Source organism: Eutrema salsugineum, unplaced genomic scaffold (genome assembly GCF_000478725.1).
Source record: "Eutrema salsugineum unplaced genomic scaffold, Eutsalg1_0 scaffold_1, whole genome shotgun sequence".
In the NCBI taxonomy this organism is placed as follows: Eukaryota; Viridiplantae; Streptophyta; class Magnoliopsida; order Brassicales; family Brassicaceae; genus Eutrema; species Eutrema salsugineum.
Window position 1 is genome coordinate 7,423,738 of NW_006256909.1, and position 139,325 is coordinate 7,563,062.

Consider the following 139,325-nt stretch of genomic DNA (forward strand, 5'->3'; position numbering starts at 1 on the left):
GAAATTGTAACACATGCTCTGCATTTGTGATGTACTGCTGTGTACAGTTCCTTTATAAACTAATTTAGAAAATATAATCCAATAAGTAGTCAAGAGAATCTAATAAGAATCTAACTTTACTGTGGGCGTTAAATGCAATGTTGCAAACAGCTAAGTATTATCAACAAATAAAACCGAAACACGTGACTTCTGAATCTAAAATTTCCACCAACCCGGTTCTTCTGAGATGGCCGTCGGTTAAAGTCGGGTTCGCATTTTAACTCCACCAACTTTCTTTTTTATCTTTGTAGATACACTATTATTGAGGCTAGGCTACTCAGGCTAGAGCACTAACAAATTCTAGTGGTAAGAAAATGATATAAGGACTCTTTTTATATTCCTTTTGAGTATTTTTGAACTTTCAGTATTTTCAAAAAACTAAACAAAAATATCCCTTTTGTATATTAGACCATTTATGTACGCATTTTATAGGATCCGTTTTGAAATAAAAATATGATTTATAAACCAAAGGACTTTAATTTCTCTTGCTTTAAATATTTTAATAACTATGCGTGTAAGAGCATCTCCAACCATAAACCTTATGGGAGGGGTTCATAGCTTTTTTTTTAATATTACTAGTGTGTGACCTGCGCTACGCGCAAGCGTTTATCATTTTCTATTATATTATACACGTGTTTTTTCCTGTTTTTATAGTTTTATATCTGGGGACTTATGTCTCTTATAGAAGGTGTTATTCAGGAGTTTTTTTTTAATAATTTTTTGGTTTATATTATGGAAGTGCTATGTTTATTCTTATTAATTTATTTTTGTTTCTAAAGTATTTGTTTCTTTGTTTTTTTAATTTGTAATTGTGAAAACACTTTCTCCGTTAGTATATTTTGTATAAGGCCTTGAGTCAGTGGAAGTACAATATGTATATATTGAAATCGAGTTTGGATGGTTAGTGTGAAAGTTTTTTTTTTAGTCTGTAATTTTTTGTATTATTTTATAGTGGCTTATTTTTCTGCTATATTTCTTTGTTCGTTCGATGTTTATGAAATTCCATTTTGATTATACAAAGCCGTGTCCGTTTTTAGCCCTTCATAATTGTAGGTATTAATCGATAGCTCTTTCAAATGTTGGCAAAACCCTTCTATTGTTGGAATTTTGGTTTAATGATAGAGGGTGCTTCCATTGAAAGAGGGTGATTGAAATTTTGGTCGGACCAACCTTTTGTTCATACCCATTCCTTTGGTGTCATTTTTTTCATCCTCCTTCTCTTTCTTCCTTGGGTGATTCAGTGACGTTTAATTTCGGTATCCTCCACTCTTGCGGTGTTTTTTTCCAGAATCGGTGCCGGTCTAACCCCTCCCCATGATTTCTTAGATATACCTCTATTTGTCATCATATTGGGGAGCTGATCGGTTTCTCAGCTTTGGAATTGGTTTTTTGGGTGTGCCATTGGTGACTCCAATTTGGCGTGGATTTCATGGATCATTTTTGGGATTGGTATAAAATCCAGCGTTTATGGTTAAGCTGAGCTGAGTTGAGTTTTTTTTTTTGGAAAATATCACTTTCGTCAAAAAATCTATTTATGCAATTTCCTTTTGATGGTGATTCCGTGATTGTTGTCATTCATATGATTTTGTTTAATTTCAGTTTATGGTAGTGTGATATTTGATTTATTTAAAGTGTCTCATTTGCCGTAATTAGAGAAACCAGACAAAACAAAAGTTTAAAAAAATGATAATTGTACAGGTGGCTGCTGAGGTGGCAGCACCAGAAGAGAGAAAAGCTATCTTTATATATATATATTTGGGTTTTTTTTCACAGTAATGACACTCATCCTAAAATGCAGTTCCAATAATGAACTTGTTGATGGAGATCTACGAATAAAACACTCATCCTAAAACAGAAAACGAACAGAATACAATACCTGGTTTGAAGAAAACAGAGAGACCGAAATTAAAGAGTACTCTTCAAGCAATGCTACATTGCAACAATGTCCAAGAATCCAAAACTAGACCCAGAAAAATGACAGTACATGAGAGCCTAAACTAAGATGACTCTAAATTCTGTAACCCCGAGCCATTTCAATTGTGGAAGAAATCAAGAGACGAACCTGAACAACTTCCATGATGGTCTTAGTGACAGAAGCAGCAGCTCTCTCGGTGTAATGACCTCTGGCAACAATCCTATCAAACAACTCACCTCCTTCACAAAGCTCCATAACGAGATACACGACATGCTCATCCTCGTAAGTCTCCTTCAAGGTGACGACATTGGGATGCACAGGCATGTGCCTCATGATCTCAACTCCTCTCCTAAGTCCTAACATCCTCTATATCCACAGCCATCCTCAGCTTCTCCTTGTTCCTACACGTTTTCATTTGCTCAAAGATTATGCTCTGAATTAAAGCATTCCAAATTCTTCTTCTTTCTACTATGTACCTGAGGTAAGCACCATAGATTCTCAGAACATGTTTGAGACTTTTGGGAATATCCTCTGCATTAGGATATACGCAGCGTTTTCTTCCTCTCCTTCTTTCTGCAATCTCAGAAGATTTTATTTAACAGAGGATTTTATTTAGAATCCGTAATCAGCACAAACCCAGCTCGAATCATCGGACCCCAATAACTAACAGATTCAGATGAATCAATCTCATGACGAATCAAACTCATGATCATAGGCTAAAACCTAGAAACGATTCGTCACAAAGAAATCCCAGATTAACGAAACCCTAATTTCATCCCATGAACTCGACAAAGCTATAATATCAACTAAAACGAAAGATATGCTTACATTTCTTAATTGGTCGGCGAAAATAATCTCCTTCACTGGCGTCGACGATTTCGTTTGAGAGGGAAATGAAATTTAGCCGACCAAATGTTTTCGATTGAAAGAGAAACCCAAAAAAAAAAATTCTTGGCCAACGACCTCTCATATGCCAACACCTGTCCAGTCATACTCCACTCATACGGGTTCAGCAGGATGACTCTAGTGATACCATATTACTGAGAATTAGGACTGGAACGGAGCCGGATATCTGGACTTTTCAAAGTATCCGGATCCGGCTCCGGATTTGACGGATAATCAATTTTATTATCCGGATCCGGATCCGAAAACTCCGGATATCCGGAGACCGAATATCCGGTTTGAACCGAATATTTACGGATATCCGACCGGATATCCGGTTTCGTTGTTTAAAAAAAAGTCTTCAATTTTTAAAATTATAATGACATAACATATATAATTAAAATGTATCATCATAGCAAAAATTACAAATACCAAAAATTTAAAAGCATTCAAGTAGCATTCAAATAACACAAAGTTTAAAAGTTTACATAACAAATGAGAAAATAGTAATAAAGAAGTTAATTTATCTGTATATCTTTGTGTTATCTATTTTTCATGTTCTTCTCTCACAATTTGAAATAGAAAATTATCATGCAATATAAATTTCAATCATGTGTAAAAGAGTTAAACCAAAAACAATTTTCGAACATAATTAAAACAAAAAATTAAATGCATATCCAAAGATTTCAAAATTTTCAAAATCTTAATAAACGGATAACGGATATCTGATTTAAAAATTTTCTATTATCCGGATCCGTATCCGAAATAACTGAATACTTAATTTCACTATCCGGATCTGGATCCGAACTACACGAATATCCGGTTTTTACGGATTGGATAGGACCGGATACAGGATCGGATAACGGATACCGGATAATAATTCCAGCCCTACTGAGAATAAACCATTTTTGCAATTTTAAATCTTAAAGAAAAAGTTTGGGCCCCCTTGTGATCCTCTTGTTATTCTGTGTTAGAGATGGCCTAAATAGAGTAAATAAGATCATGGAAGTAAATTAATTTTAAATGGATATTTTATATTTATGATTTGTAAATGGATATTTATATTATTTTATACATGACCAATGTAGTCTAGTGACTTGCATGTAGTCTAGTGAGTTGCATTCACTCTTTAATGTATTAATAATATCAGAATTCAATCCCGTATAATTATATCACATGATGTTGTTGAACTAAGAAGTGTTTTATGGATTATATTTTCTTGATAAATTATTATAATAAAATACTTTTATATTTGTAAATGTAAAACAAATATACATTTAATCCCAAGCTGGGCTGTGATGTAAGATATCTGTTGGGCTTATTCGGCCTAAATTAATTACATTAGGTTTCCATTAGTTCATGGTGTTGACGCTTTTATGTGCATCGTATACATTTTTTGTCTGCCATATAATTCAATTTTTCTTTTGACGACATATAGTTGATATTTAGCAAAAAATTTGAATCACGACAAAAAACAGCAAAAGGTTGAATCATATTGATTTTGAGAACCCAATCAATTTAGTATTATTAAACTTTATATCTCTGTATAAAGATAAATACAAAACCTATAAAAATCTAATAAAAGTTTTAAAGGGAAATTAAACTTCTGCAACTGTGGAAGTGACACAAAATCTTGTAAGTGTTTTTAACATAATTTTAATAGCACGCCGATGATTTCATTTAATTATAATTGACCACCTGTATTCACATGGTTTTACATATTGCCATTTGCCATTACGTTAGGATAACATTTTTTAAGTAACATGTAATATTAAAATATCTTAATATTTATTTTAAACATTTGTCACAGTATCTTAATTTTGATGGCTTGTACTAGTCTTGGGCATACGGTTTATTGGTTCAATCTGGTTCGGGTTGTTCGGAAGTCGGTTTATTCAGGTTGAAAAAAAATGTCGCCAAAGTTTTATTTTTGTTCGATTTGGATTTGGATGTCAGTTTGTTCTCTCCCTATTTCATCCTTTATCAAAAGATTTTATATGTTATAGAATGAAAAAGGGACCATTATGGATTTCTTAACAAATATATAACTATGGACGAAACGCACATATCGGAATATAAAAGTAAGAAAAGAAACGTATTCTAATAGCTCAAATTATAATATCAAATGTTACCACTACTAAATAGCTGGTTCCTAAACTTTATTTTCTTAATTAATTTTCTTGTTTGATTTTGGCAGATTATGTGTTAATCGTTGAGGGTCAATGCTTTGTGGTCCCGATTTATATTATATCCGCCCTTAAATAATAAAATGCAAATATATACTTATGATTCACGATTACTTTCATTTTTTAAATTATTTAAACAAAAAAGTAGACCAAACCTTGGAAAAATATTTATTCCTACATATTATACTGCTATATGTATGTTTAGATTAGCACACAAAGTGATAAGCTATTATTGTTGACCAAGAAAATGGTACAATATATATATCTTTTGCAAAAAATTGCTTATAATTCAATATATCATTAATTAGTTTGGTAGATATCACTATGAGTTAAACCTGTGAAAATATTAAAAGGAAAGACAAAGAAAATAAACTATTATTGCTGACAAAGAAAATTGTATTTATACACGTCTTTTCTCAAAAACAAATTGCTTGTAATTCAAGGTGACACTGATTACTTTGGTAGATATCATTTTGAGTTAAACCTGTGAAAAAAAAAAAAAGCGAAAGGCGATAAAAAAAGAAAGAAATATAACTAGTACTATTGATGTATAAGAAGAATAAGACCCTCCAATGCCTCCATTACCCATAAACACAAGAACACACAAAATATTAGTTGATTCGAACAACGTTTTTGTTTTTATTTTATTTATTGGCACAGTGGTCCGAGTCAAGCTCGACGGAGATGAACAAATTCGTTCGCAATTCAGGTTAAAGAACATTAGGAAAGGAATCGAATCCGAAACTTTAACGAATTTATGTCCTCAGCCCGAAATCTTCAATCCTTGCGTCCTAACACGCGGGCTAATACGAGCAACGTTAACAAACAATATTGTGTTTAGCCACTTTATATACGTATATGATATATTTATTCAAACAATTATATAATATATCCCACGGTCTTAAACAGACGGTCGAAGTTGGTTTAGCACCATGCAAAAATAATCGAAGACTAGTTTTTGAACTTTTTAATGTATTTTTTTTTATAATTAGCTGTGCCTAAAATTTGACGAGCTTATGTTCATTCTTTATTTTAGCGAATAGCATAATGGATTTGACTTACTATTCGTTTTCATATGTTTTCTGTAATTTTGAACAGTATATTATTTCAACTATAAATTTAATCCAATATAAACTATATATTCAATTCTGTTTACCTATTCCTTTTTACGTTTACGTCAATACAAATTATCATGTTGATAATATCTAGCTATGTAGGAATATAGGTTGATAGTTGATACGTATATATATTATATAAATCTCAAGAGAAAGATTTCAAATTCGTTTGGTGTGATTTTTGAGACGTCCCGTTCACTTTGATATTTCAATAATTTATAAAATTTACCTCTTATCAAGTTATCATGTAAGATTCCATACTATCAGTTGTTCCAAAAAAAAAAAAGATTCCATACTATATCCGTCAAAAGTTTTTTTGTTAATAAAAACAATAAGAGCGAGATCGTGCACTATTCAGTTTTAGTGTGTCCTTCAAATGATGATTGCCACATTTTCAGTTTAACCGGCACGGCCATGTTAATACAGCTTGTTTCTGTTTCGAGCTACAATGGCAGCATTATTAAATGCTGTTTAGTTTCAAATAACCTAAAACATATTATGAGCTATTAAGCTTCATTGGGAAGAGAGATAAAAAAAAAGATATATGATTCTTGTACTAACAGCAACATGAATCTCTTTCCTTTTCCCTTTTTTTGTATGAATTTATTCGATAAAATCCCAAATTCAATACGAGATTATGTAATCTAGAACTAGAAGTCACTCCATGGCATAGTTTCACTTCGTCAAATAATAATCATCAATCTAACAACAAAGACACTCTAAGAAATTTCAAAACCGTTTTAACTTAATTTATAATTGACAAAAATACACTTCATAAACTAAACAACTCTAATATATAAATCTTTAGCATATATTACACTGCAAAATAAAAGAATATGGACGAACCGCTTGGAGCGTCCGAACAAGAAAAATGAAATAACGATAACTACTCATTACTCAATGTTGAATCTGTTTAAGAGTCGTGAGAGTTACTAAATCAAAGTACCATGTGTGATTGGAACTTTTTAGCTTGAGGACGTTTAGAAATAATTTGTTAGTTAGCATAGAAAAAAAAAAGTAAATCACTTTAAAAACTTAAAAGACAATATTTACATGATTTGTGTCCTCCAATATTGACGTTATTTTGTTGTTGCTAAATTCAATTTCTATACTTCAAAACAACAGTGATAAAAACACGGCAAGAGAAAGAAAAAGAAAAAACAACTCTTATCTGCAGGCCACCTTTGTCTTTTAAAAATTAATTTAAAACATCAGAAATTAGTATCACCCACTTTCAGTTTTTCTACTTACTATTTATTATATATAAATCTCTCTTTTTAATTTATTAATTTTATCCCATCGGATTCCAGCTAAAAAACACGAATTTCTATATACTAAATAAATATTATTTTCTCGAAATTAAAATATAAATTTATTGTGAGTTGTATCATAACGCTCTATTTCCTTTTCACGAATTTTTTTTTCCTTTTCGTATTACTTAATTTATTCAGTATTCAATTAAAAACAAACAGACAAGGAAAAAGTTAGGAAGGAAATGAACTGAAAGCCTGAAACAAAATATTAAATTATAAAGGAAACGCCTTTTTTTAATCTTGAATTCTTGATATTTCCATATTCAAAATCAAAATATATTCATTTTCTTTATTTCATCTAAACCCACAACAGCATAAATATATCTAATTTTCCTCACTTTCCTCTCAAACATTTCCTAATTTCATCCTAAAATAATTTCAAGTCTGTAATTCATAGAAATAATATTTTCTACATAAGAAATTTTTTTCTCATGTATTTCTTGAATGATTTCCTTCTTCTGTGATATTAATCTGATTTTCGACTTACTTTCCATTTTTCTTTTAACAAATAATATTCTTGTTCTTATTTTGGTCTTTTGCTCCTTTAATTTCTTGAAAGGTTTAAGCTTTGGATTCGGGAAATTAAATCTTCCTCTATCCCAAAAATCTTTATAAAGTTTTTCAAAAACAAGAAAAAAAAATCGACTAACATATGGAGTCTACCGGAGAAGTTGTCAGAACAACCGGCGAGAGCGACGGTGGCGTTACGCCGGTGAGATCTAACGCGCCGTTAGATTTCCACATGGCTCCAAGGTCAGAAACTTCAAATCCACCTCCGACCTCCGTCGCTCCACCGCCGCAAAGGTCCTTTTTACACACGGTGAATCCTCCGCCGCCAGCGATTGAAGGTTTTTCCACCGTGCCGATGAAGAAGAAGCGTGGACGCCCTAGGAAGTACGGACACGACGGAGCAGCGGCGGCGCTATCGCCGAATCCGATATCATCAGCCGCACCAACGACTTCTCACGTCATCGATTTCTCGGCATCTGGGAAACGTGGCAAGGTGAAACCAGCAGCAACTGCAACAACAAGCTCCTTCATCAAGACCAAGTACCAAGTCGAGACTTTAGGTAAAATCATTTTCTTGGAAAAAAATAAGTTAATATCTTTTTGTCTGATAAAATCTTGTTTCAAAGACTGAATCTGAATATCTCGTGACTTCAAAGTTTACAAAAAGAGATTTTTTGGGATCTTTCTGGGTCTTAAGCTGAAACATGCAAAGAAAAGAAAAAGCTTCTATTTTTCAAGTGGGACCTTTTCCAGCTTAATACATCTTTTTGTCCGTATATACGGGGATGTAATGTTTTATACCGTATCTTATACGTATATTACATGTATTTTTTTGCTGTTGTGCTTATTGAAGGTGAATGGGGTCATTCCTCTGCCGGCGCTAATTTCACGCCGCATATAATTACGGTGAACGCAGGCGAGGTCAGGAAAATATTTGATTATATATATATATATATATTTTGTTTTTAAAAAGTTGAATGTTTATAAAATGGAGTAATTGTAATTGATGATATGATTTTGGTGGGGGAAATTTGGGTTAATATTAGGACGTAACGAAGAAGATAATATCGTTTTCGCAACAAGGGTCCCTTGCTATTTGCGTTCTCTGCGCAAACGGTGTCGTTTCTAGTGTTACACTTCGACAGCCTGAATCATGTGGCGGTACATTGACTTATGAGGTATACTTTCACTCTCAATCTCTGTTGAGGATAACTGAAATAGACTGTTAAGAAACAACCAAACCAAAGTTTACTAACTAACCGGTTGGTACCAAACCGAAATCAGATTGCATATCATTTTAGTTGATTCTTGACAAGTTGCTTTTGTGCTTTGAAGGGTCGGTTTGAGATATTGTCACTATCCGGATCATTCATGCCAAGTGACTCGGATGGGACACGGAGCAGAACAGGTGGAATGACTGTGTCGTTGGCTAGTCCTGATGGACGTGTAGTAGGCGGTGGAGTCGCTGGCTTGCTGGTTGCAGCCACTCCTATTCAGGTGGTCGTTGGAAGTTTCTTAGCTGGGACGAATCAGCAAGATCAGAAGCAGAACCACAACAACTTTATGTCTTCTCCAATGCCAACCTCTTCAAATGCATCTGATCATGGAACCATCCGTCCCATGTCGTCTTCTCTCCACATCGGAACATGGACACCGCCTTTAGCTTCTGATCCACGACACAAGCTCTCTCATGACATCAACATCCCCTTAACTTGATTTCTTCCTTAAAAGAACTCGTAGGTCTTTTGTGTTTCGGTTTCTAGTTCTACATGCCAAGACTCTCAAGGTTTAGGTTTTATGTTGTTGGCTTGTAACTTAAAAGATTGTTTTTCTTAACTTTTTTCATCCGGGTTCTTCCACTCTTGGATGTAGAAATTGAATCTTGTTCCCTTATCTCTTGACCAGCACGTTCTGGTTTACCCAAACCAGGGACAATCTCTTTCACACCCATGTTAATTGATGATTCTAAACCCAAATACACAAAAATGATTTGAAAAGTTTGTCTATCTCTTTCACACCGGAAATCTATATCCATAGGCATGGCCCTGCTTAGATCCAGCTACACCCAAGTGTCTTACGCAGTTTCTTCTCTTCCATCGTCGCTCTTACCTTCCTTGCATCGTCCCATCTACCAACAGAAGTATAGATATTAGCAAGATACGAAAGATAACCAGAAGGATCAGTCTCCAGTTCAACGCAGTGGCTGCACGCAATCTCCCCAAACTCAACGTTGTTGTGTAACCCACTGGCTAAAAGCAAGGCTCCCCAAACTCCAGCGTTTGGCTGCATCGGCATACTCTTGATCAGCTCATATGCTTCCTTTAGCCTCCCGGCTCGTCCCAACATATCCACCATTATCCCATAATGATCAGCTGAAGGTTCCAGGTTGTAGTCTTTCATGGAGTTGAAACATTTGTAGCCTTCTTGAACCGAACCCGAATGGCTATACGCTGATAATAGCCCTGTGAATGTTACTTGATTTGGAGGAATCTTCTTTTCGATCATCTCTCTAAACAAGCTGTTTGCTTCTGTAGCCATGCCGTTTATCCCGCATCCCATGATCATAGCTGAGTAAGAAACTGTATCCTTTTTGTTTAGATCGTTGAACAATTTGAATGCCTTGTCAAAGTCTCCGGCTTTCATGTAAAGATCAATCAGAGAGGTACTTAAGAGATCATCGATTTGGATTCCATGTTCGGTTATATAAGACTCCACCCATGTACCAAAACTTGTATCACCAAGTTGTGAATTAGCTGCTACAACACTTGAGAGTGTGATCTCATCCGGTTGAATACATGTGTTGCTTTCAAGCATCTGAGAGAATAGCTTCAGAGCATCCTTTTGCTGGCCGTTTTGAGCATAACAAGCTATCATGGCATCATAAACGAGTTTGTCTTTCTTGGACATCTGTCTAAAAAGTTCCTCGGCAGACTGAACATCTCCCGATTTTGTGTACCCTGAAATCATTGTAATCCAGGAGACGTTATTCTTCTGGGGCATTGCATCGAAGTAGGTTCTTGCTAGTTTCATCTCCCTGCAATTCACATACCCGCCGATCAAAATATTCCAAGAAGCCGGGCTTTTCAAAGGCATCGCTAGAAACAAAGAGCATGCATTGCTCATGTCACCTTTTTTTGCATAGCTCGAGATGATTAGATTCCATGACACCACATCTTTCGCTGGAATCTTGTCAAAGACCCTGCGAGCTTCGTCTAGATTCCCACTTTCAAGATACCCGTGTAACAGCGAGTTCCACGAAACTGTGTTCTTCTCAGCAATATCATCAAAAGCCTTCTTTGCCATCTCAATGTAACCGAGTCTAGAATACAAACCCACCAGACCAGTCTGAACATAGACACAACCACATAATCCACTTTTAAGAGCCTGAGCATGAAACGAGGTACCATCAATCATATTCTCCATCTTACCACAAGCTCTCAACACTGAGGTCATGGCATGTGAACTCGGAGGGATTCCAGAGTTGTGCATTTCGATGTACAAACCAACCGTCTCTTGAAACTTCCTGTGCTGGCTCAAGAACCTGACAAGACATCCCCACGAGAAAGTATCCAGACTTTTGGAAGTTGTGGACACCTTGAGGATTCTTTTGACATAGTTCACCACATTTCTAGAGAAGTCCTTTGTGAAGTGAAGAGTTTGGTGGACTAAGATGGACTCAAGGTAGTCACGGCGGTTCACAACTAACTGTGCGTGGAGTTGCTTGGCCTGTCCAAGCGCTACACACTTGTGAAGGAAGAATCTTAGCCTAGAATCCAACATTACTCTAGAGAATCCTAACTCATTTCCGCCGAAGTCACATGTCACGAATCAACAGAACACCACAGGAGACAAAGAAACAATCACACTACACTTTTACAGCACCAAAAAAAACCATTCCTTTTTCAACATTTGAATGCTCCACTGGTGATTAAGGACTAAGCAGGGCCAGTTTCTAAAGGTTACCTAAGGTTCCGCTACCTAAACGCATCAGATGAAACTTTCGATTCCCAATCTAAAACTTATATCCCGAATAATCAAGGGACAGTCTTTACTTAATTCCGATCTAATGTGACATCGACACAAACCCTCAAAAAGGAATAAATAGTTGAAAACTTATGCTTTGAAACGAAATCAGGAGAGAAATTCGAGGAAAGACGGGATTAGGATAAGAGCGAGACAGAGTGAGCAAAAATGGCGATATCGACGACCACTTCTCTGCTATAAGAAAGAAAAGAACCAGTTTTTGATTTAAAATACGGAGAAGAAGATGATACTCTCAGAGACTCCGACTCGACTAGAAGGTTCGACTCTCATTTCCTTTTTTTTTTTTTTGTGTGTCACCAAATATTTTACTCGAGCTAGGTGGTAGTGGCAAGTGTACGTACGTTTTCGCTTTCTCTCGATCTTTGATACTAATAACCCTTTTATCTTTTTACCACTGTCACGATTTTATATATATACATACACTCGTATTTAATCATAGTCCATTTAAAGTTTGACCAATATTGCTATCCTAATCTCACAAGTATATAGGATAATAGGACGTAGAATCTAAAGATCTATAAACTATATATATATATATATATTGTACAATTTTATGTATAACAAACCCCCCTTACTGTATGAGAAAAGCACAAAATAAATATGACGTGCCACGCTCAAAAGTGTAATTTGGTTAATCTCAATGCGTACATACCAATATGTTCCATAACTTTCTCGTTCTCCTTAAGATTTTCCCAATAATCTGAGCAATGCACGATTCGATCAAATTTGACGATGGAATAAGGTTCGTTCTTACCGGAGTAATCCCGGAGAACGTAACTCCTGCTTCATTAACTGTCTTTCTCATGTAGAAGCTTCTACTTCCTATTTCTCCAATTATTTCTCGTTTTTCCAAACCTGAAAATTTCATCAAATTAAGTATATTTTATTTGTTAGCACTTCTTCAATTACGTGGAAAAAGAAGAAGGTAAATATCATTGGTTCAAGTAACCCTTTTCTTGACTATCAGTTATGGCTCATATGAATTACGTGATGTTTCTTTCTTTCACATGATCCAGGAGTATTTTTGAGTACCATTTCCATGACTGTTGGAGATTAAAGCAAAACTAGATACCTAGTATAGATATTTTATCTAACCTAATCAAACTACTACACATCAAACTGAAAACAATTGATTTGTTTTCTTTTCCACCAAAAAATTATTCCGTGAACACTTATTTTTTTTCTTTTTTCCCTATATCCAAAATGTTAAAAACTAAATTTTGGATAGAGTTATCTTTTTTTTTTTCTTTAGAATAAAATTAACTAATTAGCATTGGATAGAAGAGTGGTGTAACACAAATTGTGTATATATATCGCTTACATTGGATGCTGAAATGAGATTGATGCAATTCAAAGGCAGCACCTTGATCTAGTTTAGGTGTTCGTCCTTCTTCACAATATTTCTCAACGACGAGTTTGATCGTTTCTTCGACGTTACAACTCAATTTAACCATTGTTCTTACAGGTCCAGGGCTTCCTTCAACTGCTACATTAATCACTACTTTTGCTGCTTGCAGTTTATTACCCTGATTTTGTTTCCAATTAAGAATGAAAAAAAGAAAGAAAGAGAGATTCAATGATTTTGGAAACTTCTTGAACTGAAGAATTTACATCTTACTATAAATAGCAGAGGTAAGGGTTAAATTGTAACATTGTCAAAAGATTAGGCTTAAATTAGAAAATCTCAAACCTTAGTAAACTAAAATGTTTACAGAACTGAAATCATGAATTTGATAATTCAAAATAGTAAAAAATAGTAAAATAGAAATGAAAATTGGTGAGAGAAACAGAGTCTGATACCTCATGAGAGGACGGCGAAGATAAGCTCAACAACGATGGAGAAGAAGCGAAAACCTCAGAGCGAATCCTTGGCAAGCAGACGATATTCGGATCAGATTCTTCCGTCGGTAAACCGCTCATCGGCGATGGTCGCCGCAAGAAATTACTGTCTCCGTCGCGACGGCGATTGAGACTCGGCTCTGAGAAGCTTCTTTCGAAAACCCGATTGGTATATTTTGTTCGGTTCTTCTTGTCGGAAACTTGCTGTTTCGCCGCCGTCCATCTCGTCCTGGAGCTCCGACCACCACCGTTCCCGACCGGATTCGGAACTCTTCTCCGGTGAATGGAATCTGACATTTGGTGAAAGTGATGACTTTGCTTGAGGAGAAGGAAGAAGAAAGAAATTGAGAGGTTTTGCTGGTTTGCTTGGCAAAGAAGCGAATAAAGGGATTCTCTGCTTTACTCTTTTTTTGTGTCACATGTTTTTTTTTCCTCTCAAATATATATTTTTCTTACATATAAGTGACTTTTAGCATTTAAATCCAAGCCGACCAAAATAAAATACTCCCTCTGTTCATAATTATTTGATGTTTAAAATTTTTGCATACAGTTTAAGGATTCATTTAATTTTTATTTTTCCTATACTAAAAATATTATTTATAATCCATTTAAATATCATTCAGCCAATAAGAAGACAATCTGCAGAATATAAAATATCAAAAACTATAAAAATTCATTAAATTTTGCATTGAAAAGTGAGAACATCAAATAATTCTGAACAAAAAAAACCTTCTAAAACATCAAATAATTCTGAACAGAGGAAGTACATTTTATCATCCGAATAAAGGCATTGGTAATATAGACGTGGTTCTTATACTATGATATTTATTATTTTCCATGTCGACATTATAATATTATAGTATGATATCTTATCATGATTCTTACGTATTGTGTTATCTTAAGCAATATGGAAATACATAGATTGGTAGCATTGTATTTAAGAAAATTGTAGAAAAACTATTATTCAAAGATGGTACAATTATTTAGGATATTTAGCCCGCAACAATTAAAATGTAAAAATATGGAGGAAATTTTTAAGTCTTAGATAAAAGGCCATATACTATAAAAGAAAAAAAAATAATACCAGTTTCCTACTGCATCTTTTAGAAGATTGATTACTTGAGAGACTCATCTTTTTTCTACAATCCCTAAGTGTATAGAAAACAAAACTCTTGGTTTTGTAGAATTTTGACACGTTAATCAAGAAAACGAGAAACCCAAACAAATTTTCGTAAATCCAAACCCTAAAATCGAAGGTGATATATAACCAAATAGATAGAAAGGAGTAAACAGAAAAACATAAACAAATACAGAGAGACGAAGGTACTGATTAGTGGGAATTAAATAAATTCCTCAACGAAAATAAGATTCATTAATGTCAAGACATAAAATAGTAGAGAAACAGAAGTTCAGTAGTCGTGTCTTGTGTGGCTGAGATTGGTCCGACGTTTGTTTTCAACTTCTCACTGTCTAAAGAAATAACTTTGGGACGTGTTGTAAAGCTATTGTTAATAGTGTCGTCGACTCATAAGACCATCATTATTGGTGGTTTCTTCTGGGTTTCTTCTGATTTAATGAGCATCTTTTAATTGAATTAATGGGTTTAAACACAGGGATCGATCCTTATTTAGGGATTTCAAGAATCGATCCTAATAAATGACATGGCAGAATTTGATTGGTTCTTGTGTTTTGGAAAATTTTGGCTTGAAATTTTTTTTTTTTTTGTTCCAGACCATTTCTTCTTTATCGAAAATTTTTGCTGAAAATTTTTTCCCCCGAAAAAAACTTCTTTCTCGGCTCCCACAAGTCTTTGGTGGATGAAGAGTCTTTGGTGGAAGAAGAGATGAAGAAAAGGGCGGTGGTGTTGGAAGGTCTCCGACGACATCCTTCGTCTGGGGGTTTCAATGTGGCGGAGATTGGAATAGATATGGTGGTTTGGAAGGAACCAATAGAGCAGAGAGGAGGATTTGTCCTAGGATTGGATTGGCAAAGCTGCATCTCGAGTGTTATGTGGCGAATATGGTGAATCAGTTTGAATGGAAGGAGGTGGAAGGAGATGAAGTTGACTTGACAGAGAAGATGAACTTCGATCTCCACGATTTACTTTTTAGAATCCATTTAGAATCCATTTAGAGTTTACCGATAAACTATACAAATTATTGGATTTTTAATAAGTTTCTTAACCCAAAATTATTAATTAAAAATTGCTAAGAAACTCAATAACAGTTTCACCGATAATGATGCTCTAAGTCCCATACAGAGGCGCGTGTGCAGTTCCGTGCTTATAGTGTTAAGGGGCTAAGGCAAATGACAAGAATTTTTTTCTATTTTAATATAATTATTTCTAAGAAGAAATAAGTTGTAAATTAGATTTAAAAATTGTTTTAATAAAATATTAGAGATTACTAATACTATTTTCTTAATTTATGAAATAAATTTTCAACCACAAAAATAACACCAAAATATATATTGACCAATATACTAAATAAAATTACACAAAATTGGGGGCTCTAAAACTTGCTAATATTAAAGGTGTCTAAGATAAATGCGTTATTATTTGTTAATTAAGCACGGCCCTGCGCGTGTGGGTCACTTCTCTTACTCCATACGTACTCACGTTCACGCGTAACGCACAGAGACAGAGTAATATACAAAGTCTACGACAATCATTTTTATTACTTTTGAATTTATATATGTTATTTTATTTTCATGACGAAAATTGTAGACTTTAGAATTTCAAATGTAACGTCACGTTTAGTGATGTAATACCATTTGTATATTACTTTAATATTATGATTGGCTTATAGCCTCAATTTATTTCAACGTTTTGCTATGTATATATAATGTTCTACTATTGTCATGAAAATCATGGACACATGCCACGGAAGTCAAAATAGCCATGGGTGTAGCTAGGTTGAAGGTTCAAATCTATGAGATTTAGGTTCCAACAATGAAGTGTTCCCAATCCATCCTTTCTCACCTCAAGGAATTGGGCAGACTTAGATCTTCTTCAACCCTTTATCTGTTAATCATATTTTCTTTACTGTTTGGTTTCTTGTTAGACAAGGTAGCGAGTGTTTGAAACAAAGCAGTTTTTCCACTTATCATTATTATTATCTTATCTTTTTCTTTCATGGTTTTTGTTCTTTCCAGAAGACTTAAATCATTTGTAACATGCTTTGAAAGGATTTATTTATCATCTTCTTCTTGGTTTTCTATCCACCGCTATAGATGGAACCACCGCACCACACTCGCCAACCTTCTCTTGAAACTTCCTATGCTGGCTCAAAAACCTGATAATACATATTATAAGCAATTTATAAGCGTTGTCAAAAAAAAAAAGCAATTTATAAGCAAACTATCAGCAAAATATATAAGATAAAATTTAAAAATTATTATGTTCAGATACTTTTAAATAGTTGAATTATACCTAATACATATATTTTGACTTTTATAAATTTATTTTCTAGATCTAATATATATATTTTGACTCCGGTAAATTTAATTTTTAGGTCTGCCATTGAATGTGGACATGTGTAGACTAATAACACTGTTTTTAAGAAAACTGTAGAAGACCTATTGTATTCAAAGATGTACAATTATTTAGCTCGAAACAAATAAATTGTCAGAAATAGAAGAACATTTTAAATTATTGATATATGACTGAAAAAGTAAGTAATTTTTTAGTATTTTTCTTAACGATTTTCTTTTAGAGGTGTCTGCTTTTCTTTATGCATAGCGCTCAGAGTATTACAAGTTTATAACAACAATCCTTTGTGTTACATTTAAAAATATATTTTATTTTCATGACGAAAATCATAGACTTTAGAATTTCAAATGTCACGTTTCGTGATGTAATACCATTTGTAATTTTGTATTACTTTAATATGTATTTCAACGTTTTGCTATATATGTATAATGTTTCACTGTTGTCATAAAAATCAAAAACATATGCCACGAAAGTCAAATTAATAGCCAATGTCATATAGCCGTGAATTGCTGCCCCAAACATATTTGATTCCAAGGGGTTCTAGAATAAATAGAAGAAATTGTATGAACCCTTGAAAGAAATTAAAGAAAGAAATTCCAATAAAAACAAGACGAGGCTATGTGGTGTCCAGTTTTAGGCATGTTAATTTAACAAACTAATGAAATTATATATGTTTTTTTTTTTTGGTAAACATGTTAAAATTATATTACCAATTTTTACAGAAGTTACAGAGATTACAAAGAAATCAGAAAAACCGAAAATAAAAAACTACTAACAAATCCGACAAATGTAGCAAACAACAACGAAAGCATAAGAAAATGGATTATGGAATTAAAAATAAAACCGAAGCAAAACCAGACGGGAAAGCAGCAGTCGCACGCCAAAACGCAGACCACCCCGTAATTGCCACAGCTCCGAAGAACTAGAGTTCTCATCTTTGTTGCCACGAGCATCTTCCCGAGGCCAGCCCTCAAACCTCAAAAGAGAAACGCTTACAGCTTCTCCGAGAACTAACGGAATTTCCGGATTCCGTAACGGACTAACCTGCAACCGTTGACAAGGGAGCCCGCAAGGGCCATCGGAGAGTCACCTCGGACTACCATTCCCGAAAAAAACGAATTTCCTCGAGAATCAGCTCCCACATCTACAAACTAGCCGCAACAACAAACCGACACCTCAACAATCACGTCCAGTAATACTCCACCATCTACATCGGATCACATCCAGAGCCATCACAAACCAAGAACTATACACAAACGCAGAGCTATCGCATATAATCGGACACACACTTTCGAAAAATCTCAGGCCACACCAATGCCGTAGACGGCGGAGGAGCCAAAAGCTGAGACAAACCAGCGGGGCAACCACTGAGCCACCCGTGTTGAGCCACCGCTGAGAGACACCGAAATTATATATGTTGTTGAGTAGTAAGCTTAAACTATGTTTATATTGTACTTGTTGACAAAATTAAAGCGACATGTTTGAGAGACTAACAAATCGCTAATTTAAAATTAAAATGGCTAAAAAATTTCAACAGTTCACTACTCGCAAAAATCTCTCTTTAAAACCAACAGTTGGCGTAATGAACAAAATTTGGCTATCGATAATTATTAAGCAAACAATAAAACATATTGTTGATCGTTGGAACAAAACATCACATTTGGTGCCTGATCAATCACTTTTTTTGGGGCTAAAATAAATGGCTCATTATCAATGTGTGCTTGAATAAGCTGGTTTTAGATGGGCTTTAGTAAGGCCATTTTGTCTCTCCTATTTTTGAAGCCGAGAACAACTACCTTTTTCCAAGAGGAAAACTAATCTGACATATCCCAATTAATATTGCCTAGAAAAAATATTGAACGTACAAGCTAGAACTTCTAAAAATGTTCGAAACAATCTCCAGAACTATGTTGTATCCTGATTTCAATCTTGTACAAGTTGTTAACTAATGTAATAAGTTGACGACAAAAAAAAGTCTAGTATAAAAACTTACCGGTGATGTCCAAAAAGGAAAAAAAAAACGTTACTGGTAAACAGATGTTGGTAAAATGATTGAAAACGTCTGAATCAAAAAGCTTGGAGTGATATATTGGATTCAGACTGACATCCAATTTTAATAAGTTACGACCTAAATCGTTGCTCATGTTCTAGTGTAACTCATTTATGTATATAATTATACAATAACATGCATGTCATATATATGATAAATCAAGATTCCTCAATTACGAAATGGTAATATTAGTAGACGATGATCCAATAATAAATAAAAAATACGAAAATTCGTCTTAACGATACAAGAAGGGACGATGCACAAAAAGTAAAAATATTATTGGTTGTAAATTATTTGCCCTCTGAAAAAATTCCAGGGGCCACCATGAGAACAAATATATTGGATAGTGTCCATGTCAGTGCTGCAATGCATGCTTGTATGTCTTTTAACAATACTACTGTTTTTGTATTTTATGAAAATTGATGGAAGTAACTTTTTGATAGCACAGGAAATGTTGGGAGGCACAATCGGCTTTTGTGTAAGGAAGATTGATATCTAATAACACTTTGGTAGCACAATTTTTTCTTAGAGATGATTTAAGATATAAAACTCCATGCAAAATAGACTTGCATGGATCACCAAAGAAAGTAATTTTGGTTCTATCCGGTTCCACTGTATATAGTGTTACCTGTCAAGTGACATCACATTTGTTGGTGGACCGATGAAGCCACGTCATCAAAACAAATATTCGCCAAATCAGTATATATATATAAATATAACAGACCAAATAATCCAGCTAAACAACGACGACACTCTCCACTCTCTCTCTCTCTCTCAATCTCAATCTCACGTCAACGACCGTCGCCGTCACCGGAAAAACGAGTCTCGTCGTCTTGAACAATGATCCCTTACGCGACGGTTGAAGAGGCGTCAATGGCGTTAGGTCGAAACCTCACGAGGCTCGAGGTTGTGTGGTTCGATTACTCCGCCACAAAGTCCGATTACTACCTCTACTGCCACAACATTCTCTTCCTCTTCCTCATCTTCTCCCTCGTTCCTCTCCCTCTCGTCATCGTCGAATCCTTGCGATCTGCATCTGGCTGGTTCGATCGGTATAAGATTCAGCCCAAGGTGAAGAACTCGTTCTCCGATATGTTCCGGTGTTACAGAGACGTCATGAAGATGTTCCTTCTCGTCGTTGGCCCCTTGCAACTCGTTTCTTATCCTTCGATCCAGGTAATTTCCAGAGATTTGTATCTCAATCGATATAATCTAGAGAGTGTGTGTTCTTATGTTGGGTTTTGTAGCTACTGGGTTTCAAAATCGAAAAAGCAATTCGAATTGATCCGGCTCGAATGTCCTTCAATTCGAGTTTAATTTGGCAATGGCATTGCGAATTTGACGGAATATTGATGTATGTTTATAAGATTTGATAGTATATTTTGACTGAATCTGAGCCAATGAAGGCGATTCTGTGTGTGTGTTTAACAGATGATTGAGATTCGAAGTGGATTGCCATTACCATCTTGTTTGGAGATTGTAGCACAGTTAGTGGTTTACTTCTTGGTAGAGGATTACACAAACTACTGGATCCATAGGTTCTTCCATTGCAAATGGGGTTATGAGAAGATTCACCATATCCATCATGAGTACACTGCTCCTATAGGATATGCTGCTCCTTATGCACATTGGGCTGAGGTTTTGGTTCTTGGGATCCCGACGTTTCTTGGACCGGCGATTGCTCCTGGCCACATGATTACCTTTTGGTTGTGGATAGCTTTACGCCAAATTGAAGCCATTGAAACTCACAGCGGGTTAGTGAAGAATGAATAGAGAAAATCAAATAAAAAAAAACTCTCTTTTTATTTTCTTGCTTGCTTTTGGTTTTTCTATTCGTTTATGTATGCATCATATCAACTTTTGCATTGTTTTTAGCATAACTTTTTCATCTTTCCTTTGTTAGTACATATATGTAATTTATTATGATTGAGGGGGTAATAGTGTGGTTCACCTTTTTTGTTGTTGGTGGGGCTAAGGTAAGCACTAGCCTTTTCTGATACTTTTAGATCCTTTTAGCTTTTGAGGATCGTTTAGAGTCTGCTTAGGTAACCTTTTGGTGAGCATTCCCATTGGCTGAATATGAAAACGTCCTTCAAAATGATAAGCATCTCATCTTAGACCATCTAAAGCAAATTAAGTATTTCAAGAGTATGATGTTTTATTATGTTTTGCAGATATGATTTTCCATGGACTCTGACAAAATACATTCCGTTCTATGGTGGAGCTGAGTATCATGATTATCATCACTACGTTGGAGGACAAAGCCAGAGCAACTTCGCTTCAGTTTTCACTTACTGCGATTACATCTACGGAACTGACAAAGTGAGTATTGAATCTTCAGTTTCCTTTCTAGTTAGCGTCTAGTAATTCTTGATGAAATCATTGACAATGTGGTAATGTAAAATTTTCTTACTTTCCATCAGGGTTACCGATTTCAAAAGAAGCTTCTTCAGCAGGTAAAATAATATTCCCAAAACAGAGACTTGCATAAGTAGCTTATCTCTCTGCGTTGCCATCAAACGCAGCTATCAATTGCGAGTTCACATAACCATGTGGTCACATAAATATGAGTTTAATATCATATTTGATGATATGTTTCTTGATATTTTACTTGCACATACTCCACTAATTAATGCTGTATCTTATGAGTTGCAGATCAAGGAGGAGTCGAAGAAGAGCAACAAGCAGAATGGAGGAGAGAAATTCGATTAGTGCAACTACTCCTCACGAGGATTGAAGTTTCTATCAGGTGATAAAGCAGACGCAGCTTTACTTATCATAAGTCATAAGCAATCTACTAATCTCAAAAGTCAAGACTCACAAAAGAAAGTGTAGTTAGTCCTCCTCTTTTCTGATCTGTCTTGTTTCACATGGAAATGCTCCTTAACGACATTTTCGATCTGTGTGCGTCTTTCTCGATCTAAAAGGTTTTTTTTTCTGGTTTCGAACTCTTAGGGAAGGCATTATAATTCTGTATGGTAGATAAAAAAGATCAGAAAGAATCATGTTAAATCGTTGGTGAGTTTTTTTTTTTGTTCGTCTATCTTTTTAGTTTTGTTTAATTGTTTTTTTTTCATTAATGGAATTGTATTGTCAAGAGAATCCTTCATTTGGGTAAGCAACTTTGATCAGTAAAGATTGGTCAAGAAATGATACTATATTAACTTACACGGATTAGTAAACAACAAGCCCGTCTAGCTCAGTTGGTAGAGCGCAAGGCTCTTAACCTTGTGGTCGTGGGTTCGAGCCCCACGGTGGGCGTCTGTTTTATATTCTAAATTGTTTTCGTGGATAAATTAAAGAAATTTTTGTCAAGAATCATAGCCTATTTAATATGCATGCAGCATATTTCTATAGTAAATGACTTAAATCTTTGCATGAGTAATGACGACCAATTTAGCCTATTCTAAATTGTTTTCGGGGATAAATTAAAGAAATTTTTGTCAAGAATCATAGCCTATTTAATATGCATGCAGCATATTTCTATAGTAAATGACTTAAATCTTTGCGCCCGCATAGTTGCGTGGGTGTTATACCACTTCACCCAGATTCGATCCTCTCTGAAAACAAAATAACAGCATGCTTTAACTTAAAAAAGCAGATAAAAACACCGAAAAATCATTATTTCCTTACACCAAAGAAAAAAAAAATCATTTTTCTTCACGTCACGTGAACACACAATGAATCGTGAGAGTTGTAGAGATAGCCTAAAATTTTATTTCAGTTTAAGAAATTAACAAAATACTCCAAATCTAAACTCTTTAACTCTAAACCTAAAATCGCATCCTAAACTCTAAACACTAAAAACATTTACATGGTGCTGCTTATATCTCATATCTCGTTTTTTTGTTCTTTCAAAATTCCAATTTTGGCCATAATTGCACTGCAAGTCTGTAATGGTCTTTTTTCGGGAGTAATTGTGTGATAGAACGGGTCAAAAACAGTAACTGGAAGCATTGTCCATAGATAAAAAATATATATATGTTTAATTCAAATATCTACTGTCATTCAAGTTTTAATGAGAAAATCATCATAATATTAAGTGTGTCCACTCATTTTGTGTGTAAAAACGAGGTTGTCTATCCTAGACGTATCCGCTAATTTACAAAAAAAAAAAGGCGTTATTATTAAAAGAAATTGAAATCGTTTTAAACATGTGTATGAGAGTAAATAGTACATGTAGAGATAAGATACTACAAAAAAAAAAGGACGACATGACATGCTTTTTTGTGTGTTCTTCTAAAAACGTAAAGAAGAGGACTCAATTTGGCGGACTTGTCAAAGGGAAAAGGTAAGAAACAAAATGGGGAAATGGTAACAGAAAATCGCAGAAGTTAGGTGTCCAAATCCAAAACACTCGTTAAAGTTCCCTAATTAATATTACTTCGAAATCTGTACATTTTTATATAATATTTCCACCATCCTTATATATATACATCCTGAAATGCAATCAAGTCAAGTAATCAGTCAATTAACTTCAAAAGCATTGCTAGCCACAAAAACAACACACACAAATCCCACTATATGATCCCTTTCCCAACCATTGAAGATGCGTCCGTAGCGTTAGGAAGAAACCTGACTTGGTTCGAGACGGTTTGGTTCGAGTACTCAGCCACCAAATCGAATTTCTATGTATATTGCCATACCATTTTGTTACTGTTCCTCGTCTTTTCCCTCGCTCCTCTCCCTTTTGTGTTTGTGGAATTGACCGGTTGGTTCGACCGGTTCAAGATTCAGCCGAATGTGAAGTATTCGTTATCTGAAATGTTCCGATGTTATAAAGATGTCATGAAGCTGTTCTTTCTCGTGGTCGGCACTTTGCAACTCGTTACTTATCCTTCGATCCAGGTTTAGTTATTACATTTTTTTGTTTTTGTTTTTGGCTTTGGATTTATTACTATTTACCTATTTTAACTGTGAGTTTTGCAACATATATATCTTCTGAGAGCTAGTTTTAGAAAAGAAAAAAAAAGTTGCTGATTTTTTTGGGTCATTTAAATCAATTCCCCTTTTAATTAAATATTATTTGCATACTGTAAATTCAAACGCAAAAACTTGTAAATGTATCTCATGATATATTCGATGACCCAATTTGCAATACAACAGTCTATGGATACAGTAGTTGGTGAAATCTTCTATCAAGAAGTTAGTTGTGCTACTGTACATCACAAATTATTTATTTTTGTCATATTCTTGAAATGTACTTAAAGGAATAGTAGTATGTGATTATATGTGTTTTAATTGCAGATGGTTGGAATTCGAAGTGGATTGCCATTACCATCGTTAATGGAGATTGTAGCACAACTAGTGGTTTACTTCTTGATAGAAGATTACACAAACTACTGGATCCATAGATTGTTGCATTGCAAATGGGGTTATGAGAAGATACATCGGATCCATCACGAGTACACATCTCCGATCGGATATGCATCGCCGTATGCACATTGGGCCGAGATCTTGATTCTTGGGATTCCGACGTTTCTTGGACCGGCGGTTGCACCTGGCCACATTATGACCTTTTGGCTTTGGATAAGTTTACGTCAAATCGAGGCTATCGAGACTCACAGCGGGTAAAACAGCAAAAAAATCCAAATCATAATCCTGTTTAATTACCTTTTACATTACCTACTTATAAAGAAAGCATAATTAATTTTTTATCGTTACCATTTTGAAAAATAAATGCCTAACAGGAGAACGAGAAATTTTCGTTTTCGACTACGATTAAGTGGGCGTTTGATGTTAACAAAATATATTCTAGAACTAAATAAATGTAAAAGTGAACATAGGTTTTTACATTTGAAGTTAGGGTTGTTCAAAATAAAAATGTTATTATTTATTGTTTTTTTTTTTTGCAGATATGATTTTCCTTGGAGTCTGACAAAATGCATTCCATTTTATGGTGGAGCTGAGTATCATGACTATCACCACTACGTTGGAGGAAAAAGTCAGAGCAATTTCGCTTCAGTTTTCACGTACTGTGATTACATTTATGGAACTGACAAAGTGAGTGTTGATCAAATATCAATCAAATCAATTCTTGTTCTTTAATTTCAATTTAAACAGTGACCAATATTTTTATTTTTCTATCATTAGGGCTATCGGATCCATAAGAAGCTTCTTCATCAGAAGGTTAATATTCTCAAGTTCAGATTCATAATTTTAGCTTCTTATACAGCTTCACATCTTATCCATTGTTTACTTTTTTTATGAAATATATCTTATATGTGTAGATAAAAATGGAGGCTGAGGAGAAGGGAGGAACAAAATACGATTAGTAATAGATTCGGAGAGGGTTAAAAGTTTCAATCCAGTGATAAGATCGATTAAATAATTGTATATATATATATATAATATGATCCATATATATATGTTAAGTGGTTTGTATTGTGGTGTCAATAATTAATCTCCATGTTAAAAAGTATATGCGTGGTGATATTTTGTTTGATTGTTTATTATAAAAAAGTATATGCGACGCAAATCAGTACAAGAAAAACAATTTGTTATTCTTCTTAAATGCCCGGTTATATAAACTGACATTCACTTTACTAACTCCCGCAATGACAAGTCGGGAATGAATGGATGATAAAGGTTTGTAAACATAATTCATACATTTTATGAAAAACTATAAACAAAATGTATTAGCCTCAATAAGATTTCTCTCTAGTTTCTATCGTTCTACGAATTCATAGTTGTTCTTTCTTTTTTTTTTCGTAAAAAGAATTCATAGTTGTTCACCTGTGCTTATATACAACATTTATAATAAGCCAAACTTTCAGTGAGCCAAGTTTGTCCACTCGTTTTGTGTGTGTGTGTGTGATTGACAGACTGTGTCAACGAGCTTGTCTATTCTTTAGATCAAAGAACCAAAAGAGAGATCGTTGCGTAGATTTTCAAAAACAATTAAAAAACAGGTTTAGCTATTCAAAATCTTTTTTTTTAAAATGAGTTTTCTTTCGACCATAGTTTTATAAATAAAATTTGCAATAACGATTAACGATTAGATATCATGCAACCTATATAACTGAGAAGAAAAAGAAATAACCTTACTTAAAAAAGAAAAAGAATTAAAATTTCTTAAAACGAATGTGTGATCCGAGGATGAGAATGGAGAAGTAAACAGTACACAAAAGATAAGATTATTTGGTGTTCTACGAAAAATCAGAAAGAGGAGGACATTTGGCGGACTTGTCAAAGGGAAAGAAGGTAAGAAACAAATCGAAACGGAAATCGCAGAAATTAGGTTACTATCGTGCTTCTGATTGGTTAAACTGTTAAAGAGTCCAAAACCCTCGTTTTATTTCCTTAATTAACTATACTTCGAACTCTGTGCATTTTATATAACACCCTTAAATACATTCTGAGTCACTAACCTCAAAACAATTGTACAGTACAATTATTGTACTATATTTCGTTGATGATCGAGAGAGAAAAGGAAGAAAAGATATGTTAATGAACCGAATCAGATACAATCCGGTTCTAAACTTCTAATACAACTATGTTATATGTTACGTAGATAAAAAAAAATACTTAGATCATATATATATTATATAAATGATTTCAATTCAGAGAATATTTTTTGAAAGTAATGTGAGTAAACTACATTGAAAATGTAGAACAATACTAGTAAAACAAAAAAAATAAATAATTTGAATGAAAAACTGAATAATTTGGATATCTTTTGTAAAAATGAAAAATATAGAATTATTATAAAAAACATGTGAGATATATAGTTTGAATATTTAGATAGAGTACGAATGATTTGGATACTCAAAATTTTAACTAAATCGGATAATTTTTGGATGATTTATGTAATGTCAGAACATTGTAATAAATTGAATTACCATAGTATTTTATCTACTAAAATGTATTATACATTTATACTTATCTAAACGAGTATTTTTTTCTTTTTCTTTTTACTCCAAAAAATAGTAATCTGGTTCTTATATATTAATATGTTACATGTTAATTATTTTTTTCTGTTTTTTTTTTCTCTTGAAATTTTTCATTCAATCATGCGTGCATTAATTTAGTTACCTTCTAATACAAGATTAGGACTTAATTATAATTTATAAGAAAGAAGCGAGAAATGGAGAAAAGAAATTGTTCTTTGAAAGGAAAATTATCCAAGAAAATTATGGAGCTTTCAGCTCGAATTTTCCCAAAGTTATAAACTTTCTTCCTCAATTCAATAAGGGTTTGATTCATTTTCCTTCATCGACCAAGAAATCTCGGGTTTTCGAAGAGCCCCCGAACAATGGCGTGGAACGTGTTCAAGTTCTGCACAGCACTTCGCGCCTTGGGTTCGATTATGATCCTGGTCGTAATCGGAATCATCGGATTCACATACTACGCCGTTGTAGTCGCGAATTACGGACCGGCTCTATTGCTCGGTGGTTTCGATTCATTAGTAGCTCTTCTCGTTTTAGGGCTGTTTCACTTTCTGGTAAAATTCATATTGATTCTAATCCCTTTTGAGGATCTTGCATTTAGTACTGGTTTCGCTTGTTAGTCTTCGTTCTGTATTGGCTTATCTTTTGAGATCTCTGCTAATACAATGATAAGCTGGTCCGGATTTTGTTTTTTTACTTCTTTGCTCAGATCAGAATTTAATTTGGTATGAGACTCAATCTGGCTTGATGTAGATTAGGTTGATTAGATTTCTGATTGTAGGATTTCAAGTATCACGATGATGAAATCTATCACATCTTGTAATACAGATTGTAATTAGATTAGGACACTAGCGAGATATTCGAAAGTTTTGTCATGGATACTATAAGCCAAACAAGCAATCAAGTAGTCATCTTTTTTTCTTTTGTTTGGTTTAGTGTAGAGAGTGTCTGTGTTTCCTCTAGTTTTGAAGCTGTTGGTTTACTCTACCTTGTTATAGATTATCTAACATTTGAACTCCCACGCACTTTAGAACTCTCAGAAGTCATAGATAAACAGAGGAAGTGAAGGGAGTCCCTTGTGATGATTGTTGTTTTGTGTTGCAGCTTATAATGTTACTGTGGAGTTATTTCTCTGTTGTTGTTACGGACCCTGGTGGTGTTCCACCGGGTTGGAGGCCGGAACTAGACATAGAGAAAAACGAAGGAAACCAACCAGCGATTGCAGACCAATCACTTTCGGTTGGAGGTTCCTCGTCTCATGGTGTAAGATACTGCCGAAAGTGCAATCAGTATAAACCGCCACGTTCTCACCATTGTTCTGTCTGTAAGTCTCTTCAATGTCTGAGTCCGGTGGTGTATTTTTGTTTTTTTGTTTTTGTTCTTGAAAAAGGTTTCATCTTGGGCGTTTTCAGGTGGAAGATGCATACTAAAGATGGACCATCATTGTGTTTGGGTTGTGAATTGTGTTGGGGCAATGAATTACAAGTCTTTTCTCCTATTCTTGGTATGTCTAGGAACTTATCATAGCATTTTATGCAAATGAAGTTGTGTGTGGGCCTACGGGCATTGTTCATGAATAGGATTAGAACTTTTCTCGATTAATGAAGCGAGGCTAAGAGTTTCTTCTGTCTTGATCTATGTTAACTAATTCGCTTTGGACCCATGTTTCTAACAGTTTCCATGACACAATCCATCCTTCCACATGTACCAACAGATTTTCTTGAACTATTCTCTTATAAAGTATGTCATTATTGTTGCCATGATCTTAATGCATTCTCAATATGTCAAAATGCAGTTTTACACATTTCTTGAGACAACGGTGGTTGCAACATCATTATTTCCAGTTTTCCTTGTGTTCTTTACCGATGAAGAAGCTGATATAACCGTATCACCAGGAAGCCTGGCAGCCACCTTTGTTGCATTTGGTGAGTCCAAAGATACATATACATCTCAATTTCTATTTTTTGTGTAGTTGTTTGTTTCAGAACACCTTAACCATTAGCAATTCACAATCTTCCCTTTCTTGCTATCCAGTATTGAACATAGCATTTGCGCTAAGTGTCCTTGGCTTCCTAATCATGCACATACTGCTGGTCGCGCGTAACAGCACAACTATTGAGGTAAAAAAACTCTCACTTGGGTTTGCTTTTTAACTTAGATATCTCGAGAATATCCATTGCCCATGGCAATAAACTTACTGACTAATGTAATACTTCTTGACGTCAGGCATATGAGAAGTATACAGCTCCTAACTCGCCTTATAACCTTGGTCGTAAGACAAACTTTGAACAGGTTCTCTCTCCATCTCAAAACTCAATTCTTTTTATGGTCGATTCTTGGGGTTAACTGAAGAAGTTTCTGGCTACTTAAGATGGAAAAATCTTGGACATAAACACAATCAAAGGTTTTAAAGTTTAGTTTGTTTCTTTTGTTGAATCAGGTTTTTGGAAGGGATAAAATGTATTGGTTCGTGCCATTGTACACGGAAGACGATATGAAGAGGTTGCCGGCACTTCGAGGGTTAGACTTTACGAGCAGGTCGGAGGAGTCGGAGCCGCTTCAGTCTCTATGACCTTAAGCTTGTCACTCTTGGAAATGGGTCTGTTTTGTGTATGTATCATCAATATGTCTTGTGTATTAAAGATTAGTGGTTTAGTGGTTTTGAGGATGTTTTTTTTTTTTTCGTGAAAAGAAATTTCTCAACCTTTTTCTGCAACACAACTTGTATTTTCCTTTGACCGAATGACCAACACAATATATATATTTTTTGGTTGTTTCTTTTTGGGGATCATATGATTGAAATTTTCCTGATTGAAATTGCTTTAAAGTGTTTTTTTTTTCCTTCTTATTATGCAAACGATCAGTACTTTCTTAAATATTGCGGTAAGTTGATCACTCTAATGAAAACTAAATGCAATTATAGCAAAGTGACATTTTCTATAAATAAACAGATCATATAACTAATTTTAATTATAAGAAGAAATCTAATAATTACGCCATGTTAAGAAGAAAATCTATGAATTCCATTGACAATGGTCATGAGACAATTACAGAAATGGTGTCCGAGAGGAAACGTGTAAACGATCGGCCAATCATATCGCGACTTCTGTATAAAGTAAAAACACTTCTTAAAAATTCATTCTCTCATTTGCCGTCCTGCCGGAGAAAATTGCATAAAGGTTTTAAAAGATATTTCTCAATTGCAAATCATCATCAGCTCGAGAGATTTCTTCACTTTCAGATTTTAATTTCGCGAAATTCTTTGATTTTCTTGTGCCAATCGTTGTTCAAGGTATGAACTTTATGATCTTTCTCCTTGAATTTTTCTGTTTTGAGTTTCGTTTGTCTTTAGGGTTTGTCGTTATGGCTAGATTACGTTCCTGAGTTGTTTTCTGAACTTGATTGTCATCGATTAACGTAGCTTCTCTTAGTTTCCTCTTTCCTTTTCGAATTTTGATTCTATGTGATTCGTTTGGTATCAATCTGGTTTTGCTCGAACTATTGAATCGATGTACTAAGAATATTAGGAGAGCCTTGGGTAGGATCGATCCTGTTTGGGTGATTTAATTGGATTTGGTTTACTCTTGAAGTTGCTAAGATCTCTACTTTTGTGTTCCCTTTGTTTCCTCATGATGTTAACTTGCTGGAAATGTGATGAAAATGCAGTTTCAGCTTGCTGGAAACAATATGTGATCTTGTGTTTGTGTTTGAAGACAGCACTTTACATATACATATTATTTAAAAATTCTACTTTTTTTATCCCCTGTTTTAGTCAGTTGTTTTGCATTTAAGCTTTTTTCTCATATGAATCTTGTATTGTAGTAACCAGAGAAGATGCAAGGAGGTGGTAGAGATCCTTTCAACTTTGGTGGCCCTTTTGGAGGCTCTTTTCGTGGTGGTTTTGGTGGTTCTTTTGGTGGCCCTTTAGGTGGCCCTAGTAATGGTCCTCAGAATCTGATGGCCAATTTTTTCGGAGGAAGAGATCCGTTCGATGACCCTTTTTTCACGCAGCCTTTTGGTGGTGGAATGTTTCAGTCTAGCTTATTCGGTCCCAACATGGATCCTTTTGCAGGAATGCGTCCTCCATCGGGTTTTATCGAGAATCATCAGCCACCACAACCGAGAATATCACGTGGACCTATCATTGAAGAGATTGATTCAGATGATGAGAAAGAAGGAGATGGTGATAAAGAGAAGAAAGGAAGTCTAGGGAAACATGGCAGGTCAAGCAGTGAGGCGGAAGCTGAAGATGCTAGAGAAGAAGGTGAAACCTTTTTTTTTGTATTTTTCTTTCTCTGCCTTGGTTTTGAAACGGAAGGGTATTGTTTTGTTTCTTTGGAGCTGAGTGTGTGTTTTATGTTGATGCAGAGAGAAGGAACAGACAAATGCAAAACATGAATGTGAATGCTATGGTAAACAATGGACAATGGCAACCACAAACTCGTAGTTTTAGTTTCCAGAGCTCGAGTGTTACATACGGTGGTCATAACGGAAACTACTATACTTCATCGAAGACAAGAAGGACAGGAAGTGATGGGGTGAGTTGTAGCTGTAACGCCATTTGTTTGTGTAAAATCTTTTTAGTTTATGCTTGCTACTAAAAACCGGTGTTATTGTGAAACAGGTAACTCTTGAAGAAAGCAAAGAAGCCAATACTGCAACACGAGAAGCAGCGCACAGGATTTCAAGAGGCCTTCGTAACAAGGTAGCTTGATCGAACATACCTTGAGGAGGATAGTTAAAGTCTTTTTTTTTTTCGTTTTGTTGTTGGATCAATATAATTAGTGATGTTTTCAATGCTTGCAGGGCCACACGGTTGCACGTAAACTTAACTCAGATGGTCGGGTTGACACAACGCAGACCTTGCACAATTTAAACGAAAGTAAGTAACAGTTTTCTCGTTAAGCTTGAGAAAGATTAAAGTTGGAATGAGAAAATCAAAAAAGTCAGATAACCATTTACCTTTTTTCTTTTCTTGCTTTCAATTGCAAAAATCTGCAGATGATTTGGCTGATTTTGAACAGTCTTGGAGTGGAAATGCTAGAATGCAATTACCCGGTCGGTCTGGTTCCTTTGGCAGTAAGTAGTCACAAATTACGGTGTAGAATTTTTCTTTTTCAAATTTTTGGCGTTCTTTTCTAAACAACAAGAAAACTTCTCTCTTTTGACATTGTTACAGGTGGTCTTGTTAACAGAGAGCAGCCAATGTTGCTTCCCTCGAGTGATCCAAGTCCTTCTCGTGCACGAGAAGAGTCATCCAGAAGAACAAAGGCTGCAATGAATGTAAGAGGAAATGGCAGAAACTAATCTCGGACTACATGTACAAGTTCTTGAAGGCTTTAGTTGTAACCAAAGAGTATTATTATTTACTTAGTTGCATCGTTACTGTAACTGTATGATGACAGGATTTGAGGGTTTTATGATAATGTTATATGCATGTTTGTGCTACATTAAACTGTTCTTAGTGCTTATAACGCTGATTTTTTTTTTAAAGAAGTATCTGCAGACGTAGTAACACAGAAAACAGAGTTCAGAGACAAAGAAACAGAATTATGAATAAGTTTAAGAAGGAGACTCGATCTTTAAAACCTTTGTGTGGTTGCTCTGTTTTCCTTTTTTAACTCTGTTCGCGTTGCATGACCATTCCAACTTTCACATATTCGATATTGATGTAGACGACACCGTGAGAGTCTTCTCCGACAATCACCTCTACACACATTGTCGTTAACACCATCGTTGAATTGATCTCTGTTGCAACCACCGTAAGCTTTTCTACTTTGTTTGAGATTGTTTTTTCTAAAAGATTCAAATTATAGTTCTTATTATAAGAACCAGGATTTTAACTATAACAATCTATATAGACTTAGTAAACAAAAATGAAAGGCGAAATCAAAAGTAGAGAGAGTGGCCTCATTTGCTCTGACTATAGGAAGATATGATGAGATGATGAATGAATCTGTGGGTATATGTAAATCAGTAAATATATACTGAAACAAATTGGTACGGACAATTCTTGATTTTCCTCTTTCTAAAACAAAATTCTATTACTATTGTCTCTACGATTAAGTTTGACAAAGAAAAAGAAAACTCTACGGTAATGTGATTTACTTCCTAAGTGCATACATTTGTGTACCACTATTTCTCAGTTAAGTGGACTGGGAACTGCGTCAAGAAATATATATTTGTTTACTTGCTCCAAAACTCTCTCTTCATTTAACTTTTTGAGATTCTAACATAATAAAACCAAAAAAAAAAAAAAAATAGAATAGTGAGAACAGTATAGTCAAGACTCATGACTCACTTGCATTCCTGTGTTTACCCACACATTCAAGACGTCATGACTCATGATAGCATCATTTGTACTAAACAGTTTTTCTACTTACTATTTATAAAAAATCTCTCTTTATTTTTTAAGAGAAACTCCCATTTAAAAAATCAGTAATATGTATAAAAAAGGATTAAAATAAAGGCACCACGAAATGAAAAAAAAAATAGCATAACTTTAAAAAATTTTCACCATGTCAATGTAAGAATTATCACTTCATAATCCATCTACAAACGTTCAACATACTTTATAAGTGGGATCTATTCATTCTTCGTAGTGACTCATGACTTTTTGGATTCTGACTTTTCCCATAGTCTCAAAAGCTATTTGGTTTAATGAAAAGTAATATGGTTTTATACTCAATTCAGCTAAAAAACTAATTATTATCTGTTCTCATTTTAACAAATGGGTTTGCAAAGGCGCTTAAGTTTCGCATGATCTCACCTTCTAAGATGTAATACTATGGAACTTTACTTACTATCTCTACACTTTTTTGGAGTTATCTAATTCATGTAAAATTTTGCACTAGATATGCCAATGTTATGTTTGTATATAATATGAAGAAATGTTTATTTATAGTAATATTTAATTATTTAGCTGAAACAAAATAAATATCAATATGTAATATTTATTTTACTACTGTGAATCTGTGATCCAAATTTTCTTCCACCTTTCTATTGTTTTAATATTCGGTAGTGATGTGATATACACATTTCTTTGGTTTATCATTGTTTTTAGAAAACAAAATTGAAATTCGTTTGAAATACAGCGTATATCACTAGAACCCAACTAGTTTTTACGCTGTATTTATGAGCTTTGCAGAACTGCCATAGAACCCAACTATCTTTTTACCTCTCTCCCCAAAAACAATCTTTCGTCGGCTATGCATGTAACTATTGACTCCATAAGCCTTAGATGTTCGCTTGTTTGTCTTGAATTTAAGCATCAACACTTCGCCAACGGAAGTTCCAATATAAAACACGCATGCCTCCACTTCTTTGATGTATTCATTCGGCTCCAGCTCAAACTGCCAACAAGAAAAAGGATTTGTGAAGAAAACTGAAATCGAAAAAGCAATGAATTCAAGAAGTAAAAAATGTCATTAATTAGTTTGGTAATTAAGAGACCTCCTCGGTTTTAGGGTTATCGTGTGAAAACGTGCCGTGACTGTATTCGTGTCCATCTAAAGTCTCTGTACCGTCGAGGTACTCAAACATGATGAAGTTGATACCAGAAGAATCGTAGCTTATTGTTATCTTCTTAACATTGTCATGGGCTCAATCATTCCACGCGACTCCTACGACGTTACCACCCGTTGATGCCATTTTCTTTGACATTATTGTTTCCTGAAAAATTCAATGATCCACTCAAGAACGGCGAAATAGTTATAAGTATAACAATCAAATACAAGATTACTTTTAAAATATGGATGAAAAATGTTCACGAGTACCTAAAGAATGTCAATTTGTATAAAGCTTTTATATAGAGAGACGAGTAATCATTGATACTATACATCTCCGAAAAGCAGGGCCGGATCTGAGGACAGCCTCATGAAACATTCGCCTACAGCTCCAAAATTTTTCTTAGGTCATATGTAAATTTTTTGGCCTCAAAATTGCAAAAAGAAAATTTTGTTCTTAAATTGTCTATAGCCCCCAAATTATCAGATGCACATGTCAAATGAAATGAAGGGCGAAAATAAAAGTAGAGAGAGAGTGATTTGCCACCTTTTGGCTTTTCGTATCTCTGATTCAAGGAATATGTGATGAGACTTAAGAGAGTAGTGTGTAGGGACATGTCTATATATATTGACACGCTTTTGTACGGATCATACTTAATTTTTCTCTTACTAATTAATTAATATTAATTTAATTAACATTAACAAAAAAGAATTACTATTAACATTAAAAGAGCAATACTAATGTCTAATGGTGTAACTTTCTCATATTGGTTATATTAAGAGTTCTAAGTTTAGAGACCATTACATTTATAGGAAGTAGTTGTGTCGAGATGATGCAAGAAAGTGGTGATATTTCATAGACATACGTGAGAGAAATGCTTTTGCCATCTTCCTGAGTTCTGTTGATCCATTTAATTTTTTTTATAAAGTTTATTTGTATTTCAGAAAACTAAAATGATTAATTAATATATATACTTAAACTGCAGTATCAAATGGATTCAGTAATAATTTCCTACGAAAGAAGACAAAAAAAAATATTAAGTGGTGATCATATTTGGAACAGTAGTAAGAACAATAAAACATCACTGTAAGATTTTTATAAACATATGTTCGCTAATAAACATATTCAATTGTAGGATTTTCCAAGTGACGGGAACAAATAAGACACGATAACATATTATCGGCCTGATCATCAAAGAATTTAAAAATGTTATTTTTCTTTAAATATTTTCGTACATATAGAAGAATTTGATTATCATATTATCGGCATTTGTGTTCTGATTTTAACGCAATTAAGATGTTTGTTAAGTATTATTGGTGCTCCTAAAGATGCAGATGGTGTTGCAGATGTTGATGTTTCATCAACTCCATGATTATCACCCATTTGTTGGTTTTGTGTCATGAAAATATCTTCAAACATAGGAATATTAGAATATTGGGGTACTTTATCGGATTCCATGGTGGTCACGATCTCATGATTTGCTCTTTTAAATTGTTGAAATTTTTTTCATAAGCCAAAGACATACCACAATACCCGATTACAGAGTCTTGGATGCTTCAGCTTTATAGCTGAGAGCATTAACAACATGTTCACGTTGTAAAGGCGAGAACGTCTTATTGTTTAGTATTTTCTAAACGTTTTCGGCTTCAAAAATTCTATGCACACGGTCAAACTTTTCAGACTCCGTCGATGGAAAATATGGTATAAAAGCGCATTCACCTATACACACGGATTTCAAGACTTTGTATGCAGAACAAGGGTTAGAAGCCATTCTTCTTTTTTGTATTATCTCTTTTAACCCTAAAAGACACAAGTGGATGAAATAAGAAAAAATAAACTTGAATCTTCATCTAAAATAAAACTATAAAATTAATTATGAACTATATATAGGCATGGACATAAAAGATTCCGCTCGATAATGGATATAAGGTACTACAATCTTTTTCAAGCTTGTTCATGATGAGTAAAATATTTCTATAAAAACTATATGTTCTGACAATTATATCATATAGTTTATCATAATATATAAGAAAAAATGTATTTAATTAAGGTAAGTTATATAAAATTTACTTTTCTTCGAAACTCATAACTGAAGATCATGAACGTGAAAATGATAAGCAAACTATGAGTGAGTAAAATAAATCATATAATAAAAAATATATATACAGATATATATATATATCGTACAAAAATGATTATCAAAACTTATTATTTTAGTTTTTTATATTGCATGGATTTAAACACAAGTTACACAACCGTGCACATATGTTTGTGGTTAAACTGTGAGACAATGAAATTTTTTTACTAAAACTCCTACGGCTTTTAGGAAAAAAAAAAATTCCTACATGTAATATACAAAAAAAGATCGAGCTAGGTATTGATACTAGATTCAAAGATCACAAAACCAGAATCAAATGAAATTGCTAAATGAATTGAAAGAAAGACCTGAGATTTTTAATACCTTGAATATCTTTAAAATGTGATTGATGCCTGTAATGAAGAAATTAGTCTTGGTTTTAAGGCACTTATATATACTTTGATTTGTATGTTTAGAGGCAAGTCCAATTATAAATTAACATTTTACCAAAAAAGGTCCAATTATAAATGTTTAAAGTTTGACTAATATACCATATTTTGAAATTATCTTAAAGTGATAGGATAGACTACATATTCTCTTTTTTGGAAAAATAATGTCACATTAACCTTTTCTCAAATAATAAAAGATAATATCACATTTATCATTCATTAGTGTGTACATTAATTTTTTAATTCATTACTAATATACATAACTTTTCATTATTTCAATACATCAAAATTTAGATATTATTTAGGGTTTATCTGCTATGTAATATTTGAATAGCAAAATAGCTGAATAAAAAATAGTATAATTATAGGACGAGAAAATTCAAGATTTAATAAACTTAAATTGCTAAAAATACTATTGTTTGTTTGATAAATAAAGTTTTATCTAAATTTATTTTAAAATTTAAAATTTGCGAGATGAATTGAAAAATAATTTGTTAATTTTTATTATTATCATTTTGTTCTTATTACTATAAACAGTATATATTAATGAGAATCATATTTTCAAAACAGAAAAACGTGAAAAACTTTATATTATTCAAGCTTGTAGTTTAATTAAGTTTTTATTTGTTTTAGGTTTTTAACTAGTTTTGGTTTTTTAGTGTCGGATATTAGTTCATTTTTATATGATATTTCATAAAAGAAACTTAGTTTTTTAAACCAGAACAAATTATATGTGTGGTTATTCATCAAGAAGCTACGTGTTTTAGTTGTTGGTCTTCTCAAGCTACGTGCATGTTTCACTTGCTTCCCATTCCGAGAGATATTTTTTCAAACGAGGTATGAGTCGTTTGACACATATAGTTAACCAATGGTTAATAAATTTACATATAAGATGTATCTGTTCTTCAAATGTGGAATCCTCTCTTCATTCCTCCAAGCTGAAACAGAACCAAGGACAATATCGTTATTTCCACATATCACATTCAAAGAACAGAGGACATCCACATAAATCATGAACAAAACTTACTGAACAAAAAATTGAAACTATTCATATAAACATTCTTTAGCCCTTAACTTTGTTGGCGTAATGACTTCCATTTTCTCCATCAAAAGCAACAAAATTCTTACTACCAAACCAAATATATAATTTAAAAGACCAAGAGCCACCTATTCTGGAGCACAATTTTATATTTATGTAAATCTAAATAGTTTTTTTATTCAATTTGGAACACCCACAACGACATAAAAGACTGAAGTCTTTGGAAGACAAACTAATTAGGACAAACTAGTATACATTGACATCTCTCCTCCATGACCTTTATATAGACCACCCACATTTTCAATCGCATATCATTACGTGTAGAATAAGTATTTATACAAATCCTACCATTATATCCATATTTCGTTTACTCATATATTTAATATATATTACGCATGTAAATTCTTGTTCATGTATTTTTAGGTTATTATTTTATATGATCATCCAAAAGATCTAGGTTAGAATCAATTTTTAAATGTATTTAGGTTATTCTTTAATAAAAAAAATAATACAAATTTGAAAATCGATTTAGATCAAACAACATGAATTATTTATTATATAAAGAAACTACAGGAATTTATGATGAAATTGAAATAAAGAAAAGAAATGACAACAAATTATTACGGGAATTAAGGTGCATGCAAATATCAAATAAACACAACAAGCATTTTATTATGTTTTGTTCTGGTTTTAACGCAATTAAGGTGTCTGTTGAGTATCATTGGTTCCTCCTAAAGATGCAGGTGGCGTTGCAGATGTTGATACCTCATCAGCTCCATGATTATCACCCATCTGTTGGTTTTGTGTCATGAGGAAATCTTCATGGTTTTGTGTCATGAGGAAATCTTCAGGCATAGGAGTATCAGAATATTGCGGTACTTTATCGGATCTTTTGGTGACCACGATCTCATTCTTTGCTGAGACAATTTGCTCTTTCAAATTGTTGAGAATTTTTTCATAAGCCAAATACATACCATAACACCCGGTTACAGGATCATGAATGCGTGCTTCAGCTTCATAGTTGAGAGCCTTAACAGCATGTTCACGTTGTAAAGGTGAAAAAGTCTCATTATTTAGTATTTTGTAAACGTTTTCGGCTCCAAAAATTCTATGCACACGGTCAAATTTTTCAGGTTCCGTTGATGGAAAATATGGCGCAAAAATGCATTCACCAGTACACACAGATTTCAAGACTTTACATGCAGAACAAGGGTTGGAAGCCATTCTTTTCTTTGTATTATCTCTTTTAACCCTAAAAGACACAAGGGGATGAAATCAAAAGAAATAAATCTTGAATCCTCATCTGTAATAAGACTACAAAATTAATTATGGACTATATATAGGCATGGTCATAAAAGATTCCGCTCGATAATGGATATAAGTTACTACATTCTTTTTCAAGCTTGTTCATGATGAGTAAAATATTTCTATAAAAACTATATGTTCTAACAATTATATCACATAGTTTATCATAATCTATAAGAAAAAATGTATTTAATTAAGGTAAAGTTATATAAAATTTACTTTTCTTTGAGACTCATAACTGAAGATCATGAACGTGAAAATTGATGAGCAAACAATAAGTGAGTAAAATAAATCATATAATAAAAAAAAGAACAAAATATATATAGATATATCGTACAAAAATGATTCTCAAAACCTATTATATTAGATTTTTATATTGCGTGGATTTAAACACAAGTTACACAACTGTGCACATATGGTTGTGGTTAAACTGTGAAACATTGAAATTTGTTTTCTAAAACTCCTACGGCTTTAATGTAATATACAGAAAAAAAAGATCGAGCTAGGTATTAAAACTAGACTCAAAGATCACAAAACCAGAATCAAATGAAATTGCTAAATGAATTGAAAGAAAGACCTGAGACTGTTAATACCTTGAATATCTTGAAAATGTGACTGATGCCTGTAATGAGAAAATTAGTCTTGGTTTATAAGGCATTTATATATACTATGAATTTGTATGTTTAGAGGCAAGTCCAATTATAAATGTTTAAAGTTTGACTACTAGTTAGATACCTTCCATATTTTCAATTACTATAATGTGATAGAGTAGACTACATACTCTCTTTTTTGGAAAGATAATATCACATTAACATTTTCTCAAAAAATAAAAGATAATATCACGTTTATCATTCATTAATGTGTGTGTTATCTTTTTATTCATTACTAATATACATGACTTTCATTTTTCATTATTTTAAGACATCAAAATTAAATTACCATAATAAGATAGAGTAGACTACATACTCTCTCTTTTGGAAAGATAATATCATATTAACGTTTTCTCAAAAAATAAAAGATAATATCACATTTATCATTCATTAATGTGTAAGTTACCTTTTTATTTATTACTAATATACATGACTTTCATTTTTCATTATTTCAATACATCAAAATTTAGATATTTAGGGTTTATTTCAATACATCAAATTTAAATATTTGGGGTTTATCTGGTATGTCATAGCTGTATAGCAAAATAGCCGAATACAAAAATAATATAATCAATTGGAGGAGAAAATTCAAGACATAATAAAATTAAAACGCTAAAATACTATTGTTTGTTAGATAAATAAAGATTTATCTAAAATTATTTTAAAATTTAAAATTTACGAGATGAATTGAAAAATAATTTGTTAATTTTTATTATTATCATTCTATTCATATTACTATAAACATTAATTATATACTCATCAGAATCATATTTTCAAAAATGAAAAACGTGAAAAATTATATATTATTCAAGCGCGTAGTTTAATTAAGTTTTATTTGTTTTAGGCTTTTATCTATTTATCATTTTTTCCAGTGTCGGATATTAGTTCATTTTTTATATGATATTTCATAAAAAACTAATCTTTTAAAATATATTTTGTGTGTATATGTGTGGTTGTTCATAAAAAAAGTATGTGTTTTAGTTGTTGGTCTTCTCAAACTGCGTGCATGTTTCAGTAGCTTCACATTCCAAGAGATATTTTGTCTAACTACGTGTGAGTCGTTTGACACTGAAACATATAGTTAATGCAGTGGTTAATGAATTTACATATAAGATGTATTTGTTCTTCAGATGTCAAACTATTCGTATAAACATTCTTTAGCACTTAACTTGGTAGGCGTAATGACTTCCATTTTTTTGTCATCAAAAGCAACAAACCAAATGTGTAGTGTAAAAGACCATGGGCCACCTCTTCTCGAGCACAATTTTATTAGAACTTGCACCCATTTAGAGCTCCATCAGTTTTTGTCTCGCCGTTGCTCCTTCACTCCAAATCCGACGATGTGTTTTGTTGGGCCTGGTCGGAAGTGTACGTTTATTCTGACCCATTTTTAAGCACAATATTTCATATGTTTGATGCTTCAGAATTTGGTCAACATTCTATATTTGGTGAAGCGTTTGTATTGTTACTCTCTTAGGGTTGACTCTTTTGTACCCGTAGAGAGATCCCTAACATCAGCCATCTCTTTCATGGAGCACCATCCCTCTTTTTTATTGAGCAAAACTTTCTCTATCCAGTATACACCGTCGATGCTTATCTCCTTCGGTTCAGCCACCGTCACAAGCTGCTTCCTTGACCCATTTCGTCTGTACCTTCGATCATTGGATTAAGCTATCCGAAAAGGCTTCTGCCTCCACCGTCCCCTGCTCCCTCACTATATCCGTTCAGCCATCGCCAAAAGCTGCCTTCAAAGTCACATCTAAAAGTGACTAATTTCAAAATATCCGGCTTTGCCATGAAGTCTTACTCGACTCATTTGAGGCTTGCTTCATATCCGCTGTCTTTCTTCTTCCAGGAGGAATTATCTGTACTATGGTTTATTGTCTTTATCTTGTATGTTAGTAAGTTAAGAGGATGTTACATTCCCTTTCTTTGTATTTGTATTTGGAAAGAGTAATCTAATGAAAAAAAGTGTTGAACAAAAAAAAAAAAAAAGAGAAGGACGTAACAACGACATCAGACTGAGGAGAACTAATTAACACATAATATGATAATTGTTTATAACTTGGCCATTATCAGAAAGAAAAAAAAAATGATCCATAACTTATGGTTAGTAGATAGAACATTTTAAAACGTCATTCCTATTAATATTCACCGTAAAATTTACTTTCGTGAAAGACTAGCACGTTGAAATAATTCCTCTTGTGTTTTAAACAATAAATTTTGCTTGGTTTTGGTGGAGTATTGATGAAAGTTGTATCTGATCCTTACACTTATAAACCTAATAAAATGATCCTAACCATTATAAATGATCGAATAGGTTTTCAAATTGTTACAAATTACAATCAAACATCTCAAAGCGGTTGGACGCGTTCTAGAAAAGTACACAACGTTCATATTTTTTTTTTAACCAAAGTTTTACACAACGTTCATATTCGAGGAAAATGATCACAAGATCGAAGGGTTCCATGAAAGATCTTCATTAATTGTTTCTTGAACAAATTGGTGTTTCTATAAAGCCAATGGGTAACTCTTAAGTAATTAAGAGAAATTTTTATCCGTCACTATGGATTTTATGTTTAGAGTAAAGCAGTACGTACGCTCCAACATATTACATTCATCAATTTTCTTTTCTATCTAGTGGAAAATGTATTTTCCTAATTTGAAGCACGGTGGTAAGCAATTAGGGAAATCTAAAAACCATATAAACCGAACCGGTTCTTGTTGGAGACAGAGGAAAAAAAACACACAATTGTTGTGATACTGCTTAACCGGAGAATTATACTTAGCACAAAAGTTGAAAACCTTTTCTTCAAACACTAACTAGAAAGCACACTCATTCACTCTTCTTCATACAGTTTATCTCCAGAAGGAGTGTCTCTATATTGGGCCTATTGTTTGGAATCTCCTGTGTACAGCTTATTCCAATCCTAGCCATTGCAATCGCCTCTGATTTATCAAACTCTTCACGAAGATACTCATCAATGAACCCACAATGCTCTCCATTTTCAGCTGCAATCCTCAGTGAGCTTGTAAGCATGAGCTTGCCAGAGAGTATCTGGAGAATGATGACTCCAAAGGCAAAAATGTCTGTTTTCTCAGTGAACTTTCCGGTTGTGACATACTCTGGAGCTAAATATCCCATTGCTGCACTTGTTTTGAGTGCTGAGAAGACCAAATCATCTGCTAGAAGGTTGTGAAGACCAGAATCAGCGATCAACGGGTTAAATTGCTCATCAAGCAGGATTTTCTCGACAGAGATGTTTCGATGAACTGTTATAGGCTTCTTTTGTTGATCACTTCCATGTAAGTAAGCAATACCTGCAAAGAGATTTTGCGTTAAACACAATTTTGTACTTGCAACTGAAATTTTCAACTTAAAAAAGAAGTGATTTCAAAGACTTAACCTTTTGCAATCCCTTTGATGATAGATACTCTTGCAGGCCAATCAAGAACCCGGTTGGTTTCGTTTTCTTGTAAATCAAGAAAATTCGAGAGCTTTCCTTTTGAAGCAAAATCATAGATTAGGAAACACTCTCCTCTGCCTCTAGAACAACAGAATCCACGTAGCTTCACTAAGTTTTCGTGTGACAGTGAGGATAAAAGCTTTAAACCGTTCATGAACTCGACTTCCTCGTTCTTGCAACTGCTTATGTTGATGCTTCTGATAGCTACCAAAGAACCATCTCTGAGGATTCCTTTGAACACTGAGGTAAAGCTGTTTCTGCTCAGTAAGTTAGCCTCTGAGAAGCATTGTGTTGCAGATTCAACCTCTTCTAAGTTAAACCTGAAACTGCTATTGACAACAAAGAGATGAGGCTCTTGTGAGAACTCAGCTCCGTTTCTGCTGTCTCCGAGTGGATCCCATTCTTTGGTGTAAGCAAGACTCACGAGTGGCGATGCCCTGAAATCTTTTTGTTGATCTGTGCTGAGTCTTCCCTCGGAAATCTCTCCTGTGTTACTAATCTTTTGCTTCCTTCTTCTGTAGCGAAAGAAGGTCAATAAACCAGCACCAATCAGTGTTATACCGACTGTAATCACGCTTGAGATCAAAGCAACTTGTGGGAGTTTCGATGATGATTTCTGCTTCTGGTGATACACAGACTCGGAAATGTTGTGAAGAGTTGATTTATTAGTGTCTAGTTCACCTGGAGGCTGCTTGAGTTGTTGGATAGTTTCATCATCGAAAGCAGAACAAGCTCTCAAAGAAGGAAAATCGACGCCACATAACCCAATGTTGTTCTCAAACTTGAATTTCTCATTCAACTTCTTGAGACCTTTGACAAGATTTTAAAAGCCGAGTCAAGAAACAGAGAGATAAGTTCTACAAAGATATTTCAAGAATCATATTACTTACCAGGAGGAACAAAGCCAGAGAGAGTATTGTTGCGCAAGTCAAGTGTATCCAGCTCAGGAATGTTGTCTAGGGTTTTTGGGATCGATCCTAATAGATTGTTGAAGCTCAAATCAAGCCTACTTAACAAACTCAAGCCTCCCAAACTCGAAGGAACCTCTCCGGTTAGTTTGTTGTGTTGCAGAGACAACACGTTTAGCTTCTTCAAGGATCCAATGTTGTTTGGTATCTTCCCTGTTAAGCTGTTGCAGCAGAGATCCATAACTGCAACAAATTACAACACAACCATTCATATCAAGTCGGTGAAAATTATGAGATTCATCTGTTTAGTGTGGTTTAAGGTAATCCAGCTCTGTTTCTAGCTTCTGTTCCGGCTAAGTCTCATTCGGTTAAGCTAAAGTAAATCCTGGTTAATCTAAACCGGATTGGAATTTGCCGGTGAAGCAAAATATTGAAAAGATTGTCAGATGTCAACCTTGCAAGCCAGCCATGGAGCCAATCTCTGCCGGAATCTCACCGGAGAAGTTATTAACATTGAGATAAAGATCTGATAATTCAGTGAGATTCGTGATCTCTTGAGGTATCTCTCCGGAGAGACTATTGTAATGTAAGTAAAGACCTGACAAGCACTTGAGCTCTGCAACCGCCGGAGACAGTTTTCCGGCCAGACGTTTCCCTTGTAACGATATGTTTGCGACTTTCAGGTGCTGGTTACAGGCGATTCCTTCGAAAGATCCGTCGCATGGATCGCCGTCAAGAGTCCATGATCGGAGAAGCTTGTTTTCCGGGTCAAGAGAACTTTTGAGCTCCATTAAAGCTTTTAGCTCAGCATTACCTCGAACAGTCGGTGAAGTTGAAAGAAAAATTGAGAGAAGGATCAGTAACGTGGCATGTAAGGCAGCCATTACTGCTCTTTGCTCATTTATCTCTCTCTCTGTTTCGCCTTTAGGCAGAAAAAGATGATTTTTTTACGAGAGCCCAAGAATTCTCTTAAGCTCTAACTTCTTCTTCTCTCTCTGTCTGTAGAATTCTCCTCTTTCTTGACTTGAAAAAAGAAGTAAAGGGAAAAAAAATCCGACAAAAGCTATTAAATTTATGAAGCAGAGTACTCTGTTTTCTTCTGAAGCAGATCTATCTCTTCGTATTTTTCGTGGTTTTAGCTTGGCGAAGAGAATATAGAAAGTTTTAGAGAGGGACCCAACTTCAGAATCTAGGACCGAAATTTATCTGTTTGTTTCTCGATTTTGGAAACTCTAGCTCCAACCCTCGTGAATGGAAGTTTTTTGTTTATCTGCAGAATATTTCTTGTTATGGAGAGAATAGGAAGAGAGAAGAACAGAGCTTAGCTGGTGAAAAGTGGGAAGACAAACAACGCATTGAATACTCGGTCTCTGTGTCTCCAAGATAGAGAAAGAGACGTGTACTGCTTTTGAAAAGGAAGGCCAAATCTTGATGACTTTTTTGGTTTAATTTGAAGACAGTTAATGTTCACATTTGTAACTTGTAGTTGTAAGTGGGGAATGGGATGTATTTCCTTGAAATGTAATTAGCTTTTAAAAAATATGATTAATCTATTGCTCTTCATTTTCTTGCATTGGTTTATGATTTAGAAGATTTTGCAACTTTTTTAGTATATTTCTATATTGTAAATTTTGATTTAAAACAAAACGTACATAAATCATATTTTAGACCGAAATAAGTAGACGTTTAACAATGAGATAGAATAATCATTACACGAAAAACATTTAAAGACAAATAATTCCGCATTTAACTAAATGAAGTAAACTCAAATAATTCGTAATCCCGCATAACTGTGTAAATAGTAAACAAACGAGGAATCACAGAATCATTTAGCGATTTCATAATAATAGATTTTAGTAAGCTTTAACCAAAAAAATACATTAACTTAAGTAGTTACGTCTAAAATCCGCAAATTTCAAACACCTATGCGTAGTTATAAATGGGTAAAGTGTAGAGCGGCTTTAATGTGAGAAAACGATACAACGAGTGTAGTTGAAGTTCATGTTTGGCGATTGGCACTTTGGCTTATAGTAATAACTTTTGGAATCATTTCCAAACTGGGATCATCCTTTTGGTTTTTGTCAACACTCCTTCTCATTCTCTGAACATGCCACGTGCACGTGTTTACTCGTGCATACACTTACACATACACCATATACGTGTATCCATATATAGTCTCTAAAAACGAGTAGATTTTTTGGATGAGAACAGTTGATAAAAGAATCTTTTGTTTAGATCCATTTCTTATAATGAGTAAATAGGATTTATTAAAGTCAAATGATAATATCGAGATTTAGAGGACAATCATTCCACTAGCTTTTCTTTATTTATGCTAATTAATTGTAGATTACAAAGTATAAACCGATAAAACTTTTACATTATATAATGATTAATTATATAAATACTACTCCAACATTCATCTAATTCGCTTATAAGGTATTTGTTAGTTCATGTATCAAAACCTAACTTGGGATTAGTACAGTTTGACTATTATACAAGAATCCAATGTTGACTCCAACATTCATCTAATTCGCTTATAAGGTATGTATGTTCTTTGATTTATACAAACTTATATTATATACGTACTATTTTTGCCGGGGCATCTTATTATCTGGACCACTGTGTGGCAAAATAACAGTAAATGAAATTGGTGAATATAATAACAAAAACGAATATGAGAAGCAATTAAAGGCAACTTACAACTCGAAAATGAAACTACTGTAGCGATCTGGACGACGAGTGCAATGTGAACTGAAATAATAAGAACTTATCAACGGCTAGTTTCAGATTCTTGAAAACAAACCGAAGAATCTGTTGATATGAATCAGCATTGAAGTTCTTTGGTATTGGAGACTATAGTACTTCTTTTTTCTTTTCCCATATGTAAAAGGGGATATACTTGTAAATCATCTAAGTTTAGATTTTTCTTCGAATAATCTTACCACCAAAAAAATTTCATCCATTTAACATCAGAACTTTCATGAATTCAAGTTTCAGATGAATAACATAGCTAGTAGCCAAGTATAGTTTAACAAAAAGTATAACGTTTTTTCCTTATCATCTGTTTTTCACCTTTTGGAATTTGAAGATGGAGGAAGACTTTTGAGATACTTTATCTTTTCTTTAATTATTTGATCTTTAATTGATCGTTTTACTAATAACTTTTGTCATCTTTTGAATCTCTTTTTTTTTTCCGCTTGTCTTTTTTTGAAATCTTTATAATCTATCGTTTAGAACTTTTGAAATTAATTTTATTGTTATTGGAGCTTTAGCTTAGTACAAAAGACTACGCTCCGGTCTCCACGACCTACTTTCAGATCAGGAAAAGTCTACAATGTATTACTTGTCTTAGGAAATTCTATATTCCAATCACCCAAATTTTCTTTCAGTACGCAGTGATATATTCCATAAAACTTTCCTCTACTAGGACCATCACATACGTTATAAAGAAAAGAAGTTTAAAAACTTTTACTGTTGATTAAGTTGTTTTTGTATGATTAAGGAACACGAATGCAACAATCTCTCCACCATTATCGGTAGAAATGCACTTTAATATATAATATATTATCAAAGCAAGAAAACAAAAAGCATACAAATATCAAGAAATGCAACACAAATAATTTGAACTGCTACAAAGAAACTTGCCAACTTACCTTGAAAAATTGAAAGTAATATACCAATCTAGAAATCATTCAAAATCAAAAGAAACGATCATAACATTTCGCTAATAAAACACATTACAACTTCACTTTCAAAAAAAGAATGTATCGAGTACTAAGATTCATTCTCAAAATGGATAAAAAATTAAATAAAACAAATGGGTACACAATCAATTCGCAGCAACGTTCTTATCTCCAAGTACCGAATCTTCCTTCTCTCGCCACACAGCATGAACCTCGTCTGTGCGAAACCGCTGCGTAAAGGTAGAGTCTTGAATCGGCGTTTCAATACCGTTGACAAATGCGAGTAGACCCGTGTAAGCGATCATCGCTCCATTATCGATGCAATAACGATCATCGGTTGCAAACAGCTTACCGTCACGTTCAGAGCACATCGTCCTCATCATGTCCTGCAAACGCTCGTTACACCCAACACCACCAACTATCAAAACGTCTTTCTTGTCACAATGCGCCATCGCTCTTTCAGTGATCTCAACCAGCATCGCAAACACCGTTTCCTGCAAGATCAACAACAATCTTCTAAAAAGTCCAAAACTTTGTGGCAAGATTTATCATTTTACGAACAAGTGATAGCCTTACTTGAAGGGAATAGCACAAGTCTGCTGGTGTGCACTCGTTATTCTTGAGCTTCTCCTCTGCAGTAGTTTCGATATAACTCAAGATTCCGCTGAATGATACATCCATACCTTTAACAGCATACGGAAGATCAATAAAGTTTTCTCCTTTCTTCGCAAGCTAGTTAATAACAAAACAAAAAACAAACGAGTGAACAATGTGGTTCTTGAATCTTGATAAACTCGAGTTTACTCTACATGAAATCTACCTGTTCGATATTATAACCAGGACTTGGATCATTAGAAAGCTTCAAGACTCTAGCGAACCGGTCCAAGCAATTACCAACAGCAATATCAATAGTCTCACCGAAAATCCTGTATCTACCTTCACTGTAAGCAATCACCTGAGTGTTGCCACCACTCACATACAGAACAACGGGATCATCAGCTCCAGTAACCACTCTCCCCATCTCAATGTGAGCCACACAGTGATTCACAGCGACGATTGGCTTCTTCCAAAGCTGTGACAATACTCTAACGACAATGGCTGAGACCTGCAATGGCGCTCCCATCCCGGGACCTTTTGTGTAGCAGATGCAGTCGATTTCTTCCGGAGTTATATTGGAAGTCTCGAGAGCTGATTTGACTAAAGGAAGAACATGGTCGAGATGGTGATGTGCAGTCTCTCTAGGGAGGAAACCGTGACCAGGCGGTGTTATGTATGTGTGCCGAGGATTGGCTAAGATTGTACCGTCTAATGTCACGATTCCAACACCAATTTTGTTAGCTGAACCCTCGAAACCGATAGCTATCTTTTTCTTCATTTCTTTGGTTTTAAGAACAGAAACTCACTGCACATAGAAACAACAAAACCAGAGCAGGCAAACATCAACAACTGAGGATTATATGAAGAAAGAACAAAACTTTAGTCCCAATTGATTCGTACAATTAATTTTAGCAAAGGGGTAGTGAGCAAAATCACTCATTTTCAGTGGACTGATAAGAGATTCAACAATAGATTCGTTTAACCTAACTTTCAGGGAACAGAAGCATCTTAATGTTAGAAACTCATGATGTAAGAATTGAAATCGACTAAGTAATATGAATAAGAGATGAAAACTCATAGTGTAAGAATCGACCAAAGACAAATGAAACATACCTCAGCCTCGGAATCAACTGTTTCAAAATCTACGGTCTCTTGTTTTCAACTCAGACCAAGGTTCTTCGATTACGTACAACCAAATTCTTCTTCTCTGTTTTAGCCTGGCTTTTGGTTTCAGAAGCTCGAACGAAAATCTTTTATCTTTGCCGGTTTTGATTTCGTCACTCTTTCCCCTGATAATGCTCGATCGAATTGAAGGCCTTCGAGCTTGAAGCTCTGTTTTTTTTTTATTTTCAGAGAGAAAGTTTGTGCGAGATTTAGGGCTTTTCCGCAATTTGGGGCTCTGGTTCAAATCTAATTCGGGTTTGGTTCAATTTTAAGTTTTGGGATTTTGGTTCAATTTTAAGTTTTGGGATTTTGGTTCAATTGGAACTTAACACGTGAGAGTATCTTTAAACTCGTGGTTACGCTTTAAATGGCATGGTGTTCTATACGAAAGATTACTCGTCAGGTAATCTCAATAACAATAAGTGTTCTATACGAAAGATTGTTTGTGTGTTCTCTTGTAGTTTTGTTCAATTGAATGTAAAATTCTCTGGCTTTTTCCTTTTTCTTTTCCCATTTTATATGTTTCTTGTTAGAAATCTGAACAATAAATCGTTGGATGATTCTCTGGGTTGTGTTATCTTTGTCTGGGAGATTTTTGCTGATGCTTTTGGGTTATGTCTTCATCTGGAACTTGCATATACTTCGGAGAGCTTGGCGCTTGAGGATCCGACAAAAAAAAAGGAAAAAAAGAAAAGAAAAGAAAGATAAGCTCATGATCAATATAGATATATTATATATTCACGAATTATTAGTAAATAAATCGTACTAGTATAAGCAAAGAGTCTCAGTTTTATAGTCATGCCTAAAACTATAGTGTCACTCATTTAGGAAATAATCCAATAAATATAAATTTTGATTTCTTGTTATATACCTTCCTTATTTTCAAATTACCAATAATGTGATAGAGTAGACTACAAAATTTAAAGGATACTATCACATTTATCATTCATGAATTATGTTACTTCTTTAATTTATTACAAATATCATTTTTTATTTCTATAAATCAGAATTTAGATATTTGGGGTTTTTCTAGTATGTCAGTTGAGTAGCTGAATGACAAAATCATGATCATTGACATGTCAGTGAGTAAGTGACCTTTCATAATTTGAACATTGAAATGGACTTTGATTGATAGTATAGATTTGTTTTTGTTAAGCAAGGAATCATATACCAAAACTCGGACTAATTCTCAGAACATGTGGAAATATGGATTTTTTTTTGCTACCTATGATATCCACAAGTTGCTAACTATAATTTACACTACAGTGGAAAATTTTGATTTCTTCTCTCCAACTAACAGAGTGAATCTTCAACCACTATGCCACCATGAGTTGATTCATTTTAAAAGAGATTCATAACTTGGAAGTTGCCATCGATTTTTTTCTAATGTGTTTTAACAAGTTTCATCCTTGCAGTTAAGATTCACAACTATATACATGCGCATAGATTATAGAACGGAGTATGCGTTTTCAATCAGGAGTGCTTCTGACCTAAAAGCCTAGCGAGCTTGTGCTTTAGACCACATTTATTTTAGTTACCTTCCTATTAGAATACATGATTATGGTTTCTTGTTTTACATGATGTTTTTGGGTGTAATTTTTTATTTAGTTAGACAAACAATATTGTAATCTCTTAACATTAAAACAAAAAAAAATAGAAAACAATATTGCAATTGTTGTGTATTATTTTACATGAAGAAGTTTCTTTCACAGTTTTTTCATAATTTTAATTTCTACCACAAACCATAGTTTCAATGTTTATATATTTTTATAGGTTTTTATTATTTTTATCTTTTACATCATCTTATATTTAAAATTATTAATGACAAATATTACCACAACCAATTCGTTTGCTCAACTAGCCTCTCCTAGATTAGGACCGGCCTGGCCTTAAGAAAATAGTTTGGCTAATTTATAGTTCCAAAACGACCCAAGAGACAGCAAGATTGAGTTCAAAACAACAAAATCATCTCACAAGTTATCAAGCTATACAATGTGAAAAAATCTACCAGTAGATAAATGAAGCCAAACATTCTGAGAGAACAAGGTGTTTGCCGCTTAACAGAGAACCATTTTTATTGCGATGCAAAGTTTCCGCGCAAGCCAAACAGAGAAGATAGAGAGAACTCCGAGCTTATAGTGATACAGAGACTCACATGACTAAAACTCTAGACTAACTAATATTCGTTTTTTTTTGTCTAGCCAACATAAAAACTAAACTACCATTTCACACAATAAATTCAGACTCATCTCAAGATCAATCTTAGGTTATAGCCAAGTTCAATTTGCGCCAAAGTGATGTTGGCATGAGTTACATCATCACCATTCCTCGACAACAAATTGTTTTACCCAACTCAAGATGAAATCTTTTTTTTTTTACCGTTCATACAAGTAACAACATTACTTCCAGGAACCAACTAATTGTCCCCAAGTTTAGATCTAAATTTCGCTTGACCATTCTCCTTACCCAAAAGCAATCAAAGAGATAATGAAAACTAGAGTTTTAAGGGTGCTTTCCTGTTGAGAATATATTGTAGAAGTCAATTAGGACTTTCCATGAATATAATTTAACTGAATGATTTGTTTATTAACTTTAATTTTATGTATATCTAAGTAGTTTTTTTTCAATTCGGAACACCCACAACGACATAAGAGACTGAACTCTTTGGAAGGCAAACTAATTCGGACAAACTAGTATTCATTGACATCTCTCCTCCCTGACCTTTATATAGACCATCCACATTTTCAATTGCATATCATTATGTGTAGAATAAGTATTTATACAAATCCTACCATACCCATATTTCGTCTACTCATATATTTAACATATATTACGCATGTAATTTCTAAGTTATTTTCTTATAAGATCATCCAAACGATAAGGTTAGAATAAATCTTTAAATGTATTTTGATTATTCTCTAATAAACAAAAAATAAAACAAATTTGAAAATCGATTTATATCAAACAATATATATTATTTATTATAAAATGAAACAACATGAATTATGATGAAATTGAAATAAAGAAAGGAAAGAAAAACAAATTACTATGGGAATTGAGGTGCATGCAAATATCAAATAAACACAACAGACATTTTATTATGGTTTGTTCTGGTTTTAACGCAATTAAGGTGTCTGTTGAGTATCATTGGCGCCTCCTGAAGATGCAGGTGGCGTTGCAGATGTTGATGCTTCATCAGCTCCATGATTATCACCCATCTGTTGGTTTTGTGTCATGAAGAAATCATCAGGCATAGGAGTATCAGAATATTCCGGTACTTTATCGGGTCCCATGGTGGCCACGATCTCATTCTTTGCTGAGATGATTTGCTCTTTCAAATTGTTGAGAATTTTTTCATAAGCCAAAGACATCCCATAATACCCTGTTACAGGATCACGTATGCGGGCTTCAGCTTCATAGCTGAGAGCCTTAACAGCATGTTCACGTTGTAAAGGTGAGAAAGTCTCATTGCTCAGTATTTTGTAAACGTTTTCGGCTCCAAAAATTTTATGCACACGGTCAAATTTTTCAGGCTCCGTCGATGGAAAATATGGCGCAAAAACGCATTCACCTGTACACACGGATTTCAAGACTTTGCATGCAGAGCAAGGGTTGGAAGTCATTCTTCTTCTCTTTATTATCTCTTTTAACCCTAAAAGACACAAGTGGATGAAATCAGAAGAAATAAATCTTGAATCTTCATCTACAATAAGACTACAAATTTTAGAAAACAAGATTGAGGTATTGATACTAGACTCAAAGATCACAAAGCCAAAATCAAATGAAATTGCTAAATGACTTGAAAAAAAGACCAAAACTGTTAATACCTTGAATAACTTGAAAATGTGACTGATGTTTGTAATGAGGAAAATAGTCTTGGTTTTTACGGCATTTATATAGAAACTTTGAATTTCTATGTTTAGAGGCAAGTCCAATTATAAATGTCTAAAGTTTGACTAATACCTTCTATATTTTCAAATTACCTTAAAGTGATAGGGTAGACTACAAACTCTCTTTTCTGGAAAGATAATATCACATTAATGTTTTCTCAAAAATAAAAGATAATATCACATCTATGTGTACGTTTCTTTTTTATTTATTAATTAGTAATATTACATGACTTTTCATTTCTCATTATTTCAATACATCAAAAATTTTAGATATTTAGGGTTTATCAGGTATGTCATAGCTGAATATCAAATAGCTAAATAAAAATAGTATACTAAATTAGACGAGAAAACTCAAGACTTAATAAACTTAAAACGCTAAAATACTGTTGTTTGTTTGATAGATAGGTTTTATCTAAAACTATTTAAAATTTTAAAATTTGCGAGATTGAAAAATAATTTGTTAATTTATTATTATCATTTTGTTCTTATAACTATAAACAGTATATACTAATTAGAATCATATTCTAAAAACAGAAAAACGTGAAAATTCATATTATTCAAGCTCATAATTTTAATTAAGTTTTTATTTGTTTTAGGCTTTTAACTAGTTATGGTTATTTTTTCAGTGTCGGATATCAGTTCAGCTTTTATATGATATTTCATAAGAGAAACTAAGTTTTGTTTTAAATATATTTTGTGTATCCAAAATAGTATGTGTGGTTGTTCATCAAGAAGCTACATGTTTTCGTTGTTGGTCTTTTCAAGCTACGTGCATGTTTCAGTTGCTTCCCATTCCGAGAGATGATTTTTCAAACGAGGTTTGAGTCGTTTGACACAGATAGCTAACCAGTGGTTAATAAATTTACATATAAGATGTATTTCTTCAGATGTCAAATTATTCGTATAAACATTCTTTAGCCCTTAACTTGGTCGGCGTAATGACTTCCATTTTTTCCATCAAAAGCAACAAAATTATTACTACCAAACCAACTGTATAATTTAAAAGACCAAGGGCCACCTATTCTGGAGCACAATTCTATTAGAACTTCGACTTGTGGGAAGTCCATTTCCGAGTAATTAGCCTCCACTAATGCCTCCTTCCCTTGAGGCCTTGACAAAAGATCATGATCATTGACATGTTAGTGACTTTTCATAATGTAAACATTGAAATTGGAATTTGATTTTAAGAGAGATTTGTTTTTGTGAAGCAAGGAATCCCAAACCAAAACTCGAACTACTTCTCATAACATGTGAAAATATGGACTTTCTTGCTATATGTGGTATCCACAAGCTGCTAATAAACTATAATTTACATTAGAGTGGAAAATTTTGATTTCTTCTCTCCAACTAACAGAGTGAATCTTCAACCACTATGCCACTTGATTTAATTCATTTTAAGAGAGATTCATAACCTTGAAGTTGCCATCGATCTTTCCTAATGTGTTTTAACAAGTTTTATCCTTACAGTTAAGATTCACAACAATATACATATGCATAGATATATGTACGGAGTATGCGTTTTCAATCAGGACTGCTTGTGATCTAAAAGCCTGGTGAGCTTGTGCTTTAGACCACATTTAATTTGGTTACCTTCCCATTGCAATACATGATTATGGTTTCTTGGTTTACATGATGTTTTTGGGTGAAATTCTCCATTTACTCAGACAAACAATATTGCAATCTCTTAACACTGAAACCAAAGAAAATAGAAAACAATATTGCACTTTAATTTTGTGTATTATGTTACTTGACGAATTTTCTTTCACAATTTTTTTTCCTAATTTTAATTTATCTTATTAGTTCTACCACAATCCATAGTTTCAATGTTTATATATTTTTATAGATTTTTATTATTTTTATTTCTCACATCATTTTATGTTTTTAAAATTATTAATGACAAATTACCACAACCAATTCGTTTGCTCAACTAGCCTCTCGTAGGTTAGGGCCGACCAGGCTTCAAGAGAGTAGTTAGACTAATTCATAGTTCCAAAACGACCCAAAAGACAGCAAGATTGAGTTCGAAACAACAAAATCAGTTCTCAAGCTATACAATGTGAAAAAATCAACAAAAAACTAAATGAAGCCAAACATTAAAAATATGAAGCTAAGAGAACAAGGTGTTTGCCGCTTATATATCTGCGCAAGCCAAACAGAGAAGATTGAGAGAACTCCAACCTTATAGTGAAACAGAGACTCACATAACTACAACCATAGAGACCTCTGCTGAATAATATTCGTTTTTTTCGAGCCAACGTAAACACTAAACTACCATTTCACAAAAAAAAAATCCGGACTCATCTCAGTATCAATCTTTGGGTTATAGGCTTATAGCCAGGTTCAACTTGCGCCAAAGTGATGTTGGCATGAGTTACAACATCACCATTCCTCGACAACAAATTTTTTTGACCCAAGCCCAACTCAAGATGAAACCTTGTTTTTTTTTACCGCTCATACAAGTTACAACATTATTTTCAGGAATCAAATAATTATCCCCAAATTTTAGATTCTAAATATCGCTTGACCATTCTCCTTACCCAAAAGCGATCAGAGATATAATGACAACTTGAGTATAAAGGGTGCTTTCTTGTTGAGAATAGAATGTAGAATTCAATTAGGACTTTGTATGAATATAATTTCACTTAATTTTTATTAACTTAATTTTTATGTATATCTAACTAGTTTTTTTTTTCCAATTCGCAACACCCACAACGACATAAGAGACTGAAGTCTTTGGAAGGCAAACTAATAAGACAAACTAGTATTCATTGACATCTCTCCTCCATGACCTTTATATAGACCACCGACATTTTCAATCGCATATCATTACGTGCAGAATAAGTATTTATAAAAATCCTACCATTATACCCATATTTCGTTTACTCATATATTTAACAAATATTACGCATGTAAATTCTTGTTCATGTAATTTTTATGTTATTAAATTATATATCATCCAAAAGATCTAGGTCAGAATCAATCTTTAGATGTATTTAGGTTTTTCTCTAATAAACAAAAAATATAACAAATTTGAAAATCGAACTAGATCAAACAACATGAATTATTTTTTATATAATGAAACTACATGAATTTGTGATGAAATTGAAACAAAAAAAAAAGAAATGACAACAAATTATTACGGGAATTAAGGTGCATGCAAATATCAAATAAACACAATAGACATTTCATTATGGGTTGTTCTTGTTTTAACGCAATTAAGATGTCTGTTGAGTATCATTGGTGCCTCCTGAAGATGCAGGTGGCATTGCAGATGTTGATGCCTCATCAGCTCCATGATTATCACCCATCTGTTGGTTTTGTGTCATGAGGAAATCATCAAGTATAGGAGTATCAGAATATTACGGTACTTTATCGGGTCCCATGGTGGCCACGATCTCATTCTTTGCAGAGACAATTTGCTCTTTCAAATTGTTGAGAATTTTTTCATAAGCCAAAGACATATCATAATACCCTGTTACAGGATCACGTATGCGGGCTTCAGCTTCATAGCTGAGAGCCTTAACAGCATGTTCACGCTGTAAAGGTGAGAAAGTCTCATTGCTCAGTATTTTGTAAACGTTTTCGGCTCCAAAAATTCTATGCACACGGTCAAAAATTTCAGGCTCCGTCGATGGAAAATATGGCGAAAAAACGCATTCACCTGTACACACGGATTTCAAGACTTTGCATGCAGAGCAAGGGTTGGAAGCCATTCTTCTTCTCTGTATTATCTCTTTTAACCCTAAAAGACACAAGTGGATGAAATCAGAAGAAATAAATCTTGAATCTTCATCTAAAATTTACTTTTCTTTGAGACTCATAACTGAAGATCATGAACGTGAAAATTGATAAACAAAACAATGAGTGAGTAATATAAATCATATAATGAAAACAGAACAAAATATATATAGATATATTGTTGTCCCAAAAAATATATATATATAGATATATATATATATATATCATACAAAAATGATTTTCAAAACCTTTTATATTAGATTTTTATATTACGTGGGTTTAAACACAAGTTATACAACCATGAACATATGTTTGTGGTTAAACTGTGAGACATTGAAATTTGTTTACTAAAACTTCTATGGCTTTTAGGAAAACAAAAAAATCCTACGGCTTTAATGTAATATACAGAAAAAAAGATCGAGATATTGATAATAGACTCAAAGATCACAAAACCAAAATCAAATGAAATTGCTAAATGAATTGAAAGAAAGACCCAAGATTGTTAATACCTTGAATATCTTGAAAATGTGACTGATGCCTGTAATGAGGAAATTAGTCTTGGTTTATAAGGCATTTATATATACCTTGAATTTGTATGTTTAGAGGCAAGTCCAACTATAAATGTTTAAAGTTTGACTACTAGTTAGATATCTTCCATATTTTCAATTACCATAATGTGATATAGTAGACTACATACTCTCCTTTTTGGAAATATAATATCACATTAATGTTTTCTCAAAAAATAAAAGATAATATCACATTTATCATTCATTAATGTGTATGTTACCTTTTTATTCATCACTAATATACATGACTTTCATTTTTCATTATTTCAATACATCAAAATTTAGATATTTAGGGTTTATTTCAATACATCAAATTTAAATATTTTGGGTTTATCTGGTATGTTAGCTGAATAAAAAAATAGTATAATCAATTAGATGAGAAAACTCAAGACTTAATAACTTAAAATGCTAAAATACTATTGTTTGTTAGATAAATAAAGTCTTATCTAAAATTATTTTAAAATTTAAAATTTTCGAGATGAATTGAAAAATATTTTGTTAATTTTTATTATTATCATTCTATTCATATTACTATAAAAAAGTATATACTCATCAAAATTATATTTTTAAAACAGAAAAAAGTGAAAATTATATATTATTCAAATTCGTAGTTTAAATAAGTTTTATTTGTTTTAGGCTTTTAGCTATTTATCATTTTTCTACCAGTGTCGGATATCAGTTTATTTTTATATGATATTTCATAAAAAACTAATTTTTTAAATATATTTTGTGTATCCTAAATTATATGTGTGGTTGTTCATCAAGAAAGTACGTATTATATTTGTTGGTCTTCTCAAGCTGCGTGCATGTTTCTGTTGCTTTACATTCCGAGAGATATTTTTTCAAACGATGTGTGAGTCATTTGACACTGACACATATTGTGAATGCAGTGGTTAATAAATTTACATATAAGATGTATTTGTTCTTAAGATGTTGAACTATTCGTATAAACATTCTTTAGCCCGTAACTTGGTTGGCGTAATACCTTCCATTTTTTTGTTATCAAAAGCAACAAACCAAAAGTGTAGTTTAAAAGACCATGAGCCACCCCTTCTTGAGCACAATTCTATTAGAACTTTTTACACATGGGAAGTACATTTCCGAGTAATTAGCCTCTATTAATGCCTCCATCCCTTGAGGCCTTGACACAAGATCATAATCATTGAACATGCTAGTGATCTTTCATTATTTGAACATTGAAATCGAGCTTTGATTTTAAGAGTGATTTGTTTTTGTTAAGCAAGGAATCCCATACCAAACCTCGTACTAGTTCTCAGAATATCTGTAAATCTGGATTTTTTTTGCTATTTATGGTATCCACAAGCTGCTAACTATAATTTATAGTGGAAGAATTTGATTTCTTCTCTCCAACTAACAGAGTGAATCTTCAACCACTAGCTATGCCACCATGAGTTGATTCATAACCTGGAAGTTACCATCGATCTTTCCTGATATGTTTCAACAAGTTTCATCCTTGCAGTTAAGATTCACAATAATATACATGCACATAAACATATATATGTACGGAGTGTGCGTTTTCAATCAGGACTGTTTCTGATCTAAAAGCCTAGAGGGCTTGTGCTTTAGAGCACATTTGGTTAATTCCCATTGGAATACATGCTTATGGTTTCTTGTTTTACATGATGTTTTTGGGTGAAATTTTCCATTTAGTCAGACAAACAATACTGCAATCTCTTAACATTGAAATCAAAGAAAATATAAAACAATATCGCATGTTTTGTGTATTATTTTACTTGACGAATTTTCTTTCACAATTTTCCATTTTTTTATTATACTAATTCTATCAAAACCAATAGTTTTCGGTGTTTCTTATCTTTTTAATTTTATTATTTTTACTTTTCACGTTATCTTATATGTAAAATTATTAATGGCATGTATTCGTTTTCTCAAGTAGCCTCTGGCAGGTTAAGGCTGGCTTGGCCTCAAGAGAGTAGTTTAGATAATTTATAGCTCTAAAATGACCTAAAAGACAGCAAAATTGGGTTCGGGACAACAAAATCATCTCACAAGTTATCAAGCTAACAATGTGAAAAATTCTACGTAAAAACTAAACTGTTAATTTATAGGTCACGATTTCATTAGTTGATGAGCCAATTTGCTCTTTTAAACTGTTAAGAATATCTTTAAAAGCTAAAGATATACCAACATAACCAGATACAGGGTCTTGTATAGGAATCTCTGCCTTGTAGCTGAGAGCGTTAGCAGCATATTTACGTTGGAAAGGTGAAAAAAATATCTTTACTTTGAATTTTGTATATATGTTCGGCTTCAAAACATCAAGTTTTTCAGGCTCGGTCGATGGAAAATATGGAAAAAACGCATTTGCTTGTACATATTGATTTCAAAACTTTGCACGCAGCACAAGGATGGGATGTCATTATCTTTTAACCTTTAAACACAAAGTAAATCAATAGTTAAAAGTGTGAAATTGTTTTTTAAAAACAAATTATATGGCTTTTATTCATTGTACGAATCGAAAAAACTGGGTATTCAAATACTCGAATCAAATATATTAAAGCAAAAATCATGTAAATTTATAGAATGAATTGATAGAAAAATTGAGATAAAGTTATACATTGAGAATCTTGAAAAAGCAGCAATTAAATGTGTTGATGCCCCATAATGAAAAATAATTGTTTCGGTTTTATACATATGCTCTGAAACATTAATCAAAATATTATTTTATACATTTTGTTAAGATAGCAATAAGTCCAATAAATATTTAAAATCTGACTTTTTCTTTTTATATATTTTTAAATTACCATAAATAATTTGACTGTATTAATGTTTATGGTAATTTGAAAAAGACAAAAAAAAATTCAAAAAATTTTAAGTATTTATTGTACTCAAACTACCTTACCTAAATGTATAAAATAATGTTTTGACTAATATTTCAAAGAATATCTATAAAACCGAGATAATTTTCTTCATTATAGGACATCAACACATTTACTTTATTTTTAAGATTCTTGAGGTATAACTTTATTTTAATTTCTCTATCAATTTATTGAACAAATTTGTGTACTTCTTCCTTTCTCTAAATCGATGTGGGACAATATATCTTCTTAAAATTAAGCGTGCATCTTTATTTTTTTAATTTGTTTCTCAAATGAAAAAAAAATATTACCTTGCAAACAAGATTTTTTTAGTTTGACAAACAAAATGAAAGAAACAAAAGTACATTTGATTTTTTTTTGAAAAAAAAAACAATATTGCCCCACATCAATTTTAAAATCTAACAAAAATGTTTAAAAAAACAAAAACTGGAATCTATTTAAAAATTAATAGAATGTCTAATCAAACTGTTTTTAAAATTATATAAAACCGACATTTAGAAGAAAAAAACAAAAAATCAAAATAATAATAATAATAAATAATTTTTGATATATGTCTAATGAAATATCGTTAATTATAATATTTAGATTATGATTTTTGATTTCTTATTTATATACTACTTCAAACCTCTTTACCCTTTTACTAAAATCACAACCTTATTTGTAAATTTAGGATTTATCTAATTTAGAATATAGTTGAAAAAATTTAATATTCTTAAAATTATTTATTTAAAAATTATATTTGATAAATATATATAGTCCACGCAAGGCGTAGACAGATTAATTAGTTTTTATTTTATTTGAGAATCAAAATAAAAAAAAAATAAAAGAAAAGTCATACCGACATGCTTAATTTAAAAATGTTGTGCTGTCCCACATCTATTTCTAAAAAGGAAGAAGTAAACAAATTTGTTCGATAAATTGATAGAGAAATTGAGATAAAGTTATACCTCGAGAATTTAAAATGCAGTAATTAAATTGAGATAAAAAAAAATTATCACATTATTTGCACCATATTAAAAAAATATATAAAAAATGACACTCAAATCCATCACATTTGGTAATTTGAAAATAGATATATAACAAGAAGTTAAAATTTAGATGTCAAGTTTTGACTTCTTGTTATATACATATTTTCAATTTACCAATAATGTATTTAATGTGATAGATTTGACTGTCATTTTTTATATTTTGGAAAGTAAATATCATTTTCATCATTGGCTTTGGTTTTAAGTTTGTCCTTTCTTTTTTCATTTTGTTTGTCAAATTTTTTAGCGGACAATAATATTAGTTTGTTTGTCAATAATATATATATATATATAACCAAAATATCTTCGGAATAAATGGGTCATTGGAGTATATATATATATATATATATATATATATATATATATATATATATTCTTACTTGTGGGATTCTCTAATACTTTAATTTTTCTACTAAATGATGTCATCCGTACGTACTTTGGATTTTTCATTAATATGGTTATGTATTTCTTAGAATCAGTGATGCGGTAGTGAAAAGAATTAGGCCATGAGGCAGTCCAAAGACCTAAGCCCAGGCCCGGCTTTGAGGGCAGGCGAGGGAGACGACCGCCGCGGGCATTCATTTTAAAAGAGTATATTTTTTGTGGTATTCACTATAAAGGGGCATATTTTTTGTTAAAACAAAATTATTAGGGATCAAACTCTAGTTTTTCTCGAATCCAGGTTTGAACCGTTCCAAAAGTATAAACAAAGTTTTTGTTTGATATAAAAAAACTAATATCATCCATCAATGATAGTTTGAAGAAATCATGTGCGACGAATTTAGAGGCTTCTTTAAAGAATGGTACACATTCAGACATAGATGATGATGATCTGTTTATGGAACTGAAAATTATTCGAGTATCAATACCAGATGATGTTCATAAGCCTATTGAAGTGCTTGATTTTTTGAAAAAAAATGGAGGTTATTGTCAAACACCAGTTTAGATTTTTTATTTAATTGTGTGAATAAATAATTACAAACCCTAAGTCTTGTTATAGCCCCAAAAATCCGATTTCCAAATCCACTAGATAAAAGAAAACCTAAATCTAGCCCAATAAAGAAACCGTACCGTGGAGGGCTTCGCCCCCCCACATCCCCTAAGTGAATTCGCGTCCACCTATGGTCTGTTACATTCCTTAGCTCGCTCTAGTAGAGCCTCTTTAGTTATCTTTGTCACCAAAAACAACAAAATGGGTTAGCTTTGTTATCAATTGAGACAGCTATGGTTGAAAAATTCGACTACGATAGTTTGATGAACGATTTTACATGGAAAAATGCAAGAAGATCTATATTTCAGCAATAAAACTATATGTTTTATTGGATCTTTTTCTTTTCTTACAAACCGTTATGGAATTTAATTGTTTTATGAAATTTTGTTTTATTTTTTTATTATTTTAATTTTGAAAAAAAAAATATAAAAGAACATATTTAAAAAAGTTAGATGCGGGCATCCAAGTTCATCGGTCGGTCGGCAAAGAAAATTTAACCAAATTGTCATCTGATGACTGATGACTAGCTTCACGCCTTCACGCTAGATAGATTCTTGACTTTCTGCAACATGAGCCACGCATCGCTTGCTATTAGGTTGTCCTAACACCATCCCAATAGAAGTATTCTTAAAGGATTTCTTAAAATTAATTTAATAATAAATTTAGAGATGAGAGAGAAAGAGTTTCTTAAAAAATTAGTCAATGGAGAGATACAATATCGTCCAAAGATACTCTAAGACCAACTCCATCAGCGTTTCTTTCTCATTTTTTGCCCTAGTATCCTAGAAAATTTGATTAAAAATAAATTGAAAACTCAAAAACTGTGATGGATTGATCCTTTAGTAAGGGGCGCAGGAGACGGTTACGTTGGTGACGTGGAGTAAGGCTATTGGTCGTTCAATTTTTATGAGATTAATTTTTGTTTTTGTTGAAAATTTATTTCTTTGCTATTGGGAAAAGAAACCCGAATCTCTCTCTTATCACACATCACCTTTTTTAAAAAAAAATAATAAAAAATTCTAAAAAGATTTAAGCTGAATTACACTAAAGCCCATTTATTTATTTTTTTAGACTTCTCCTTACCTATGAAACCGGGACAAGGATCTCCAATAAAGATTTGTAAAATTTTATGAACCCGTAAATATAATAAACTGAACTGCCAAGAATGTAACTATATTTTAGCAAAAAAAAAAACACAATGTAAAATCATTATTATTAAAAATAACTTTATGACATATAATCAGAAATATGTTTTGACACATCCTTTTTCTAAAAGCATTAAAACTCCGACCACAAAATAAAGAAAAGTAAATTACAAACAAGACAACAAAAAAAACTTCCCCTGAACCAGCCCAATCTTTCCTTCTTACTTAAGCAGTGTAGAGCTTGGGATCAGACAACCTAGGAACAGGAATAGCAACAAGTGGACTCTTGAGCTTAAGGACAAGACCAAACTTCTCTTCAATCTCAAACTTCTGTCCTTTAGGAGCCTTCCAATCAAAAGAGTGAAGAAGCGACGCAATGTTGAACAGAACAAGCCTCTCTGCCATATTAATCGCCGCACAAATCCTCCTCCCGGATCCAAAAGGCAAATACTTGAAATCACCCCCATTGAAATCAAGCGAGTTCTCCAAAAACCTCTCCGGTTTAAACTCATTTGGCTCGTCCCAATGCTTAGCATCTCTATGAATCGCCCAAACGTTGATGAAAATCTTCGAGTCTTTAGGCACGGTGTATCCAGCAACCACCGAGGTTTCGCTGTTCCGGTGAGGAACAAGAAGAGGAAGCGTTGGATGAAGTCTAAGAGTCTCTTTCATAACAGCTTGAAGATAAGGAAGCTTAGGTAAATGTGATTCCTCAACGATGTTGTCTGTACCAACAACTTGATCCATTTCTTGTCGGATTTTCTTTAACACTTCCGGTCTGCTTACGATCTCTGCCATGGCGAATTCGGACGCGTTAACCGATGTGTCGACACCACCAAGAACCATATCCATAAGCAAAGACTTGACATGAGTCAACGAGAGAGGAGCTTTCTCATCGTCGTCTTTAACTCTAATCAAGTATTGCAAGAAATCTTCTTCTTCTTCGCTTTTTTTCCCCACCATTTTAACATGACTATCCATAACTCGGTCGAACAAAAGATCTAGCTTCTTGACATGGACTTTCATCTTCTTAACCAATCCTTGGAAATCGAATCTTGCGAACAACGGGAAGAAATCTGAGTAGTTTTGAATCCCTTCGATGTCGGAGATATCAGAGATTAGGGTTTTGAGCTCGTTTCCTAAGCTTGTTCTCTCTTCTCCTTCAACTGTCGCTCCCCACATCATTCTTGTCACGACGTTAAAGATCGAAAGGAAGATTTGCTCCCCGAGGTTAACCGGAGTTCCGTCGCGAGCCATTTCCGACATATAAACGACGGTTTGTCGGGTCTCTTCACGGCGAGTAGAGTAAGAAGCTTCGAGAGTCGGCGTAGTGAACATCTTCATGACGCAGAGCTTACGGAGTCTTCTCCAGTGAGTGCCGTAAGGAGACCAGAGGATGTCTTCTCCACCGTAAGTGTTGATTTTTCCGACTTCAGGGAGATCGTGGTTAGCGAAAGTGATGTCATGCGTTTTGAGAACCTCACGAGCCATGTCTGGAGAAGAGATGACGATTGCGAGCTTGGAACCGAGGTGGATTTTCATGAGAGGGCCGTGTTTTTGAGTCAGGGCTTGGAATTGGGTGTGGAGGATCTCGGAGTTTAGAAACGGAAGGTTTCCGACGATCGGAAGTGGCCATGGTCCCGGAGGCAACGGTGGTCCGTTTCTTGATTTGGATTTTCTTTGAATCAAGAAGTAGCTGAGAACGGCGACGAGAACAGCGACGGAGAGCATGACGGAGCTGTAAGGATCCTCTTTGTCGAAGATCTTAGAGAGAGTGAAGTTAGACGAAGCAGTTTCCATTTTTGTCTCTCAGAGAAAGATCAATCTCTGTGTTTTTTTTTTGTTTTCTTTAGAGAAAGAGAGATACTTTGCTTGTTGGTTTTGTATTGTGTGGTGGTGAAGTTAGAAGAAGGGAGTGTGGAGATTTATATTGTAAGCTCAAGAGAGAATGATCGTATTATTTTATAATTATTATTATTAAACTATATGATCAACGTTGTATGAAATTTCTTACGTTCCTTCATATTCTATTCAAAACTCAAAAAGTGAAAGATTTGAGACGGCGTTGAAATGGGTAGGTACAAATTTACAAGTACTTTTTATAAACATGCAGGAAATTAACGTAGTCGAGATATTTTAGTAAAAGCAAAATTAATTGAAATTATATCTACTAATCACTAAATTCATAATTAGAAAAAGAAATAGACAAAAAAAATCTTCGGCAGTATGAGAAGTGAGTTGTTGAATAATAATCCTAATAATACTTGTAATAAATAATAATAGGTAATGATAATAAATGATATATTAATTATTAGTGAGATAAGGAAACTACAACGCCAATCTTGACTCAGTCGCCCCCAGTGTTGAAGTCCCATTCAATTATTCAAAGAGACAAAAATACAAAAGTAATTTAATGGTCTGAATCTATACGCAGCCGTGAAAATAGTGTACTAGCACATCGCTCCACTTGTGATTATTCAAAGCCTTATCGATTATCCATCCATTAATCAATACAATTTACAATTGTAATAGGTTGAACTTGACTTATTATTTTATATCGTGTGTGCGCTGATTTCATATGTTTACCTAGGATATTTTGACGACAAAAAAAATACCTAGGATATTTTAAAATACGTTAAAAGAAAAAAACGAGACTATTCAATATGTAAACTCCTTTCTCCAATTTTTGTATGTGTGTCGGTTGTTATTACTTGTTAAGAGACGGCTAGTCCACCGGATCTAGCTCAATTTAGTTCAAACATAAAAATTATATTAAATTACAAACAGTACTAATTCCAACATAAAAACTATACTAAATTTTAGTCCAACATAAATGGTATGAATTATAACTTATGTTGATTAATTGTTTGAAAGCAATAGTTCCCCTTACAATTATTCAAAAGTCAAAAGTATTCAATTTTCAAGTGCAGCACCGCAAAGCACCATTATACAGCTATGCGACCAATTTCTAGTAGGAACGTTTAGTACCATTTGCAATGTTATACCATTTGAATTCAAAGTAAGACTGTGAGTTTTATAAGTTTTTGTTGTTCTCTTTTTTTGGGGGGCTTAGTCTTATACTATCATTCATTTTCATTTTTAGCCAAGCACTAAGCATCAAAACAATCTAAGAAGATTACAAAGTTTAAGATGGAACAAAATCTCAATCGAATATCAAGAACATGCTAGTGAAGTGATATTGCACCTATGTAAGGCGAAAAAGAGCAAGAAGAAAAAGTGAACGGCGAATCTTCTCCGGTAACGAACTCGTCGTACAGTTTGTTGTTGAAGACGGATGAAGCAGCAACGATTATGGTTCAATCAAACGTGTCTGGGCTTAGTATGGTTCAAATAAAACTATCGTGGGCCAAAATATAATTTACTAAATAATTTTGGGCCTTACAAATATTTGTTCGTGGCGATGCAAGACCCAACAAGAAGATGTAACTTGTCGGAAAACATTTTCCTTTGTAGGTCCGATTAAATATGTTTAATCACTCTGATTCAATTTGTATAAGTAATGTAATATCAATAAAAAAACTTTCTCATCCATACGTTTTGATTCTTTCTTTTTCTCCTTTGTAGGTCCGATTAAATATTTCAAACCATTTTGATCCAATTTGTATAAGTAATGTAGCACTTATAATAGAAAAAAAAAAACTTTTTCAACACTGAGGTCAAATGGCTTACGGCTAAGAAGTTATAGAACTTAAAGTTGAACCAATACGAAAGCTCATTTAAAAAGAGAACCAAGAAAGTGGTACTACCGTACTATAGATGAGGCGAGTTAGGAGGCAATCCCAAGTTATTTCTCACTTAAGTCGTAGACCTTCATCAACTTGTTTTATGATTTTTTTTGTTTGGTTTAAATTCATTATATGATTCAAAAATAACATCCTAACAAATATTCTTCTGTCTTGATTTTTTTCTTTACAATAAGAGTTTTTTACACCCACACACAACAAAATAGACTATTAGTTATATGCAAATATGTCATGCAAATTTGGTTCTCAATTTACTAACATGGCGTTTTTCTTACAGAAACTGAAAAAAAAAATGATACTCTTAGTATCTTAGTAATTAGTAATTAAAAAAAATACTCTATATATATATATATATATATATATATATAGAGGGAGGGACAAAAATGACTTCGCTACGACAATGCCACCTCTTTATATCTATAGTTCCATACATATATATGCATGCATAATATAATGACGATGGCATTACTCGCAAGTTACGTAAGTGGTGACTTGAAAATGGGATTAAAGGAAGAAGTTGATTTTAAAAAGTTTGATTAAGGGAACCTGCGATGATTAAGAGTCTTGAATTAATTAATAATAATTAGTACATGAGAGTTGTAGAGAAATAGAAGAAAGTGGTGGCCTGTGGGGTTTAGAGCGGAAGTCTCGATTCCTCAAGTGTTGAAATGTCACTTTATACTTTGTGTTGATATATTATTTAAGTTTAAGAGACTTAATCGACTAATGACCGGGGGGGGTGTCGTCCATTTCAGAAAAAATAAATAAATAAATAAATAACATAAGAAACATGAGAAAATAAAGTATTACAAGTTTGTGTATATTTTAAAATTTTGTTATTACATTATATGTTGATATATAGGAACTATACTCGTTGGAAATATATCAGAAATAACCATTTCTGACCAATTTGCAATAGAATTGGCAGTTGGTAATTAGATGTCTTCTTATAGCATGTACATCAGTGAATCCCTAAGAAGTTCACCAGAAAGAGGTTCATTAGTATATAATAATATTTTTTTTTAGTTTTAGGTTTTTCTTTTTTTTTTAATTCGAAAATTATAATTTTTAACCAATCAGGATGCTTCATTTTGGGATGATACTGTCTCTTCAAGTTCGTCGGGATGATACTGTCTTTTTAATATTAAGATTTTTTGCTTCAAAAATTGTGCCATGAACTTCTCTTGATCCCTTGATGTACATGCTCAAATAATTATGTTAATTTACGTATGCACGAGCAATTGTGAAACCTTTTTCCTTTACTTAATTTATTAATTTTTCTGTCATTAGGATTTGTCTTAATCACACGCAAACAAACACTTAGGACCTGTGTGAGTTACATTTTGTCGGGGGACCATGATTAACAAAGAAGACAAGAGACACAACTTGTACGAAGTGGTGGTGACTTAAGATTCATTTTATGAAGTAAGGAATCATATTTTCACACATGATAATTTAACCGAAAACATTTTAATTTTTGTAAACTATTTTGATAAGATAGAAATTCAGTAAGTACTATATGTTTTACTTAGAAAATAATGATTCAACCAGCAAGAAGAAATAAGAGTAGTGAATCTAGTGACTCACGGTGGGAACATATATTGTATTTGGTGTTGAAAAAATCGTTATAAGAGGAAAAAAAAAGTTTTGTAATTGTATTATTTTGAGCAGTTGCAGTACGAAGCACAAGTCAAAGATATCGGAATCAAGAAAAAGAATGCTAAAGCATTAATTACTAACTCATTTCGTTGAATTGAACTTTGTCATAGAGCAGAAACATAAACAGTCTTCTGATTTGTTACCATAATATAGTACATAGAGAGACCCTTGTTGCATAGAAATTTTGAAAGAAATAATAATGTATATTGCGGATTTTTGATTATCCGAATCCATTAGAATTTAACGTGTTGGCATTGCACTTCAATGCCTCAAATTAAGTTTTAAAATGCAACATATATATAAACACCAAAAAACCGATAAATGTCGTATTCTCTTAGAATTTGGGTCAGAACTTTTATTTGACATTTCGGTATACCAATGAATATCTTGCTTTGTATCCCCATGTTTCATCATATTAGGATATATAAGAGTATTTCACAATGTCATTTTTTTGGTTAAGCTTCCACTATATTATTCGATGGCGCCGTTAATACCATATTTAGCGTACATTATTTTATAGAAGACTTTTGGAAACACTTCCGATCGGAGTAAACAAATGAAAGAACCGAGACACAAAATCACACGTCTGGTAAAAATTTATGTAATATGATACGGCAAAGAATATTTTACTTTAAAAGACTTCCCTGTAACAAAACCATGAACCCAGAATAGCAAGTTATCCACAAGTCACAAAGATTAGAACTGTCTTGAACCTAAATTGCTATAGTGATTTCTATACGTGAACACCTACGTGTCAGATACATATTCGTCGATATTTATTTTCCCGTATCGACGACCAAAGATATTGTTTTCAATATACACTGTGGAAGCTTTTTCCTTGACATTTATGATTTATATCAATATACCGTACGTAAATAGGTTTATTTGAGTTGAGAAAATGTTTTCGTTCAAAATATTTTTTTCTTTACCTTTATGTTGATTATATTAATTGTGAAATGGAGAGACTAAGTATATTCTTTTCAGCTTATGGCAATAATGGTAAAATACAAAGTATATTGAACAAGTATTTGGTTCAAAAATGTATGAGTCGCACGTGTAATTGCGTACATTGGCACGCACCCTATCCTTTCATATTAGTTCCAAAGTCATTTTCACCAACCAAATGCAACATCTCCAACACTCTTTATGAGAGCCTATTTGCGACAGATTTGACTAAGTAAAACAGACTATGCTAATTCTTAACCTTAATCATTTTTATGAGATTTTTTTTTTATAAGAAACCTTAATTCTTTAACTGATTAACTCCTAATTGATCTATTTTATATATTAAAATGGACCATTCAATATAAAAATAAATGAACGGTATGACCCATTGTATATAGATGTACGATTGATATATCATTAATGCTATAGATATTCATAGATAAAGTAAGATACAAAAGAACTTCGTCGAAACTGTTGTAATTTCCCCATCATGACATCTGTATATACATACATAGGTTGTATCATTGTATGTACCTTAAAAATATTCTGATCGATACATTTTCTGATCATATATTTTTTCTGTAATTTAATGATAAATAGGTAATATATTAGACCAAGTTACATTATAAGTATTTTAAAATATTATTTAATGATATATTCTACCCAAAATGATAAATTTGATTGGTTAATACTCAACCACTATAACCAGAGATGTATATTGTTTCAAGTGCCGACACATATTTGCTACAAAAAGAAAACAGCAAAAACTGAGAAATAGACGGTAAAATTTTATTTTTGGTAGTTCTTTACCGCGTCGAATACTAAAATAGAAAAATTTGCCACTGTAGTTTTTAACGAGGCCAGACTTGTTTTGCTTTCATTTCCTAACATGCATTATTTTATTTTTTTGTTATGTTAAAACTATATGATTTTTAAATATTTTCAGTTGACTTCTATTATTGTAAAGCCCTAATAAAACTTTATTATATATATATAAGAGTGTAATATTTGTTATAGTCATCTACTCTTCTTTTACTGTTTCTAACACCATTAAATTCGTGCTTAGAAATTACTCTATCCGTTTTATAATAAGTGTCGTTTTAGATTTCATTTTTTGTTTCAAAAAGAATATTATTTTGCATTTTCAATGTAATTTTTACTTTTATTTCCTGTTTTATCCCTCATTTAAAGATAATAGTTTTTGTAATTAAATGTTATAAAAATATATTAATTAAGAATATATTTGTATATTTTATTAATTTTTTAATATGTGTGAAATATGTCAGAATGACACTTATTATGAAACGGAGGAAGTATGAAACTTTTATTTATATAAATGTAAATTAAGTTATTGTTTTTCCTAAAAGCAATTCTGAAAAAACAAAAAAAATCAATATGTGGGGGGAAAGGTGTGAGAAGGTTATATATAGGTGGGTGAGCTTTGGTAAAGCTTTTGACATAATTTACAAGCTGTTGAGATTTTTCCATCCTCAATAACTCTTATTTTCGCATCTCTTCCCTCTTTCTTCTCTTTATTTCACATTCCCATATATATACATTCACACATATAATTATAAGCAATAATATTAAATGGGGAGGCAGCCATGCTGTGACAAGCTAGGGGTGAAGAAAGGGCCGTGGACGGCGGAGGAAGACAGGAAGCTCATAAACTTCATGCTCACCAACGGCCATTGTTGCTGGCGAGCTTTGCCAAAGTTGGCCGGTCTCCGCCGCTGTGGAAAGAGCTGCCGCCTCCGGTGGACCAACTATCTCCGTCCGGACTTGAAGAGAGGCCTTCTCTCTCATGATGAGGAACAACTTGTCATCGACCTTCATGCTCATCTAGGCAACAAGTAAGCCTACATATCATATGCTAATTAATCCCACAGATTTTTGCTAAATTTTACTTAGTGATTATATGTCCGGATTTCCGGAGCTTGATCAAAAAACTTATTTTTTGTGTTTATGTCTAATTGTAAGTAAAAAAAAAAAAAAAAATACAACTTGTAACAATAGACTTAAGATAAACAATATTGGTTTGCATTGCATGTGAATTATCCAACATGAGTAGTATATATGTGTGAGTTCTGCAACTTATATATGCCCATATTAACTATACAGTTCCAAATATGAAGGTCAAAATAGTAGAATCATATGGACGAACTAAATTTTTATTTGCATTTATTTTTCTTTGAAAATAAACTTCAAGACAAAGTAACGTCCTTCTCTTCCGAAATAATGTTCACTTATTTTATCAAATGTCTTGTGTTTATATTCCAAGATTTGAACATCTCCACCAACACTTAATAAAATATTATCTATTCTTGTGATTAACATTTTTGCTGTATTATAGGTGGTCTAAGATAGCTTCAAGATTACCCGGAAGAACAGATAACGAAATAAAAAACCATTGGAATACTCACATCAAGAAAAAGCTTGTTAAAATGGGAATCGACCCTGTGACCCATCAACCTCTAAACCAAGAACCAAATAGTACAGCTAATCCCAATAACATTTCCTCGACTTCAGATGATATCATCTCTATGGAACCAAAGACAAGCAGCACCAAAAAGGTAGAGACGAGAACTGGTGCAACTACAGAAGAGGAAAGCAGCAGCACGGTTACTGATCAGAACAGTTCCATAGATAATGAAAATCATCAACTTGGTAACATTTGTAATGATGAAGAATTGTTTAGTTACTTATGGTCCGACGAAACTACTATAGGTCAGGCCTCGTGGAGTGATATTAACTATGGAGTTGATGGAACATTATATGAAGATAATATTTCCGGCGCCGGAGCAGATTTTCCGATGTGGTCACCGGATAGAATCAACGGCAAAGATTGGACATTTTTAATGGATTATTGCCAAGACTTTGGTGTTCATGATTTTGGGTTTTGACTTTTGACTCTTCACCATGACATATTGGATACTCCACGGAGATGAGTCACAAGCATTAATAGGTGTCATGTTCTATGCATAAACATATATGTACATTATATGTATTATATACGCATATAAATTAATTATAAACATAGTATCACTGTAGCAAAGAAATCCATGTAAGCAGCAAGGTTGCACCATGGTTTGTACGTTAGGGTATGGTGTACGCAAGGATTCGTCAAAGTCAAGAAAATATAAGGTTAATTCACTTTGGTTTGTATATATTTATCGATATCTAAAACTAATCTAAATTAATTTTGAAAACGACTGTGATTCTTTAGTTATAGTTTTTTTAGTACTCGAAAAATTGTACACCAAAATTCAAATTACTTAAGGCTCCATAACCGTTAATAAAATTTGTAGTGGTCGAAAAAACATGCATCTAAAAGACCAATTTTGTTAAACCTCGACGCATAAGACGATTATCATTGAACTATATTGGGTTTATATAGTTCTCTCTTCAACACCCAAACCGAGTAATTTCTGAATTAATTTGGACGATTAAGAATTTAAGATTCGCTATCAACGTTTGAACCTTCTAACTTAGAGCTGTGGCTCCTATTTGTTTTTGGGTTTTCTAACATTGACCATGTATCATATCTTTTATAATTTTTATTGATGATTTTCAAAGACGATATGATTTTAATCAGTTAAAATTGAGTATGTGGAGGAGTTTCCCAGTGTACATCCACATCACAATCCTTCTTGAGTTGAATCAGTTTTCGCACCAATAAAATTCTTTTCTTTTTTTTTGGTAAAAAGACCCATAGAAGCAATAATCTTTAAACAGTATGGATTTTCATATCGTTTTCAAAAACATGTTCAGTAGTTCACATAAGTGTAGAATAATTATAGGAAATAGCTTTTGTTACCAACCACATAGTTCCTCAATTGCTATTAAATTACAAGTGGACAGATTCTTATAGATACAAAATATTTGATTTAACTCTATAAGAATCTGATCAAATAAGTCAAATAGCATCTTAATTGTTCTTAGACATAACTCCAAAGCTTTTATTTTTCAGGTCAAATCATTTGAAAAATTAATTGGGAATGTAATAACGTCAACACTAGACTTGTATATATTTGGTCTCCACTTATTTCGTCAACGAACTAAACAAAAGAGTTTTTTTCTTCTTCACATTAAATGCCCTTGAAAAAACAGTTTCAGCTAAAGAATTTTGATGGACAAAATTTACCCTTTTTTCTGTTTTACATCAAAGTATGGTAAGGAATCGCTAAGTTGTCTACTCATAGAGACATAGAGTGCACGGTGTACACTTGTATCAAATAATCATTAGAATGGTCATATGATTTTTCTAACTATACAAAATTACCGAGTGTACCCTTGTATTCATCTTATTCTTTACAAAATTTACTTCTTAGAAATTAATAGAACGATAACTCGGTACTAAAACGATTTGCTTTGTCATCTTTTAAACCTTTTAACGGTAACTCGGTACTAACCCATGTTCAAATTAAAAAACGGCCTAGCTGACTATATTTAGCCGACTATATATATATATATATATAATTTATACAGATCACTTGTATAACTAACTATAACTGAGATTTCTCTTCTATATCTGACTATATTCACTTGTATAGCTGACTATATTTATCTGACTATAGTGATTTGAATTTTTCTTGTATAACTGACTATATTCACTTGTTTTAGTTGTTCTTTTTTTTTATTGAGGTTTTTTTCTTGTATAACTGACTATAGATATTCTCTTATTGAGAATTTTTGTTTTTTCTTTTGTTGAAAATTGATTTTATTTTCTCTTTTTTTCAGCAGGTTTCATTACTAAGTAACAAGTTCAAACGGAAGTCTAACACACAAATAACTTGATCATAATAATTGATCATTGAAAAAGAAAAAAGAATGACTTTGAACTTTTTTTCTCTCTCAATTTCAAGACATGATAGCAAATGTAATTGTACTTCTCTTTAGTTTTTATTTTTTTAATTTAGATATGAGTTTGAACTTAATTACCTTATGCTTTCCTACTTTGAAAATCAAATACATTTCTTTCATACCTGTTGATTCTTATAGTAGTTATAAGTTATATTACTTATAATGGGGTAGACGCTAGTCCGTAGCTTAGCGCATAGCGGAATTTTGAGCACTGGTACTAACGAAAGAAAAAGGTTATGTTTCTGTTCAAGTTTCTCTGACAACAAAAAACTTTAAAAAAAAAAAAAAAATCTTCAACATATCTCTCTTCTCAACGCAATTAAATCCAGAAATGTCAAAGACAAAAGTTGTCTTGATTTACTTAGGACCTCCGAACTTGCCCATCATCTTTGCAATCACCGGAGCCACCTTCGGATTCGCCTGATGCTTCGCCAGATTCGCAGGATTCTTCATCACTGTTCAACACTCAAAACATATTATGAATAAGCCTCAAAAACAACAAAACTCCTCAAAACATTAGAGTTACAACAACATCAAATGCAACAAGTTTTAACTGAGTCATACCATCTTGAAGCGCAGCCATGACTTCCGGGTCGCTAAATGCAGTCATTAGCTCAGGATCCTGGTCACAAATTTTTAAAATCAATTTCCCAAATTTTTAAAATCAATTTCCCAAATTTTTAAAATCAATTTCCCAAATTTTAATCCTTTCTTTGCAAATACAACTTCAAAAATCTTAACTTTGCTAATTTACACTTACATTCAATATTTTGCTGAAGTCAACACCACCAGGCATACCTCCAGCACCTGGCATACCGCCTGAACCGGGCATACCGCCTGAACCGGGCATACCGCCTGCACCGGGCATACCGCCTGCACCAGGCATACCGCTAGAACCGGGCATTCCTCCCGGAAAACCGCCAGGCATACCGCCTGAACCGGGCATTCCTCCTGGGAATCCACCGGGCATTCCCGGAAATCCGCCAGGCATTCCTCCGGGGAATCCGCCGCCCATACCTCCAGGGAACCCGCCGGGCATACCACCCGGAAAACCACCTCCTGATTGTCTGCTCGATGATGACTGTTCTTGTTTCTTAGCTTTATCATAGGCAGCCTTACAAAGAAAAAAGAGACACGGATAAGCCCAGCAGACAAGTATCTAGGGAATTGATAATGTCAAATTCAATTGAGGCAAATGTTATCAAAAGATTCTACAGGTCTAACCTGTGCTTCAGCGCGGCGACGTTGTCTCTCACGTGCAGCCTTTTTGTCATCTCTTTCCTTCCTTAATCTGTCATACTTCCTACGGTGCTCCTCAAGCTTATGAGCGTTAGGCTCGACCTACAAATTTCCAAGAAAGTTTACAACTTGATCACAATATTTTCAAGAAAGTTGGCGACTTGATCACAAATTTCAAGAAAGTCTGCAACTTGATCACGCACGCGAACGCATTGTTTATGAATCAAAAGAAGATTAAACGAAGAGACAAGCCAGCGCATACCTTTTTGAGCACAGCGCTAAGTTCCTCATCATAGTCTATCGTAGATGCAAGGTGCAGGTCTTTTGCAGCCTCTGCCCATTCTCCGAGCATGGCGCGAGCCATACCACGTGACTTGTATCCCTTAGCAGAATCAGGATTAATCTGCAATCTCAAAACACACAAAAGAAGATTCAGTATCATAGCTAAGAGAACAAAATTCCCGGGGAAGTAATAGACTACTATACCTCCAATGCGGCGTTTGCATCTCGAATAGCAGCGTTTGGCTTCTTCAACTTAATGTAGACACTAGCTGAAACACAAATACAGGGCATTTAATTTAGGCACAGAATGCCATTGGTGGAAGTTATAAAAGAACATATATCAGCTTGTACTCACCTCTGTTTCCATACATAATAGCTGATGTCGGATTCAAAATTATTGCCTGAGTTAAATGCTCAATTGCTTCATCAAACTTTCCTTCAGAGAGCGCCTCCATGGCTTTGCCCTTAGCTTCTTGAGCAGCTTCACGATTCTCATCAGTCACCTCCACTGATGCATCCCCCATCTGTTAAGAGATAATAAACAGAGAGAAATTAGAAAAATCGAAAGCTGAGGTTTTGTTCATTCGGTTCGGTCAATATTTACCTTCTGAGGAGGATCATTATCAGGTTCAACAGTGTCTCCTTCAAGCTCTACATCGGATTCAACAATCTCATCCTCCTCCTCTTCTTCTTCCACTTTCGGTTCTTTGGTTTCCTCCATATCATCATCACTCTCTTCTTCCACTACGAAACTCTTCTGTTGAACAGAAACAATCAATCAAATACAAACTCTTCTGCAAACCATAAACGAATTCAAACAAGCATAATAATGGTTATACCTCTTTGGTGTCTTTGTGTGCTTCATTAGCAGCAGTAGGTAGCTTAGCACCGAGACTGAAATCATAAAAGTTCCAAAATTTCATCAGAATGAGAAAGCCACAGAACACTCCTCAGATTAACAAGCAATTTCAGACCCTCTAAAGTACGATAGAACAGCCAAAGAGATCAAAGCTACAAAAAAAAAGGTTTAAATCCGAGAAATTGAAACTAAAGACATGAACTTTCATCTACAAGAGAGAAAAGCGTATATCAATTTCCACGAGATTTCAACGGAATATCAGTATATCATACACGAACAAGCTCACTTTCCACAAGCATAGACACAAAGATCAATACTTTCTGAGTCTCAACGACCAAAGATACAAACTAAAGCATATCAGAAAACGATTAGATCGAAGCAAACGAAGAGAGAGGGAAAGAGTAAAGGAAATAAACCTCTCGAGATACTCGCGGAAGAAGGAGAGCGAAGGTGTAGAGAGAAGGGAAGGGTCTGACTTGCATTGATCGATGAAGACCTTGAGTTCACTAAGCTTCGTCGAATCCATCCTTTGCTTCCGATCTGAGAGAGACAGAGAAAGTGTGTGTTTAGGTCTGAGTGTTGTTAAAGTCTCGTCTTTTTCTTTTTAAGTCTTTGTTTCGAAATCGAAAATTGGAGAAAAAAAAGAGAGGAATAGGGTTTGTTCTGCTTCTAGTACCTTCTGATTTCTAGTCTTCTGCTTCTTTCTCTCTATGTTAAAACGGATAAGTATCGGCGGATTTGGACCGGACTCACGCTTCTTCGTAAGAGAAAAACAAAAACTCTAACCGATAAAACTGAACCAAACCGGACCAAAATGAATAAGGTGGAAAAAAAATTTCAGCAATCTGATTGTTTAAAAGGTTACTCTTATTGTTTAAAAGGTTAAAAGTGAAACTGAAACGATTTTAGTGCAACAGAATTGTAATATTAACTAATTAAATTATAAACTACTTAAAGTTACTTTTTCTTATCTTATATATAAAAATTGCTCAATTCTCTCCAGCTAAGTGACACATCAGCACTACCTAAGTGACACATCAGCACTAGAGAGAGTGATACATGTTCCAAAAAATTATTTCTATTATTAATGCATAAATAAAATTTAAGTTAAATTTCATTATGTTAAAATATTAAATCATTAGAATAATATAAACTAAATTCAAATTTAAATCAAATATCATAATGTATAAAAAAAAAAATTTGAGATTTTAGTTTTGTCTACTCTTTTTTTCTTCTATATGATTTATTCATATTTTTTAATTAATAAAGATAATTTGTTTATAAAAAAATAAAGAAAAAATGTGAGTAATAAAACTAAAAATGAGAATAATAGATTAAGAAAATTTTAAACAAATGAAGAACAAGTTTTTTAGAGTTAGAAAACCACAAAACACAAAAAACATTCATTAAACAATCGAAAATATAACAAATTATCAAAAATAAAAAGGAAAATGACAAAATAGAAAAAAAATATGATAACAAATAAATAGAATCAATGAAATATGTGAAAACAGAACATAAATATGGTAAACTCTAAAAAATAAAAATGATCGAAAAAAATAAGTTATGAAAAAAAAAGATAGATTAAGAATTTCAATCAACTGAAGACGAATTTTGAGATTGCTAGATTGAGATTTCAAAATAATTGTTAGATTGAGATTTAAAAATAATTGCTAGATTGAGATTTCAAAGAAAAAAAAATAAAAAATAAAAAAAAATAGAAAAGATTATTAGGGTTATAAAAATATTAAGGAAATTAAAAAAAAAAAATTAATAGTTGAACTAGACAATTAAAAGTATAAGTAAAATAAGATCTGTACATAACACGAGTTCTAGTTAAACTAAACTGTGCATGACTAGATACGCAAGTCATCGTTAAAGGGTTCAAAACGAAAATACAATAGAAATAATGCGCAGTAACATCAAGAATATTTTTTTAAAAAGAGTGAAAAGTGAGGAAATTAATTAAACGGTAAAAATGCCAAAGACCAATGTGGCCAGAAATAAGCAATTGAATGGTTTGTGTGTGTGCTGATAAATAATGTCAACGTATTATCATTCGAATTTAAATCCGATAGAAAACATGATATTGATAAAAATATTTGCATACCCAAGTATCAATATCATGTTTTCTATCATATAAACGTAGAATTAAATAATTTTGTCTTGGTCCAAATTGATAAATTAAAACATAGCGACGAACAGAATTGCAACGAATAGCAACCTTGTTTCATTCTTCCTGCTTTGCCACATGTTACATTACAATACCAGATCAATTAATTATCAGTCTCTGTTAAAATTGCACTATGAGCTAGCTCACAATCATTCTTATAACTTCATGAGATTCTTGGCTGTAGTCTACGATTTTCAGTATAACTCTAAATTAATCTAGATCCATATCTAAGTTATCATATTCTTTCTCATATGATCAAGAAATAATGTATATTGGTAGTTGCATTTGGGCTTATAAAATAAAATATGATTATCATGCTCAACCGACGTAATAAACTCCGTAAGTTCATAAATAAATTACACGTAATCTGCAATCGCGCGTCATGTTCAAAATTCCAATGTAAGTTACGTAACTATGTATATTAAAAATAATATATAGTAAATGATGATATCATAAACATGATAACTCATAACTGAATAAGAACATGCTTGATTAAGAACAATATCAATCATAGTATACGAACCTTGACTAATAATACCGCATGAGAATTTGTCGGCAACACCACACAAGGTTGAAAGTCCGTCTGCGGGAGATCGGGTGATGTTGGAGGATCCTGGCTTCGGTACGAATGTATCACAGATGCAAGTCACCTGTTTCATCCAAATACAAACTAAACGGTTTAGTTTAACCGGTTAGATTTATCACAGTATGTGGTTTCATCATTACTTGAATACGTGTTAAACGCAGAGCCGTAAAACCTTATGTTTTAATATGTACTAGCTAGTATTCAGAATGTAAAATACATTGTTTTACTTAGATTGTTATAACGGATAACAATTGTAGTTTTTTTTTTAATTTTAAATATAATCAAGAGCGGTCCAATTAATGCGAGTGCTTAAGAACTAATCTACACATGATAAAAAGTATTTCTTGTCTTTAGGTCTTAGGCCACCTTCCCTTACCTCAATGCTAACATATTCGAATGGTGAACAAGAATTTAAGTAAAGTCGTAAGTTTGAAATTGAAGTAAAGTCGTAAGTTTGAAATTGAATCTAAAGCTTTACATAAGTTTGAGGAAAGTTTATTTATATTTATGAATCCGCCATAAATAGTATCGAATGGTGAACAAGAATTTAAACAAATTATGGACCAAACGAAAAGAGAAAAAGAAAAAAAAAAAACAAGGTAATCTGCTTGGTCGTTGGTGTCCAAGAGATCTGAAGCAGTTTTCGAGGAGGTCTTCCATCAATGACGAACATACAGGATCATCCTTTAGCTTTGTCTGTGCCACCGTCCTTCCCGGAATAATCACAACCGTTAGAACCAGCAAAACCATCACAATTTTCTTAGTATAATCCATGATTTGTTGATTTTTCTTGTTATTATTTCACTTTCTTCCTATCTGATTTCTCAAAAGTATCGTTATATATTCGTAGATACGTCTTGGAATGTATCTTGTTGACACTTGGTAATTATTAATCAAGAATGTAGTTATATGTGTGTGTTTACGCTGTAAGTACATATTTTTGAGCCAATATACGACTTTATCCTTATTGAAGTTTCCTCGTATTTGATCTGATTTTTTTCTTAGTGTTAAAATCATCGTATTTGATTTGTTTCGAGAATAAATATCTTATATATTGTGACATGTTCAAGTATATTATAAGAAAGAAAAAAATACTGATAAAAGGCTTGAGAGAATAAATTGAATCTCCGTGCGGAGCATTAGTTTAGGAGACGTGAGAGCCACATTTGTACATCCTATGCAGATTAACCTACAAAATAAGATACATTCTTTTAGCCAACACAAAATTATTGATATATTGATCAATGATACAAAGCGCATGATAGTTGTAAGAAGAAACCTATGTTTCCTTTGACTATATTAGTTTGTATTTTTATCCTAATACCAGTAATAAAAACATTTGATGTTGCTGCAATCTTTCGTCACCTCAAGCAATGGGAAGTAAAAAGTGCGACTTAAAATTTTTTGTAACATGTTGAACATATATTACCCGAATTTAAATAATACTAGTATTACAACCCGTGCTACGCACGGACATATTTTTATTTTTTATGTATCATACTTTTTTCTATTAATGTTTTTTAATACAATTAAATTATTATTTGAGAAAAATCAATTTCATTATAAAAGACACTTATTTACTCAAGATGGATATACTCATGTTTTAACATAGTGAATTTTATTTCAAGCATTTTAAAAATAAATAATCATCACATATTATTTCATATATACCCATGATTGTCAATAATATATATTATTATTATTACTTTTGTTTTGTTCGAACATATTATTATTACTTTGGTATTGCTAAACTTAAGTGCAAAATTACATGAAATCTTTATAATAGGAATGGATTTTTCAAAATTGACGCAATAAATATAGATGTAAATACATTATAGAGAAAATAAAAATAAATATTTTTAGAGTCTAAAGTCCTGCACCTAGGCTTCATGATGGAGTGGTGGAGGTTATTTGAGCCAGCGAGTTCGGTGAGGCATTGGGTGGTTCTCGTAGACTTGGTGTTTCCTTCGGGAGATTTGTTGTGTTCGGTCTGAGTGTCTGAGTTCTCCTCTAGACTCTAAAAAAAATTTTGTAACATGTTGAACATATATTACCCGAATTTAAATAATATGTATGAATGGTTACATATATAAATATATATATTGGTTCATTAACCTTAGTAATTTTGATTAATTTATTTAATGAGAATGTTATATTGTTTTTCTTGTTTTTTGTGAATAGTTTCTCCTTTATTTTCATAATGTTAATTTATACATGATAATTTCCTCTAAATTAAATTTAACTCGGTGCCCTGTATATGCCTTATATACAAACTAATCCAAAAATATCATCATAAATGAAGGACACGACCATAAATACAGTAATTCAAAGACACACGTACGGGTACATATGAAATCAAATGAACGTACTTAACTTGAATTCTCAGATTTAGAAAGGAGGAAAAGGCAAAAGAAGAAGAAAAAGAATCACACAAAATTAGTCGGTCCAAAATTAAAATGAAGTGAAATTGAAATTAAAACATACCGAAGATTAGACTTGCAACAAAACCAAAAACAGCCATCGATGCAGCAACTGTGTTCACTCTTCCTTTATTGCCCTCACTTGGGCTATTGCCATTGCTACTACTGCTACTGTTGCTGCTACTGCTACTATTGCTGCTGCCTCCTTCTTCTATCTCTTCTTCTTCTTCTTCTCCTTTTCCACACAAAACCAAAAATCCATTAATTATTCAGAATTTCACCATTCTTGTTTGAAATTGCACTATGATCTCAAAAGTCTATGGGTTTATACAGTTTCACCCATATATTTTGGTCTAGCATATTTATTAACAAGTTCGTGACGTTGTTGGTGTAACATTTATCTATAGTCTCTATGATTTTCTAATAGAATGGGCAATAAATGGAATACCCTCTCCAAGATATTTAATGCTTTCCACCTTATATAAATTGATAACCATGGTCAAACCTACGTCTAATGTAGATGCGTAATCCGTGATCGTCAAATTGCAATTTTTCTAACGTAATTTTCGTAATCACATGTATAACAAACACAATAGTAATGATATGCATGCTTAGGTAATTATACAACTACATAACATGCATAATGAGTCACAAGATGGTTGCTTATGTATACGTACCTTTGCTAGTACCGTTGCAAGAATATTTGTCCAAAACGCCACATTGGTTTGTGATTTTGGCGGAGTAAGGTCCTGTGATGTTCACAATCGCCGGGTTTGCAATGTAAAGATCACAAAGGCAAGTGACTTGCGTTTTGTTCGCGGATTTGAGATCGTTGCAGCACTCTTCCGTTGGCGTTTCTCTAACGGTTGCGAAACACTTTTCGAGGAGGTCAGGCATCACCGTGGCACATGTAAGATTCATCGTTGGAAACATCGGCGACAATGGCTCAGCTAAACCCGGAGCAATCGCAACCGCTAGAAATAAAACCGTTGCAACCACTGAAACCTTGTTAATGTAAGCCATGTGAATGTCTAAAACACTAGCAAAAGCAAAAGTTTTTGTGTTTTTTTTTTGTTTTTGTTTATAGGGGGACTATTATTTCACTTTGTTGTTCTTATGTGACTTCTCAAAATGTGCATTACCTTATATATAGGACTGTTGGAGTGGAATGTACATTATTTATTAGTAAATAATTTATAAACTTATTTTTTGTGTGCTGTCATACAAACAATTCTCTTTCATAATCCTTGTTTAATTTAAACTTTTATATTTTTACAAAGTTGACTAGAAACATGTGAGTTTTTTTCTCTACCCATGTTCCTCGCATTTTATTTGTTTTGAGGGTAAATATTTTATGTAGTGACGTGTTCATGTATATTGGAGAGAAATTGAAATAAAACTTTAAACATATAAAATGGAATGCTTAGCCTTTGACAAGAAAAAAAGAAAAAGAATGGAATATTTAGCGAAGAAATTGCGCAAGGGACAGAATGTCGAAAATCATTATTAAGCTGGACAGTGCTGACAATTCAAAGATATGTTTTATTATTAATCAAGATCCTACAACTAATCAGCAATTTTTATAAGCATTAAAATTATATAATTTATCATAATTTGAGATGGGTCGACAATCCCTTCCAGTGATGTGTAAAGAAAGCCAACTACTAACACAATTTCAATGCCTAATACAATTCCTTCCAGGCTGAGACCTGTATGAATAATGTTAGTCGTTTCATCAAATCACTGTAACTCAAATGTAGTTAAATATTATTGGAAATTACAGACCTAAAAGTGGGTTTGAATATTACAGTAACGAAAATAAAATATATTTAAATGATCTGTACCAGAACGCTCTGCTGACAATTTGTAACGAAATGGAAATTTGGGGTGAAGCATTCGTGCCTAAGACGTGAGAACCACATTAACTGATTCAACCTGTGTTTTTTATACACATCGGTTTTTGGTTTTATTATTTCCTTTTTGGTCTCCTCGATTTGCAAGGAGGACGATTAACAGCTTACTAGTCTTTTTAATATCAAAATCACATCCGTCCAAAAAAAGCAATGGAAACGTCAAAAAAAAAAAATGACACATGCAGAAACGCTATTAGAATACTTTTTTTTTTTAGTTTTAATGTAGAAAAGTTGTTAGGACTGTTAAACTGGCAAAGCATGATTGGAATCTAAACACAAGATTATGGTGATTTTGAAGTGATTATAAATAGTTCTTAAGATATATAGGTATCTAGGAACCTTCTTCTTTTAGTTATTAGCACCACCGTGTGCCAACGTACGTGCATGTCCCTTGAGGGAGACTTTGACGTCCAAAACAAAACAAACAACAAAATTGATCATGGTTTGAAACCGTTTCTTTTATATCAACATTTTTTTTGACAGGTATCCGAGAACCGATATATACCTTGATTTATAGAAGAGCCGTATACTTTTTTTTAGTTTAAAATGTTTTTAGTGTGACTGACCAATAACCATAGTTAAAATCATATAGCATATTTTCAATAAATTTCGTAAAGATAATCCAACAATAATTTACAGACTCATAAGACTTCAGTAATCAATACAATCATTCAAATCAAATGGTTACAGAAGCAATTAACTATTTGTTCGAGTTGACAGATTTTAAAACAAACCAAAAGCCGGAAAAAAATACAAACCAAAAAAAGGAAGACCAATTACATAGAATTTGGTAGGTCCAAATAGAAAATGAATTAAAAAAACAGACTTGCAACCAAACCAAATAAACCCATTGATGCCGCAATCTTGTTCGTTGCTCCTCCGTTACCGTCTCCTCCTTCGCCACACAAAACCAAAACGATTAATCACCACAACGTTGTTTCAAATTGCACTTTAAGAATCTACAAAATCTAAAGGATTTTAAAATTACAACCTCGGCATCCCTTTATCGCCGATTCTAATTAATAAGCTTTGGAGTTTTTTTTAACATTTTTATACGAACATTTTCCAAATTTAATTTGGCGACAAAACTAATTTTTGATTTACAACTTCCGTTTAGTGTTTTATGAATTTACGGCATAATTATTTTCTTTTCAAATAATCGGAAATGAATGAACATAGTAGTTGCATTCTAAGTTATGTAACCATATAACAAAAGTAAAACTGGATTGGGGTTATGTAATTAATAACGTGCATCACTAAATCACAAGATTAAAACTTTAAAACTCTTATAATAACCACAACAACATAAAAAATGGGGGACAAATATTATAGTAGGTACCTTTGCAGGTGAATTTTTCTTGAACGCCACAGGTGGTGTGGACTACGTCGAAGAGAGCTTGCGTAAGGGTTGTGTTAGAAGGATGTGAAATGACATTGTCGCAGAGACAGGTCACTTGAAAATTGCTCGCCGATTCGAGATCCTTGCAGCATTCTTCGGATGGCTTTAAATCCCCCGATAAGTAGCAAATTTTGACTATGTCAGAGATCACCACCGCACACACTGGATCCAGTTTTGGCATCGTTTGTGCCTCTGTCCACCGGGGAGCGATCATAACCGCTAGAAACAGGACCACTGTTGCAACCGCAGATGCTGCCGGAACTTTGTTAGTGTAAGCCATGATGAATGATCGTTTGTATCTAAAGCCGGCAGAGACAAAAGGTTTAAAAATTTGTGTTTATTTTGAATGACTATTATTAGCTCGCTTTCCTGATTTAACGAATGTGACTTCTTCAAAAGTACATTACTGTCATATATAGAGTCTTAGAATGTACATTATTCATATAACTAATCGAAAATACTTCATAGTTATACTATTTTTGCTTTACATTGTTGACCAATTCTCTACGACTTTCTTAAACCTATACCCGTTGACATTGAATTTGTTCATTTATTCTGAGAATATATATATATATATAAAGAAAACATAACTTTCTATAAAAACAAAATTAACTCAGAATGGCCTGTATAAGTCATTAAAAAGTGGGCAATTTGCCAACTAACTATTAAAAAATTACTATGCTCATTTGCTCAACTTTTAATTTTATATTTTTTTATGTAAATATCCTTGTGTTGACATAAACCTTTTCACGGATAAAAAGTTGTTTATGGATACTGTTCATTACATTGAAGTTATCAAAACTTGAAAGTTTTTTGTTTTTAATTGTTTACAAGGTTTAGAAATTTTCACAAGTTTTTTAAATAAATTTTTTTTTTTTTTCTGTGATCATTGCCTCTTTTAGAAAAGAGTAGGCACGGTTTTGCTTGCACTAGCTAGATAAAACCATACAAGCGAATTGATCAAAGATAGTCTTGTTTTCTTTTCTTCTTTTTTTTTGTAAAGAGTGCTTTCTTAAGATAGTCTTGTTGTTTCAGTCTCATTCTTGCCTTTCTCGGAATCATTCAATTTCTTCAAAGTTGCTTGGTCCTTGGGTTACACATATTGGTCTGTACAAGCTCTCTGAAGGTTTCAATGGCAGGGAAAACACTTTTGTATTAAATCGACTAAAAACGATATCAGCCAACCTAAAAAAAAAGACGAAGATAGGTGCAAGAAAGAGTCAGATGAACTAATGAGCTTATGATCAAAGATATTGAGTGCCAATCCTTATTTTAGCAATCCAACAAGCAATCAATCAAGTGGTTTAGATCACAGTGCTAGGCAAAACTGGACAGCAATAATTCCATTCCTTCAAGTAAATACTCAAAATGATGATCTCTATGATATAATCTTGTCAAAGTCGTCATTCTTACATACTATAAGGGAATGTTTGTTTGGATTCAGGATCATGAGTGGTCTTTGTTGGATTCTGTTCTCTTTGGTTTATACGCGTGAAAAAAAGGTGAATTATATGAACAAAAATTTCTTCGCTAGAGGGAGAGGTCGAACCTCCGACCTTGTGGCTAACAGCTACACGCTCTAACCAACTGAGCTACCCCAGCTAAATGTCTACCAGTCGAATTATGACAAATTAAAGAATAACTAACTTGTATCTTATTTGAGGTCGATCAATTGTTATTCCGTCTAAAATCTTTGATTGAAATAAACTTAGAGAGCTACAACTTTATTAAGACTTATTGTTAAATCGTATTTTGTTTTCTTTTCAATCTACTAAATATGTAAATAATTTATATCTGAACCACAATTTTTTCCCCTAATAGTTGTACATCTGTTGAAGTGAACAATGGACTAATTACCAAATCACCATGAACCCCCTTGTTTAGCTTATAATTGATAATTACCACTTAAAAACAACGACAACAACATCCATAAGTTTTCTACCTATTGAAATTCCGGGACAACGATCTTTCATTTTTATCCTGGACTTGGTTTAGTTTGCTACATGTAATATCACAACAAACCCCATGTCCCCATGATACAAAAGAAATCTTGACCTACTCATGTTGGTAAGAGATATTTGAATTTGATACGTGATGGATACCATACAAATCCCTTTTGTGTAATAACAAATAAAACAACAAAGACATAGCTCTACACTGTATCCAGAATATAATGTATCCGTAATAAAATTTATGAACTTATTATAGTTTCATTACAAATCCGTATACATGTATTTGTAATCTGTATATAACCTATAAAGTTTAAACCGTATTTACACAAAGTGGAGGAAAGTCTACATCTTTCTTCTACTTGACATTTGACTCTCTTTTTCTCAGGTATAATGGAAAAAAAATATATAAATTTTTCTCCTTTTTATTGCAAGCAACAAAATTAGAGAATCTTGAAAGTCCGCTTCCGTCGGCAATGATCCCATGCGGCGATCCTCATCTGAACCTTCTCAAAATCCGAAACACGACAAGGTATCGTAATCCGACCCGGTTGATCAAACCCGTAAACCCGCTCCGCCTGCTCCAGCAACTCTCCGAACAGAGGATGGTTAAAGTAAATCACCGGAACCACCACGCGCCGCGTATCGTCGCCGGATTCTCCGACGTGAACCACCAAATGTCCCTTAGGAACAGCCGGCGGTTTCGGGTCGTTACCTAGCCGGGTCTGACCCGTTTTCTTTCCTCCGCACAGTCTATTGGCTCCACGACGGAGACACCGTGCTAAAGAGCAGATTTTTGGAACCGGGTTGAGAATCCCGGTCAGGCATTGTCGTTTCCCGGTTTGGATTCTTCTACTTCGGAGTATCCATTTGAAGATCTTGACGAATCTGTGACCGATCTTGAAACCTCTTAGCCTCTTCATGGTTGTTCAGATTCCGAGAAAACAGAGACCCAGAAAACAAAATGAAACCTTTTGGATAAATTACGACTAAAACTGCGTTTTCCGAAATGGGTTCAAAGTGGAGACGACGATTAGATTGAAAATATCGAAACTTTGATTTGCTATCTGTCTCTCTCTCTCTGTTTTGTGTTACAGTTCAAGATGAAAAAGAAGACTGAATTGATTATGGAAAATAGAGCAAAGCAACTTCTTTTTATAGCCTCTGAGGCGTGACTGTTGAACGGGTAATTTATGTGTGCGTGCGTGTATACATGTGCTGATGTGCATATTTGATGTATTGTTTTCCAAATTTAACATGTAACTAAAAGTCATTAATATAAAATCTGTTTTTTTTTTAAGTGAATATTTTTCATTTTTATGACTTTTAGATCATTGTCAATTATAGAAAGATTTTATTCATTGTAAGTTGTAACGAATGTCATCTAAGGAACATTGGATTTTACTTTTCGAAAAAAAAAAATTCCTCGTATCACGAGAAAATTACGATTGTCCATTTTCATTTGCTGTTTATGCACGAGGCTACTTTCAGTTAAGACCAAACTCTTATAATTCAAGAATACTTTGTCAAATGGTTGAATAAGAAAACTACATGATATTCACGATTTTATTATAATGTGAGAACAAATAAGTGACATTACGACGTTGGAAAACAAAAACACAAGGAAGAGGTTCCGAAACGATTATTTATTAGAAACCGGTGCTGGTTAGCACTCAAGTAGCATAATAATCACCGGTTAAGCTTATGGTTTTGGTGACCAGACCTTTTCGTATGGTGTCAATCATTAGTGAAAAGTCCAAGGCCAATCTCAATTAATATGCAAAGCCTATTCAAAGTCAATCTCAACTATTGTACGGTAATATGCAACTCAAGTATAGACCAAAAACTTTCGTTGTTGTTTCTTTTGTCACAAGTTTGTTGAATATAAACCTTAGAATGCATCAGCATGGTGTCAGTGATTCTATATATGCATATGTTTTGGATTACATAATTTTTTTACTCTTCTGAATTAACTTGAAAAGTCAAAAATATCGTAAGTACTTTTTGTTTGGTTAATATTGAAAGTGATGACCTGTTTTATATGTTCTTTTTTTGTTCAAAAAACTGTTATATGTTACACCATGGTACCGGAAAAATATTAAAATATAAAAACACCATGATTAAACACTAGTTAGTCAAAATTTAGGCTTACGCAAGTGAGTAAAAACATGTTTGTTGTTGCAATTGCATCTAGAGAATCCGATTTCAGCAAATTGTTATAATACTCATTTAATAATTTATGTGCTTAATATGTCATTTAGTGTACATGCACATATGGGTGTGTCTATCAGTCTATGTATATGGACTAATTAAGTCTTAGTCCAAATTTGGTGTTGGTAAGAAAACTCGATCTATACATTTAAAAAACAAAGGATAATAAAACGGCCATGTTTAAAGATATAGCCCGGATATGGAGATCAAACAAAAACCATCTACAGATATTTTTATTATTTCTAAGTAAAAAATATATATATAAATTATGAAAAGTTAATTTATAAAAAAAAACAAATGGAGGATGAATTAGAAGACAAAAGCCAAGCATGTGTGTAGGAGAGACATGGAGTGAGGATTTGGTCGGCAGTCGGCACGGCGCGTGTGATCTGCGTAACATGCTCCGGTTCACAGAAAGTGCTCTCTTTCTTTTTATCTTCAGAGTCATAATATTGCATTATGCTTTTAAAATATTATATGAAAGAGACATGTTTTGTGTAACCACTTCAACCAGACTGAGATTTCTTGTACCGAAATTCTGACTAGTTACACACTTTTTAATTGGTTACTTCTCTATATCTGATAGTAATCAATAGATAATTCGATACTGATCTATATAACCAAATAATTGAGCAAAATTATTAAACCAGTTTATGGTGGTCCATTGTAAATTTAGTTATGGTTGGTCATTGTAGAATATGGATATATGTATCAAATGAATGAATGACAAGAATATCCAACAATCTATAGTATTCGGATTATCTCGACTATGATCTATGATCTCGGTTACAAACAAGAAAAAAATATAAAACCAAAAAACAAGAAAAATAAAACTGTTTATTAAAAATCTTTTACAAAAGATTAAAAGTTGGTTGGTTGTCATAAAAAAACAAACTACGTACATTTAGAGAATTACCTTTACAAATTTGTTAGTAAACTTTACACACATCACTTTTCAGTATTGTTTTCTGGATCTATCTTTATCCAATGGGTAATGGTCAGTTTTCAACTCTTAAAGATTGTAAGATTTGTTCAGCAAGTTTTAATAAAAGTTGTAGATCATATATTAGACCTATTTCTGGATAAAAGGTGGTTAAACATATTATATTCATTACCATAATGTAAAAATCCAATGTATTACTTTGATGAAAAAAAGTTGTTTGGTAAGAAAAATATGAAACTGAAAAGAAAGAAATTGGGAGGCTTTATCCAAGGGAAGGATAGAAAGGAACAAATTTATGTACTTCTGTGTACCTAATTTTAAAACATTCGGTACAATACATCCGTGATGCATATGTTCTTCTTATCTTGTCATTTTTGTTCCCTTTAACTTCGAATCTCCAAATCCATTTTTGTAAAATATATAGAGACATGTAGCTAACGTGGATACGGTGGTTTTTATTTACTTCTTCTATTGGATAAATCATAGCTGAGTTGTTACATCACGTTTAAAGTTGAAACCACTTAAATTACGACCTATAATGCATGCGATTAATCTTGCAGTCTTATCGTAAGCTTAATGACTATTGTAAGAAGTTTACATCTGTATATGGTTTCGATATCGTTAATTCTAATGTAAGTTATGTAGCCTACCAGTCTTATTCAAATAATCTGATGCAGTATCGATATGTGAAAATAAAATACATAAATAATCATAATTAGCTTTTTATCCACCAAAAACGGAATAAAGATCTTGAGATATAAGCAAATAATCCAGGAGAAATATCTAGGTAACCAGGTCCTAAAATCCTCACATGATATGTAATAATTTTATGTCTTCAATAACTCAAGATGCAACTTTTGTTGATAGCGTCGAGTTCACAAAGACAACATGAAAAGATTATGAATTGCTCTGAATTGTATTGAGTTATTGATTTCAATGATCTCGAGTACATTATATAGCCAGTGATTTAACTTGGTCTCCAAGAATAGATAAGTGCAAATAAGGAAATCTAAGATACTTATTCCATTGTATTTCCTAATACTCCCCCTCAAGATGGTGAGTGTAGATCTCGAACTCCCATCTTGCGAAGTAAATAGCGGAACTGAACTCTGCCAAGAGCCTTGGTGAAAGAATCAGCAAGCTGTTCATTAGTCCTGACGAAGAATGGCTGCAACGAGCCGTCTTGGAAGGCGTCGCGAATGATATGACAATCATTTTTGATATGTTTTGTACGTTCGTGATATACCGGGTTCTTGAGGATCTTGAGAGCAGATTGGTTATCACAAAAGAAAGACACTGGTTCTGGATGCTTGATGTCGAACACAGGAAGGAGTTGCAGTAGCCATTGAATCTCAGAATGAGTAAAGGACATGGAGCGATATTCAGCTTCGGCAGACGACCTAGACACTGTGTTCTGTTTCTTTGTTTTCCAAGACACCGGAGAATCACCAAGCATGACGACATAACCGCTAAGAGAACGCCGAGTTAGCGGACAAGCTGACCAATCAGAGTCACAATAAGCGGAAACATGAAGGTCTGGTTTCGAGCTGAGGAGAATGCCCTGTCCAGCGGTACCTTTAAGGTAGCGAACCACTCGCAATGCTGCGTCCCAATGCTTCTGTCGTGGTTTGACCATGAACTGAGCAAGGAGATGAACAGCGTAACTCAAATCAGGGCGAGAGATACTCAAATAGACAAGGCGACCTACAAGTCTCTGATATCGCGAGGGATTGCAAAAATAAGAACCTTCATCTGTCGCAAGTTTATGGTTCTGTTCGACTGGTGTATCATAAGGTCGAGAACCGGACATACCACACTCTGTAACAATGTCGAGAGCGTACTTACGTTGAGAAACATAGATACCATCTTTGCCGCGAGAAATCTCTAGTCCAAGGAAGTATTTTAAAACTCCTAAATCTTTCATGTGAAAACATTGACTCATGTAGGCTTTAAACTTAGATATAAGAGTCGAGTCATTCCCACCAATAACCAGATCGTCTACGTATACGAGAACGTAAATGCAAGAAGATCCTCGAGTGTAATAGAAAAGTGAGTAATCTTTCTTATTCTGCTCGAAACCAAATTTTAATAGTGATGCGGATAGCTTAGCGAACCAACATCTCGGAGCCTGTTTAAGACCATAAAGCAATTTCTTGAGTTTATAGACTTTGTTCTTGTCTGCGGAAGAAAAACCAGGTGGAAGTTTCATATAAACTTCCTCGTCAAGATCCCCATGCAAGAACGCGTTGTGAACGTCCATCTGAAATACTTCCCAGTTTCTAGCGGCCGCGACTTTGAGAAAGACTCGCAGAGTCGTCATTTTAACGACGGGAGCGAACGTTTCACCGTAATCAGTCCCTGCTTCCTGTCGATTTCCCAGAACTACCAGACGGGCTTTATACCTCTCTAAAGTGCCATCCGATTTGAGTTTAATTTTAAACACCCATTTGCAACCAATGGCGTGCTTATTTGGTGGCAAATCTACAACATCCCAAGTTTCATTTAGTTCCAAAGCATGAACCTCATCTTTGGAAGCCAATCTCCAATGCTCATGTTTCATCGCTTCTTGAAAAGACTTTGGTTCGGTATAGGTGCTTACGGCTGAGAGAAACATTTGCTGCGAAGAAGAGAACTTGTCAAGAGTAACAAAATTAATAAGCGGATAGGGACACTTACTTGAGGACTTATGATCGGTGGATATTGTGGTGGAGTCGTGACAGGGTTTATCAGAGGTAGTCGCTGAATAAGTGACACAATCCTTGAGAAGAACAGATCTTGTTTTCTTGCGGTGACCACGACCCAATGGTTCGTCTGAGTGGCTTACACTAGTATCATCAGGTTGCGCGGCGTCGACAGGTTCCAAAATGGCTGGAGATTCGATGTTGTTATCACCAGTAAGTGGTGATACTGGATCAGACGGAGCAGAGGAAATAACCGGTAAGGAGGGTTCGAGGAGAGGAGGAGGTGAAATGAACTCCCCCTGTCGAGGGGCACCACTGGTCAAAGAACAATGATCTGGATATGGGAATATGTCTTCATGAAATATGATGTCGCGGGACACAAACTGTTTTTCGGTATGGAGATCAAATACCAACCAGCCCTTTTTTCCAAAAGGGTATCCGAGAAATATGCATCGTACACTACGGTCGTCAAACTTGTCATTAGATCGACGAACTGTGCGAACATAGCATATGCATCCAAAAGTTCTGATCTCATCATAAGAAGGAGGTTTGCCATAGAGGAGTTCATACGGTGTTTTACCGTGAAGAACAGCGGAGGGTGTGCAGTTGATTAGATAAGTAGCAGCTTGGACACTTTCACCCCAAAATCGTGTCGGAAGTTGTGCTTGGAATAACAAAGCACGAGCTACATTGAGAATATGACAATGTTTCCTCTCTGCGCGACCATTTTGCTGAGGAGTATCGACACATGATGTTTGGTGTGTGATACCATGTTCTGCGAAATATCCTCTCATGCAACTAAACTCTGTTCCGTTGTCTGTGCGTATAGTCTTGACCGTCTTTCCAAATTGACGAAGAATCCAGGCAAAAAAATTCTTAAGAATGATAGACACCGATGATTTTTCTGTCAACAGATGTGTCCATAGACCACAGGAATAGTCATCGACGATGGTGAGAAAATAGGTTGAGCCACAAGTCGATTTGGTTCGATAAGGGCCCCAAACATCGCAATGAATCAAAGAGAATAAATCGTCTGCTTTATTCATACTATCTGAAAATGGAACACGCGTTTGTTTTGCTCGGAAACAAATATCACAACATTCTTCTAAAACACCAATACTAGTTTTGAAAACACCAACATCTGAAAGTAGAGATAAAATCTTCTGTGAGGGATGTCCCATCCTGCGATGCCAAAGATCTCGTGTGTCAAGTTTCTGAATCTGATTTGCCTGAGGTAGAATAGAACCCGCAAGATGATAAACCCCATCACGCGCTTCACCCGCACCAATCAAAGTCCTCGAAGCTTGGTCCTGTATCACACAAAATCGCTTAGTAAAAATCACTGCACTGGCAATATCTTGTAACAGTTGAGCAACTGAAATCAGGGTAAGAGACAAATCGGGAGCATAGAAAACATGGTAAAATATAAGTTTTCCTCCTAACGACAAAGTTCCATGACGTGTAGCCCAAGTAACGTTGCCGTTAGGGAGCTGGATCGGACACGGTTCAATCCTCTGCAGGTGTGTGAGAAGATTGATGTCTCCGGTCATATGATGAGATGCTCCAGAATCTATTATCAAATCAAAACGACTTTGAACACCATATAAAATCAGTCGTTTAGTTTTACCAGTGAGCTTATCGGACGAGCTTGATTTTCGACTTTCAAGAAATTCTACCAAAGAACTCCACTGTGCTGAGGTGAGGTCTGGAATTCCACCACCAGCTTCATCACTTTTGTTTCCTCGAGGAGCGGCTGCAGTGTTTGCCTGATGCGACAAACCGCGACCTCCACGAGTTCCACGGCCTCGAGAAGATCCACGTCCACCGCGGGAGCTCGATCCTCATCCTGAAGTTGTAGAAGTCGCAGGCGTTTGTTCGTACCACTCCGGATAGCCAATGATTTTGAAGCATTGACTTTTCTCATGCCCGACACGTCCACAATGAGAGCAGACAAGAGATTGTTTAGATACAGCGGCAGCGGCGGAAGTTGCAGAGAAACCAATGGTACCGATCTTCTCTTGTACAGCAGTAGAGTTGATGTGTCGTTCTTCTTGTATGATTTGGGAATAGGCACTATCAAGAGTCAACTCGTGGATCCTTGTCAGGAGATTTGATCGAGTAGTTCCAAACTTCTGTGTGGAGAGTCCCATGAGAAATTGATGAATTTGAAGCTGGTCTTGTTTTTGTTGATACGTCTGCATCGATTTGCAGTTCGACTGACCGCAACAGCAAGAGAAACCTTTGTTAACATCAGCAAGGGTATCCCAAATTATTTTGAGACGCGCAAAGTAATCTTCTACGGTATCTCCATCTTGTTTACACGCCGAAAGATCAGAGTGCAGCTGATGTTCTTTGGTTCCGTCGCTGCTAGAGTATCGAGTCTTGATGCCTGTCCACATAACCGAGGCATCATTAACCAAGGAGATCGACGAGCGAAGCTTGGGCTCCATGCTCGCATAAAGCCAACCGATGATCATGGAGTTAACCATGTCCCATCGTTCAGCGTCGTCGCCGGAGGACGGTCGTGTTAGGGTTCCGTCGAGAAAACCCATCTTGCGTTTGGTGCGCATAGCATTGATGAAGAGCTTGGACCATCTTTCGTAATTAGCACCGTCCAAAAGGATCGGTGTTTGCACATGCCCAGTACTATCAGTGGTGTTAAGGTAGTACGGGGAGATGAGGGGAGTTTCGCCGGTAGAGGCTGAAGGCTCTGCAAGCTGCCGAGTCGTATCGTCGCCGGTCATTGGTGACAATTCGGAAAAAAATTTGTGTTTAGGGTTTTTTTTTTTTTTCGAGAGCTAGGTTACAGGCCAAAGGGAGGCTCTGATACCATGAAAAGATTATGAATTGCTCTGAATTGTATTGTGTTATTGATTTCAATGATCTCGAGTACATTATATAGCCAGTGATTTAGCTTGGTCTCCAAGAATAGATAAGTGCAAATAAGGAAATCTAAGATACTCTAGATTGTATGAGAATATCCCATTGTATTTCCTAATACAACATGACTTAATTATTTGTAAATAATTAGTTGTGTAAATAACTTAATACTACTAAATAGACCACATGAATCCTCCCGAGCCGACCGAGTAAAGATTGAAATAACGACGAATTTAAATATATGATTTTAAATGGGGGAGTTGGGGACCATTGCACGAAATAAGTTTTGATATAACAATTTGATGTATTATCCAAGATTCAATTGTTTTTCTGATGTAACTACTATGTAAGTAGATTAAATTTCAAATGGAAACCAAACTACGATCGCTTTAACATTTATTTATGTTAAATGCTTTGTAATACTCCCTCTATTCAGAATTATTTGATGTTTTAGAAGGTTTTTTTTGTTCAGAATTATTTGATGTTTTCACTTTTCAATGCAAAATTTAATGAATTTTTATAGTTTTTGACCTTTTATATTCTGCAGATTGTTTTCTTATTGGCTGAATGATATTTAAATGAATTATAAATAATATTTTTAGTATAGGAAAAATAAAAATTAAATAAATCTTTAAACTGTGTGCAAAAACCTTAAACATCAAATAATTCTGAACAGAGGGAGTATATTTTAAATTATATGTCTAAACATGAAAAGACAGTCGTTTATAGGTGTTCAAATAATTATGTATTTTTTGCTTACAGTTTATGTCGTTAGCTTGGGAGTCGGGAGAGTATACTTGATTAAAATTTGCTGGATCGCAAACAACACTTCCTATGAACAAATTATGAGAAATTGTTACATGTTACTTTTTTATGTTTGTGTTAAAATTCTAAAATATATCATTAATTAGAATTTTGATTCTACGATATAAGAAGACATTTTTCAAGAAACTGTGATGAACATATAGATATAATGTGGCAATCAGCACTGTAACTATTAAACGATATGTACAAGACAAAAAAAAAATACCAAAAGCGAAAGACTAAGGTTAGTAAAACGTCAGATATGTTTGGGGACAAGAAGACAATATGATCAAATGAAAATTGAGATGAGATGAGATTTTCCAAATTTTCTTAACTAGTTGTTAATCCACCAATCACGGATCTTATTGTTTTGCTGCTAAATCTATAACCATGTTCCTTATCCTTTTGACATATTCTGAATTGAATTTTATAATCGCTACAATCCAACACCAAACTAGTTAACTGATAATTAATAATTATACATCATTCATCAATTACTATTGGTATGATAAGATTCGTTTATGTCATATAATTTAGTTTAATGATCCTTCAAAGTAATGTAGTATCATCGAACTATCAATTAACTTGATTTCAGGAAATGAACAACTTATCATTTTTCTTTATCATTTATCAGGAAAGATTTTCTATCACAATAAAGCTCATTTGAGCTTAATCAATCTATTCTTATTTTGAATCTTCCAACATGATATGAGAGTTTCAATCCAAAGAAACTAAGAGCTAAAAATATTTCGATTATATCATAAAAAGATGAGACAGAGAGAGAGAGAGTTTGGTGGGCTTCTATCTTCTCTAGGTTACCTTCTCTATCTTGATGTTTATTACACTCATTTATATATCTATCTGGTTAGGAACCTTAATTACATTGACAAAATAAAAATGGGCTTTATAAACATGGGTTTGTTTACTTGTTTGGTGGGCTTTTCATGTGCGTGCCTTCTTATCTTCTGAACAAAAAGACGATCTGATAGGTCACAAAAAAGTATGAACAAGAAGAAAGAGGAGAAGTGAAAAAAATATTAGCTCAAAATTAGGTATTCTTGTGAATGAAAAAAAAACCATATACAGTACTCTTTTTAAAGCTTTTCCATGTTTACGGCGTCGTTTTAGTATCGCGCGTAAACGCTTCAACGCTCTCTAAAATGTTTGTGAGAATCAGTTAAGTTTCCAATTAAACGGAATCATTTACATCGCCTTTCCCTCCAAAAACAGAGCGACCTTTTATAATAAAAACCCTCAAAGAAAATCTTCAGAAACAAATCCTCCATTGTTGTCTCTCTCTCTGCTCTCCAAAGAAAGAAAAAAATGCCTTTCTCTCTCTTCTCCCGCAAGAAACCCACTCGCCGGTTCAACGAATTCTACGCCGACTGGTCCAAAACCCTAACCGAGAACTGCCTCCCTCTCCTCCGTCAATCCCTCTCCTCCGCCGCTTCCGCCTCCGTCCTCTCCTCCAACGTAGACCACGTCCTCCGCCACTTAGTTCTCTACTACGAAACCCTAGATCTCGCCGCCGATCCCAACACCGTCCCTTACCTCCTCTTCCCTTCCTGGCGCAACTCCCTCGAGACTCCTTTCCTCTTCCTCGGCGATATCCATCCTTACCTCCTCACTAACCTCCTCCGCTCTTTCATCGATCGAGAGAATCAAGATTCCGACGACGACGAAAATTCTCTCCGCCTGATTCAAGATCAACCGTTGAAGATCGCCACCGCGTGGAAAGACCCGTCGGACGAGCTGGTGACGAGGATTGATCAGATCGAGTGTACGATGAGGCTTATGGTCCCTGTTCTGATGGATCGTATGAGGAAAGCTCAGAGAAGCTTCGTGTCTCGTGTCTCGGAGAATTGGGTCTCGTCGTACCAGGCGGGAAAGAAGAAGAAGACGGTTACGGCGGTTCCGGTTTCGGCGGCGTCGGTGGATGAGGCGGCGAAGGTGGAGATGGAGGAGCTTGTGAGTATCTTTGTTGATGCGAATAGGTTGAGGAAGAGTGTGATCATGGACATTGTTGGAGCTACGAGCGAGCATCAGGGTGCTCTGTTTCTTGAAGGTTTGTGCCAGTTTCTTGTTGGGTTTAAAGATCAGCTTCTTCTTCAAGATTTCGAGGTCGTTGCACACATGCACTGCCCAATTGACTCGAGATTGATTCCTTAGGTTAGGGATTTGATTAGTGTTGTTGAAAAGTTGAAGAATTTCTCTTGATTCAGTCATGGAGAAACAGAGTGATTTTTCTGGCTAAAATGTCAATTTTCTTTTTGGATTTTGCCCGGTTATGTTACAGATTACATTTTGTTAGAGACGTTCAAAGCTGGTTATCATCCGGTTAAGGTTGTAAAGGTTGTGATTTGTATAAATAATATGGCCTGGTTTTTGTTTTTTTCACTTTTTTCAGAGAAATGTAGTGTAACTTTTTTTAGCTAGGCCTATACATTAAATTTAAAAAAAATAAACTCGTTAGGTTCAGAGTTGCTTCTTAGAATTGGAATTATATTGCTCAAAGACTCTTTTTGTTTGGTTTTCCTTCCATTTGAATGAATATGGTTAAACCAAATTTTGGAATCTAATTGTAGATGCGTCAATGGGCCCATAAATGGCAGAGCTGAGAAACATTATCAAGCCCGTAGGCCTAGAACTCTATAGACTTGTATCTAACTTTATATGTCCTCTTTTTTTTTTTGAAACTCTCTGTCCAATACTACTAATTAATAGTTTAGCCAAATAATGTAGATAGGCAAAGTAGGCAGAGTGAGAGAACTTTAAATGTATTAGAAAACAATCAAGAGTCAAAATAAAAATCATAGTTTGAAGTCGATTTGAATTATTCATCTTAAACGTGTCGTACAATAAAACTTGCTAGAGTTAGGTTTGTTTTTGTTTATTTTAAGCACTCATTCAAACAGTTTGATTATCCTGAGCTAATTTGACGTTTACATGGTTTCAAACGCTAAAAATGCGGGCAAAATCTTCAAAAATTATATTTTAATAAACATAAAGATTTTGATAATAACGTCGGCGTCGACCAACCAAATAGTCTCTCCCTAAGACTAAACGAGGGTGTTAATTAATTGGATGTTATATATAGAGTGATAGAGAGCTTTCAACCGTTTTGAAATTATCAAATGATTAAATGCCTAATACAAAGAAGAAAGAAATTATCAAATGCTCATGCATTATATAGTAATATAAACATGGCCTGGCTAAACTGGTCATATATTATAAGAAACACGACTTATTCTCGATGATTTGTTGAATCTATTAGTGCTTATCACTTCTTCCCATTTCTTAAACGAGCAACATGCTTCCTCTATTGTTAGCTGGTTAAATCCAATATAATATTCAAAATGATGTTTTTTTACATTGTTTTTAAATTTCAAAAATGTTGTTCACATGATGTAGTACGATTTAAATTCGGTGGACTGATGATGAAGGATTTTTAATTAGAGACTTAAAATAAAGAAGAAAAAAAAACTCAATAAAAAAGTCACGTAGCATGTGTAATATGTATTATGAGCTAGTTGTTTCTTTCTTTCTTTGAGCAAAGTATTATGAGTTGTTTCTATCGATAAACTAGTACAAGTGGATCCTAATTCGTGAATATAGGATCTTGTTATTAATCAAAGTTCATGGTCATATATACAATCGAATTAATTTTGCTAACTGTTTTTAATATCCTATATATGTGGTTACAAGTTCATGATAACATTTTATACACAAATTTGTAGATTATACTAACTATGCGGTTACAAATTCATAATACAATAAGCAAATTAATAATACAAATTCTTAACTGTATGTTGTTACGAAATCATAATACATATAAGTCATCTGCGAGAAATAAGATATACAAACTATGTATTTTTATAATCCTGTAATGCAAGATATATATATATATATATATCATAGTGAATGTAATTACATTGGGACATATACCATGTATACTGTATATGTAGTCGTGAGGATACGTGGAAACACATATGCAGATGACTTATATGTTAATTATCATATGTAATATTGTCTTATCATTTATCATTTTGTGGACATGTGGAGATTGACAAATTAGCTTATAGGAGTGGTCGGCACACATGATGTTTTTCATTATTGAATCAACATTTTCTTTTATATTTTGCCAAACCAAGTACGACTGTACCAGCAATACCAACAAAGAAAAAAGGTTACTACAGGCTGTTTTATCTGTATTATAATAATAATAACAATAATTTCCAGAAACTAAAAGAGAGAAGAAAAGTGACTGTGATTCGGTTTACATTGCAATGTCGGAAGAACAAAGGAGTAAGAGGATCTTATTAATATATATTTTTGAAAATAACAAAATTCCATATATTAATCAAATTCCATCACAAACTTACATGGAGGAAAATAAATTATAGTTTATACTTTTTACAAAAACAAAAAAATCGATACGAATATTTAGACGTCGATATTACAACTAGCTTAAAAAATCAAACACCGACTAAAGATTTTGGCCAGACTAATTATTCCTTGGTCATCTTCATTAAATCCAAACAATCGATTTCAAAAGTTGCTAATAAAATTTATTTTCAATAAATCAAAACACTATCCACACAAAAGCTTGTCAATTTTAACAAATTAATATGTATGTATACGGCGCTACAATATTCATATACATTGAATCTTGAAAATATAGTAAAAACACTAATTGAATGTATAGTTTAGAGAGATTGCATGACAGAACATATTACATGTTCTCGTTGTAGTGTATGTATTATGCACTCGCACGTAACTTTCGATATTTCTTAGAAAAATATATATCATTCGTACATATAAACTGAGCCTCTCTCATATATCTTCTCAGAACATTAAATTTGCTTCATTCAAATATTTATCTAACACAAAAAAATTGTCTATAAATGGAGACTCGAGAAGGTACGCGAATGCGATTCATCGATCTGTCAAAGACTGAAATGTTCTTCCTTGTAACATCGAAACAAAAAAAAACCCGATATTTGTATATTTCCTTGTCAAATTAAATTCAAGATTTTGTCATTATTTAGTTGTCATCATGGCGTCAGCGTATAGTTGTGACTCGTCAATCGTCATAGGTGCATCGCAGGATACACGTGGCGAACCTTCTAAAGCTTGTTACAAGATAAAACAAAATTTAGCAGTGTTACTTTTTTTAATCGAGAAATTGCAATTGAGCTCGGTCAAAATAGTTCTCCAACACCATTATTTTATAGATTTCCAAATTGATTATATTGAAATATTTTTTTCTGTTAGCTCCACCACCGATAAAGTGACAACAAATCCCAGCCGTTTATTCAGTTTAAGGACCCACTTTACAACTCAAACTTCTATTGGTCATTTAATTATGAGTAATTATGGGTCCCGTGATTTTAACTCTCCATCAGCTAACACCGTTAAGTAATCATCGTTAACTTTTAATAAACCCAATTTATCCTCAACAACTTTACACATATTTAACCTCAGCATCCTCGTCATTCTATCATTCATTTTTCATCATACTTGATCAGAATCTGATACATTTTCAGTAGATAATAGAAAAATGTGTTGGGTATGTGTCAATCTGAATTTGGTTGAATGTCTAAATAATTGGCCAACGTTGTAAACAAAGGCAATGATATAATCAGATAATGTCCTGGAAAAAGACAGCAGAACTAGAAAAAGCCAGTTCCTTTTGTTTGGGCCCATTAAGGCCCAACTAACACGTGGTTACGTCACCATTTCAAATTTAACACGTGGCGCCAACTCTTTTTTCAACTCTCTTGACTCGTATCCACGTGTCCGTTCACGAACCAGCTCGTTTTTAGGTAACAAACAAACTAACAAAAACTAACGTCCGCCTTACGGTTTGTGAATTTATTATGTTTTGTTTTGGGTCTCGATTTATATTTATTGCAGTAACTATTTAGTCAACACGGTTTGTTAATTTAATGTTATTCTTTTCTTTTTTTAGCTCTTTTTCGAAATGTTTTACAGGAAATGAGCAATTTAGAAAAGTTATATATGGTAGCTAAGACGGCTGCTTCATGATCTTTATTACATAAATTAACGACCTAATTCGTTTGGTCAATTAAAAAAACTATTCTATAAATAATGGAATATACCATCATATGAAACGTAAATGACTTGCAAAACAATTTTGAGCATTGAATACATCAAAGATTCCACCCCCAAAAAAATTTGTTGAATGTAGAAAACAAACGAATCTGACTAATGACGAAACTCATGAATAATATAGTCTTTAATTTTATTTAGGGAAGCTAATAAGAAAATTAACGTGGTCTTGGTCGTCCAAAAGAATAATAATTAAGGACAAAATTAAACGAGGCGATGGCAAACAGGTAAATAAGTCAAACAGAGGCGGTGTTTTCGATATTTAAGAACAGCTTAATATCCTTGTTAACCACGTCTCTCTCTCTCTCTCTCTCTGTCTCTTTGAGAGACAAAAACATTTTTTTTTTTGAGAGAAACGGACTCTATAAATACGAAAGCCCATCTCCTTCATTTTCTCCCTTCCTCTCCTTCGTTTCCTCCTAAATTTCCGCATTTTTCGTATCCTCTTTCAGTTTTTAGGGTTTTCCATAAGAAAAAAATCCCAAATCTCCTTTCTCAATCCCTAAGATTCTGTTTCCGAAAGGAGAAAATCAACATTACTCTACGAGATTTTTTTTTCCCCTGCCTGCTCAGTGTATACAGCTTTTGAGTCAGGTTTGAAATCTAAAAATCGACTCTTTTGTTTTTGTCCCCACTCTGATTCCTGAATTGTTTTGTATAGCGTTTGGTTTTTACAGTCTTTTTGCTTCGATCCAGGTTTAGGTTTGTTGTTGAGATTTTTTCTGATTTACGTCTTTCTTATCGAGATTTCTGGATCTCCTGCGTTTTTTTATCCGTTTCAGTTTTCGTTGATTGATAAATTTTGTCTTTTTCGTTGTCTCCATTGAATATTGCCCACTCTGTGTTTGAATTGAGCTCTGTTCTTTAGAGACTACCTAACAACATTAATTTCTGCAAAATTTTGTTTTAGAGTTCGATGTAAATAGCCCAAATTCTGTTGTGTTTCAGTGAATATATTTATTTATCTATCTTTTAATAGGAAAATTGAAATTAGAGACTAATCTGACATGTTTGGAACAATTTGAGTGATGAAGCTATAAGTTTTTTTGTCGGTAGCCTTATTAATATTAGTTGCTTGTCATATAGAAAGGCAGTTGAAAATTTCGGTACTTGTCAAAATCAGTGGCTCCTTTTCTCTAGTATCATTAAACAACAATTAAGACGATTAGGTAAAAACAAATAGGAAGAGATCAAAAAACATAACTTGCGTGTTGACTTTATGATGTTCTGCCTTTACTGCGTTAAAGAACATGCAAAAGCTCTTTTTTTATTGATCCTCCTCTGTAATGAATCACCCAAAAGAAGTAACGTCTACGATTTTACATTGTCTTGTTACGTTTATCGTTGATCCAAGAAATATAATTTCTCAGTATGATTTACTCGATTTTTTGTTTGTACAGGTTTGTGTTTAAAGCTCAAGATCTGTCTGAGAGTATTTGAAGATTGAGAGATGATAAGGTATTGTAAAGAGTATAGCTTTCTGGTTTTGATATTCTTACAATTAGCTTTCAGTTTTCTAAGTATTGGGCTTTGTGGTCAATTTCAGTGCTCAGCAAACCTCCTTTTAATGGACTGTTTACCAACAAGCAGTGACAAGAAAACATTGAAAAAGTGGTTTTTCATTGACAAAAGAGTTGGATAAAAGAGAAAAAAGTGTTTTAGAAGAGCCATCGAATTTCTTGTGTGAAGCATTTTATTGAAGTTTGATGGATATGAAGATAAACAAGACGCCCCCTGTTCTTACTGACTCTGCACCAGTCAATAAATCAAGACTCGGATCCTCTTTGCCTTCAGGAAGATTCATGATGAATTCGAGGAAGAAGATCCCTAAACTCGACGATGTTAGATCCAATGGTTGGTTGGACGCAATGATTTCCTCTTCACCACCACGTAAGAGGCTAGTCAAGGATTTCAACATCGAGATTGCTCCTGAAGATGATTTTTCTCAACGAGCCTGGATGGTAAAATACACAATATCTCATCTTTTCATTCAAAAATGTTTTTTCATCTCTCTATTGTTTTCTCAGCCCTCACCACTTGTATCTTTTAAAATCTGGACAGCTCAAGTATCCTTCAGCGATTACTTCCTTTGGGCATATCGCAGCTCAAGCAAAGAACAAGAAGATAGCTGTGTTTCTTGATTATGACGGAACACTTTCCCCAATAGTCGATGACCCTGATCGTGCCATCATGTCTGATGCGGTAAGAGCCAAAACCCCTTTGTTTTTTTTGGACATGTTAAATTATGCTCTCTGGTCTTAAACACAAAAGGCTAAGTGTTTGCTCTCTCTCTCTCTCTATCTCTCTCAGATGCGTGCTGCTGTTAAAGACGTGGCCAAGTACTTCCCTACAGCAATAATTAGTGGTAGAAGCCGTGACAAGGTGAAACTCTTAAACCATTTATTTAACTGTATCAGCACAGTAATACAGATTTAACCAAAGTTGAAACGGTAATAACAGTTTTGAGTTTGCTCATCATGTGCCAGGTCTATGAATTGGTAGGACTAACCGAACTTTATTACGCGGGTAGTCATGGGATGGACATAATGACTCCTTCAAATCTAAATGGGTCCCCTGAAGAAGACACCAACTGTATAAAATCAACTGACCAACAGGTGAAAAATTCATTACCTCTTTTCATATCTCACTTTCATATGTAATAGATGATCAACTCTTTTAAATCCTTTATTCCTTTTCTTTAAAATAGGGTGAAGAGGTAAACCTCTTTCAGCCTGCGAAAGAGTTCATACCCGTCATCGAAGAGGTATATAGAACCCTCGTTGAGATAACTAAATGCATCAAAGGTGCAAAGGTAGAGAACCACAAGTTTTGTGCCTCTGTACATTACCGTAATGTTGACGAGAAGGACTGGCCAATCGTTGCTCAACGAGTTCATGACCACCTGAAACAGTACCCTCGTCTGCGTCTAACTCACGGGAGAAAGGTACCTACTTTGAACGGCTCTGTTTTGATATTCAATCCACAAGCCTTTAAACACAGTTAATGACTTGGTTTTGTTGATATGATCAGGTTTTAGAGGTTCGTCCTGTGATCGAGTGGAACAAAGGAAAAGCAGTCGAGTTTCTTTTGGAATCTCTCGGATTAAGTAACAATGATGATTTCCTGCCAATCTTCATCGGAGATGACAAAACCGATGAAGATGCATTCAAGGTACTGAGGGAGAAGAAGCAAGGATTTGGAATATTGGTATCGTCTGTGCCAAAAGAAAGCAATGCATTCTACTCTCTTAGAGACCCCTCTGAGGTACAAATTATATAAGCTATGCATTACACACTTCATGTGTCTTTAGCTTTCAACAGCGTAGAACACATTATGAGAAGTATTTTTAGTCTCAAATCATCATATGTGTTATGTTATAACTTATATGTAAATTTGTAATGTGAGTTTAATTGGAAATTAATGGTGTTGCAGGTGAAGAAGTTTCTCAAGACTTTGGTGAAATGGGGGAAGATGGAAAACGCTACAAGTTTTTGATAATTGTGTAGGACAGAATCAAAAGCTTCATTCTCTTGCTGCTTTCCATTTTTTTTTGCCTTTTAGTTTTTTTTTCCTTATTAACAGTTTCTGCTTTTATATCTTAATAATTTTATCATTTTTCCATATTATCCATAAATTAAGCTGTATTAAAAATTTTAACTTTATCATTTATATATTTCACAATTTTCTCGAGGGAATTACCTTGAACTCATATTTTGTTATCTTTTACTCCTTCTGTTTCACAAAGAGTGTCGTTTTAAGGTTTTATTTTTGTTTCACTCTTCGTTTTATATTTTCAATGCAAAATTTTAAATAATATTTTAGTTTTAATCTTATTAATTTAATATATTTATTAGATGAAAACAAATTATTTAATGTATTAATAAGAGACAAATCTGTACTTTTAATAATTTTCTTAATATGTGTGAAAAATGTCTGACATTCTTTGTGAAACGGAGGGAGTATGATAATAGTTATGTTCTATCTAAAATGGTATCTAAATTGAATCCTCAGTTCATATGATCTTCTCTATTTCAGATTAGAATTTCAAACTGTGTCTTAAAAGAAAACTGAAGCTAAAAAACTTTAAAATCTTGTACAGAAAGCAAAAGTGACTCAACTAATCCTCTTTTACACTATTTTGCTAGAGAGTTTAACCTTTATATGCATCACCAATTCTGATAGGATACTGAACCGAATGATAAAAGGTGGTGAACTTTTTTCCGTAGCAAATCACCCGTAACGTTAGAGATATGTAAAACATATAACTTCAAAATATCAACACCTTCTACTTCAACAAGCGCCATGAAAAGAGACTCAAACTATTGGAGACGAACCTGAGTATTTAAACCCAGCAAGAAGTTGACATAAAGCTTCAAGAAACAGAGCCGGTTGGAGCTCCGTCGTGGATTTAACAATGTCTGTGATCACATCCATCCTTAAGCGATCCGCATCAGCGAAGATAACTCACAAGATCATAAGGTCGTCGCTCTGTTTTGGAGGGAAGGCAATATAACTGAATTCGTTTAATTAAAACCAAATCGAATCTCATAAACTTTATTCGGTTCGGTTGAATCACAAGAACCATACCAATTTAATCCCGGTTTTAATTTTACTTGTTTTCTTATTTTAGGAATCCAAATCCAATTATTGAACACACAAATAACCCATCTTCCCCGTTAGATTCGTCTTTAGATATGAAAGTTTACTTTTTAAGAAAAATGAGTCTAGGACTCAAATATTACCTCAAATTCCCTAATCAAGAACAAAATACCCAGAAAAGACCTTGGTTTGAGTCTTTAGCGGGGTTATTTTGTTATTTAGAAATAATGATGCCTTCAATTAAAGCATTTTAATATATAGTATAGGGACGTGTTTCTGTAATTACCTTAAACTATTCCTACAATTAATAAACAGAGAGAGAAAAAAAGGAAACCACCACTCTCACTCCGACAACCTCCATAACTATGGCTTCCAAATCCACCGTCACAGCATTGACCATCATCTTCTTCTTCTTCTTCTTCATCGAGCCTAATGTTTCACAGCAAATCTCAACCGTCGATTCGGAATGCGCCGGCCGTTGGATCCACATCCGTACACTCCCTTCTCGATTCAACCTCGATCTTCTCTCAACTTGCAATCGCTACCCAATCACCGACGATCTCTGCCCTTACTTATCCAACCACGGTCTCGGCCCAAAAACCCATACCCGTACCCGAAGCTGGTATCGAACAGACCCGCTTCTTCTCGAACTCATTTTCCACCGTCGGATCCTCGAATATCCATGTCTCACACCCGACCCGAATCTCGCCTCCGCCGTCTATCTCCCTTACTACGCCGGAATCGATTCTCTCCGTTACCTTTACGGACCCGACGTGAACTCCAGCGCTGATCACGGGTCGGATCTTCTCGAGTTTCTGACCCGAGACTCGCCTGAGATCTGGTCTCGCCGCTCGGGTCACGACCATTTCCTCGTCATGGCCCGACCCGCTTGGGATTTCTCTCAGCCGTTGACCGTTGACCCTCCCATTTGGGGAACTTCGTTCCTCGAACGACCCGAGTTCTTCAATCTCACCGCGTTAACGCTTGAATCGCGTTTCTGGCCGTGGCAGGAGCAAGCGGTTCCTTATCCGACGTCGTTTCACCCACACAGCTTGCCGTTTTTGGAATCGTGGATCCGGAGAGTCCGTCGCTCACGGCGAACCTCTTTAATGCTATTCGCCGGCGGAGGAGGAACCTCCTCTTCTCCGAATATCCGTCGTAGCATCCGGTTAGAGTGTACCAGCACGAACGTAACCGGAACCGAACCGGAGATCTCTTCCGATTTCGGCAAAATCTGCGATTTCGTCGATTGCTCGAACGGGATCTGCGAGCACGATCCGATCCGATTCATGAGACCGATGCTGCAATCTTCGTTTTGCTTGCAGCCGCCGGGAGATACTCCGACTAGGAAGGCGACGTTCGACGGAATCATCGCCGGATGCATCCCGGTGTTTTTCGAAGACCAGACGGCGAAAATGCAGTACCGGTGGCATTTACCGGAGGAAGAATTCTCGGAGTTCTCGGTGACGATCCCGAAGGAAGACGTGGTTTTCAGGGGAGTGAGTATCGCAGACGTGTTGATGAAGATACCGAGAGAAGAAGTCGAGAGGATGAGGGAGAGAGTGATAGAGATGATGCCTAGAGTAATGTATAGAAGACATGGTTCTTCAATGGGGTTGATGAATAAGAAAGATGCTGTTGATATCGCCATTGATGGAGTTTTGCACAAGATCAATTCTAGAGTTTGATCACACGTTAAAATACAGGTATTTATCATGTTGTTTGTTGTTCTTGTTTAATAGTTAATTCTGTTGGAATTTATTGTAACTATAGTTTAGTTGAGAAGATTTTACATTAACCTCAAATCATATATTTTGTATGTTGGATACGAAATCTCAATGAGGTTTTGTTGGTTAGTAGTATTAGTTGTTAAAATCTGTAATGAATGATAAGTTTCAGGGGATTTTTACCCTTCTTTATCCATTTGGTTCTTGGATCATTTTTTTAAAAAATTGGTTTATTCTTATAACTAGTCTATGAAGATTTCTTGTTTGTGTAACATCCCTAAGAGAACTCCATTGGACTTGGACTATAGTAACCACAGATCGAATTCCTTTGTTAGTATATATTTAACAGTTGATGGATGTTTAAAAAAATGAATTGATAAATATGGTTTAGGGGATTTCTCTAATCAGATTGTCCTTCGATCATTGGTGATCTCTGTAATAGTTTTGGTAGATCTTGGACCGAAGAGGATCGAGTTGTGTTGTGAGGAGAATCCTTCACCAGCAACACCGAGCAATTAAACCAACATTCCTTGGTTCTCTCTTTTGTTATCTCAAACGCATCAAATTTACATTAGAACATTTCCACCGAGTCCTATACTCGGCGGCTTACCGGAACAAAGACACAATATGCTAGATTACAAACATCATTTTTTTTTTTTTTGCATTTTGCATGCACTTGTGTAAAAGCCAAATACAGTAGGCCGAAGACTAGTAGTAGATAATGCCAAAGCTATAATTCCCCCCAATAATGAACCCATTTACCCATTTGGGCCTGTTATGTTTAGGTTGCCTGTCTTTTTTTTTTTTTTTTTTTTTTTTTGGTTTTGGTTTTAATATCAAAAAAACATATGCACGTAAAGAAAAGTTTACATATGGGAGCATATGTTAACTTTGGAGCTACCTCTATGGAGATTAATAAGGCGCTCAATCAACCCAAAGGAGTGGCCGGCTGTTGTAGAACTTCCGAGTTTTACAAAGAAGTTGAAGAACCAAACCTCATTGGTATATATAATCTTAATGAAGCTTCCCTCTTGCAACAAAAAAATGAGCCATTTAAATTGCGAAAAGTGTAGTTGATCATCTTTGTCTTATGTAGTTCAAGGTTGTCCACGTTGGCTTAAGGATGTAGTTGGTCCTCTGTTTTTGTCTTCCTTGCTTAGCCTCTCTGGTTTTGTTTTTGCTTTGATAGATTAGATGGGACAAAAAACACATATGCACGCAATGTATAAGAGAATCTTTTTACATATTAAGTAGATTTTGTAATCTTCATAACCAAAAACAAACAAAAAACAAAATTTGTAATCTCATATAGAAAATTGTAAAAAAAAATTATGTCTTTCTTTGTATTCAAGTACTTTAGAATGACAAAAAATATATTCTTAATCTTTAAACTAAGATTGATTACTCAAATTGATTTCAGTTATCAAAAATTAATTTAAAATACGTATGTAGTGACAAATATTTTTCATTCTCCCTCTGTCCTCTCATGAATCCGGTCAATACTCAATATTTTATAATTTTATTGTTTCATTAAACTAAATAAATCATATGGCATAAAATTGACAGAAAAAGAATAATATTGCAGGAACAAGACTTTTTCGCAAGGAAAAAGACTTTAAAGATGTGAAAAGGAGAGGAAAACAAAACAAAGTTAGTGGGAAGACTAATGGGTAATGGCGCACAACTAACACTCGTCCACAAAAATTTATGAGATTGTCCAATTGATTCGACCGATTATAGTACACTCCACAATCTATTACTATCAATTAACCACTTTCTTTTGTCCTTTTGTTTTTGATTAATTAATCGATACCTTGTTTTCATCCCATTTCCAAAATTTAATTTGAGCTTTTCGTTTAAGATCTAGTATGTTTTTGATAAGTTAGTTTTTCGCCCATAACAGCTTTAAATTTTAGGGAGAAAATAACTTTTTTCAATGTACATTGTGGGTTTATCTTTATATTTATGTACGTATATCAATATGTATTAAGTAATAACATATTCTTCTGTCGGAGTATACGAATCTGATATATGTCTACTAAATTTCATCCATAACAAAGTGTTATTTCCTAAAAATAAAAAGGTTAGTTTGCAATTGTTTTACATTTTATACAAACAAGTTTTTAACTTTGTGATCTATGATTTTTTGTCAAACCGAAATTAACACAAGAATATATTTATTTCTTTAAATTCACTTCTTTTTTTTTCTTTTTGCCAAGAAAAAAATCACTTCTTTATTATTGATCTATTTTTTAGTGCCCAAAGCCAAATTCAGAACTTGATACTTCTCTCTTTAATAAGAAAAAAACATCAAATCAACCAGAAAAGTTCAAAATTTCAGTCATTCTTTATATGTGTATATCAGTATATATATAATAAAAATAGATCAATACTAAAAATAAAAAAATATACCATTTTCGTACCAAAGTAAAAGTGGAGTCACAATATGCTTACCAAAAGTGGTCATATGAAATCTAGACATCATCCAAATTCCAAAACACGGAATAAAAGAGATTCGCCTACTTTTGCAGCTGCAACATTGTTGATGCTGCTAATAGCCTAATACTAATAGTATAATTTTTTCTGATGGAACTGTTGATAATATTTGGTGTTATATGTTTGTATATGTATAAAAAAAAATCATGGGATTCGAGGTTAACAAGAAGTCATTAAAATGTAGACGAATCACGCTATTGGACATCTTTGTCCCAACTTAGATTTCGAGCATGTTTCTCCAGATTTTAGTGCAATAATTGATGAATAGACAGAATAAGAAACGAAATTTGGAGGGGTAGATTGGTAAGATGGAAATTCGAATTTAAGAAGTGGCCTATCAAAATTCAAAAGGTGGTGAGCTTTTTATCTTATTCTAGGCCATGGACACTGGTCTAATTAAAAGTTCCAAACATATATTAAAATAGACCTAATAAAATCTAAAATAGAAAAGAAAGAAACATCGCTTTCATTTTTATCAGTTTTCAAATTTTTATTATATATATTCAGAATACTATAATATTAAGAAAATAAATGTCTCGAACACAAAATCTGTAGTTAGAGATTTGCCACTCTAATATCCCACTTGGAGCGTGTGCAGTAAAGTGTGTGTAGATACGGGAGTTAGGCAAATCTTTTAGGGTCTTGCTCGAACTAGTTGATGATATTTTTTTAGATTTTCTGTTTGACTATACATATAATTTCTGGAAAAAAAACAATCATTTAAGCAACATATATACAAGTGAATGACGAGAACCAGAATTGGGTTCGATGTTGAAGTAATATCTATCGTCGGACTAAATCTTGAGGACATTATATATAGTTGCATTTCGATATGGTTTCATTTCAGTAGTGAATAACTAGTTCATGGTGTGTTCTTTTGTGGTGAAAGCATTTTTCGCTTTATCATTAATAGAATATCTATAATACACGGGATTTTAACGAAAATATATATTTACTTAACAAAAAAAAAACAAATATGTAACACATGTGGATGCTAAAATTCACATCTAAATTTTGTGATTGAGAAAAGAATGAAGGGCTAAATCCTTTTATGAGTGATGTAATGAGATTCTAATGGATGAACTGGATATGTATTGATGAATCGAAATAAATTAGATAATCTTGACAAATAAGTGTTTTTGTGTTTATAGTAAATTAATAGAACGTACAATAGTAAAATTTAAAATTATAGTCTAAATCGTCTCTAGGTAAAGTTTCGATTTTCTTTTATAGTTTCTGATCGGGTCTAACAGTTCTCCAAACTCACTTGTTTTCTTTAACTATGTGAATTTCAGGCTTGCTTTATTAAGTTGGAGATATGGTTATTTCTTTCAGCTTTTCTCCCCATTTTATGTGTTTGAAGTTTGCTATATGTGTCGTCGAAGTAGAAACTCGGATTTCGTTTCAGAGTTACACATAGTCTGAACTCAATTTTTCAGACTGATTTAAACTTAAATTAACCTATTTTTAAATATTAAATTAGTAGAATTTTTCTTAAGCTGAATTTGGTGTCAAGTCCATCCCCAACAACACATATTCCTTTCGTGAAAAGCAAATGAAATGTAATACACTTGTTTGAAATAAACCTTTGTGTTTTAGAAATGTCACTTTTGGAAATTTCTATACAGTTGAACACGTTTTTTTTTAAAAAATATCACTCTACAAATTGGAATCAAGGTAGTATTCTTTTTTTATCAAATAATCAAGGTAGTATTATTACGTAAACATAATGATACTATTTATTTCAGTTGATATATATATATATATATTTCAAAAGCGACGTTTTAATAAAAGGTAAACAGAGAGATTTCTTAATTCTATTTGTTTCTTGAAATTAATAATACACACGAAAGATGATGAGCATATTCCATACAAAAACATGGCAAACAGGAAATAAAATCAAATATAAGCTATAATTTATTTTTATAATGAACTTAAATTTACTAGGTATATGTTAGAAAAGAGTAACTTATCACTTTCCAACTTGGGCTTGTTAACGATTTCTAAGATTAACCGGAGAACCTCTAACCACAGATTTATTTTAATCGTTTGAAGGAGAAACTGAAACAAACCATAAAGAAAAGGAGTTCAAGTTTATTCTAAATTTCTAATCAAGAAGATAAGATAACGAAATAGACCACTTGTCTCTCTATATCTATGAGATAATTTAACGACGGAGAGCGACTTTGTCTTTTAAGCTTTTTATATATTTTTAAATTAACATGAGTATTGTTGGGGCTTAATAAAAGACATTCAAGAGACTAAGACAGACGAATGTTTGAACGACACGTTTAAACGCTTGGATCATTTCTATTAATGAGACATAGATATGTCTTGTACTAGTCATCAAAATGTTTTAACAAAAATTTAATAATTTTGTATTCTATTTAGGAGGCATTGAATCTAATTCAATATTCCTAAATTCTGTTTGATAATAGTAGATTTTTAACTAATATTATCTGTCAGGATTTTTGATCTTTAAAAATTATATTATTAATGATTACAGTGAATGCAATGAATTCTATTTAATATTTGAGATTTGAAAATAAACCTAATAGGTTTTCATGTCTACATAAAGAAAATAAATTTAATTACCATCGGAATATATGAATCCCAGAGATTTGAACACATTTTAAGCACACTGCATTTTAAGCATAGAGAATCTAACTAAAAAAAAAGTTTAATAGATATAAATAGTGGTAAGACTGTCTAACGACCGCTTCACTTTCTCTTTCTCTCTCCCAAAATCCTTGAAACAAGAGAGAGAAAGAGAAGATACCATCAGAAAAACAGAGGATTTACATTCAGTGCTTTAGCTTAATTTTTTTATCTTTTCTTCTTCGTTGACAATGTCGGGAAACAAAGAAGAAGTGGATCCTCGTATCAACGGAATAAAAACTAAGATCCGTGTCGTTCCAGATTTTCCCAAGAAAGGTAACTTTTCTTCTTCTTCTGTTATTGTTATCGAAGTGCTCTGTTTTTTTTCGTTACATGCTCTGTTTCGTCTCGTAGCAAATGTTGTTTGTCTGAAGAATTAGGTTTTTATTTATAAAGTTTGTCTGGAGAATTAGTTTTCTCGGTTGTTTTTCCCGAGAAAATGCAGGTTTATTCGTCTGAATTCTATAATATATTTTCTTGCCGACAATATTATTGATTTTTAGAGAATTTTTGTATAACAGTTCTCTGTACAGTCTTCTTGGTCTCGAATCTGTTTCGGTTTCCAAATGAAGAATTGGTACATAAGGAAGAAAATATATAAATATGTGTTAAAAATGAATATAGAGGGTAATAATGTATGGAGGAAATTGCAGGAATAATGTTTCAAGACATAACAACAGTGTTGCTGGATCCGAAGGCCTTCAAAGATACAATTGATCTATTTGTTGAGAGGTACAGAGACAAGAACATCTCAGTGGTTGCAGGTATTATCTCTTTCTTTCTCTTTGCAATTCATAATTCTTATTACTTTTCTAAACATTGGATGTAGTGTAATTTCGATGGATTTACTATTTAAAAGATTCGACCTAATTGAGTGAACTCGATTTTTTTATTGTTTTCAAGATTTTCCGGGGAAAAAGGTAGGTAGGTCATGATTTAAGTGACATATAGAAAAAAAACATTTTTTTCTCACCTAGGTTAATTTAGTGTATTTTTGGTGCGTTGTAGTTAGTTAAATCTTTCTTCTTTTCAGTCAAATAATCAAATGGTAATTAGTAAAATCTTTCAGATATAATTTACGGTCTAGTTTTTGTATTCGCAAATCTTTCTTTACATTGTACTTTGATGGAGAATATTACTTGGAAGTTGGAATAGACATCTCAATTTGGTAGCTCAACTTGGTTATTCGAAAGTGGTTGCTGTTTTTAATGTCCAATTGTATATTTTAATTAAAATCTGTTGTTCTTGCTTTTGCATGTGGTTGTGTTTGTATTTATATATGATTATATAAAATCTTTTGTTGAATTTATGTTTGAATTATACTATCTGATATCACAATTTGAAAGTCGGATGCAAATGGAAAGAATATACGGTTCGTTTTGTTTGACGTTTGTGTTTTTTACTCACGCAACGCAGTTGTAAAACTAGAAGTATTTTTTTTTCAAATGTAAACGCAAATAAGTAAATATTTTATTTATCAACAAAAAAAGATTAATATTTTCGTTAATACCGTTTATTCGATCAAACTTTTGGTTGAGACAAGACTGTCTCTTATCTCTGAATTCTAATCTTTGTGTGTGATTGAGTGATTGAATGAGATTGATTGCCTGGATCATTCTTCCTCCTAAATCATATAAGAGAAAAGTTTAGTTTTCTATATTCTTCTACCTTTTAAAAGCTTATAATTGTTGATCTTGCTTCTATGAAAAAAGTGTTTGTGTTTGTGTGTGTGTGGTGGGTATTGTTTGGATAGATGGGTAGTTGAGTGATGGATGTAACCTTTTAAAAAGAGTTGGCCCCAAAAAAACTTGATTTGGGTTTTCTTTCTTTTTCTATCATCATTGTTTTAGCCAATTCTTTTCTTCTCTCTTTTTCTTTATGTCTCTCTTCTTCTATGTAATGAAGTACAAAAGCTTTTTCTATTGTTACTGTTGTTAGAATGTGAAGTATGACGAAGTACATCATTTCTTTTGTTACTTTCAACCCTGCATACTATTCTCTTTTTTTTTTTGTACAAATAATATTCTTTTCTTTTTCTTTCCTTGAAAATATATACTTTTTTTGACATGCCTATTCAAATCACTAGAATTTTGCCTACACAAATTTAATAGGAAAATCGAAAAAGTATCAAAACAATACAAACTCATTTAATTTATACCAAAATATAGCGGAAAACCATGAAAACTCGATGAAAATCTACTGCTTTAACATTTGTAATTTGAGTCTTCTCTTTCGAGTTTGTATTTAAATACTTGTCATAAAGACCGTGTTGAAGTAAGTTTTTATATGTGCATACCACATGGTACGGAACATAATTAACAAAAAAAACGTATTTTAATTATGATTCCATCTTTTTTTCTTAGTTAAATTATTTTAATAGATAGATAAGGTATCATTGGTTAAAACATCTTATTGGGTTTGTTGTTGGGATATACATATCTAAACTACTTGTAACATTCGACCGTATCTTTTGTGTTAGTGCTTTAGAATCTGTCTATTGGGTATGTTGTTGGGACAGGGTCGTTCTTTAGCTTTTCTTCTGTACCTATGTTCTTGATAATTAAGACAGTTGTAACAGCTTGATAAAAAAATACATCATTCTGTTTACATTCTAAAAAAGTATAATACTTACAATTATTGTGATTTATGCTAAATTATGCCTTATTTTCCTTATAACATAACCGTTTGCATTACATCCTTTGGTGTCATTTCAGGAATAGAGGCTCGCGGTTTCCTATTCGGGCCACCAATCGCATTAGCCATTGGAGCAAAGTTCGTTCCTCTTCGGAAACCCAAGAAATTGCCAGGTTCTTTTAACTTTTTATACTTCTCATATAACTTATGTAAGAAATAATACCAATGCTAAATGTCTAACATATTATTAGTTTATGGTTATAACTTTTTTTTTTTTTCGCCAAAATTATGGATATAACTTACATGGCGTAAAATGTAACTAGGTGAAACAATATTTGAGGAATACGAGTTGGAGTACGGAAATGACCGGCTAGAGATGCATGTAGGAGCCGTCGAGGCCGGAGATCGAGCTTTGGTCGTTGATGATCTAATTGCGACCGGTGGTACTCTCTGCGCCGCCATTAACTTGCTTGGTAAACTCCTTAAGCTATATGGAAAAGCCAATTGAGTACACTTCTTAATTCTAAGCCTAACCAAATTGAAGAAATATTCGGTACTCTTTTTTTTTTTAATTGTTTTGGCATTTTTTGAATCGTGTCAGAGAGGGTTGGAGCAGAAGTTGTGGAATGTGCATGTGTGATCGAGTTACCCGAATTAAAGGTTTGCTGTCGTGAAATTTAATACATTATATTCGAAATAATAAATTGAGATCTTCTATATTGGTGTGACATTTATTTTGTTTGAGGTGGGAAATTAAATTTTTGCAGGGAAGGCAGAAACTCAAGGGGAAGCCATTATGTATGCTTGTGGAGTACCGATGATATAGCTGAAATGTTTGGATTAATGATGGTTAATTAATTTTTGGTTAAGCGCTGAGAATTCAGATTATGCAGACTTATTATTGGATTATACAATATTTCCATTTAAATTCTGGCGGATTAGCTGGAACAATGATAATCCAAAGTTCTTTGCCCTTAAAAAAAGTATATGTTACTCTTTTTTTTTGTCAACACATTTTACGAACTTTAGGTGGTGAGTATCATCATTAACACAAAGTCACAAACCACTATATCACTACATGTTAATTTATAGCTACACATCATTATATACAAATCAGATTAAAATAGTTATCGTCTTTGGAGTAAATTTAAACATAGAAGGTAAGATCAATGTGACTCTGTAGATATATATGCACACACATCATTACACATTTAGTCATTTATGGCTTATATGGGTTCGAGATGGTGGACATAGGTGACTATTATATTATATATATATACTGATATATACTCATAGAAAAAGTGTTGTCTGATTCCACCAAAAGAGAAAACGAAGAATGTAAACCTTATTCCTCTGAATCTTGCTTTTACCTACCCTTTTCTGTAATCAAAACTTCAAAAGTTTTCCATTTCTGAAAGCAGAAAACTTTCGTTTATCTAACAGCAGATAAATTAGTTGCTTTGATATTTTCAAAACAAAATTTCTTAACACATGCACAGACTCAATATTAACTAGCAAATATGTAAACACCAACACAAAATTTTGACAAGACCACTTGAAAAGTTAAAACTACCATTCTTTTTTCTTTTGGGAGTATATAGTGTCCGCTTTATCAACTGTGACGTAGGAATTCGAACCATACGTGCAACGGTGCAAGTCGGTGGTGACTTTTACGAGAATATACCATTACGGGTAATTAATTATAGTTTTTAGTTTTTATCATTCAACCGTAAAATAGAAAAACATTACTATTTACTATTTAGCCAAGTTATGAAGTAAGACATTGAGTATTGTTAGTAATGTATGATATTACTCTCTTGTTCTTGTACCGAACTTTCTTATGACAGTAATATTCTATATATATGCTGAGTTCTATATATTTATATATGCATTATAACATTATTATAGGAGACAAATATATAATTTCCGTAGGTCAAGAAGACAAGAGCTATGATTAGGATCTCCATTTGATATTGTAATTATGGATCATCATATATAGTCTTCCACCCAATTTTGTTTGCCATGATTATGTTTCTGCGATCACATTTTCTGAAGTCAAACTAGAACACATAAATATCCATCCCCACAAAAAAACAAAAAGAGTCAACAAAATAAAAACTTAAGCAGTGACCGTGCGTGCTTTTTTTTTCTTTGTTATTGAAAGATTTAAAAATACTGATTTACATTAGTTATTTATGCAAACAAAATTATTTTATTTTAAATAGCAAGAAATGAAGGTAAACAAGAGTAAGCATTCAAACAAAAAAAACATTGGATCATAGAGAAATTTGCAAAGACTCATGGGAACAGAAACACCATGAATCATAAGAGAAACAGTAAGAATTTTACCAAAATCAAAACGCGATGGGATGAATCCCTGTTAAGACATTAATCCATATGCTATTAATAAATCAAGAACCATTAAATTGTCGTTTGCAATCAACGATCCACACAAGGATTGATTTTAAGTCTTATATATGTTCACAATACTCTTATAACATCGATATTTGTTGGCTAGGAGTTGCTTTTCTATGATTGGTTGATGCACATTCTCAAATAATTGTGGTACGCAGTTTACCATAAGTTTTAATCTATGATTAATCTATTTCTTACAATAAGAATATCCTCGGATAAATAAACCAAATGCTGTAAGAAATAAAGATAAATTAACTAAATGTATAATTCCTAAATCATCATTCCAAAATCTGTAAATCCATTAATTACCTTTGAAATCGTAAAATCCAATTCACACATAGCAATAGGTACATCAAAAGAAAAGCTAAAAAACAATGTTTAAAAAAAATAATTAAGCAAGAAAGGTCATAGATCTTATCTTAGAAGAAAAAAATGAAAGAAAAACAACTAAAAAGCCGATAAAACACACAATATACTCCAGTTATTTAAAAGTGAATATTTGACAAAAAAAATTAAAAGTGAATATGAAAAATATATTTAAGTCCGAATATAATCCGAAATTATTTTACAATCTGAAAATGATTAGAAAACAAGGCAAAACCGCACGTGTATCAAAGACATACAACTCGCCGTCACGACCCGTTACTGAGTCCGACCCGAACCCGACTCTACTAGCAACCCGACCAGCAATCACCCGACAAATCATCATCGCCCTCCTTCCTCCGCCTCCTCCGCCGCTCGCATGCGCTTCACCGCTACACGAAAACGTACACACAGCCTGCCCTTTCCCGCCGGAGAAAACCCACGCGCCGTCGTTGATCCCGTCCGGGAGTGGATAAAACCTCATCATCTCGTTACCGTCGGCCAAGCACCGTGCGTCTTCTTCGCACGTGCCGACGCGTTCCACGTTTACACCCGCACGTGACTTGACGACCTCTCTGTACTCCTCGAAACGGGTCACAGTCCTTGACCCGTTTTCAACTTTGAAAATCATCTCGATCCGACCCGGAAATCCATCGGAGCTCCAGCTAGACTGGAATATAATCTCCACTACGTTCCTTGACGGATGGCCACCGGGCAGCTCGGTCAGCGCGTCGGATTTTCGGGCAGACTTGCTCCGTCGGGTCCGGGTAGGCGGGTTAAGCTCCGATTCGGTTCGACAAGACTTCAAGCGCCTTAAATTCGGGTCGGGTTTCGGGTTTTTCTTACACATTCGTGTGTCGATCACGTCTTTGACGAAATGTGAGCTCTTTCTACAACTGTAACTCGACAATAATGGTTTGCTGACATCATCGAAAGCTTTTGATTTGCATTGTAATGATTTGATCCACCCGTGTGGCATGTTCGGGTTTCGGATCCGGATCCTTATTCGCTCCAGGAGAGTCTCGTTTTCTCTCTTTTCTCTGCAGAAGTTATGATGTATCTGTGAACAATGGGCGCGAGTGTTTTATTCTGATCGCTGCATTTACGAGTTTTACCTTTTTCCCTCTCTCTCCTGGGCCTGGCCCATGTTAACGTGGGTAAATCAATACGAAAATATGATAATATTTCGTTTAATTTGGTTACTCAAAGTCTCAAACATATAACGGATCGAAGAAATGTATTTTGAGTATTAGTATTTGGATTTTTGTGTGTATACGTGTGACTGATTTGATGATAAGCAATTTACTTTTGATTTTCTTAAAAGTTACTATTCAAAGAAGGAATTAAATTTATGATAGTAGGAGGCAGAGTGGTAAAAGAAGTTAGGTGAAAGAACCACGAATTTGTTTTCATTTAATGAGGAAAGCAAATTGACGATGTGTTTCCTGCTAACATATCAAGAACTGAATGATTTAAGTTCGTTGTCGGGTGTTATTTATTGAGATATGACCATAACTAACTAGAAAGACAATGTAGTCATAAATAGAAAATTCAATTAAACTTACTGTAGTGAAAGAATAAGGTAAAATTTACTGTAGTGAAAGAATAAAAGAATAAGAATAAGGTAAGGGAATAAGTAGGATTGATTCTAGTTTTTTTTTTTTTTAATGTACAGAAAATATCTTCATTGCTTTTTAAAAGAAGGGAGAGAAGAAAAAAACAATTACAGTTTTCTTCAAAAATATTCAATATCTAATAAACTATGATAACATTGGAAATTAAAATATCATATTTTTATTCTTTGTACAGTACGTACACTTCTTACAAGTTTGAAGAAAAATATTGAAATACAGCATAAAAAGGGATTTCTGTAATGAATTTGGCAATAGTTTATATATATTTTGGTGGTGATATGATGGACTCTATTCTCTATGAGCTTAACGAAGAAAGGCCCAAACCAAATGTCTATACGATTGGATAATTTTCTCATCTTCAAAAAAAAAAGCGAGGGAAGCGACGCCGTTTCATTACACTTGTGTTCATAATTAAAAATCTCTTTCGTCCCCTAAACGTCGCCGTTCGTATTGCCAAATCATCTCTATTATGTCTCCGTCGACGGCGCCGGTTTTCGTCGGTCCAATTCTCGCGGTGGATGCTGCCGTATCTCGCGTGATTCACACGGCGGCGAAGCCACTACTCCCGCCATTTCTCCTCCTCCTCTTAGAGATCTCCGCCGATTTCCGATTCTCCTTCCCCGTCTCCCTTTCTCTCCTCCTCTCCCCTCCTTTACGCCCTTTCCTCATCCCCTTCCTCCTCGGCCTCCTCTTCGATCTAATCTTCGTCGGAATCGTGAAGCTAATCTTCCGTCGCGCTCGTCCCGCTTACAATCATCCCTCAATGTCCGCCGCCGTATCCGCTGATCACTACTCGTTTCCCTCCGGCCACGCATCTCGCGTCTTCTTCGTTGCCGCTTCCGTTCACTTCTTTACTTCAGTCGCAGAAGCTTCCATGGTTGATCCGAGCTACTCCTTCTTAGACGGATGGGTCAGAGATCATCGTGATGGGGAAGTGAAGGGAAATGTTGTGGTGGGTGTATGGATCTGGGCAACAGTGACCGCCGTTTCAAGGATTCTCTTAGGGAGACATTACGTGCTCGACGTAGCTGCTGGTGCTTGCTTGGGGATTCTAGAGGCTCTCTTTGCTCTTAGGTTTCTGAGATTTGAACAGATCTTTGGGAGGTAAACAAAAAAGTATCAAAAATGTAATCTTTGTATCAGTTTGTTGATTCACATTCTTGCTGTAATATTTGTGACATGAGAGATTCAAGCTTTGAAATTGTTTTCTATTTCTTTGAAGAATCAAAGTTTGTTCCTTTTTTGTTTTCACTACTGGCTCTTGTATGAAATCCTGTGTTTTATGATTATGATCCTTACTCATCATGTTACAATTTCAACTTAATTGATGTAAAATTTGAAAACTGAAAGGCTAAACCTTTTTTCACATCCTGATACATTTAGTTCCATATGCAAATTCTGCTATTGTTACCTGAACATGGCCTTGTACCAGGATCATCTGTGAGCCATCTAAATTCTTTGGAACAAAGAGGTTGTGGATGAATATAATCTCTTTAGTTTACTTCGTACAGCTTTTACCATGTTCTTTCTATCTATGTAACTTCTCTCCGGTTGTTTTCGAGCTGCGACAAGATAAATAGAGGAGAAAAGCACTGGCATGTGGAATGTTGGGAGTGAGACCATGACTGATTGATTAGATGTTTTGCGTTACTGTGAACATGTTATGCTTGCTAATATCTGTGGCTCCTCTGCGTCAGGGAATATTTCCTACCTATGAGTAGGTTTCTTTTGCTTTGCTCTCTTTCTTAGTGTAGCCAACATGTTCTGTAATCTGTACTATGTTACAGTGTCTTTTTGGTTTATCGTCAGAAGAGAACTAAAATTGCCTGAGTCATATGATTCGTTCGACCGATGCCTTCTACATTCCCAATGGCATCGCTTTGTTGGATAGACTTTTGCAAGTTCGGCGGCAGGTTTTCACTATGAATCTTTGCCTTATGAGGCTATCTTTGGTTTGATATCTCATCTTCTGTTTAAGGTTGGTGAAAGTTATTCATATGCTAAGGCATATGCTTATAGGTACCAGTTTCAATTTTCAAAAGGTAATTTTAAGTACATCAAAGATTCAGTAGTAAGTTAGAATGTTTAAGGTTGCAGGAGGTGCTTGTGAAATTGGACCCACTTCTGGAATATGTAAGAGACTGTCTTCTACACTCGTGGAGCAAACTGGGCGAGAGAGATTTTTTTTTTTTTAAATAGCTATAAATCTATAATTGAAGCTTGAAGGAAAGGTGTGTATGATTAGTACTCCAAGATTGTTTCTTTCTTCAATATCTTTTTCACTTTCTAAATATTCCTCTACTCTTTATTTTTTTTTTGAAATTTAGAAGCTCACTATGAATGTGATTGATTGATAGTGACATCAAAAACTTGCTAAATTATCGCTGACAGAATTTGTTATGTGTCAGCTGTTTCTACAGCATTTCCTGCAGTGAACTCAGTTGGATTAGACTGAGAACACAGAGACAAGCTTAGATGGCAAAAGGAGGTATAAATCCCCAGTATGAAAATTCAATACATTTCTTACCGTAACAAAAATCTCTCATTCTTGGATCGGTTCTTGGTTAACCAAATAAACCCGAGTCCGGAACAGATTGCTTATGAGTTTGGAGTGAGAGTAGATCATTAATGAGAGTGTAGTCAATTATGGGATTGGTATGTGTTGTTTTCGTTGGTATTATGTGTGCTGCAAAAGTAGAGGCACACAACGTAGGATGGTACATCAAGAACAATGCCCACCGTTGGAAAACTTTTTTATTATGAGTTCACATGGTTCCTTCCTGTAGATTACACAAGGACATACCTTGTTTCAACCTTAATCATCACTTTAGATTTAGCCTCTTAAGTTTCTGTGGCTATAAAACAAATCCTCTTTTTAATATTTTAGTGTCTCCTCATCAGACCCTACCACCATCGTGAGCGACCCGTCGTAGATTTTTGACAAAATATTGGAACAAATCCAGTTTAATGATTAGCAAAAGAGAGAGAGTGATTAGGGAACAGTTAAATCACACACACGGAGAGTTAAAAAGAGAAAAAGAAAAGGGAGTGATCATTTGAGTTGAGAGGTGGTGATGGAACATAGTTGCAGTGAAATCTCCTTTACATCTGAGTGGCAGAGAGCTGAATGGGTGTGGTCATCTCTTTGTTACCATTTTTGAGGTGTATTATTGTTGTACTAGAGTTTCTTTTTTTTGCCCTTAATTTTGCAAGTCAAGCACTCCTGTGACTGTGACCTAACTCAGGTAAAAATAGGATCTGAAGCTAGAGAGAGAGAGTGAGAAAGAGAGAGGACTCTGATGCTGTTCTGAGTTCATCATTATCATGTCCTGCACTAACATCCCAAAAAAGGAAGAATTTTTTTTGAAAAGAAAATTTGATTGCAGACATGTGAGTACTTTTTTTTATAAAGAAAATCTGAAACAGAAGAGGATAGGACCAAACAACACACACCTTGTTGTTTTTCATTTGGGGCTTTTGTCTCATATTCTTTAGTGAAAGTTGATTATTTTGATCTCTCTCTTAATGTTTAAGGTTCTTATGAAGTATTTACATCTTGCAACTTAATCTAATTGTTGAAGCTTTGAATGGCCTTTCTGTACATAATAATTGCATGTCAGGAAAAGGTTTAAGAGCAGGAAATGGATTCAAAATATTGGTATTTCGTTAAATAACATAAAACTGAAAAATCGAAATGATTGTTTTCTTTTAAATTGTTTATGGGGTAATTGTGGGTTGTCCTCCACTTTCTAGTTTCTATAGAACTCGTTTTCTCATAAACAGTGTTTATATATATAGAGAGAGAACGAGGTGAAAAAACTGTATATGTATATATTGTTAGCAATTAGAAAATATGGAGATAATTCTTTAAAAGGACCACTGTGAGAGATTGGATTTTACAATAGCAGAGAGAACCTGAAGCAGAGAAAAGGTCAGAAGTGATGACAGACGTATATTTCTATTTAACTTTAATTTGCTAATATCTTTGTAGAGTTATTAATTTTACAAAAGAACAAAAAATGGATGGAATAGTTCCGGAAAACCAATAGCTTTCTTTCCTAGTTTTTTTTTTTGGCTCAACAACTACTCTTCACTAATCCAATTAGTTCTTAAACTGATGATTTTTCAACCTCAACAGAGTTTTGGACCCATAAAGGCACCATAGAGTTCAACTTAGGGACATAAATCTGAAAAGAAAGAGCCTCCTTGGGTATTCTATGTACCCACCAACTTAAAGCTTTGTTATGTTCCCTGATGGCCTGGATCTGCGGTTTGAGGGATGGCCATGCCTTCCCAATCAGCCGGAGCCTCAACTACTTCTCTAGCATCAGTTTCAAAAAGTTTTACAAAGCACCATTTATCAATTAACTAATCCTTTATTTGTGTGGATGAATTTGTGAATGAATTTGAATCTCGCAATCAATGTGTCGATAAATAATTTAATTAGGAATTGGAAAAATGTAGTAAATAATTTTGGGAACCAAAAGCATATTCCTCAATTTTATATTCAATTATTATATACATTTTTATTTAAAATTAATGCTAATGTAACGTCTTTTGTAAGAAAAGTGTTGTGGAGAACTTTCAAGGTTATCGTTTTTATAAAGGTTAATCCATAGTTTTGAGAAAAGGTTAACTAGTAACTACAAAACAATTCCTTATTCACGGCTCAGTTTTATTTTCTTCATCAAAGGCAAACAAGTGGCAACCCGACACAAACAATAAATATGAGAATTTTTTTTTCTCGTAACATTTTTTTTTTCCAACTACAATTTATAATTGAATTCAGTTCGAATTTGGATCAATGTTAGAAGAGAAGCTACCAGGAACTGAGACATGAGTTTAATATTCTCACAGCCCTAAACTCACTTCTGAACAGTGCTCACAACATTTCTTTTCATGATAGGCATTGTTTTTTTGCTAAAGTTAATAATATATAACTTAGTTTTTTTTTCTTTTCAAATCACCACCATTACTAAAAGGTTAAAAAATTTGATCGTAGAGTCATGGTAGCGATCAAAATGTAATTTTAAGCTTACAACACAATCGCAACCAATCAATCCTATAAAAAAACATAAAACAAAGTCGAAAACAAAAATTTACTATTTTGGTTGTTTAAAATATCGAAACAAGAAAGCTTTCGGTGTTTAGGTGATCTAAATAAGCCTTTAACAAAAAGGTGTTTAGGTGATCTAAATAAGCCTTTAACAACAAAAAAAAGTGATTTAGTATAGTGCAGACTGAGTCGTCCTTAGTATCAACTGTAAATTGAAGAGTTATTGTCACAATAATTTTTGTTATGAAAAGCGAAAATAGATATGGTATTGATAAAACATACAAATAATTCATAGTATTATGCAAATATCAAGAGATACTGGCATCATCACACATCGTTTTTTTTTTCCAATTCCCAAATGTAATTGTATTATACAATGCTCTAGTACATATGTGACTGAATTTAAAAATAAAAATAAAACAAAGGTAAAGAACTTTTGAATGAAAAACGAAGTAAGGTCACGTGAAACCTTCGCGAGTTGTAAGAATAAAGATAAAATACAATGACCTCTGCTGCTTTGTAACTTCGTACCTATTCTACTAGTTTAAGATTATATTTCTCATGTCTATTATCATTTATAAGAATATAATATTGTATCTTGGAAGTTGTAACTCAGACGAAAATATTGTGGTAGAACATTACAAAGGAGAAAAGAACTCATAAATTGATACTTCTTTTTTTTTTTGGTTAAAAAATTGATATTTCTTTCAAATGATGCATTTATTTTACTAAAACTAAATATATATAAGTTATTGCAAAATAAGCAGTTCACAACTTGGGAGTTTATTGCATTTTTAATGGATAATTGAGTGGGGGTGGATGAGTGTGTAATGTTGAGTACTTATGAAACATGGACTTGATATGCAAGCTTTTTATGTGTTGTTCATCTTCTTCTCTTGACCCACGTTTTTGCTTTTTATTTATCTCGATAATCTCTGCCTCCAATTGTGATTTTCTTGCGAAAGTTTCACATTTTAATTCATATATAACTTTCATTGGATTCCTTTATCTTTTTCAAATCAATGTTTTGTGTACATGTTGAAACATTCTATTGAAAATTATATTAAAAAGGTATTTTCTTTATCATAGTTGATAAACAAATTTAGATTTAAGTTTTTTTTGTGTGTGGTAATAGTTGCAATATATATTAATTTTTGCAACAATTGCAATCTTTTCCTAAAAAGCTTTATGTCTTTACTTTTTCTCCAAATATAAACAATTTAAGGTGATATATACATTTCATTTAAGTCATTAAGATGGGTCCTAATTCGTATAGACGACACGTTTTTTCTTATGCAAGGAGTATATATTCCAACATTATTTGGCAATTAGATTGCATGGAAGTATGGGTGGAACATTTAGTCAAACAACCTTTCCGGATACAATTATTGAAACTGTAATATCTATTAGACATTTTATAAAGGTGGATAGAACTTCATTAAAATATCTTTCCACAAAAAATATCTTAACTTTCGCATCAAAAGAAGTTAAGAGAATAATATTATTTCCTTGGCTTTAACTAGAAACTTTCAAATTGTCTTTTGTTAATTAGAAAAAAAATTATTTCTATCATTTTTTGGACCTTTTAACATATTCTCATATAATGATTATATAAATTGATTCTTTAACAAAAAAAACTAGTGTATTAATTTTAAAAAATAAAAATCAAGTGATAATAGACTAATGGTTAGGAATGCCTTGTAGTTGTAAATTAAAATTATTGATCAATTTTTCTCAAACATAAAATTATTTAACCACTTCAATTCAGCTGCTACACTTAACTTAAAAGGATTAGCCTAATAAACTGGAGTCACAATTATAAAATATAAAATAAAATAAAAAATTCATCAAAGAATATTAATACTAAAAATGTCATCGTATGGAATTACATCACAAAATAAAGTCTAATGCAATCAAATTATGCACATGGCAATATATATGTGGATCCCCACATTAAATCGAGTCCATCACTTTCCATTGAGAAAGCACCTCTCTAAAACAACCAAAAAAAAAGCTTGATATCAATTATTATATTCTGACGTCGAATTACTCTAGTTTTCTCTTTAGATGATTAAATTAATAAGGGTAATTAATAAAAAAAGAATAATAACTATATTTTGGAAATACTTTCTCTGTTTCATAATAGTTGATTTTCTGAATATTGCACATGGATTAAAAAGCAATCAAATATTGTAAAACAAGAAAAAAAAACTCAAAAAATCAACTATTATGAAATAGAGGGAGCATAAAACATTTATTTTTTTGAAACAATCTTTTTTATTTCTAAAACATCTATGATTAAAAAATAGAGGGTATATTAATAGTATACCAATGACAAATTGTTGTTAGTTGGTGCACCTAGATTAACCCAAAACTGTGGAAAATCATGTTAAAGTGCTATATACAGATACGAATTATATTCCCAAACGATATAGAGTATTCATGCAACCCAAAGAAATATTATCGTCATCTTGTGTAGAACTTGTGTAAACTTCCTTTTCTTGCTCAAGTGTTCATCACTTGTGAAATTAGCTCTGTGATCACAAGTAGTTTTTGGCTATATAATTGAACAGCATTGGGTCTTTTATTGGAAATCACGAGTGAGAATAATCCGTGAATAAAAGGTGTTCCCGCAAATGCAATATTGGTTGAGGTTTTGTGTGAAGGTGGATATCGATGGAGGAGTAGTCGGAATTTTATTTTAAGTATGTCTACCGTGTCCAGAGATAGTTCAGGAATCGAGAGAGGATGATAATACTTTTTGAAAGTTGAGAATAAGCCACCTTCAAATAATTATCAACGTTGGAGATTGGCATCATTCGAGTGCTCTTGTTGATATGGTCCAAAGGGAGGATTTCAACATTGCATTCTGTGTTTGGGTTGCGACTCGATATAGACTTCACATGCGGGATACATTAATAATATGGAGAATGACGTTTCCTCCAACATGTCTCTAATGCATTTTGTTTGACAAATCTCAGTCTTCTTTGAATGCTTGTATAGTGCCAACGTACATACTCTTTTTTCTTTTCAAAAGTCCATATTTCTCTTCCGATCTTGTTTGAGGATAGAGTTAGATAGATGAACGATCCTATCAGCAACAAGAATATATCATTCATATTGAAGTTAGCGTTTCAAGCTTCTACTAATATTATTTAAAAGAAATATATATATTTGGAAGCAGAGCCGTGTCTCAGTTTTTTTAAACTACAAAAAAAAAAATGGTCCTGATAAATACTTAGCCTAAGCCCACAATCATGTGACTAATTGCAATTTTCTTTTCTAAAATTTTTATGTTTGACGAAGTAGGACAGATTAATAAAGTGCTTTTTTAAATAAAAAGAAAATTGAACTACTTCGCGCATCTATCAACAATCGAATTCACCTAGAAAGAGTTAAACCTGCATAGACCAAAACCAACTGCGCTAACATAATTTATAAAAAATTAACCTCAAAAAATATTTAAGGTCATCGGCTTTAAAGCACATACTTCATCAATTTGTGTTCAAGCATGGCTTTGTTTAAAAGGAAAGGTATGCTAGGCTTTACATAATGTCGTCTTGATCGACTACTTATGTGATCTTAGGCATCCAAATTACGATATATTGTTGTTTTAATCCGCTATCAAGTGTGTAACATCATTTTCATCCAACGGTGTCTTAGCTAACAAAGGTATCTTGGATACTTTTGAATTTTATCAGTATCGCTTGTATGCCAGTTACAGATCCTTTGTAACCCAAGTTCGATCATTATCAATAAAAAAGTACTTTCGGATTTTTCTTTTTACTATTAGTTAACTGTATTAGTTCATATAATTGTATATTGTTATTTCTAACTACGGATCTATAGAGCTTTTACTTTATACCGAGTTCTCTTAATATTAATAATTTAAATAGATTAGACATGCGACTGAGACTATCTATCATATTAATATATACAGAGTGCACAAACTATTTGGGACCAATACCACTTATAAGGGACATATGGCTTTCTATGATGTTATCTAAAGATAATTTTGGTCTCACAAACACAAAGACACGATATGTACCATTATTATTGATAATTTTTGGGAGTTAGTGGGTTCGACTTGATTCCATATTGGTTTCATATTAGGATGACCAATTTTTCTTTATTATTTTATTTTATTTGTAAGTATTATAGTTTCAAATTTAACCACAATATTTATAAGTCAATTGACTCAATTCTTTTATATATAAATATATATATTTTTTCTTTCTCAATGATAAATTAACATCAATAGTTTCGTACTCAATAATTAATTCACTATACTCCGAAGCAGAGCCACTTCATCTAGTCCCTAGCTTCCTATCTAAGTTCTCTCTGTATCATGGTTCTGTAACGAGGAAGTGTAAAACCGAATGCTTAAAAAAACAAGGTTTGTTATAAACTATACACGAGTGCTCTTCTAGTCTTCTTCACCACATTTTCTTGCTGTTGAATCTATATCTTTTTGGTTTTGAGAGAGAAAGATATTCATGTCTTTTTTTTTTTGAAAGATATTCATGTTGTAACTATAAGTCTCTAATCTTTGACAAAAAAAACTATAAGTCTCTAATTATAAATGATATAATGGATTGCTTGAGAGGATTATACCATCGTCCTCTTCTTTATATACTGAATCTTGTCATCGTCCTCTTCTTTATATTGTGAATCTTGTCATCGTCTTCTTTAGACTAAAAAAGAGTTCACTCTCTTAATTTTTTTAATCATGAAAACACCATATATATATATATATACAGTATACTTGAATAAAAAAGAATATAGAGCACATAGTCATTTTGAAAATTTATAATTTATCCACCAAACAACACAACTCCATATTAATCTATATTCCAAATAAAAATAAAAAGTGAAAATAAAGGGAAAAAACTTTTAAAATACACCAATTATATAAGATTTGCTATAAAAACACCTAAACTTTTTCAGCTCCCATAAAAATACCTCAATTATTAATTATTTATCTTTAATATCCAGACTATTAATCACACTCTTTTTAATACACAAACATTTGAATTTCATATGTTTATACTGTGAAAACCCAGTTTTACCCTCTTTAATTTTTTAGGTTCGATTAAATCCAGTGTAATTAGAAAAAAAAATTTATAGTTTATAATAACTTGAAAAAAACTATTATCTCTTCCATCGTTGAATCTCTCTCTGCAAATTAATATTCTCGGTTTGATGAATTTATGTGTTTATTTCTGTTTAATAACAAAAATCCTACAAGAAAGAAGAAATATCAGTGTTCATAGATAAAAAAATTTCATGGCTTCTTTGTTGTGGCTTTTTTCTTTTAAATAACTCAAGAACACATTCAAAGAAAAGCAAAGTGTTCTTGTCATCAATCCAAAGAGTCATCGATTTTCCAGGTTTAAGACGAGATGGATGGATCTGAGGTCATGATTGAGTTTAAGCTATTTACATCTAACCCGGTATGAATACTACTCAGATCTTTCAAATAAAGATCTAATTTGGTGTCAAATTTGATGCGATTAAATGATTTTTCATCGGCTGAAAGGAATTGACGAGACTTAAAAATTTCTTAAGATGTCGTAAACGTGGGAGAGGAAGAAAGAAAGGTATGTCATTAGAGGAATCTAAGAGTCGGAGTCGCAAACATTGACGGTTCTCGTTGCTTTCTTCGCCGGAAATAGCAGAACCTCCTCATAATTGAATAATTTGTTTTTATGTTTTTATGTTTTTATAAATTATGTTTTTTAAATTACATAAATCGAATCTAAGAAATAGAAAAGGGTAAAACTGGGTTTTCAAAAATATTTTTTTGTAAAATTATGAAATTCAAATGTTTGTGTATTAAAAAAGTGTGATTAATAGTCTGGATATTAAAGATACATAATTAATAATTCAGGTATTTTTATGGGAACTGAAAAAATTTATGTATTTTTATAGCAAATGTTATACAGTTGATGTATTTTTAAAGTTTTTTTCCTATGGTAGTTTTCTTAGATTTTAGGGCGATCAAAAGGTAATCTGATGTGCAGATAACTTTATCCGGAATCGATAAGACGATAACTATATAGAATTTTAATACGGACAAGAAACAGATCAACTAAAAGAATTTGTAGGGAAATATGTGGTTTGATCAAGGTACCGTGGAAATGTATTAAAAAAAAAAAAATCTTTTGATGAAATGTTGTTTATCCACGCGTTATGGTTATGCACTCAAGCATAAGTTATGCCTGTCAATCGTTTTCATAACAACAATGACAATTATATCGGATAATTATATTAAGCATTGAATTGTTTTCGAAGGTGAATATTGACATTTTCCGGTAATTATTGTGACAACGATAACGAATTCATAAACGAAAATTAATGGCCGGTATACAAGAAAATATTAAATTTATTATCAACGAGTACCCTACTATACAAGTATACATTAATAAAAATTATTATAGTACGCTTTCTTCGGTAGATACGCGCTTAAAGCGAGTGAGTAAAACAAGAAAGGGTGGGAATTAAGTGGAAAGCCGAGCCTCACAGAGTCACATAGACCAGAGTTTACGTTTAATTTGATCCTTTGAAACAATTACATTCACGTCTTAGTTTAGTGTATTTAGTAAAAGAATTTCAGAAAGATCGTGTATTCATACGTATACAGACTCATAATGCCATTTGGTACTACAAAATTTCATCGTAGTGTTATTAGTGATAATTGGTAGTGAATATATTCATACGTTAGTTTGATGATATATATTTCAATATAGTATTAAAATGGTATATAATTTTATATTAGCTGCCAAAAAAAGCAGGCAAAAAAAAGGAGTAAAAATTGAACTATGACGCGTGTGAGACAGTGGGACAACAAGCCAGTACCGGGTCCTCCACGCCACGCCGGTCCACTGCCTCAAACATCCCACGGTAGATGCTATTTTTGTAATAAATGAGAATAACAAACACTATGCTATTAGCCTGTTATATATACGTCTAACATCTTCGACAAAAAAAAAATATATATATATATATACATCTTCGACAAAAATATATATCTAACATCAAAATGAAAATCGACTGTTTTCAATTATACGTGCCGGTCTGACGTCTGAAGATAATTTACAAAATTTTTAAAAACGTGTTTTTATATATTATTTGAAATCAAAAATAAGAAAAAATCACTCTAATCTTATAAACTGTTTGTTAAAAAACTATGAAAAGAAAATGTTATTGTTGAAATATGGTTCTTTATACATTTTTGTCTAGCATAATTATTCATTGAACATCATTATTTTTTTACATATAAAGATTAATAAAGATATAACCAAAATGATGTTCCAAAAAGTGAATAAAGAAGATATAACAAATTGTTTAACTAAATATCTCTTAATTAGTAAATTTGGATGGCCTACTTGGAAGCTCAACTAGTTTATGTTGTGGGTTTTGACTCAATATGTTTTGTTACTCTTTTGAATTATATGGATACTTTTTTCTTGTACAATATTCATTGACTGAAAATATTCATTGACTGAAAATCGCAGTACATTTTAAAAGATATAGTTTGATATTACATAAGCTTGATAGCAAGGAATAATGTTTAATACAATCGCATAGGAGCCACAAATCAAATATCATACTGTGGATTCAAACCATTAGTTTACTTTTTCCCCCTTTTGATCACCCACTTTTTTATGTTAATCAAGAGAAGAAAACCTAACATATATGGTACCAACATGTCATGGAATTTACAAACCTGTAAAATGACTAATTTAATTCGTAAAAGTATTCTGAAAAAATAAATCACATCTTAAGGGAAAAGTATATCAAAACCTAAAATTAGACGTAAAAGACCCCTCGAAATTTTATGATCACATACGACCATTTTGGAATATAATTGTCGAAGATACACCATAATATAAGATTTCATCTTCTAAAGTACAATTGAGAAGGCATATACTATAAGATATGTATACTATATCACGATTAAAAAGCTTCTGAAACCAAACAATATTAAGGAATCGTTAAAAAGTTTATCATCCAGAATCTGTTAAATAGAACTATTAATAATACCAATGAGTTACTATTTTATTATTTCACACATATATTTGTTTCCATCTACCAATAGAATAGTGGCATTTTATTCCACAACAAAAGTGGGCTTTTCATTCAGGTACGGCTTGTATTTAACTTAGTAATTTATTTTTCCCCTCTGATAAGTCATTTTCGCCAAACAAAATACGAGACAAATTAATGATTATAGTGTTCATTTTTCTTTTTTGAAAAACTGTTTCTATTTAAGTTACGGACCTACACATTTCCTTTTAGAGCTTATTTTATATTATATTACAATCTTATTATACAAAGTACAGTATTTAGAAAGTCACCTTAAAATATCCATTTAATTGTAATTTCATAAATATACTATATCAAAAAATATTAGACATTCATTTTGTATAACTTTAGAATTATCTTTTAATTTACTTTAAAAAGCAACTATTCCTTTTAAAATTGGTATACACCTTCTAATGACATCAAATTAGTTTGAATATAAGTTTGTTTTAATGAGGTTTGAAAATGAAAATTATCTTGACGTCAAAATGATTAGGTCATAAAACACTCTATCCAGTCTAATTCCATTATTCACAAAACACTCTTTCCTTTTAGAACACTCTATGCTGTAGTCAAATTCCATTATTCACAAAGTGACAGCCTATCCAGTCTAACAACATCAACATGAACACGTCTTATAACGAATCGGCTTAAAAATTTGTGACAACTGGAAATTTTTATCTAGTGTATAACTATTTATATATGACTAAGAAACTGCTGCAACCTTTTTCTATAAAGTGAGCATAGCCTGATTTGGATTACTAACAACAGTTTTAACAATGGATATAGATGCTCAAGTTTTCCTTAATGATTATAATTTATAAAATATTACATTTTTATAATGCTTCATTTTTCTGTTATCAACCTAAATTAGCTAGGCTGGTAATATATTGTTAAATATTATTTCATAAAACACGTCTATTTTTAAAAGACTATATATATATATATATAATATTAGAGTATTTTTTAGAGTCAATTAAGCAGATAACCATATGTTGATTTTTTCAGTTTTTCTATTTAATTTGTATTGAATGGTAAGATAAAATGTAAATTAACTATAGTTAACATTTTAAGTTAATTTTTTTCTATCAGTGAGAGGAGAGCAACTAAAAGTGTTTTACCATATTTATCAGACTTTTGGTGAACTGTAATCAAAGTGCAACTGTCAGTGAGCTTGATTTGCTTGAAATCAAACTATGTGGTTTAAATGTTGTGGACCTTTTAATGGGTTAAAAATAACTAAAAGCCATCCCTTTTGTAAGAGGATCTAATTAGGGATAAAATCAAGATCAAGCTAAAAAGATTCCATACTTTTTTTACCATTTATATCCTTGTAAACATTTCGAAATTACAATTCAAAGCCATCGACTTAAATTTCCAGCTTCGCTCCCAACCTCTTTCTGATTCATCAACATATATGCATACAACATATATCCAGACACCTCTATATACACATACGTATATATATATATATATAAATGTTTTACATAAAGCCTTTATAATTGGGTTGAAGCTTACGCAGTCTCACATTTAAGCAACCTTTCTCTTTCTCTCTCTCTCTCTCGATTTCTCTGATTCTCTTTCTCTGAGAAATCTCAGTTTCAGAGCTCAGGTTCTTTATTCTTCGTCTTCTTCTTCTTCAAGTCGATTTTATCCCCAAAATCTGCATGCTCGATTCTTCGATCTGCATCCATCTCTTTTATTAATTTCTCCCTGAAATAATTTTTTTTGGGATCAAATCAAATCTCCGGAAGATAAATGTGATTCGGAGATTGTGATCGGAGATAAAATTTTGACTTCCCCGGAGTGATATCGGAGAAGATAATGCGGGTAAAGGAGCTTCATCCTCTCTGCTGTATCACTCTGGAGAGTCCACACGTTCTCGATGAGAAGTCGCCGGCGAATTTGACAAGGTCGAGGAGTCTTCCGGCGACGTCGTTAACCGTTGGATCCGACCGGAAAAAGATGACATCGGTTGGATCGGAGGCGGAGACGGTGGCTGGGATCTTATACAAGTGGACAAATTTCGGTAAAGGATGGAGATCTAGATGGTTCCTCCTCCGCAACGGAATCCTCTCTTACTCTAAGATCCGGCGACCGGAGAATTTGAATCTACTCTCTCCGTCGGAAGATGTGAGGCTAATCGGAAATATCTCCGCCGATCGTCTCTCCAGGATGGATAGTTGCAGTGGTCGCCGGAAACAGGAGAAAACCGTCGGCATTGTTCATCTCAAGGTATACAATGAGAAAAAACCCAATTTTTGATTTTTGTAAAGTTTGGGTTTTTAGTGATTTTGATAGTGGAAAAGTTTTGGTTTTTTTCCACCTGAGATTATCAGTTTTGATGATTTTTTTCGATTTCTGTTCTTCATTTCGTCATTAAATTTTTTGCTACCCCAAATTCTGAGTTTTTTGGGGAAACGAAACGGCTTTTTTATCATCACTCATAGTTTAAGGAAAGAACCAGAGGTTTATAGAATTGTTCTTTGTGTTCTTCACTAAAAAGATAAAACCCTAAAAATGTGATTTTTATTTGACTCTCGTCCTATCATATGACCTTTCATCATCATTATCATCAGTACCTTCTTCTTGACCGGTTTCTTTATAGTTTGGTTTGATTTTGCTTTCTTCCGTATTATTATTAATCTCGCTGAAAATTGTTTTTCCAGCTTTTAACTTGCTGTTAATCTCTTAGTGGGTCACATCAACAGGTGCTTGTTTGTTTTGAAAAATTTAAAGCTTTTGTATAATTTTATTGTTGGTTGCTACAATCTGGGTTCTTGTAGGTTTAGGGTTTTGTTCAGTGGTCACATTGTTGTTTTTTTTCTTTTTTTTTTTCAATTTGATTTCTTCAGTTCTTTATCTTTTTTTTTTCCTATTGGTTCCAAGATCAACCCATTTTGCCATCCGTCAACAAAAATTTGGATTCTCTCTATTAATTTTTGGGGTTTTTTCTTTTGAAGAAAAAGCCAAGAAGCCTATAGATATGTCAATTTTAGTCAATAGAAGTATGAACTTTTTTCAGTTGCATAACTAAAACAAGTCTATAGAATTTTGGACACTTTTCACAATTTGTTCTTTGGTTTACTTTGCCTTGCATGTGCTTGCTTTGATTTGTCTTGTTGGCAACGCTACTAAGTAAATGGATATATATACGCTTTTAACTTTTCGTTGCCATCTTTTTAACTTTGGAATTCTCATTGACTAAAGAAGGCTAGCTATATCTACACCTTTAAAGATGGTTTCATTGAAATGGGCTTATGTGTATAGTAGTATTATCCTTTATATATTCAATTATACATGTTGAGTTTTTCTTTGATATTGGACATGTTTGGTGAGTAGAATTAGTTTGTTTGGAAATAATGGAGGGTGGGGTCTTTCCAATTATAAAAAAGACCTGTTTTGACATGCTTATTGACAATGAGAAAACGATGGCTAGTTCTGATATTTTTACAGGCATATTCTTTGTTTGTTGAGCTTTCAAAATTAACATTAGCTTAATCCAAAAACTCCAAAGCTGATCCAGACACAAGCTTTAGATATTTTTTCTTCTTTTGTTTTGCTTACAGATAATAAGTTTTGTCTTTCTCAACCTCTAGATCTAACGTGCCTTATCCAGTCTAAAG

General features: G+C 33.4%; 24 protein-coding genes and 2 non-coding genes across 29 annotated transcripts in view; 13 read left to right on the forward strand and 13 right to left on the reverse strand.

Annotated features, from left to right (window-relative positions):
* Window positions 1-7,760: 7,760 nt before the first annotated feature.
* Window positions 7,761-9,840, forward strand: LOC18028610 (AT-hook motif nuclear-localized protein 2). Its single transcript, XM_006413559.2, has 4 exons — window positions 7,761-8,520; window positions 8,814-8,881; window positions 9,007-9,138; window positions 9,296-9,840. The coding sequence occupies exons 1-4, from the start codon at window positions 8,103-8,105 to the stop codon at window positions 9,674-9,676; spliced, it is 999 nt and encodes a 332-aa protein (XP_006413622.1). The 5' UTR covers window positions 7,761-8,102; the 3' UTR covers window positions 9,677-9,840.
* Window positions 9,841-9,920: 80 nt separating this feature from the next.
* LOC18028612 (pentatricopeptide repeat-containing protein At4g22760) lies at window positions 9,921-14,175 on the reverse strand. Its single transcript, XM_006413561.2, has 4 exons — window positions 13,805-14,175; window positions 13,326-13,530; window positions 12,657-12,859; window positions 9,921-11,758 (listed from the first exon to the last, which is right to left on the reverse strand). The coding sequence occupies exons 1-4, from the start codon at window positions 14,138-14,140 to the stop codon at window positions 10,010-10,012; spliced, it is 2,493 nt and encodes an 830-aa protein (XP_006413624.2). The 5' UTR covers window positions 14,141-14,175; the 3' UTR covers window positions 9,921-10,009.
* Window positions 14,176-20,117: 5,942 nt separating this feature from the next.
* Window positions 20,118-22,554, forward strand: LOC18028613 (methylsterol monooxygenase 1-2). The gene is made up of 5 exons (XM_006413562.2): window positions 20,118-20,559; window positions 20,815-21,137; window positions 21,558-21,705; window positions 21,807-21,839; window positions 22,039-22,554. The coding sequence occupies exons 1-5, from the start codon at window positions 20,224-20,226 to the stop codon at window positions 22,093-22,095; spliced, it is 897 nt and encodes a 298-aa protein (XP_006413625.1). The 5' UTR covers window positions 20,118-20,223; the 3' UTR covers window positions 22,096-22,554.
* Window positions 22,555-22,571: 17 nt separating this feature from the next.
* Window positions 22,572-22,644, forward strand: TRNAK-CUU. Its single transcript has one exon. It is a non-coding gene; the product is annotated as a tRNA-Lys (tRNA).
* A 1,217-nt stretch (window positions 22,645-23,861) lies between these two features.
* LOC112082230 (methylsterol monooxygenase 1-3) lies at window positions 23,862-25,801 on the forward strand. Its single transcript, XM_024149711.1, has 5 exons — window positions 23,862-24,231; window positions 24,631-24,953; window positions 25,239-25,386; window positions 25,477-25,512; window positions 25,614-25,801. Exons 1-5 carry the CDS (start codon window positions 23,908-23,910, stop codon window positions 25,656-25,658), a joined length of 876 nt encoding a protein of 291 aa, XP_024005479.1. The 5' UTR covers window positions 23,862-23,907; the 3' UTR covers window positions 25,659-25,801.
* Window positions 25,802-27,470: 1,669 nt separating this feature from the next.
* On the forward strand, window positions 27,471-30,050 carry LOC18028315 (probable protein S-acyltransferase 13). Its single transcript, XM_024149710.1, has 7 exons — window positions 27,471-27,826; window positions 28,377-28,596; window positions 28,685-28,776; window positions 29,068-29,197; window positions 29,307-29,392; window positions 29,499-29,564; window positions 29,713-30,050. The coding sequence occupies exons 1-7, from the start codon at window positions 27,638-27,640 to the stop codon at window positions 29,842-29,844; spliced, it is 915 nt and encodes a 304-aa protein (XP_024005478.1). The 5' UTR covers window positions 27,471-27,637; the 3' UTR covers window positions 29,845-30,050.
* Window positions 30,051-30,423: 373 nt separating this feature from the next.
* Window positions 30,424-32,720, forward strand: LOC18028316. Of its 2 annotated transcripts, none has more exons than XM_006413564.2 (7): window positions 30,424-30,564; window positions 31,095-31,536; window positions 31,641-31,810; window positions 31,897-31,977; window positions 32,079-32,154; window positions 32,274-32,351; window positions 32,452-32,720. In XM_006413564.2, the coding sequence occupies exons 2-7, from the start codon at window positions 31,107-31,109 to the stop codon at window positions 32,577-32,579; spliced, it is 963 nt and encodes a 320-aa protein (XP_006413627.1). In that variant the 5' UTR covers window positions 30,424-30,564; window positions 31,095-31,106; the 3' UTR covers window positions 32,580-32,720. The 2 variants fall into 2 exon arrangements, with proteins under 2 accessions (XP_006413627.1, XP_024005158.1); XM_024149390.1 differs by having other exon boundaries at window positions 30,431-30,564; window positions 31,102-31,536; window positions 32,452-32,682.
* A 6,322-nt stretch (window positions 32,721-39,042) lies between these two features.
* Window positions 39,043-39,567, reverse strand: LOC18028318 (LOB domain-containing protein 35). Its single transcript, XM_006413566.1, has one exon. It carries the CDS (start codon window positions 39,565-39,567, stop codon window positions 39,043-39,045), a length of 525 nt encoding a protein of 174 aa, XP_006413629.1.
* A 3,444-nt stretch (window positions 39,568-43,011) lies between these two features.
* Window positions 43,012-45,996, reverse strand: LOC18028319 (somatic embryogenesis receptor kinase 4). Its single transcript, XM_006413567.2, has 4 exons — window positions 45,128-45,996; window positions 44,656-44,916; window positions 43,706-44,575; window positions 43,012-43,619 (listed from the first exon to the last, which is right to left on the reverse strand). Exons 1-4 carry the CDS (start codon window positions 45,555-45,557, stop codon window positions 43,135-43,137), a joined length of 2,046 nt encoding a protein of 681 aa, XP_006413630.1. The 5' UTR covers window positions 45,558-45,996; the 3' UTR covers window positions 43,012-43,134.
* Window positions 45,997-48,371: 2,375 nt separating this feature from the next.
* On the reverse strand, window positions 48,372-50,300 carry LOC18028320 (probable tRNA N6-adenosine threonylcarbamoyltransferase). Its single transcript, XM_006413568.2, has 4 exons — window positions 50,067-50,300; window positions 49,177-49,758; window positions 48,933-49,088; window positions 48,372-48,850 (listed from the first exon to the last, which is right to left on the reverse strand). The coding sequence occupies exons 2-4, from the start codon at window positions 49,729-49,731 to the stop codon at window positions 48,503-48,505; spliced, it is 1,059 nt and encodes a 352-aa protein (XP_006413631.1). The 5' UTR covers window positions 49,732-49,758; window positions 50,067-50,300; the 3' UTR covers window positions 48,372-48,502.
* A 2,942-nt stretch (window positions 50,301-53,242) lies between these two features.
* On the reverse strand, window positions 53,243-53,740 carry LOC18028321 (LOB domain-containing protein 35). Its single transcript, XM_006413569.1, has one exon. It carries the CDS (start codon window positions 53,738-53,740, stop codon window positions 53,243-53,245), a length of 498 nt encoding a protein of 165 aa, XP_006413632.1.
* A 3,482-nt stretch (window positions 53,741-57,222) lies between these two features.
* On the reverse strand, window positions 57,223-57,720 carry LOC18028322 (LOB domain-containing protein 35). The gene is made up of 2 exons (XM_006413570.2): window positions 57,376-57,720; window positions 57,223-57,315 (listed from the first exon to the last, which is right to left on the reverse strand). Exons 1-2 carry the CDS (start codon window positions 57,718-57,720, stop codon window positions 57,223-57,225), a joined length of 438 nt encoding a protein of 145 aa, XP_006413633.2.
* Window positions 57,721-64,379: 6,659 nt separating this feature from the next.
* Window positions 64,380-66,244, reverse strand: LOC18028323 (geraniol 8-hydroxylase). Its single transcript, XM_006413571.2, has one exon. It carries the CDS (start codon window positions 66,128-66,130, stop codon window positions 64,556-64,558), a length of 1,575 nt encoding a protein of 524 aa, XP_006413634.1. The 5' UTR covers window positions 66,131-66,244; the 3' UTR covers window positions 64,380-64,555.
* A 5,977-nt stretch (window positions 66,245-72,221) lies between these two features.
* Window positions 72,222-73,754, forward strand: LOC18028324 (protein ODORANT1). The gene is made up of 2 exons (XM_006413572.2): window positions 72,222-72,551; window positions 73,052-73,754. Exons 1-2 carry the CDS (start codon window positions 72,289-72,291, stop codon window positions 73,599-73,601), a joined length of 813 nt encoding a protein of 270 aa, XP_006413635.1. The 5' UTR covers window positions 72,222-72,288; the 3' UTR covers window positions 73,602-73,754.
* A 2,025-nt stretch (window positions 73,755-75,779) lies between these two features.
* On the reverse strand, window positions 75,780-78,624 carry LOC18028325 (FAM10 family protein At4g22670). The gene is made up of 10 exons (XM_006413573.2): window positions 78,358-78,624; window positions 77,922-77,976; window positions 77,687-77,839; window positions 77,438-77,606; window positions 77,287-77,351; window positions 77,063-77,203; window positions 76,786-76,902; window positions 76,322-76,675; window positions 76,126-76,183; window positions 75,780-76,016 (listed from the first exon to the last, which is right to left on the reverse strand). The coding sequence occupies exons 1-10, from the start codon at window positions 78,465-78,467 to the stop codon at window positions 75,919-75,921; spliced, it is 1,320 nt and encodes a 439-aa protein (XP_006413636.1). The 5' UTR covers window positions 78,468-78,624; the 3' UTR covers window positions 75,780-75,918.
* Window positions 78,625-83,173: 4,549 nt separating this feature from the next.
* Window positions 83,174-84,143, reverse strand: LOC18028326. Of its 2 annotated transcripts, none has more exons than XM_024150140.1 (2): window positions 83,798-84,143; window positions 83,174-83,325 (listed from the first exon to the last, which is right to left on the reverse strand). In XM_024150140.1, exons 1-2 carry the CDS (start codon window positions 84,141-84,143, stop codon window positions 83,174-83,176), a joined length of 498 nt encoding a protein of 165 aa, XP_024005908.1. The 2 variants fall into 2 exon arrangements, with proteins under 2 accessions (XP_024005908.1, XP_024005909.1); XM_024150141.1 differs by having other exon boundaries at window positions 83,174-83,306; window positions 83,794-84,143.
* A 1,702-nt stretch (window positions 84,144-85,845) lies between these two features.
* LOC18028327 lies at window positions 85,846-86,817 on the reverse strand. The gene is made up of 2 exons (XM_006413575.2): window positions 86,373-86,817; window positions 85,846-85,928 (listed from the first exon to the last, which is right to left on the reverse strand). Exons 1-2 carry the CDS (start codon window positions 86,710-86,712, stop codon window positions 85,846-85,848), a joined length of 423 nt encoding a protein of 140 aa, XP_006413638.1. The 5' UTR covers window positions 86,713-86,817.
* Window positions 86,818-87,960: 1,143 nt separating this feature from the next.
* Window positions 87,961-88,034, reverse strand: TRNAN-GUU. Its single transcript has one exon. It is a non-coding gene; the product is annotated as a tRNA-Asn (tRNA).
* A 625-nt stretch (window positions 88,035-88,659) lies between these two features.
* LOC18028328 (auxin-responsive protein SAUR36) lies at window positions 88,660-89,479 on the reverse strand. Its single transcript, XM_006413576.2, has one exon. The coding sequence runs from the start codon at window positions 89,302-89,304 to the stop codon at window positions 88,825-88,827; it is 480 nt and encodes a 159-aa protein (XP_006413639.1). The 5' UTR covers window positions 89,305-89,479; the 3' UTR covers window positions 88,660-88,824.
* Window positions 89,480-99,223: 9,744 nt separating this feature from the next.
* LOC18028329 (protein INAPERTURATE POLLEN1) lies at window positions 99,224-100,069 on the forward strand. The gene has a single exon (XM_006413577.1). It carries the CDS (start codon window positions 99,224-99,226, stop codon window positions 100,067-100,069), a length of 846 nt encoding a protein of 281 aa, XP_006413640.1.
* Window positions 100,070-104,419: 4,350 nt separating this feature from the next.
* Window positions 104,420-107,774, forward strand: LOC18028330 (probable trehalose-phosphate phosphatase G). The gene is made up of 9 exons (XM_006413578.2): window positions 104,420-104,626; window positions 105,433-105,490; window positions 105,579-105,993; window positions 106,094-106,234; window positions 106,343-106,414; window positions 106,519-106,647; window positions 106,740-106,976; window positions 107,063-107,296; window positions 107,465-107,774. The coding sequence occupies exons 3-9, from the start codon at window positions 105,739-105,741 to the stop codon at window positions 107,525-107,527; spliced, it is 1,131 nt and encodes a 376-aa protein (XP_006413641.1). The 5' UTR covers window positions 104,420-104,626; window positions 105,433-105,490; window positions 105,579-105,738; the 3' UTR covers window positions 107,528-107,774.
* A 1,175-nt stretch (window positions 107,775-108,949) lies between these two features.
* LOC18028331 (probable xyloglucan galactosyltransferase GT19) lies at window positions 108,950-110,551 on the forward strand. Its single transcript, XM_006413579.2, has one exon. The coding sequence runs from the start codon at window positions 108,997-108,999 to the stop codon at window positions 110,317-110,319; it is 1,323 nt and encodes a 440-aa protein (XP_006413642.1). The 5' UTR covers window positions 108,950-108,996; the 3' UTR covers window positions 110,320-110,551.
* A 4,984-nt stretch (window positions 110,552-115,535) lies between these two features.
* LOC18028332 (adenine phosphoribosyltransferase 3) lies at window positions 115,536-119,139 on the forward strand. Its single transcript, XM_006413582.2, has 6 exons — window positions 115,536-115,788; window positions 116,166-116,276; window positions 118,227-118,319; window positions 118,470-118,619; window positions 118,748-118,806; window positions 118,914-119,139. The coding sequence occupies exons 1-6, from the start codon at window positions 115,704-115,706 to the stop codon at window positions 118,965-118,967; spliced, it is 552 nt and encodes a 183-aa protein (XP_006413645.1). The 5' UTR covers window positions 115,536-115,703; the 3' UTR covers window positions 118,968-119,139.
* Window positions 119,140-121,085: 1,946 nt separating this feature from the next.
* LOC18028333 lies at window positions 121,086-121,945 on the reverse strand. Its single transcript, XM_006413583.2, has one exon. The coding sequence runs from the start codon at window positions 121,901-121,903 to the stop codon at window positions 121,127-121,129; it is 777 nt and encodes a 258-aa protein (XP_006413646.1). The 5' UTR covers window positions 121,904-121,945; the 3' UTR covers window positions 121,086-121,126.
* Window positions 121,946-122,934: 989 nt separating this feature from the next.
* Window positions 122,935-123,796, forward strand: LOC18028334 (probable lipid phosphate phosphatase beta). Its single transcript, XM_006413584.2, has one exon. The coding sequence runs from the start codon at window positions 123,028-123,030 to the stop codon at window positions 123,664-123,666; it is 639 nt and encodes a 212-aa protein (XP_006413647.1). The 5' UTR covers window positions 122,935-123,027; the 3' UTR covers window positions 123,667-123,796.
* A 13,438-nt stretch (window positions 123,797-137,234) lies between these two features.
* Window positions 137,235-139,325, forward strand: part of LOC18028335 (oxysterol-binding protein-related protein 2A) — a 6,043-nt gene continuing 3,952 nt past the window's right edge. For both annotated transcript variants that reach the window (XM_006413587.2, XM_006413585.2), the window contains exon 1: window positions 137,235-137,934. In XM_006413587.2, coding sequence (XP_006413650.2) covers window positions 137,524-137,934 — 411 coding nt within the window. In that variant the 5' untranslated portion in view covers window positions 137,235-137,523. The remainder of the gene's footprint in view (window positions 137,935-139,325) is intronic.

Coding starts and splice junctions, on each gene's coding strand:
- LOC18028333 (XM_006413583.2), bottom strand. CDS start 121,903: ATGCCACACGGGTGGATCAAATCATTACAATGCAAATCAAAAGCTTTC.
- LOC18028331 (XM_006413579.2), top strand. CDS start 108,997: ATGGCTTCCAAATCCACCGTCACAGCATTGACCATCATCTTCTTCTTC.
- LOC18028610 (XM_006413559.2), top strand. CDS start 8,103: ATGGAGTCTACCGGAGAAGTTGTCAGAACAACCGGCGAGAGCGACGGT. Junction 8,882..9,006: donor TTACGGTGAACGCAGGCGAG/GTCAGGAAAATA, acceptor GGTTAATATTAG/GACGTAACGAAGAAGATAAT. Junction 9,139..9,295: donor GCGGTACATTGACTTATGAG/GTATACTTTCAC, acceptor TGTGCTTTGAAG/GGTCGGTTTGAGATATTGTC.
- LOC18028613 (XM_006413562.2), top strand. CDS start 20,224: ATGATCCCTTACGCGACGGTTGAAGAGGCGTCAATGGCGTTAGGTCGA. Junction 20,560..20,814: donor TTTCTTATCCTTCGATCCAG/GTAATTTCCAGA, acceptor TGTGTTTAACAG/ATGATTGAGATTCGAAGTGG. Junction 21,138..21,557: donor GCCATTGAAACTCACAGCGG/GTTAGTGAAGAA, acceptor TATGTTTTGCAG/ATATGATTTTCCATGGACTC.
- LOC18028329 (XM_006413577.1), top strand. CDS start 99,224: ATGCCTTTCTCTCTCTTCTCCCGCAAGAAACCCACTCGCCGGTTCAAC.
- LOC18028323 (XM_006413571.2), bottom strand. CDS start 66,130: ATGGAAACTGCTTCGTCTAACTTCACTCTCTCTAAGATCTTCGACAAA.
- LOC18028325 (XM_006413573.2), bottom strand. CDS start 78,467: ATGGATTCGACGAAGCTTAGTGAACTCAAGGTCTTCATCGATCAATGC. Junction 77,840..77,921: donor CACACAAAGACACCAAAGAG/GTATAACCATTA, acceptor TCTGTTCAACAG/AAGAGTTTCGTAGTGGAAGA. Junction 76,184..76,321: donor ACTTCAGCAAAATATTGAAT/GTAAGTGTAAAT, acceptor ATTTGTGACCAG/GATCCTGAGCTAATGACTGC.
- LOC18028612 (XM_006413561.2), bottom strand. CDS start 14,140: ATGTCAGATTCCATTCACCGGAGAAGAGTTCCGAATCCGGTCGGGAAC. Junction 13,531..13,804: donor CTTCGCCGTCCTCTCATGAG/GTATCAGACTCT, acceptor AAACAAAATCAG/GGTAATAAACTGCAAGCAGC. Junction 12,860..13,325: donor ATCTCATTTCAGCATCCAAT/GTAAGCGATATA, acceptor TGAAATTTTCAG/GTTTGGAAAAACGAGAAATA.
- LOC18028330 (XM_006413578.2), top strand. CDS start 105,739: ATGGATATGAAGATAAACAAGACGCCCCCTGTTCTTACTGACTCTGCA. Junction 106,415..106,518: donor GTGGTAGAAGCCGTGACAAG/GTGAAACTCTTA, acceptor ATCATGTGCCAG/GTCTATGAATTGGTAGGACT. Junction 106,648..106,739: donor TAAAATCAACTGACCAACAG/GTGAAAAATTCA, acceptor TCTTTAAAATAG/GGTGAAGAGGTAAACCTCTT.
- LOC18028319 (XM_006413567.2), bottom strand. CDS start 45,557: ATGGCTGCCTTACATGCCACGTTACTGATCCTTCTCTCAATTTTTCTT. Junction 44,576..44,655: donor CTCTGGCTTTGTTCCTCCTG/GTAAGTAATATG, acceptor ATCTTGTCAAAG/GTCTCAAGAAGTTGAATGAG. Junction 43,620..43,705: donor CATCAAAGGGATTGCAAAAG/GTTAAGTCTTTG, acceptor ATCTCTTTGCAG/GTATTGCTTACTTACATGGA.
- LOC18028322 (XM_006413570.2), bottom strand. CDS start 57,720: ATGGCTTCCAACCCTTGCTCTGCATGCAAAGTCTTGAAATCCGTGTGT. Junction 57,316..57,375: donor CCACCATGGGACCCGATAAA/GTACCGTAATAT, acceptor CAAAACCAACAG/ATGGGTGATAATCATGGAGC.
- LOC18028328 (XM_006413576.2), bottom strand. CDS start 89,304: ATGAAGAGGCTAAGAGGTTTCAAGATCGGTCACAGATTCGTCAAGATC.
- LOC18028318 (XM_006413566.1), bottom strand. CDS start 39,567: ATGGCTTCCAACCCTTGTTCTGCATGTAAAGTCTTGAAATCTGTGTGT.
- LOC112082230 (XM_024149711.1), top strand. CDS start 23,908: ATGATCCCTTTCCCAACCATTGAAGATGCGTCCGTAGCGTTAGGAAGA. Junction 24,954..25,238: donor GCTATCGAGACTCACAGCGG/GTAAAACAGCAA, acceptor TTTTTTTTGCAG/ATATGATTTTCCTTGGAGTC. Junction 25,513..25,613: donor AGAAGCTTCTTCATCAGAAG/GTTAATATTCTC, acceptor TTATATGTGTAG/ATAAAAATGGAGGCTGAGGA.
- LOC18028334 (XM_006413584.2), top strand. CDS start 123,028: ATGTCTCCGTCGACGGCGCCGGTTTTCGTCGGTCCAATTCTCGCGGTG.
- LOC18028320 (XM_006413568.2), bottom strand. CDS start 49,731: ATGAAGAAAAAGATAGCTATCGGTTTCGAGGGTTCAGCTAACAAAATT. Junction 49,089..49,176: donor CTGGTTATAATATCGAACAG/GTAGATTTCATG, acceptor GTTATTAACTAG/CTTGCGAAGAAAGGAGAAAA. Junction 48,851..48,932: donor ACTTGTGCTATTCCCTTCAA/GTAAGGCTATCA, acceptor TTGATCTTGCAG/GAAACGGTGTTTGCGATGCT.
- LOC18028315 (XM_024149710.1), top strand. CDS start 27,638: ATGGCGTGGAACGTGTTCAAGTTCTGCACAGCACTTCGCGCCTTGGGT. Junction 28,597..28,684: donor TTCTCACCATTGTTCTGTCT/GTAAGTCTCTTC, acceptor GGGCGTTTTCAG/GTGGAAGATGCATACTAAAG. Junction 28,777..29,067: donor AGTCTTTTCTCCTATTCTTG/GTATGTCTAGGA, acceptor GTCAAAATGCAG/TTTTACACATTTCTTGAGAC.
- LOC18028321 (XM_006413569.1), bottom strand. CDS start 53,740: ATGACTTCCAACCCTTGCTCTGCATGCAAAGTCTTGAAATCCGTGTGT.
- LOC18028316 (XM_006413564.2), top strand. CDS start 31,107: ATGCAAGGAGGTGGTAGAGATCCTTTCAACTTTGGTGGCCCTTTTGGA. Junction 32,155..32,273: donor CTTGCACAATTTAAACGAAA/GTAAGTAACAGT, acceptor AAAAATCTGCAG/ATGATTTGGCTGATTTTGAA. Junction 32,352..32,451: donor TCGGTCTGGTTCCTTTGGCA/GTAAGTAGTCAC, acceptor ACATTGTTACAG/GTGGTCTTGTTAACAGAGAG.
- LOC18028332 (XM_006413582.2), top strand. CDS start 115,704: ATGTCGGGAAACAAAGAAGAAGTGGATCCTCGTATCAACGGAATAAAA. Junction 115,789..116,165: donor TCCAGATTTTCCCAAGAAAG/GTAACTTTTCTT, acceptor AGGAAATTGCAG/GAATAATGTTTCAAGACATA. Junction 118,807..118,913: donor TCGAGTTACCCGAATTAAAG/GTTTGCTGTCGT, acceptor AAATTTTTGCAG/GGAAGGCAGAAACTCAAGGG.
- LOC18028327 (XM_006413575.2), bottom strand. CDS start 86,712: ATGGCTTACACTAACAAAGTTCCGGCAGCATCTGCGGTTGCAACAGTG. Junction 85,929..86,372: donor AGAAAAATTCACCTGCAAAG/GTACCTACTATA, acceptor TGTGTGGCGAAG/GAGGAGACGGTAACGGAGGA.
- LOC18028326 (XM_024150140.1), bottom strand. CDS start 84,143: ATGGCTTACATTAACAAGGTTTCAGTGGTTGCAACGGTTTTATTTCTA. Junction 83,326..83,797: donor TTGCAACGGTACTAGCAAAG/GTACGTATACAT, acceptor AGATAGAAGAAG/GAGGCAGCAGCAATAGTAGC.
- LOC18028324 (XM_006413572.2), top strand. CDS start 72,289: ATGGGGAGGCAGCCATGCTGTGACAAGCTAGGGGTGAAGAAAGGGCCG. Junction 72,552..73,051: donor CATGCTCATCTAGGCAACAA/GTAAGCCTACAT, acceptor GCTGTATTATAG/GTGGTCTAAGATAGCTTCAA.